The sequence below is a fragment of the Hylobates moloch genome, unplaced genomic scaffold (assembly GCF_009828535.3).
Source record: "Hylobates moloch isolate HMO894 unplaced genomic scaffold, HMol_V3 SCAFFOLD_5, whole genome shotgun sequence".
Lineage (NCBI taxonomy): Eukaryota > Metazoa > Chordata > Mammalia > Primates > Hylobatidae > Hylobates > Hylobates moloch.
This window is the reverse complement of record NW_026652280.1, coordinates 29,158,740-29,266,588: the sequence shown is the minus strand read 5'-3', so window position 1 is coordinate 29,266,588 and position 107,849 is coordinate 29,158,740. Positions and strand designations below refer to the sequence as shown.

Below are 107,849 nucleotides of genomic sequence, written 5' to 3'. Positions count from 1 at the left end.
AAGGTAAGATGCCCACTATATATATTTCTAGTCATTATTATATGGGAGAGCTTAGCTAGTGCATTTAAGCAAGGAAATGAAACAAAAGGCATACAGATAGAAAGGAAGAAGTGCAGTTTGTTTTATTCAACTTGAGTATCTTTCTAAAATTTTTCTGAATCTTCAAAACAGCTATTAGAACTTGCAGCTGAAATTAGCAAAGGACAGAGTCTAAGGTCAATATATAAAACTCAATTATATTTCTACATACTATTAAAAAACAGTGGCAAAATAAATTTTTAAAATAACATCAAAATATAAAATGCTTAAGGATAAATGTTATAAAATATGTCTATAGTCTATAATATATAGACCTATAAACTAAAAACTACAAAACATTGCTAATAAAAATTGAAAATAACATAAGATTTACTTATCTATTTAAGATATATTATGCTTATGGTTTGGAAAACTTAACATTGTTATGGTGTCTTGTCTCCCCAAATTGCTCAAAATTTAAGAAACCCAAATCCAAGTCCCAGCAGGCTTTTGATGGGGGGCAGGGGTAGAAATTAGTAAATGGATTCTAATGGTTATACGTGAATGCAAAAGCACTACAATAGTGAAGACGACAACATTAGAAGACTCTTGAAAATCTGATTTCGAGGTTTATTACAGAGTCATGCAAATTTAAAAGGGCATAGTGGTGGAAGAATAGAAATGCAGATTAAGAGAACGAAAGAGCTGAGAAAAAGAAACCTGACATACATGGTTAAGTGGTTTTCAGCAAAGACGCCAAAGTAATTCATTGGAGAAAGCATAGTCTTTTCAACAAATAGTGCAGAAAAAAATAGCTATCCATTTGAAAAGGAAAAAAGATAACTATTTCTTAGATAAGAAAGGATAAACACAAACCATAGAGGGAAAAATTGATAAACAGGACATGATAAAAAATTTAAATACCTGACTTTTGAACAACTTTTTAAAGAAAATGAAACTGCAAGTCACAGACTGGGAGAAAATATTTGAAATATGTGTATCTGACAAAGGACTTGAATTCAGAAGATGTAAAAACTTCTATAACTCAGTAATAAGAAGACAGCAACACAATAAAAGAAACAGGCGAGAAATGAGAACAGACATTTCACAAAGAATAGATACATGCAAAGCAAAAAAGTACACGAAAAGATATTTTGTTTATTCATCAGGAGAGTGTAAATTAAATTCTGAGATAACACTACATACTCATTAGAAAATATAAAAAGACTGAGATAGCAAGTGTTCATGTGGATGGGAAGCAACTGGAACTCTCAAACATAGCTTCTGAAAACATAAAATGATACAACCGTTTTGCAAAACAGTTTGGCAATTTCTTATAAACATACACTTACTATCTGACGTAGGAATTCCACTCCTATGTACTCAAAAAGAGAGTTAAAAGCATATGTTCCCAATGACCCATTGGTGAATAATTATAGCAGTGTTATTTGTAATATTCCAAAACTGGATGGGGATCAAATGCCCACTAAAAACTGTATAAATAAACTAATTGTGGCATAACCATATAATGGAATACTACTTGGTTAAAAAAAAGAATAAAATATGGCTACATGTAACAAAATTGATAAAGAAACCAGACACAAAAGAGTGTAAAACAAGCAAAACTAATCATAGTTATAGAGAGCAAATTAATGGTTGCTTGGGACTGAGAGTATGAGGTGGTGTATGTGTACTACAAAGGAAATATTCTATATTTTGCTAATGGTGATACAGATGTTTAAATTTGTCAAAACATCAAACTGTGTACTTAGAATGGACACATTTAATGCATATCAATTATACTTTGATTTAATATATATCAGTGTACGTAATATATTTGTCAGTATATTATAATTTTTTAAAGTTAATATGTTTTTTCTGGTTTTCTCTTTCTTAAAAATAATTTTGTATTTTTAAATAGATTACAAATTTGCAGAAAAGCAAAAAATAACTTTCTTCTGAACCACTTGAAATTAAGTCCTTTTTTTCTTTTTTCTTTTTTTTTTTTTTTGAGACAAGGTCTCACTCTGTCACCCAGGCTGAAGTGCAGCAGCACAATCAGGGCTCACTGCAGCCTTGACCTCTCTGGGCTCAGATGATCCTCGCACCTCAGCCTCCCAAGTAGCTGGGGCCACAGGGGCATGCCACTACACCCAGCTACTTTTTGTGTTTTTTGTAGAGATGGGGTTTTGCCATGTTTCCCAGGCTGGTCTTGAATTCTTGGGCTCAAACAACCCACCTGCCTCAGCCTCCCAAAATGCTGGGATTACAGGTATGAGCCACCACTCCTGGTTGAAATTAAGTTCTTAATCTTATGTTTCATCACCTCTGAATAACTTAGTATTTCCTACAAACAAAAAGCTTCTCCTGCATGATCAAGTTATAATCATCAAAATCAGAATGTTAACATTGATACATTAACTTTGATAGCACTGATATATTAACATTAATAACTTTCATCTTTAGACCTCAGTAACTTTCTGCAAACTGTCCCAATAACAGTCTTTTAAAGAAAATGATTGTATTTAGTATCATGCTTTGCGTTTAGTTGTCATGTCTCTTTCCTCTCCTTCAGAAAGGAACAGTTCTGCAGGCTTTTTCTGAGATTCATGACTTTGATGCTTTTCAAAATTATAGGCCAGTAATTTTGTAGAAAGTCTATCAATTTGCATTTGTCTGATATTTCCTCATGATTAAATTTACCTTTTGGAGTAATATCGCAGAGTGATGCTCTGTTCTTATTGCATTCTATCTGATGGCAGTTTCATGAAATGATTGATGCCTTACAAAAAGTTTATGGGGACAATTCCCTGAAGAAATCAGCAATTTACTAATGGATAACTTATTTTAGGAAGGGATGAGATGATGTCAGAGATGAGGCCTGCAGTGGCAGACCATCAACATCAATTTGCAAGGAAAAAAATTCATCTCGTATGTGCCCAAATTGAGGCAGACCGACAGTCAACAATAGAAACAAATAGTCAACACTGTAGACATCTCTATTGGTTCAGCTTACACAATTCTGACTGAAAATTAGTAAAGTTGGCAAGCTTTCCACTCAAGGGGTGCCCAAACTGTTGTGCCCAGATCAGCTCCAGACAAGAGCAGAGCACTTTCAGTGGAAATTCTAAACAAGTGGGATCAAGATCCTGATGTATTTCTTCAAACTGTAACAGGAGATGAAACATGGCTTCACCAGTACAATCTTGAAGACAAAGCAAAATCAAAGCAATGGCTACCAAGAGGTGGCAGTGGTCCAGTCACCACAAAAACAGACTGATCAGGAGCAGAGGTCATGGCAAGTGTCTTAGCATGCTCAAGGCATTTTGCTTGTTGACTTTCTGAAAGGCTAAAGAATGATAATATCTGCTTATTATGAGAATGTTTTGAGAAGGTTAGCCAAAACTTTACCAGAAAAATGCCTGGGAAGCTTCATCGGAGAGTCCTTCTCTGCCACAACAATGATCTTGCTCATTCCCCTCATCAAACAAGGGCAATTTTGTGAGAGTTTTGATGAGAATCTACCTTACAGTCCTTATTTGGTTCCTTCTGACTTCTTTTTGTTTCCTAATTTTAACAAAATCTTTAAAGTGCACTCATTTTTCTTCAGTTAATAATGTAAAAAAAACTGCATGGACATGGTTAAATTCCCAGGACCTTCAGGTTTTTAGGGATGGACTAAATGGCTGGTATCATTCCTTACAAAAGTTTCTTGAATTTTATAGACTTATGTTGAGAAATAAAGTTTATAATTTTTATTATTTATGTATTTATGTATGTATTTATTTATTTGAGACAGGGTTTTACTCTGTTACCCAGGCTGGAGTGCAGTGGCACAATCAAGGCTTACCACAGCTTTGATCCCCCAAGCTCAAAAATCCTCCCACCTCAGCCTCCCAAGTAGTTACGACTACAGATGCATGCCACCACTCCTGGCTAATATTTTGATTTCTTTTTTTTTTTTTTTTGAGACAGAGTCTCACTATGTTGCTCAGGCTAGTCTCGAACTCTTGGCCTCAAGTGATCCTCCCACTTTGGCCTCCCAAGTGTTGGGATTACAGATGTGAGTCACCGCACCCAACCACCTTTGTCCCCCCCCTTTTTTTTTGGAGATGGAGTCTTGCTCTGTTGCCAGGCTACAGTGCAGTGGCGCGATCTCGGCTTACTGCAACCTCCACCTCCCAGGTTCAAGGGATTCCCCTGCCTCAGCCTCCTGAGTAGCTGGGACTACAGGCGAACACCACTACGCCCAGCTAATTTTTTTTGTATTTTAGTAGAGACTGGGTTTCACCATGTTGGCTAGGATGGTCTCGATCTCCTGACCTCGTGATCTGCCCGCCTCGGCCTCTCAAAGTGGGGATTACAGGCGTGAGCCACTGCGCCCAGCCACCTTTGTCCCTTTTAAGTCAAACTGATGGTGTTTTCACTAATGGTTCTTTCAAAAATGCCATGTGTTTTCCTGTTAGGATTTGATCTCTGCCTAAAGCTATTTCTTCTTCTTCAACTTTTTTTTCTTTTTTTTTGAGAAGGAGTTTCACTCTTGTTGCCCAGGCTGGAGTGCAATGTCGCGATCTCAGCTCATTGCAACTTCTGCCACCCGGGTTCAAGTGATTCTCCTGTCTCAGCCTCCCGAGTAGCTGGGATTAAAGGCATGTGCCACCACGCCCGGCTAATTTTGTACTTTTAGTAGAGACGGGTTTTTTCCATGTTGGTCAGGCTGGTCTCGAACTCCCAACCTCAGGTGATCCCCCTACCTCGGCCTCCCAAAGTGCTGGGATTACAGGCATGAGCCACCGCACCTGGCCTCCTAAAGTTATTTCTTAATTTTATCATTCCTTGTCCTGGAGAGGCTGAGGACAAAATTTTAGCACCCTGTCTAGAAATCTCCTTAGCTAGATCATCCATTGCATTAGGTAAAAATTTCTATTTTTCATGTGATGGCAGCTGACCATTTTGCTTTACTTTCTTTCTTTTTTTTTTTTTTTTTGAGATGGAGTCTCGCTCTGTCACCCAGGCTGGAGTGCAGTGGCACGATCTCTGCTCACTGCAAGCTCCGCCTCCCGGGTTCACGCCATTCTCCTGCCTCAGCCTCTCCGAGTAGCTGGGACTACAGGCGCCCGCCACCACGCCCGGCTAATTTTTTGTATTTTTAGTAGAGACAGGGTTTCACCGTGGTCTCGATCTCCTGACCTCGTGATCCGCCCGCCTCGGCCTCCCAAAGTGCTGGGATTACAAGCGTGAGCCACCGCGCCCGGCCCTCACTTTCCTTTAGTACTTCCGGGTACTTTCTGCAAACAGCAAAGCCAAGATTAGATTCTAACATACTTGGAACTTCCATTCTCAATGTAGGCCAGGTCAGAACACAAGAGCACAAATACTGATAATGGTGTCATTCATTGATTAACATACTCTCTAAGGCTATAATTTACTGTAAATTGCCATTTTGAAATATTCTTTAATCTATACACTTCAGATTCTCAATGTATATTTTTCTAGATTTGGATTACACTACCTGAATTGCTTGTCTAGTTTTTCACCCACAAAATCTTGTCTGTTACTTTACATTATTTTCTATGTATGTATTTTTTACTTTCTCCCATTCTTTTATTTTTTCTTTTCCTTTAGTTGTTTCTTCTTTCAATTTCATTTTGGTAAAATACTCATTTTCATCTCCTTCTAAGACCTTTCTTCATGTTCCCTGAAAGAAATAAAGAAATTAAGCTGTTTTCAGAAGGAAGTTCTGTGGGCGGATTGTTTACCTGCAACTCCAACACAAACTCCCCCATGGGAAGGATGCATTCAGTGACAACTACCCAAGCACAGTGAGACCACCTGCCACATTTTAGAATTCCTGAGCACTAAGTCATCAGAGGGTGGCGGTTAGGTGGTGAGGACACCTTGGCTCAGGTGACAGATTCAGGAGTGGGGCTAGAGAGAGGGGTGGGGTTTGGCAAGAGGGGCGGAGCCTGAGTGGAACCAAGCTTGGCAAGAGGACTGGAGCCATTAGGGGTGACTGCAAAGGCCAGGCTCTTGCCAAGCTGGTCACAATCTGTACTGAGCTATGACACCCTGAGCTGCTTGGCCCTTGAGTGAAAAAAACTGCTAGAAACTCAGAAGGCTCAGAGTGTTCTCTCTGCTCCCCTCTCAGAAGACAGAAAAACTGAGGCCCCCAAATGGAAGGGTTTTAGGTGGTCCTGGTGTCCTCCTCGAGCCATGGTTTCAGAGCAGCCCCTTAAAACTGGTGTGACAAAGGCAAGGGGCACAAAAAGGTGTGGTTCATAAAGCAGGGTTTAGAGGAACCTCAAATCAGAAATGATAAGCAATGCTCAGCCCTTAATGGACTTCTAGGAGCACCCTCCATGCATAGAGATCTTGGAGTACATATTGTGTAGTATTTGGCTGACTTGACTGATCACAGAGTGGGAATATCTCGACTGAAAGAGGGGAAATACATCCTTGATGAAGAAGTGGATTCACTAAGAAGGAGAATCTAAGGGGACAAATTCCTGTATAAAATCAGAGTGGTGGTTATCCAAAGGGGATAGATTTGCTTTCCAGAGGAGAATGAGTCCCTTGTGGTGGGGCACTTGGGGGAACAGGCACTTCCAGGTTTGTCTCTGGAAGTCCCAAGAGCTCCCAATGGCCTCTATTTTATCTTTCAGTGGAAGGCTGAGGAACCTGCTGAAGGTGAAGGAGTGAGAATCTTTTTGTAATTTGAGACTATTTGGTTTAGATGGATTGCATTTTGAATCTATCATACAGAGGGTCAAAATCTCATACTATCCAAATCAACATCAGAAGTTAGTGAGAGATTCAGCATTCTGAAAGGTGAAGTTCATATATAGCTGTCTCAACTCTGGCTCAACTCAGTAGAGCAGGGCTGGAGTGGCAAGGTGGCACAGAAGTGTGGCAGAGGTACATTACATGAGTTAGAGTTGAGATGTGGCCAAAATGTATCAGAATTCCCTAGAGCAGCAGTCCCCAACTTTTTGGCACCAGGGACCAGTTTCGTGGAAGACAATTTCTCCACAGACCGGGGAGGCAGGAGGGGATGGCTTAGGGATGATTCAAGTTTGTTACATCTGTTGTACACTTTGTTTCTATTATTATTACATTATAATATCTAATGAAATAATTATACAACACACCATAATGTAGAATCAGTGGGAGCCCTGAGCTTGTTTTCCTGCAACTAGACAGTCCCATCTGGGGGTGATGGGGGACAGTGACAGATCTTCAGGCATTCCATTCTCATAAGGAGCTCACAACCTAGTTCACAATAGGCTTCATGCTCCTATGGGAATCTAATGCCACCGCTGATCTGACATGTGGTGAAGCTCAGGTGGTAATGTGGGTGATGGGGAGTGGCTGTAAATACAGATGAAGCTTCGCTTGCTTGCCCGCCACTCAAGTCCTGCTGTGCAGCCTGGTTTGTAACAAGCCACAGATGATACCATGGAAACAAAAGAAGCCCTGATTTGTAGGATTTCACACTTTCCCTTGGTTAATTATACCCACTATGGAAAATTTAAAGTTCCCAATATGATGTAACTGAAAGAGTGGAATTAGAGAGATGCACAGTAGTACAGCATTACAGAGCACTTCCACCACAGACGCAACAGACGAAATAACATCAAGAGCACAAATAATAGTAAAATGTAGTATAATAATTAGAAAGGGTGAGCTTTTAGTATTACCTTTGGGATTTTTAAAAACATCTATTTTGAAATATAATTCACATACCATAAAATTCACCCATTAAAGTAAAATAATTCAGTGATTTTAGTATATTCATAGAGTTTGTAACCATCACTACAATCAGTTTTAGAACATTTTAATCATCTCAAGCAGCAACATTATATAAATTTGCAGTCACTCCCCATTTACCCCCAAGTGCCCTCCTCCTTGGCTCTTGGCAACCACTCATCACTGCCTACTGCACAGAGTTACCCTTTGTGGACATTTCACAAAGCCTATTGTGACTTGCTTCTTAGCATATTGTTTCCAAGGTTCATCCATGTAATGGCTTGTATCTAGCCTTACCAATTTTGTTGTATTGGCATCCTTGTTGAAAATTATAAATGTTTTTTCATGTGTATTTTGGCTGCATAAATGTCTTCTTTTGAGAAGTGTCTGTTCATATCCTTCGCCCACTTTTTGATGGGGCTGTTTGTTTTTTTCTTGTAGATTTGTTTGAGTTCATTGTAGATTCTGGATATTAGCCCTTTGTCAGATGAGTAGATTGCAAAAATTTTCTCCCATTCTGTAGGTTGCCTGTTCACTCTGATGGTAGTTTCTTTTGCTGTGCAGAAGCTCTTTAGTTTAATTAGATCCCATTTGTCAATTTTGGCTTTTGTCGCCATTGCTTTTGGTGTTTTAGATATGAAGTCCTTGTCCATGCCTATGTCCTGAATGGTATTGCCTAGGTTTTCTTCTAGGGTTTTTATGGTTTTAGGTCTAACATTTAAGTCTTTAATCCATCTTGAATTAATTTTTGTATAAGGTGTAAGGAAGGGATCCAGTTTCAGCTTTCTACATATGGCTAGCTCATCATCACTGGCCATCAGAGAAATGCAAATCAAAACCACAATGAGATACCATCTCACACCAGTTAGAATGGCGATCATTAAAAAGTCAGGAAACAATAGGTGCTGGAGAGGATGTGGAGAAATAGGAACACTTTTACACTGTTGGTGGGACTATAAACTAGTTCAACCATTGTGGAAGTCAATGTGGCGATTCCTCAGGGATCTTGAACTAGAAATACCATTTGACCCAGCCATCCCATTACTGAGTATATACCCAAAGGATTATAAATCATGCTGCTATAAAGACACATGCACACATATGTTTATTGCGGCACTATTCACAATAGCAAAGACTAGGAACCAAGCCAAATGTCCAACAATGATAGACTGGATTAAGAAAATGTGGCACATATACACCATGGAATACTATGCAGCCATAAAAAATGATGAGTTCATGTCCTTTGTAGGGACATGGATGAAGCTGGAAATCATCATTCTCAGCAAACTATTGCAAGGACAAAAAACTAAACACTGCATGTTCTCACTCATAGGTGGGAATTGAACAATGAGAACACATGGACACAGGAAGGGGAACATCACACACCGGGGCCTGTTGTGGGGTGGGGGGAGCGGGGAGGGATAGCATTAGGAGATATACCTAATGTTAAATGACAAGTTGATGGGTGCAGCACACCAACATGGCATATGTATACATATGTAACTAACCTGCACGTTGTGCACATGTACCCTAAAACTTAAAGTATAATTTAAAAAAAAGAAAATCATAAATGTAAAGATTATTTCTGGACTCTCGAGGCTATTCTGCTGATCCATATGTCTATACTTACGCCAGTCCCACGTAGTTTTGATTACTACATTACTTCATTCCTTCTTTTTCCTAAGTAATATTCCATTGTATGGATATACCACATTTAAATGATCCAAACATGAGTTGCTGGACATTTGAGTTATTTCACTTTTTGGCTGTCATGAATCATGCCATGAACATTAATGTAAACATTGTTATGTAAACATATATTTTCATTTCTCTTAGGTGTACATCCTGTGAAGTGGAATTGTTGAGTCATATGCTAACTCTATGTTTAACCTTTTGAGGAACTGCCAAAGTGTTTTCCAAAGTGACTGCACCACTTTCCAATCTACCAGCAATAGATGAGGGTTCCAATTTCTCCGCATCCTCAGCAACATTTGTCAGTTTTTAAGATTATAGCCATCCTAGTGGGAATGAAATGGTATCTCATTGTGATTTTTATTTGCATGTTCCTGAAGACTAATGATGTTGAGCAACTTTTCATATGCTTACCAACCACGTTTATCTTTTCTTTAGAGAAATGTCTATTCAAATCTTTTGCCTTAAAAAAATTGAGTTGTTTATTGTTCACTTCTAAGAACTCTTTATTTTTACTGGATACAAGTTCCATATATATATATAGCAGGTATAAGGAAAATATTTTTAATATCTACATAAAAATATATATATACACACCTAGTTTGTAAATATTTTCTCTTATGTTGTGCATTTTCTTTTTTCTTTATTGATGTTGTCCTTTGAAGCACAAAAGTTTTAAATTTTGCTGAATTCCAGTTTTTCTATGTATTCTTTTGTCACTTGTGTATTTGGTGGCATATCTAAAAAACCACTATCTGATCCAAGTCAGAAAAACTTATATGTTTTCTTCTACAAGTTTTACAATTTTATTTCTTACATTTGGGTTGATGGTCCCTTTTGAGTTTTGTATATGGTGTGAGGTAGGGGTCCAACTTGATTATTTTGCATATAGATATCTAGTTGTCCCAGCATATTTGTTGAAAAGACTACTCTTTCCCCATTGAATTATCTTGGTAAGTTGTCAAAAATCATAAATATATGGGTTTATTTCAGGTCTCAATTTCTACTGATCTGTATATATACACTTATGCCAGTAACACATGGTCTTACTGCATCTGTGTAATAAGCTTTGAAATCAGGAATTTTGTCTTGCAACTTTTTCTGGTCAAGGTCATTTTGGCTAGTGTGGGTCTCTTGCATGTCACATGAATTTTAGGATTCACTTGTGAATTTCTGCAAAAAAAGCAGGCTGGAATTTTGATAAGGATTGAGTTGAATATGTAGATCAATATGGGGAGTACTGCCATCTAAACAATAGTAAATCTTCTTGTAATACATGAACATGGTATATCACCTTTGTCTCAACATATATGTTTTAAAATCATATCTTCATACAAGTTACCTTTTAATCATGGCTGTACTTAACAACTGGCATATAAAATTCTTGAAAATTTACAAATTAACTCTCAGCAACAAGCCAGCTCCAGCACACCACTGCCTCTTACTGTTTTTGTATTTTCAGTATACTTGGCCAGAGAGAAAAAGGCTAGCTGAACCAGGATGGAGTCTTTAGGTGGGATTCACAGCAGAAACTCAGCCTCCATAAGGGCTGAGAGTAGGAACCATGGCCATAGGTCATCAAGGTCACGTGGCTGATGTGGATAGAAGAGGTGGGCTGGGCAGCAGCAGCACTAAGAATCACAACTTTAGCTAAGGAGGGAAGTTAGGATGACAAGTGGCAAAGCTGGCAGCCACTAAGAATGAATATCCTTCAGGGTTTGGCATCTTGTGTAGCAAGAACTACTGGTCTGGAAAGGACCTAGTTTCTGGATGGACAGGGAATTACCTGCAGGTGTTCTGACAACAAAATGATGCCCATCCAGGAATAGCCTTGGCATTTTCTAAATCATGGCAGAGGCAGGAAAATAAAGGATTTAATATCCTTTATTTAATATATTTAATATCTACCTTGCATTTTCAAGGTCACTGAAAACTGCAAATGGGCAAAATCAATATCTTCCTATCAAGATTGAGGTGAGGGTTAAGCTGGGCTTGGTGGCACGTGCCTGTACTACTCAGCTCCCTGGAAGGCTTGAGCCCAGGAGTTTAAGGCTGCAGTGAGCTGTGGTGGTGCCAACTGCACTCCTCCAGCTTGGGTGACAGAGTGAGACGCCGTCTCTAAGAAAACAAACATCACCAACACCACCACCAAAAAGCCCCAAAAACTGTTCTGAGGATTAAATAAAGGGGGTCAAGAAGAGGAAATTATTAAGTAACAGTTTCCTTTCATTTTGGATATGCCATTTTCAGTCACTGCCAACTGCCATCATTCATTTAAATCATTTATGAAAATGAATTAGCTTCTTTCAGCAACTTAAAGTCTACCCTCACCCTCACTGTTCATCTCAGACCTGCATCTCTAACACCACACTTCCTATCACACTCTCAGACCCCTGGGGAGGAACAGATGCACCATCTTTCTACTCTGACCTTCTGTTCTTTGTCTTTTATTTCCTTAGGGATCCAAACTATTGAGGTGCCTTCTGTTCTTTGTCTTTTATTTCCTTAGGGATCCAAACTATTGAGGTGGCCTACACTTCTGATTCACTGGTAGATTCTTTTTCCCCACTTGTATTGATTCCAACTACAAGTCCTGGAGCCTGATTCTGATTTCTGGGCTGGAAGCTGATCCCCAAGTATGAATATAAAATCTGATCAAAATAGATCCCTTTTTGTTCCTCATGAAACCTATCTATAAATACCAACTTTAATCCCACACTTTGCAGAAGCCTCTAGTCTAATGCTTCCTAGCTTCAGGTCCTACAGTCCTTGCATCTAAAGAGGAAGGTCTCTTTGTTGACTTAATTGTGCCATGTGCGAGGTGAAGCATAATAAAATCCCTTACGATTGCTCCTTGTCCTTCATAAAATTGAGTATTGCTCTTTTTTCTTCCCAAAGCTACCATTACAGAAAATGTAGTACTTTATTATCCACTGCATTAATCAATAATGATTTAATGCACGAACTAGTTGTTGCAGGTGAGTAGGAGCTATATGGGCCAGTGGTGTTGGGGTAAGAAGAATTTACCAAGACAGTTGTAGGTAAAGAAAAGCAGACTTATTAGAGAAAGTATAGAAATATGTTGCAAGAGTGCAACAGGCAGATTAGTAAGAGAGAAGCTGAATGCAAGGAGACAAAGGCTTGCTAGGGATTTTATAGGGTGGTGCTGGTGCTGTGTGCTGATAACAACAAGGTTGCATCTAGCTAACTTGCATTTTTCTATCAGCCGAGGGTCTGGTGATAGCTGGGCACAGGAAAATTGTGAGTTATTTGTGCAGGAGGGCTATGCTGTCCTGGACCAGGAAGAAAGGCAGATCTATAGCTTATTTGCTTTCTCTTTTTGCTTTCCCTTGGTCCTGCCAGCCTGACTCCTTTTCTCTAATTGAGACTTCACATTTCCCCTGTCCCAACCCCCTGAGACAGCAACAATGACAAATCTTTGGCATGTGAGTGAGGGTCTTTCAACTGCTTCCTGCTGACCAGAGGTGTAGAGTTGGCCTTACCTAGTATTGTTGTTAGTTAGGAGGTTACGTGGGCCTAAATCTCTAAGTTGGGAGTTAAATTGGGCAGGGTGGCTATGGGACCACGGGGGAACAGCATTTGCAGCCTAAAATTTTGTCCTGCTGCATCCAAAGGAGAGTTATGGAGTTCTCTTAGTGGCTGATACCCTTGCTACAGTAACATTTTGGTTTGAAATTGTTTTATCCTAGAAGACACAAAATGAGATATTGCATTAACAATACATGGTGCAAATAAACAAACTAACATGAGCATTATGATAGGTGAGAGAAGTGGGGCAACCCATGGTCCAAACCCAGCTAAAGAAGCTTTGAAATAGTTGTGTCAAAAAGTTATTTTGAAGAACTACTTTTTGAAGGCCCTCTAAAATCTTGATGTTCCTTTTGATCTTTTCAAAACTTTCTTCTACCTGACCTGAGGTATTGATGGAAAAGCAACAAGTTTCATTTAATAGTATACAGGTGCCCCCTGCCTCAGTAGTAAGCACATTCAAAGTGGGTTGATTCTGCAAGAAAACCCCTGCCAATGAATTTAGGGCCCGTTGTTGGGCCTTGATGCTATGACTGTAGCTTCCCAAGACTGCTGTACTAGAATGGTGAGATAGTGAATACAGTACTTAAGCATGGGTATACGTGCCAACCAAAAGATTGCATGGGCTACTGAATTTCCTAGACCATTCCTCTCTATGGTGGGATTGTCAGTGGTGAGCACACCAAATTATAGGATGTTGATTAAGTTACATTTCTGTTTCCTTTCTCTTGATGGCCTTTGGAGGGCCCAACTTACGAAGGATCCTAAATTTGGAACTTGGCCAGAGGATATGAAGTCTGAATAGTTATATATTTGAACCCCAGGTATTGCTGCAACTATAGTGCAAGTACCTCTCCATTTAATAGGCAAGTTTAGAAACATTTTGAATTTGCATAAAAAGAAGAACCCAGTTCCTTTTAATAAAACTCCTGAGGAGGAACCTCGTAACCAGGCATAGATGTGGTTAGTTTCGGTTCCAGTATAATTTGCATAGAGGGATCCCATGGCCCCAAGGATCAAATGTGGATGGGTGGTGACCCAAAAAGTAGTCATCCATACATAAGGGGGTGTGATATGGTTTCACTCTGTGTTCCCACCCAAATCTCATGGTGAATTGTAATCCCCAGTGTTGGAGGAGGGGCCTGGTGGGAGATGATTGAATCATGGAGGTGACTTCTCCCTTGCTGTTCATGTGATACTCAGTGAGTTCTCACGAACTCTAGTTGTTTAAAAGGGTGTGGCACTTCCCCCTTCTCTCTCTTACTCCTACCAGGCATATAAGACGTGCCTGATTCCCCTTTGCATTCCACCTTCTGCCATGATTGTAAGTTTCCCAAGGCATCCCCAGCCATGCGTCCTGTACAGCCTGCGGAACTGTGAGTCAATTAAACCTCTTCTTTGTAGATTACCCAGTCTCAGGTAGTTATTTATAGTAATGCAAGAATGGACTAGTACAGGGGATAAAAGTTTGGCTTGTTGTGTTACGTGAATGTGGGGCCTGACAGATAAGGTTTTTAAATATCAATGAGATAAGAGAAAATCAAGAAAAAGCTGTAGACATATTAGTGAGGTTGAGAAGTTGTCCAGTCTTGACCCCTATTCCCATATATTCCATCCCAGTTGCTGAACTGTTTATAGGCATAAAGGAATCATTATAAATTTTGCTGGCATTATCTTTTTCTTTCCCCATCATAGGGAAAAACTGCGGGGGATGTACATTGAACTCATCAGAGTCTAATTATATGGCTCCCGTTCCCAGTTTGTTTGATTGTAATTGAGGGTAGAATTGCAATGGGCTTGTGTTAAAACGCCTAGAAAACGGCCAGATCCCTCAGATTTTCTGATGCAGAGGTGAACTTTACAGGCCATCTCTGGTGCCTTCCCAATCTGCTCTGTCACAGTGGATGACTGCCACGAGGGATCAATTGGCCTAGGTTCCCCTACTAAACCTGTGTTTTTGGTGTGCGTGTAAATGGTGTAGTTGAATCCAGAGTATCTGGCTTGTTAATAATTTCTTCTATAGATAGCGGGACTGCTAGGAGTATAATGTCATCCTCAAGTGCCTGTCTGTGTGGGCATATCCAGCAGTTAGTGCTGTGCGTTATGTCAGCAACCTGACATTACTGGGAGGAGTAAGTGCCTGGCTCCATCCATGGAGGCAACAGTTAGCCGTGATAGAATAAAAACAGAGCCACATTTAAAGAAAATGACAATATATAGTAAACTCAGGGAGATAGGAGAGAAGAAGGCTAACACCTAGTACCTCAGCACATTGATGCTGTGGTATGGGAGTGAATGACATTACTAGGATAAATATAAAAAAATTTCATCTAGATGGTAGTCTTGGAGGTTCCCCTGAAAATATCAATCGTATACTACTCTCTTATAAAAGCATCAGTATTAAGAGGGTGAAGTTGCTCGAGAGAGACAGGTAAATAATTACTGAGAGCTTGTAGTATTAGCTTGGTGCAAAAGTCACTGTAGCTTTTGCCATTAATTTTAATAGAATTGAATAAAAATAATCAGCTTTAAGAATAAGGTCTAAAAGAGGTATTGGACTTATTTTTATTAACTTTAAGAGAGGTTACAAAATTCTAGGTTGTTTGGTTTAACAAAACCTCTTTTACCTTTTTTTTAACTTTAAATGAATTTTTAATGTTTACATTCTAGTTTGACCATAAATAATGAGTCTTATCTCAGTACCAGCCGCTTAGTAACAGCAGATTTAAAGCAGGGAGAGAAAAAGAGAGGAAGATAGAGAGCTTTAAAAGATTCTGTTTAAGTCTATGGCATAGGTTAACCATTTGAGCTCTGAATTTTTCTTGTAATTTGCCTATCAGTTTAAAATGTACACAAAAATGAGCCATAATATGTAATCAGCTGTAGTTTCAAAGGGAACAACAAAATTAGAAGATAGGATGTTCGAAACCATTTTTTTTCTTTTTCTTTCTTTTTTTTTTTTTTTAAATACAGAGATGGGGTTTCACTATGTTGCCCAGGCTGGTCTCAAACTCCTGGGCTCAAGCGATCCACCTACCTTGGCCTCCCAAAGTACTAGGATTAAACGGATGAGCCACCATGCCCGGCCTGTTTTTCCCTTATAAGCCTGAGCCCCTGGATTGAACAGAAAAAGAGAAAAAGAAAAGAAAGGAATGCAGAGGAAAAGATTAAGCTTTATAGGAGGGCTTGTGAGCCTTTCAGCCACTGCAAGGTGCAGGGCCAGCACCCCTGCCATCCTTGTTTATCTCGTGTCACAGAGAACCTTAGCACCCCAGACCTACACAGTGTGGAACAAATTCCTTCCACCCCTGCAAGTCACTAGTTAAGGTGAGCTGTTTACAGGGGAGTAGAGAGCCCCTTCAGCTTAAGGCCATCAGGTGTTGGCATTTTGTCCTAGGGGCCCTTTGGCTCTCACGACAGTCCTGTTTCTAGTGGCCAAGCTTGTGGAAGAGGGGGCAAGCCATGCAGGGCTTTTTCCATTTCTTTTATTGGGGCAGTTTGCTTTTCAGTGGTCTGGCCTTCTGTACCGATGGCAGTAACCTGGAAGAGTGTTCTTAGGGAAACCTGGAAGGGGCTGGTGCTTGTAAAGCAGCCAACAGTTGAGTCTGTGTTTTGCCTCTGCATTTGTTTTTTTCTTTCTAACCCTGTTCTACTCTTGGTTATAAAAGACTGAGGAGGCTAATTAGAGGATTTTCTGCATAGGAGCCATGCTGTAGTACACAAGAAAAATAGACATTTCTTTTTGAGAGTCTCAGGGTTAAATTTCTCTTAATGTTTTAGGATGCAACCCAGAGGTGAATCTGAAGAAATAGATGGGTTTTGTCTCATGGTGGGACTGGAAAATGAGCCTCTCGTGAGCCTGTCGGGGCTAACTGAACTGCACTTCCACGTGGGGCATCCCGTCAATGAAAAGGGTTCCACTCAGTTCTGCTGAGGGACTCAGGTGCACTTTCTAAAGGGGTGTCTCACCTATTAGCAAAGACCACTCAGCTGCCTGGGGGCCTTACGCTGGGTGATCAGCCCACCTACGGGGGAAAAAAGGTAAAGGAAGAGGTCTGTCTGGTGCCGGCCCAGGAGAGGGGGGTGGGTAAAGGAAGACTCACTGTTCTGAGGCTGTTTGAGACCACTTGATTTAGCAATGCCCAGAACAGGATGACTCCACAGGAGAATCCAGAGTGAGAAGGAGAGGGTCTGAGTCACCTAAAACATGTATGAATTTGCCCTTAAGGAGCTTCCACTGTCAGTCATGTCACAGGTAGGCATTAGGGACTTTTTACTAGGAAAGAAAGGAGAGAGTCTTTTTCCCTTCCAGGCAAGGCAGCCAGCCCTGTTCACCCTTTGGCTTCAGGCAACACTGGAGAGTGGCCCTGGCCAGTTATCATTAATTTCCAGAGGGATAGTAGAAGCCAGCTGCTGGGAGACTGAAAAGAGAAAATAAACTCAGGTCCCTCACTTGAAAGGGCAGTGGTGGTCAGACGCTTCCACACAGATGCCTTTCAGTCCCACCAGAGTGTAGCTCTAGCCAGAGACCTACCGTTGTCTCTTGTGCTTAGACACTCTCCACTGAGGATTGCAAGTTGGGAAGGAGGAAGAGAGAGGGGAGAGGGTTTCCCATAGAGTTCCCCATATGGGCCACCAAAATATCACGGATGATTAGTGACCATCTGGGGCCAGTGGCATGGGGTTAAGAATTTACCAAGACAGCTGTAGGTAAAGAAAAGCAGACGTGTTAGAGAAAGTATGAAAATATATTGTAAGGGTGCAACAGGCAGATTAGCAGAGGAGCTGAACAGCAAGGAAACAAAGGCTTGCTGGGGATTTTACAGGATGGTACTTCTGCTGTGTGCTGAAGAGGGCTTTGTGCAGTACTGACAATGCCAAGATTGCAGTGAGCTAACTTGAATTTTTCTATTAGTAGAGGGTCTGGTGATAGGTGGGCACGGGAAGATTGTGAGTTATTTGCGCAGGAGAGGCTATGTGTCCTGGACCATGAAGAAAGGCAGACTTACAGCTTATCTGATTTCTCTTTTTGCTGTCCTTTGGTCCTGCCAGCTTGACTCTATTTCCCTAATTAGGACTCCACACCAGTTGTTTTCACTTTAGAAGTTCCTTGAAAACAGGAAGCAGGCCCCTAAGAGGTGAAGGGTAAACCATTCAGGGCTCACTGTATTCACTGTTCTGCCTCCACAGAGCTCTGCACCCAGCAGGGGCTGGATCAATAACCCTAATTGCCTAAGTGTGGATGGAGGAGTCTGGCCTGTTGGAACTGGTCTGCACTAACAAATGAATCCAGGTCCTTAGGTCAGTAGTTCATGTGACTTGTCTGGACATCAACATTCTGCAGGAGAGGCATCTCCCTGGCCTCCTGCCACCATAGTCCTTTTATGCACCCAAACTTCCCGCCCAGCAGCTGGCTTGGTTGAGGTGATAACTTCAAAGCAGTAATAATATAGAAACCAAAGATGCTCACAGTCCAATCACCTTCCACAGAGGATGCTTCACAATGTAGAGGGAGGGTTCCAGATATCTTAACTGCATAGCCAATTCAAGCCTTGAAGAAAGGCAGACATAGCTTATCTGATTTCTCTTTTTGCTTTTCCTTGGTCCTGCCAGCTTGACTCCTTTTCCCTAATTAGGACTGCACACCAGTTGTTTTCACTTTAGATTAGAAGTTCCTTGAAAACAGGGAGCAAGCCACGGATGTGCTGCATCCCAACCAAGTGCCCTTCTGTGACATGCTCCCATCCTCATCTCAGGAGACACTCCAAGAGTTGTCTGGGACAGTGAGAGCCCTTCAAGACGCCAAATTATGGTTGTCCAAATAGGGAACTTATTTATAAGATTGGTCAAGCTGATGGTGGAGGATGAGAAAGTCTTTCCTTATCTTTCAAACAACTTGTACCCAGTCACCCTCTCACGTTAAATGGAACCATGACTGTTGAGCTAGGCTGAGCCTAGGGTCCCATGTGTATCTCCAAAGGCATTGTTAATATGAGGACAACATTGAGAGTGGGACCTTTCAGTTTTGCTGCACAATGCCAAACAGCTGGCTGGACACTTCTGATCCTTGAAGGACATAACCGTTTGGTTGTCATGGCAGCCCCACGCAGAGAAGGGTAATCCTCTGAGAGGGAAGGCCCACCGGAAATGGGCCCCATCACCATGGGAACCAAAGAGAGTAGAACCTACCATTTTGTCTCATGCAAGTAGCCCAGCCTGCACTGTCCCGGGAAGCCCCACAGCCCGGATGGCCCTCAGGGGAGCCCTGCGGCCATTCACTGTCGCGGGAAAAGCCAAGTTGGTGACAGGAGGAGCCAACAACCAAGCCGATCTCACTGCGGAAAAACTCGACCCTCCGCCTTCATGTCTAGGGCGGCAGGTGGTAGAGCTGGGCCATGCCCGGGGGCAGGCGGGACAAGGAGCGCCCCCAAGTGGCCATGCGATTTCCTCACGGAAGGCAGGGAGGGCGTCACAGGCCTTGGGGACCTTGACACAACCTGGAGCACCAGGCTGAGAAACCCACCACGCAGGCCAGCTGGAGGCTGCCGCACAGCCGGGAATCAGAAGCTGGAGCCACTGGTGCTCCCGAGGCCACCTGGAGCACCTGAGGAACCTTGTGACTACAGTAGTCCCCATAGTCCCCACTGTCTTGTGGGCCTTGAGGACAATCAGAGGAGGAGGAGGGATCCGGTCTACACCATCAGAGTCGTGCTACTCAAGGCTGCTCTTCAATTTTTCCTATTCTCTGCCAGGAGCCACCTATCACACCACAAAAGTTTTCAATCACCATGTGGCAATTTTTTTTTCCTGGCATTTTATCAAGTGTCTTCCTGCTTTTGTCTTTGTACTTTCAAGACAGTTTGTTATGTATAAGGTGCCATTTATCATCTTGCTTTGTGCTGTATAAAATATGTAATTCTGGCCAGGAGTGGTGGCTCACGCCTGTAATTTCAGCACTTTGGGAGGCCGAGGCAGGTGGATCACTTGAGGTTAGTAGTTCGTGACACGCCTGGCCAACATGGCGAAACCCCATCTCTACTAAAAATACAAAAATTAGCCTGGTGTGATGCCACATGCCTGTAATCCCAGCTACTCGAGAGGCTGAGATAGGACAGTCACTTGAACCCGGGAGGTGGAAGTTGCAGTGAGCCGAGATTGTGCCACTGCACTCCAGCCTGGGGCACAGAGTGAGACTCTGTCTCAAAGTAAATAAATAAATACATACATAAAATGTGTAATTCTTCCAGCATTGAAATTACATAGTCATATATAAACATATAATTTAAATTATGTCTGCACAAACATGCCCCGACATTTAAATTATATATATGCACACACACACACATATATCTGTAAATCACCAGATAAAAATATAAACGATTGCTTCGGCTTCAATAAAACTTTTTTTCTGCCTGCTAAATTAGAAAGGGTGGCAGGTGAGGTAATTTTATTTGAACTATGCCTGCAGCCATTTAAGTGTAGTTAGAACTCTGTCATAATAAGGCAACTGATTTTGATCTCCATCTCTTAAAAAGGAGGGAGCTCAGCCCACTAGAAGAAATGTTGAAAACAAGACTCTGCTTGATAGAATTTTGGCAACCTCTCCATTGAGAAGTGTCAACAATGATGCTGTTTATCAGATTCTAGAAAGTGAGCAACCAAAGAAACATGCCAGAAAGTCTTTCTGCCTTGTATAAATTTGTACAAACAAGCATTGCAGACCTGAAGTACTTTGCCCAATTGCTGTGGAGAGCAGCTACAAGTATGCTTAACATTAAGTGAATGTTTCAGTCATTGAGTGCAAACTGGCATCAAAAGATAATTTGGTAATTTAGCTAGTTCCTCTGTCTGGACATGGGGACGATGTATGATGCCTCCAGAGGAGAACCACGGAAACCCATCCACTTTATGGTGCAGACTGGTAAGTGGGAATGTAAGGAAGCCAGAAAATAGGTTTAAAAAAATTGACCATTCTGATGGGACTGAGTTGATAAAATATGGCAACCTGTATTTGTGATCTACATGTTGTATGTGTTTTCTTGTATTTTGTTGATTATTTTGTTTATGTTCTCTCTCCCTTAACACCTAGTGAAATTCTGTTTCACCTGAAAATGTCAGGTTGACCAACAGGAAATCCATGAGCCTCCTCACCTCTTCAAGCCTACCTCTGGCATCCTATAGATGTCCCAGACTTGTCTTTGCTACTACTTTCTGTGATGTTGACAAATCTTTTCCCTTCTTGTCTTCAACCCACTTCTCATTATCATTCTATCTTTTTCTTACCCTCCCAGCTACTTGGGAGGCTAAAGTGGGAGGATTGCTTGAGCCTGTGAAGTTGAGGCTGCAGTAAGTCAAGATCATGCAATGCTACTGTACTTCAGCCTGGGTGCAAGTCCTTGCCTAAAAAACAAACAAGCAAACAAACAAAAAACCCAATGTAGTTACTTTTACCAGAGTAGTTCTTTCTTTTTTTCTTTTCCTTAAAGAACTACTCTGGTAAAGGTAACTACATTGGTAAATACAAAAGCCAATATTATGTTTTTGCCTTGTAAATTTTCTTTTTGTTTCATATATAATTTAAAAGACAAATGCATAAAATTATTGTAAATATGTGTTAATGGGAGACAATGTATAAAGATGTAATTTGTGACAATAACAACACAGAAAGGAAGAGACAGCTGTATAGGAGCAGAGTTTTTGTATATTATTAAAGCTAGCCTGATACAAATTTTAATTACAGTATTGAAATTCCTTCATAATGATAATAATTATAATTATTTCTCAGCATCTGCACATTCTGTACCTGAGGATTTGACCAACCAAAGGTCAAAAATATTTGAAAAAAATCAATACAGATAATGTGACTAAAAATCATATGCTTTTGAAAGATAGTACAGCATAACCGCTATTTACATAACATTTACATTTTATTAGGCATTGTAAGTAATCTAGAGATGGTTTAAAGTATACAGGAAGATGTGTGTACATTATATGCAAATATTACACCATCTTATATATAGACTTGAGCGTCTGAGGATTTAGGGTCCAAGGGATGTCCTGGAACCAACCTTCCATAAATACAGAGAGATAACTATTGATTATTTTTTAAAAAATTAGGATGTTAATTGAAAGCACACGGCAGCTCCTAAGAAAATAACTTTTAAATATTCAGAAAAGAAAATTAGGAGGAAATCCAAACTTTATATTAGAAAAAAAATTAATTAAACAAGAAAGCAATATTGAAAGAATTGGGGGAAAAACAAAAAAATATATAAAACTAAGAGCAAAGTAGCAAAAGTAAATCTTTCCTTATCAGCAATCACTTTAAATATAAAGAACTGAAACTCACCAGTTAAAAGACAAAAACTGGCAGGATGGATTAAAAAGTAAAAGCATGTTGTCTGCCCACAAGAGACTAACTTTAGGTCCAAAGACACAAATAGGCTGAAAATAAACAGACAGAAAATGATATTCCACACAAATAGTTGCCAAAACAGAGCTGGTCTAACTATACTAATATCAGATAAAATAGACATGAAGTTAAAATTACAAAAGACAAGCAAAGTCACTATTCATTGATAAAGGGTCAATTTATCAAGAAGATATAACAATAATAAACATATATGCACTGCTATGATTTGGGCACGGTTTTTTGTTGTTGTTCCTGCCAAAGCTCATGTTGAAACTTGATTCCCAATGTGGTAGTGTTGGGAGGTGGGGCCTAGTGGGAAGTGTTTGGGTCATAAGGGAAGATCCCTCATGAATGGCTTGGTGCTGTTCTCAAGGTAGTCAGTGAGTTCTTCCTATTTTAAGACTGGATCTGGCTGGGCGCGGTGGCTCACGCCTGTAATCCCAGCACTCTGGGAGGCCAAGGTGGGCGGATCACGAGGTCAGGAGATTGAGACCATCCTGGCTAACACAGTGAAACCCCGTGTCTACTAAAAAATGCAAAAAATTAGCTGGGCGTAGTGGCGGGCGCCTGTAGTCTAAGCTACTCTGGAGGCTGAGGCAGGAGAATGGCGTGAACCTGGGAGGTGGAGCTTGCAGTGAGCTGAGATGGCGCCACTGCACTCCAGCCTGGGAGACAGAGCGAGACTCCCTCTCAAAAAAAAAAAAAAAAGACTGGATCTGGATTAGTTCTCACAGGAATTGATTAGTTTCTACAAGTGTGATTGTTACAAAGCCAGGTCACCCGTCCGGTTTCTCATTCTTCACAGGTCTGCTTCCCCTTCTCTGTCATGTTGTGACTCAGCACAGAAGCCCTTGCCAGAGCCAGGGTCATGCCATTGAGATCCTCAGCCTGCAGAACCATGAGTTAAATAAAACTCTTTTCTTTATAAATTACCCAGTCTCAGGTATTCTTTTATAGCAACACAAAAGGGACTAAGACATGCACCAAACAATCGAACTCCAAAATGTATGAAGCCAAAAAAATGACAGACTTGAAGGGAGAAATAGACAGTTCTGCAATGCAGTGGGTTGACATCCTGGGACTGCTGCTCCTGGTAGTAGGGGTTGACAGGACAAGTTCTCTGCCCACATGGTGCTCACGGACTAGCAGAGGAGGCAGTGACAACTGCTGTGAAATAGTAGTGAGTGTTAAGAAGAAAGATGGAGAGAGGCACATTAGGCAGAGTGAGGAAGTGAGAGAGACAAGGCAGGAGGGGTGTCGTGGAGCAGGTGAGAGAGGGGTATCCTAAGCAGGTGGCATTGGCAGAGAAGGCTGAGAATAGTCTACACATTCCATGTTTGTTTCTGAGTGGTGGGATAATGAATTTTTTGTTTAATTCTTTATATTTTTCTCTGTGTGTGTGTTTGTGTGTGTTTGAGACAGGGTCTCTCTCTGTCACTCAGGCTGGAGTGAAGCGGCACAATCTCTACTCACTGCAGCCTCCACCTCCTGGGTTCAAGTGATTCTCGTGCCTCAGCCTCCTGAGTAGCTGGGATTATAGGTGTGCACCACCACGCCTGGCTAATTTTTAAATTTTTTGTAAAGTCAGGGTCTCACTATGTTGCCCAGGATAACATTTTGAATTAAAAATATGTCCTACTTTGATTTTCAGAAAAAGGGAGTGCTTAAAAAGAGAGAGAAAGTTCAACTTCATAAACTTGAAGAGCACTGCTGACTTCCTACCTGTGGCCACGTAGTCCTAGCTGCGTTTTACTTTGCTGGTGGCTTCCAGAAGAATGGCGCTGCCCTGCCACCTTGTGGCCATGTGGCAAGTAAGCCTTCCAGCAGCATTACAATAAAGCCAAAATCTGTTTTCTCACGTTTGAGGAAGATGACAAATATTCAGCATTCTAAGTAAGCTATGATTTGGATGGAGCTTTACTGATACCACTCAGAGATAAGGTGTTCTGCTTTATGGTAATACCTCATCCTTTTGGCATCATCAAGAAACAGCCTCTCTACTCAAAGCTTAACTCTTAAGGACCTACACAAAGATTATGTGAACATTCTTATTCATTTCTCACAGAGTGTATGGAACACAAAAACCTTTCCTTTAGAGCTCATGATTTTTAAAAACAATATCTCCTCAATGCAATGATAAGTTCAATCCATCACCAGGAAGAGCCCAGGCTTAGCTCATAGGAAATACAAGTGAATCCAGGGATGGTGGAGCATTTTCTTTCTTTTTTTTCTTTTTCTTTTATTATTTATTTATATGTTTGTTTATTTGAGACAGGGTCTTTCTCTGTCAACCAGGCTGGAGTGCAGTGACACCATCATGGCTTACTGCAGCCTCATCCTCCTGGGCTCAAGCAATCCTCCCATCTCAGCCTCCTGAGTAGCTGGGACTACAGGTGCATGCCACCATGCCTGACTAATGTTTATATTTTTTGAAGAGATCTGGTTTCACCATGGTCCCCAGGCTGGTCTCAAACTCCTGAGCTCAAGCAATCTGCTGGTAGGGCTTTTTCTTATTGTTACCGTCTGTATTGATTTGTTCAGGTTGCCAAAACAAAGTACCACAAACTGAGTGGCTTCTTACACAACAGAAATTTATTGTCCACAGCGCTGGAGGTGAGAAGTTTGAAATCAAGGTATTGGCAGGGTTTGTTTCCTCTGAGGGGAAGATCTGCTCCAAGCCTCTCTCCTTGGCTTGTATGGCCATATTCTCCCTGTCTGTTCACATCATCATCCTCTGTGCACGTCTTCATATCCAAATTTCCTCTTTTTTATAAAGACAATTGTCATATTGGTTTAGGTCCCAGCGAATGACCTCATTTTAACTTGATTAACTCTGTAAAGACCCTATCTCCAAATAAGTCACATTTTGAGGTATTGGGGGTTAGGACTTTGAAATATAAATGGGGGGGTGAGCACAGTTCAACTCCTGACACCCCTCCTGGTGTTGCATTTCAGTAGAAGACCAGTGAGCCTCAGGTAGGAACCTGGAAAGCCCCACCGTTTTGTTTCCTCCCATCTTCCTTTCCTTTTCCCTCAATGGCTTTCAACTCTGATTCACATTAGAATTATCCAAGGAGTTTTTAAAATTTCTGATTCTGAACCCCACCCCTAGACCAACTAAATCAGAAGAAAACTTGCAGGGAAACTTAATCCAAGAAGGGATCAAGGAAGGCTTCCAATGGGAGGGGATTCGTTCACTACATTTTGAAAAATGAATGGATGATTGAGATGGAGAATAATGAGAGGTGTAGAAAGAAGAACATCATAACCAAAGACTTAGTGGTGTCAGACAACATGGGTGGGCTGGCAGGGCTTGTGTGTGTCCTGATGGCAGAGGGAGGGGTGGGGGTCACACACAGGGGCACAGGAGCAACCCTACAGGCAGCTGTTGCTGTGAGATAAACTTCCAAGCAGGAGGTGCTGAAAGATGAAGCTGATGAGGCAGGCAGGGGCCAAATCAAGAGGGGATGTGTGCCTCATGCAAAGGAGCCTGGGTTTCCACATCAGCATTTCAGAAAGGGAGCTGCCATCACCCCGAGCTCACTCCTGACCATCATGTCAGGTGTGGCTACCCTCCTGTCAACTGCATCACCATTGTGATTCTACTTTCATAAGCAATGACAAGTGTGAGTTCACTGTTATGACAAAGGATGTCGTTGCCAATTCTGAAACTGCTGTGGATGGCAGTGAGGCAGGATAGAGTGGAAGAGGCAAGACCGGGAGCTGGGCAAGACAAGTGAAGTATAATGGATGGCAGAGAGCTGTAGACCCTAGTCAGGAGGGCAGACAGTTAAGAAATGCATTGTGTGGACTGGGCGCGGTGGCTCACGCTTGTAATCCCAGCACTTTGGGAGGCCGAGGTGGGCAGATCACCTGAGGTCACGAGTTCGAGACCAGCCTGACCAACGTGCAGAAACCCTGTCTCTACTAAAAATATAAAATTAGCTGAGTGTGGTGGCACATGCCTGTAGTCCCAGCTACTCGGGAGGCTGAGGCAGGAGAATCGCTTGAACCTGGAAGGAAGAGGTTGCAGTGAGCCAAGATCACGCCATTACACTCTAGCCTGGGAAACAAGTGCAAAACTCTGTCTCAAAATAAAAAGAAAAGAAAAAAGAAATGCATTGTGTGGAGTGGGGCTGGGGGGTGAGGTGACCAGCTTGCCTATTCCACTCTATCCTGCCTCACTGCCATCCACAGCAGCTTCGGAATTGGCAACGACATCCTTTGTCATAACAGTGAACTCACACTTGTCATTGCTTATGAAAGTAGAATCACAGTGGTGATGTTCCTGCCCAGGCACTGAGGGGAAGTGAATGGTTTGGCAACAGGGTACAAAGGAAAAGGCAGAGCTGAAAATCTGGGCCTTGGAACAGCTTCATCAAGTCTGGTGAGGGAGACCCAATCCACTCAACTGCAGAATGTGCATGCCACCACTACACGGTGAACAGAGGACCAAGCTTTGCTGCTCTACCCACCATCACGGTAAGGGCACACATGCTGCTCCCCTGAATGCAGCCAGGTTCTGGGGAGCTCATCTGCAGCTTCGACTCATTCTGGCAGCCTGAATTTTTCTCAAATGCCAGTTGCATCTGGGAAGGTGAATCCACTGTGCCTGGGTTTGTCCCCTCTGCTATAACAGTGTTGCAACGTCACATGAAAGATTCCTATCATAATTTAACAATTTTCTAAATTATCTGGGAAGTTTATTTGGAGGTTTGGGAGTGCTCTAATGATGTACGATAAATCTCTGATGCAAAGATCTACAATCTTGCAATTTACTATAAGCATCTTTGAAGTACGTGAGTTATTAATTTAATCTTATATAAAGGTTATATACAGAATCTGTACCTCAGTATGCTTGGCTGTATCCACATAGAGGACTTCTAAAACACCAAAACTGTCTCATTATACATTATATAGACTTGCACATCATAATGGCAGTTAATAAAATGAAATTCTATGTTTTCCTTTTTATAGTTAAATTTTCCTTAAAAAAAAAATTTTCAGGAGATAAGCAAGAAAAATGCCTTGGCCTGGGAGATTAAAACATATCTGGCAAAATGAAAACATTGATGTAAATAACATGAAAATGGTTCTGTCTGGCTTTCCTGTGGCCCATTGTTAGAGATCAGATTGGCAGCTGCTTCCACAACTAATTGATTCTAGGAGATTTGGCAAGGCTTATACTTCTCTATCTCAGAAACTGGACAACTGCCCACTTTGTAAACACCAATGTAACAATATCCTTTAAAGTACTTAAAATGCATTGGGAAAAATCCCTATCAAATAAAAGATATACTTATGTAACTTATTATAGTACTTGATTTCAAATATTTACATATAAAATACTAATGCCTGTTCTGATAAATATCAAATTCACAAAGTATGTCAGTATGTGAACAGCATAATCTAAAGGCTTATGCTGGTGTCTTCCATTTGCCCTCTAAGGTCCACTCTCTATGGTTTTCCATGCAGCCCTGGACCCAGCAGGGGGATGTGGGTGCTGACCTAGGGTTTCCTTTGCCTTCTGGCTTCAGGTTGGGTTCAGCCAACCGGTGTGAGGTTATCAGCAAAATATCCATAGGTGGGAGGAGAATGGAGACAGGCATTTATTCTCCCCATGAGTGTTCTCTGAATTGATACTGAAGGCCATAGTTCCTGTCAGGTGACCCCTTCCATAGACCCCTCACCCCATGACCTTCAATCTTTGTGCTTAGAGGTAATAATAACTGTTCCCTGAGACTGCAAGCCCCAGAGAACTCCATCATCATTTGCCATCTTCTGTAAACTACCCGTGTATTTTAAATAGTTCTTTTTATTAAATTCTCCTCCAGTGATCCAAATTGAATTTTCCACCTTGAATGGTAACAGCGCTACTACTCTTTTCCTTTGTGTTGAAAAGGAAGCATGGGGCAAAAGGTGCTGAAATACAATCTCTGCTTATAAAAAAAAAAACAAAAAAAAAACAAAAAAAAAAACAAGCAATTCAGTACCACAAAGCTGCTATGTTAATACATCTCTTTTTCCTTCTTTTTCTTTTTCTTTCTTTTTTGTGTTTTTTTTTTTTTTTTGAGACAGAGTCTCCCTTTGTTGCCTGGGTTGGAGTGAAGTGGCACAACTCAGCTCACTGCAACATCCACTTCCCAGGTTCCAAGGATTCTCGTGCCTCAGCCTCCCAAGTAGCTGGGACTACAGGCATGCGCCACCAGGCCTGGCTAATTTGTTTTTTTGGGTTTTTTTTGTATTTTTAGTACAGATAGGGTTTCACCATGTTGCCCAGGGTGGTCCTGAACTCCTGAGCTCAGGCAATCAGCCCACCTTGGCCTACTGAAGTGTTAGGATTACAGGTATGAGCCCTGTGCCCAGCCTCCTTTTCTTTAAATAGAAGACAGTGCTCCAATTTCCAGTCAGCTCTGATCACTCTTTATTGTTGTTTTTTAAAATTAAAAAAAAAAAATAGAGATGGGGGGTCTCGCTATGCTGGCCAGGCTGGTCTCAAACTCCTGGCCTCAAGCGATCCACCCATCTCAGCCTCCCTGAGTGCTGGAATCACAGGTATGAACCACCATGCCCGGTCTCTAAGTCACTCTTGAGGTCAGTGCACCTGTAGCCTGTGAGAGTTTGTGGGATTATTCAGATATTGTTATTGCTTGGGTTGGACATTTTATACCCCCTTATGCAGCAGCCATCCTCTAATGTGAACTAGAAGGAGGAAAGTTTTTCTTTTCTTTTTTTTTTTTTTTTTTTGAGATGGAATTTCACTCTTGTTGCCCAGGCTGGAGTGCAATGGCACAATCTCGACTCACTGCAACCTGAAGGAGGAAAGTTTTTCTTACTATTATTGGACATCGTTAAATAAATTTTGTTGTGCGTGTCTTTGTTCCTTCCCCCCTTATTTTATCCTCTTATTCTCTAAACACATTCTGTCACATTAAAATGCTAGACACTAACAGCTGGAGACATAAAAGTTTAGCCTTTCATAGTAAAACAAAAAAATTATATGTATGTGCTCTAGACTGAATTGTGTTTCCCCAAAATTCACATGTTGAAGCCCTAACTTCCAACATGACTGACTTTGGAAATACAGCTTTTAGGAGGTAATTAAGGTTAATGAGGTCTGAAGGGTGGGGCTTATAGGATTAGTAGCCTTATATGAAGAGGAAGATCTCTCTCTCTCTCTCTCTGTTCACCACGTGAAGACACAATGAGAAGGCAGCTACCTGGGAGTCAGGGAGTGGGCCCTTATCAGGAACTCAATCAGCTGGCACCTTGATCTTGGACTTCCCAGCCTCTAAGACAGTGAGAAATAAATGTGTGGTTTAAGCCACCCAGTCTATGATATTTTCTTATAGCAGCCTGAGCTAAGACAGTGTGTGCCTCACTTATGTCTATTGAAAATACAGGCCAGGTGTGGTGGATCATGCCTGTAATCCCAGCACTTTGGGAGGCTGAGGTGGGAGGATCGCTTGAGTACAGGAGTTTGAGACCAGCTTAGGTAACACAGTGAGATCTCGTCTCTATTTATAAAAAATAAAGTAATTAAATAATTTTTAAAAAGGAAAATACAGAAAACATCCTATAATGTCATAGCAATGTATGTTACCTGCTTGGCATATTTGCTTCTTGTCCAAACTCCCCTCCCCCGCTTTTTTTTTGTTTGCTTTTTTTTTTTCTTTTTAGAGACAAGGTCTTGCTCTGTCACTCAGGCTGGAGTCCAGTGGCACAATCATAGTTCACTGTAACCTTGAACTCTTGGGCTCAAGAAATCCTCTCACCTCAGCCTTCTGAGGTGGGACTGCAGGTGCATGCTACCCAGGTAATTTTTTTTACAACCAGCTAATTTTTAAATTTTGTTTTTTGTAGAAATTGGGTCTCACTGTATTGACCAGGCTGGTCTTGAACTACTAGCCTCAAGTGATCCACTTGCCTCAGCCTCCCAAAGTGCTGAGGTTACAGGTGTGAGCCACTGCACCCAGCCCAACCTTCCTTTTTTATAAAAACTCATGCTGATTTACTTTTTTATTAAAATGATAGATGCTTACAAATAAAAACTCAGAGTGCATAAAAAGGCAAAAATGAAAATAAAAATCACACCACATCCCATTGCTGAGAATTAATCATAGTTATTAGTTGAGCACCATTTGACAGAACATTTTTTAAAATCATGTATGTGATTAAAGAAATAGCTAGAGAGGAGGAAATACTTTTGTAAAAATAGGACCATATGATAACTGTTTCATTGTTTGCTATTTGCCCTGAGGATCATTTTCAGAGGCTTCAAGTCACTGCTTTTTAATACTTTTAAGGCTTTTTAATAATTTCACTGGGGATAGAATCAGCAGAGGTCCTCATGCTGTCATGCCAGAAGTCAATCTGTCAGGCAAATTAAAACAAATTTGAAGTTTGTTTTAATCCCAGGAGGACTCTTCTTGGCTATCTCTTCTGGTTCTCTCTGGTGAACTAGATGGTTTTGTTCTGACTAATTAAGAGGAGATACCAACCTCCTCTTGTTTGCTTTACACCAAAATCTCCATTGTTTTCAAGGCACCCTTAGGCTTGAATGTCCCTACACCGTCTCAAAGTCAGTTCCTTTCTGCAGAACTTCAGGACTCTGTTCTTAAAGGCTGTCTCTCTGCTCATGGACAGAACATTTGAACCAGTACTGTGGTGCTGGATGAGGATAGTGGCTGCTGGCCTTTTTAGCTTGCCTGTCTTGGCATGGAACTTCTGCTCAATGAGTGAGCTGCAGCAGAGGTGATTGGGACCCTGGTAGTCTTGTTCTGCCAAGCCTAGGGTAGAACCTCTATCCTGGGAGTAGGGGCTAGGTAGAGGAAAGGAGTCCCCAACCTTTGGCCATACTCAGCAGAAATTTAGCTATCTTACTCCATTCAGGCTGCTGTAATAGAATACCACAGACTAGGAGCATATATACCACATAGATTTATTTTTCACACTTCTGAAGGCTGGGAAGTCAAAGATCAAGGTGCTAGCATATTCAGTGTCTGGTGAGAGCCTGATTCCTAGTTGATAGATGGCTGTATGGCAGAATGACCTCACATGGCAGAGGGGTGCAGCAGTTCTTTGGGGTGTCTTTTATAAGAGTACTAATACCATTCATAAGGTGTGCCCTCATGACCCAATAAACTCCCAAAGAGCTTGTGTTCTAATAACATCACCTTGGTGGTTAGGTTTCAAAATAAGAATTTGAGGAGAGACATAAACATTCATTCTACAGCATAAGCCTTGAGAACCAAAGTTGAGTGTTCTAATATAAAGAGAGAGGTGTAAGCTGTACCATTTTCTATGAACTAGCCTTGGAATTCACAAAATATTGCTTTTGAAATAGTCTACTCATTGGCAATGATTGACTAAGGCCAGCCTATTTTTATTTTTATTTTTTATTTTTATTACACTTTAAGTTCCAGGGTACATGTGCACAACGTGCAGGTTTGCTACATATGTATACATGTGCCATGTTGGTGTGCTGCACCCATTAACTCGTCATTTACATTAGGTATATCTCCTAATGCTATCCCTCCCTCCTCCCCCACCCCATGACAGGCCCTGGTGTGTGATGTTCCCCACCCTGTGTCCAAGTGTTCTCATTGTTCAATTACTACTTATGAGTAAGAACATATAGTGTTTGGTTTTCTGTCCTTGGGATAGTTTGCTCAGAATGATGGTTTCCAGCTTCATCCATGTCCCTACAAAGTACATGAACTCATCCTTTTTTATGGATGCATAGTATTCCATGGTGTATATGTGCCACATTTTCTTAATCCAGTCTATCATTGATGGACATTTGGGTTGGTTCCAAGTCTTTGCTATTGTGAATAGTGCCACAATAAATATACATGTGCATGTGTCTTTATAGCAGCATGATTTACAATCCTTTGGGTATACACCCAGTAATGGGATGGCTGGGTCAAATGGTATTTCTGGTTCTAGATCCTTGAGGAATTGCCACACTGTCTTCCACAATAGCTGAACTACTTTAGAGTCCCACCAACAGTGTAAAAGTGTTCCTATTTCTCCATATCCTCTCCAGCATTTGTTTCCTGACTTTTTAATGATTGCCATTCTAACTGGTGTGAGATGGTGTCTCACTGTGGTTTTGATTTGCATTTCTCTGATGGCCAGTGATGATGAGCATTTTTTTATGTCTGTCAGCTGCATAAATGTCTTCTCTTGAAAGTGTCTGTTCATATCCTTCACCCACTTTTTGATGGGGTTGTTTGATTTTTTCTTATAAATTTAAGTTCTTTGTAGATTCTGGATATTAGTACTTTTCAGATGGGTAGATTGTGAAAATTTTCTTCCATTCTGTAGGTTGCCTGTTCACTCTGATGGTAATTTCTTTTGCTGTCCAGAAGCTCTTTAGTTTAATTAGATCCCATTTGTCTATTTTGGCTTTTGTTGCCATTGCTTTTGGTGTTTTAGTCATGAAGTCCTTGCCCATGCTTATGTCCTCAATGGTACTGCCTAGGTTTTCTTCTAGGGTTTTTATGGCTTCAGGTCTAACAGTTAAGTCTTTAATCCATCTTGAATTAATTTTTGTATAAGGTGTAAGGAAGGGATCCAGTTTCAGCTTTCTACATATGGATAGCCAGTTTTCCCAGCACCATTTATTAAATAGGGAATCCTTTTCCCATTTCTTATTTTTGTCAGGTTTGTCAAAGATCAGATGGTTGTAGATGTGTGATATTATTTCTGAGGTCTCTGTTCTGTTCCATTGGTCTATATCTCTGTTTTAGTACCAGTACCATGCTGTTTTGGTTAGTGTAGCCTTGTAGTATAGTTTGAAGTCAGGTCGCATGATGCCTCCAGCTTTGTTCTTTTGGCTTAGGATTGTCTTGGCAATGCGGGCTCTTTTTTGGTTCCATATGAACTTTAAATTAGTTTTTTCCAATTCAGTGAAGAAAGTCATTGGTAGCTTGATGGAGATGGCATTGAATCTATAAATTACCTTGGGCAGTATGGCCATTTTCATGATATTGATTCTTCCTATCCATGAGCATGGAATGTTCTTCCATCTGTTTCTCTCCTATTTCGTTGAGCAGTAGTTTGTAGTTCTCCTTGAAGAGGTCCTTCACATCCCTTGTAAGTTGGATTCCTAGGTATTTTATTCTCTGAAGCAATTGTGAATGGGAGTTCACTCATGATTTGGCTCTCTGTTTGTCTGTTACTGGTGTATAGGAATGCTTGTGATTTTTGCAGATTGATTTTGTATCCTGAGACTTTGCTGAAGGTGCTTATCAGCTTAAGGAGATTTGGGGCTGAGACGATGGTGTTTTCTAAATATACAATCATGTCATCTGCCAACAGGGACAATTTGACTTCCTCTTTTCCTAATTGAATACCCTTTATTGCTTTCTCCTCCCTGATTGCCCTGGCCAGAACTTCCAACACCATGTTGAATAGGAGTGGTGAGAGAGGGCATCCCTGTCTTGTGCCAGTTTTCAAAAGGAATGCTTCCAGTTTTTGCCCATTCAGTATGATATTGGCTGTGGGTTTGTCATAAATAGCTCTTATTATTTTGAGATACGTTCCATCAATACCTAGTTTATTGAGAGTTTTTAGCATGAGGGGCTGTTGAATTTTGTCAAAGGCCTTTTCTGCATCTATTGAGATAATCATGTGGTTTTTGTCTTTGGTTCTGTTAATATGATAGATTACATTTATTGATTTGCATATGTTGAACCAGGCTTGCATCCCAGGGGTGAAGCCAACTTGATCATGGTAGATAAGCTTTTTGATGTGCTGCTGGATTCGGTTTGCCAATATTTTATTGAGGATTTCTGCATTGATGTTCATCAGGGATATTGGTCTGAAATTCTCTTTTTTTGTTGTGTCTCTGCCAGGCTTTGGTATCAGGATGATGCTGGCCTCATAAAATGAGTTAGGGAGGATTCCCTCTTTTTCTATTGATTGGAATAGTTTCAGAAGGAATGGTACCAGCTCCTCTCGGTACCTCTGGTAGAATTCAGCTGTGAATCTGTCTGGTCCCGGACTTTTTTTGGTTGGTAGGCTATTAATTATTGCCTTAATTTCAGAGCCTGTTATTGGTCTATTCAGGGATTCAACACCTTCCTGGTTTAGTCTTGGGAGGGTGTATGTGTCCAGGAATTTACCCATTTCTTCTAGATTTTTCTAGTTTATTTGCATAGAGGTGTTTATAGTATTCTCTGATGGTAGTTTGTATTTCTTTGGGATTGGTAGTGATATCCCCTTTATCATTTTTTATTGCATCGATTTGATTCTTCTTTTCTTCTTTATTAGTCTTGCTAGTGGTCTATCAATTTTGTTGATCTTTTAAAAAAACCAGCTCCTGGATTCATTGATTTTTTGAAGGGATTTTCGTGTCTGTATCTCCTTCAGTTCTGCTCTGATCTTAGCTATTTCTTGCCTTCTGCTAGCTTTTGAATGTGTTTGCTCTTGCTTCTCTATTTCTTTTAATTGTGATGTTAGGGTGTCAATTTTAGATCTTCCCTGCTTTCTCTTGTGGGCATTTAGTGCTATAAATTTCCCTCTACACACTGCTTTAAATGTGTCCCAGAGATTCTGGTATGTTGTGTCTTTGTTCTCATTGGTTTCAAAGAACATCTTTATTTCTGCCTTCATTTCATTATGTACCCAGTAGTCATTCAGGAGCAGGTTGTTCAGTTTCCATGTAGTTTAGTGGTTTTGAGTGAGTTTCTTATCCTGAGTTCTAATTTGATTGCACTGTGGTCTGAGAGACAGTTTGTTATAATTTCTGTTCTTTTGCATTTGCTGAGGAGTGCTTTACTTCCAACTATGTGGTCACTTTTGGAATAAGTGTGATGTGGTGCTGAGAAGAATGTATATTCTGTCGATTTGGGGTGGAGAGTTCTGTAGATGTCTATTAGGTCTGCTTGGTGCAGAGCTGAGTTCAATTCCTGGATATCCTTGTTAACTTTCAGTCTCGTTTATCTGTCTAATGTTGACAGTGGGGTGTTAAAATCTCCCATTATTATTGTGTGGGAGTCTAAGTCTCTTTGTAGGTCTCTAAGGGCCTGCTTTGTGAATCTGGGTGCTCCTGTATTGGGTGCATATATACTTAGGATAATTAGCTCTTCTTGTTGAATTGATCCCTTTACCATTATGTAATGGTCTTCTTTGTCTCTTTTGATCTTTGTTGGTTTAAAGTCTACTTTATTAGAGACTAGGATTGCAACCCCTGCTTTTTTTGTTTTCCATTTGCTTGGTAGATCTTCCTCCATCCCTTTATTTTGAGCCTATGTGTATCTCTGCACGTGAGATGGGTCTCCTGAATACAGCACACTGATGGGTCTTGACTCTATCCAATTTGCCAATCTGTGTCTTTTAATTGGAGCACTTAGCCCATTTACATTTAAGCTTAATATTTTTATGTGTGAATTTGATCCTGTCATTACGATGTTAGCTGGGTATTTTGCTTGTTAGTTGATGCAGTTTCTTCCTAGCATCGATGGTCTTTACAATTTGGCATGTTTTTGCAGTGGCTGTTACTGATTGTTCCTTTCCATGTTTAGTGCTTCCTTCAGGAAGGTCTGGTGGTGACAAAATCTCTCAGCATTTGCTTGTCTGTAAAGGATTTTATTTCTCCTTTACTTATGAAGCTTAGTTTGGCTGGATATGAAATTCTGGGTTGAAAATTCTTTTCTTTAAGAATGTTGAATATTGGCCCCCACTCTCTTCTGGCTTGTAGAGTTCCTGTTGAGAGATCTGCTATTAGTCTGATGGGCTTCCCTTTGTGGGTAACCTGACCTTTCTCTCTGAGGGCAGCCTATTTTTAAAGGGACGGGACTTAGACTCTACCTCTTGATGGAAGGGCATCAAAGAATTTGTGGACACATTTTTAAACCATGACTACATATGCATAGATACCTAGGAAGCACAATGTTGCAGCATGTTACCATTTGAAAATTTTAAGTGAAAGGTGTATGAATATTTGGCATTCTACTCTTTTCATATTCATGTATGTTTGAAATTTTTCAAAATAAAAAGCTGGGAGGGAAATGTTACTCTGCAGTTGTCCAGCCTGATTTTTTTCCCCATTTGTAGCCAATTTGCTTTTTGCCTGGATGCTTGAATAACTTTCTTTAAGTTGTATATTCTAGTTATAAAGTGTCTCAATAAATTTTCCTGGACCGCAATCTGTGCCTCTATCTAGAGGTTCATTTTTTTTCTTCTAGGTAATCACCTTTATTATATCTTCTGAATTCTTCTGTTCCGTATTTTGGGGTACTTTGCATTTAGGACACCAATTGTCCTCATGTTGGATCATTTCTACATTCTGATTCTGTGGGCTTCATTGTATTTGCTTTAATTTATTTTCTTTTCAGCTGATGTATTGTTATGATCTTAAGATTTTCTTTTAACTTAGTTTCCAGTGGTGTCTTTTCTATTCCTTCCAATTTGTACTTCAGTGTGTTGAATGGTGTTGTTTGGATCCTCACTTTGTATTTTTAAGTGTGATGATCTCCATTTATCTGTTTCTGTTGCTGCTGTTTATATTCTTCTCTATGAGGTCTTATTTTAAATTAGTTAGTGTATATATAATGTATATACACAAATACACAGTTTATTACTATTCCTTTAATCATGTATTCTCCCAGGTCAGTTTCTTTATCAATCTTTGCAGGGTTTCTTCCTTTCTTGCCTTCCTCTTCATTTTCTTTCTTTGTTAGATGCCCTGAACCAATGTTCTGCTTTTTCACAATTTCACGGAGTGGTCCATCCCTTTAGGGAATACACCTAACCTTTAGGTAACTTTCCCAGTGGGAAACTAGACTGACTTAGAGCCATGGCTACGAAGAGAGAAAAAAGAAAGGCTATTTTCCAGTTGTTAATCTTCAGGGTTTCAATTATCAGATGTGTGGCTTTTCAAATGACTTCAGGGGTGGTGTGTGATTAGGAGCAAGGCTACTTACCCTCTCTGCTCCAGAATCCTTCATTTTCCTCCTTGATACCACTTTTTAAAGTTTATTGCATTCCACTGTCTCCCTTTCCTTGTTGGCAATTATTATTGATTTTTTGGGGAGAGGTTTTCTTTTTTTAAAACTGATTTTGGGGGCATCTTGTTAAGAAGTAGGGGAAGAAAAACTGTGAGGCAGTCTCAATTCTTTTAAACTTAAAAGTCCATCTCTTCGACAGCATCATATTTATATTTTTTAAGCAGGCTACAAGAAGAAGGAAATACTTTTCACAAGAAAAAGATCCTAGTCCTTTGAGCTGGAAGTGATCTCAGAAGCCATCCACTTTTGGGCTGGGGGCAGCGGCTCATACCTGTAATCCCAGCACTTTGGGAGGCTGAGGGGGGTGGATGACCTGAGGTCAGGAGTTCAAGACCAGCCTGGCCAACATGGCGAAACCCAATTTCCACTAAAAATACAAAAATTCACTGGGTGTGGTGGCACATGCCTGTAATCCCAGCTACTCAGGAGGCTGAGGCAGCAGAATTGCTTGAAACTAGGAGGCAGAGGTTGCAGTAAGCCGTGGCTGCACCACTGCACTCCAGCCTGGGTGATGAAGCAAGACTCCATCTCAGAAAAAAAAAAAAAGCCACCCACTTTCCAAGTTCACAGAGCCATTTAATGACTGAGGAGAAGGTCTCCATCTTTTTTTTTTTCCATCTTCCCTTGTCTCATGTATGGGTGCCGTTTTAGACATCAGAAAGAGAGACTGAGAGAGAAAGAGAGGGAGCGAGAAGTTTCGCATGTTGAGTACCTTCCTTTCCTGCCTCTATTCATATTACATAGCACTGGGCCTTTGTTAGGGGCAGCTCTGGTGGCACAGCAATTGGGGCTCTGACTGTAATACTAAAAAAGTATATATTGGATATAGACTCAATATGGTAAAGAAAGAACACGAGGAAAATTTTAAGACTTTTTCTTCTTCCTCTCTTCTCTGATTTAAAACAAATAAATCAACCAACACCACCAGAACTACATATCATTTGAGGACATGAAACATTGAAAAAGGGAAGAGTTTGATTTTCTGAAATGATTTGTCTCAGCTGCTATGACTGCTTGTGAGAATTAAGAAATTATCCCAGTGAGAACTGTATTACAAGTACATGCAATGGATTTTAATTATGTCAGCTGGAAAAAGACTTTTAAAAGCAAGCCAAAGGACCGTAGATTAATAGGAAATGTAAAAATATAATCTGCCTTGGGTCAGATCTGAACAGTGAGGCATCTCAGAATGTACCCCATCTATTTTAATGGGCCCTCCGTCTTCTGAATGAAGACTTTTCGGCACCAGAGATCTATGAAGCTTTCCCAAAACTTATTGAACCAGCTGGTCACTTGTCATTGGTCAAAACTTTAGAATAAATGTTTCCCCAAATGCCCAGAAATGCAATCCTGTTGTTTACAGAGATCCTCAATCCTAATTCTACAATGAGGCTCTTAGTTAATTCTGACTTGGGGACATCCAGAAGTTAACCTTGACACCTAGCTGTAAGAACAAGCACAAAGTAGAAATACAAAAAATAAAAATAAAATCTTTTCTTTCAAAGTCAGCTGGGTATGAAAAATGTGGAATTCATAAATAATCTAGAATTGTTCATGTGATGGTGTAACACGAGGAAATTAAACAGTGATGGATACAATTTTCTTCCACCCTCCTAAGGTCTCTGGCTGGAACTGACTAATACAGATTAACAAGAGAAAAGCATACAATATTAATAATTTTTTCTACCTGTGCATGGGAATCCTCACAAGAAAAATGAAGACCCAAAGATGCAGTTAGAACTAAATGCTTATATACCATATTGGACAGAGTAGTAAATTGTGAAAATATGACAAGAAAAAGGGGCTTAGATTTGGGCAATGAATCATGGGCCCCGTCCCAGCTCGGAGCGGATGAGCCACCCCAGCGGTGAACGGGGAGGAGGCGGGAACTGAAGAAGCAGGTTGCGCCGCCCGGGCACGCGCGCCCCCCACCCACCGCCCCGCCCCGCCCGTGGTCGGCGGGAGCCCGGGAGGGAGGAAGACGCGGAGAAGAGACTAGGAAGATATTGGTAAGCGCAACAAGCTTTGTTTGTACAGATGTCTCTTGTCTTTGACTTCTCATGTCTAGGGATAAGAATGTTTCTTTCCTCTTGGTGTAGTAAGGACATCTCTCACATGGGACTTCTATCTTCTGCTTTCAGGAAGAAAAAGGAAGGCCAGTGTGCCCTTCTTGCACCTGCTGTTTCTTAAGCACTTTTCACTCAAAAGAATCAATATGCTATAGTGGCATGTTTTGAGGTGGTGTGCTCTGAACTCCTACCCTACCCAGTATCTATACTCTCATTCTCCCTTACAAATAGAACTCCTATAGTCTGTTAAAAGAAAAACTTTATCCTAATTAAATTTAACAGTGTTTACTTGAGCAAAGAATGATTCCACCAATCAGGGAGCCTCCCCAGCCAGAGTAGGTTCAGAGACACTTCAGCACAGCCATGTGGTGGAAGATTTATACAAAGAAAAAGGAAGTGATGTACAGAAAAGGAAGTGAGGTATAGCAACAGCTGGATTGGTTACAGTCAGCGTTTGCCTTATTTGAACACGGTTTGAGCAGCTGGCCCCCTTTCATCAGCCATAAGTCAGTGACTGGCACAAAAGTAGATTACAGTCTGTTTACACCTTCATTTAGGTTATAGTTTGTGACTTACAGAGAAACCTTTAGGCACAACTTAAAATATGTATGGAGGCAACTTTAGGCTAAACTTAAGTCTTGAGGATGCAATGTAACTGTCAGGCTTCTGAGCCCAAGCTAAGCCATCATATCCCCTGTGACCTGCATGTATACATCCAGATGGCCTGAAGTAACTGAAGAATCACAAAAGAAGTGAAAATGGCCTGTTCCTGCCTTAACTGATGACATTATCTTGTGAAATTCCTTCTTCTGGTTCATCCTGGCTCAAAAGCTCCCCCACTGAGCACCTTGCAACCCCCACCCCTGCCCGCCAGAGAACAACCCCCTTTGACTGTAATTTTCCTTTACCTACACAAATCTTATAAAACGGCCCCACCCCTATCTCCCTTAGCTGACTGTCTTTTCAGACTCAGCCCGCCTGCACCTAGGTGAAATAAACAGCCCTGTTGCTCACACAAAGCCTGATTGGTGGTCTCTTCACATGGACATGAGTGAAATTTGGTGCTGTGACTCGGATTGGGGGACCTGCCTTGGGAGATCAATCCCCTGTCCTCCTGTTCTTTGCTCCATGAGAAAGATCCACCTACGACCTCTAGTCCTCAGACTAACCATCCCAAGGAATATCTCACCAATTTTAAATCAGGTAAGCGGCCTCTTTCTACTCTCTTCTCCAACCTCTCTCACTGTCCCTCAACCTCTTTCTCCTTTCAATCTTGGAGCCACACTTCAATCTTTCCCTTCTCTTAATTTCAGTTCCTTTCCTTTTCTGGTGGAGACAAAAGAGACGCGTTTTATCTGTGAACCCGAAACTCCGGCACCAGTCACAGAATATGGAAGACAGTCTTCCCTTGGTGTTTAATCACACAGGGATGCCTGCTTGATTATTCACCCACATTTCATTGGTGTCTGATCACCACGGGGACACCTGCCTTGGTCATTCACCCACATTCCCTTGGTGGCAAGTCAATTGCGGGGACGCCTGCTTTGGCTGCTCACCCACATTGCAGCCCAGGGCTGCTCACCCACCCCTTCTCTCCGTGTCTCTACCCTCTCTTTTCTCTCCACTTTCCTGGGGGCAAGCACCCCCCACCCCTTCTCTCCATGTCTCTACCCTCTCTTCTCTGGACTTGCCTCCTTCACTATAGGCAACCTTCCACCCTCCATTCCTCCTTCTTCTCCCTTAGCCTGTGTTCTCAAAACCTCAACTCACACCTGACTTAAAACCTAAATGCCTTATTTTCTTTCGCAATGCCACTTAACCCCAGTACAAACTCGACAGTGGTTCCAAATAGCCAGAAAACGGCACTTTCGATTTTTCCATCCTACAAGATCTAAATAATTCTTGTTGTAAAATGGGCAAAAGGTCTGAGGTGCCTGACATCCAGGCATTCTTTTACACATCGGTCCCTCCCTAGTCTCTGTTCCCAATGCAACTCATCCCAAATCTTCCTTCTTTCCCTCCCGTCTCTCCCCTCAGTCCCAACCCCAAGTGTTGCTGAGTCTTTCCAATCTTCCTTTTTTACAGACCAATCTGACCTCTCCCCTCCTCCCCAGGCTGCTCCTCACCAGGTCGAGCTAGGTCCCAATTCTTCCTCAGCCTCCGCTCCTCCACCCTATAATCCTTTTATCACCTCCTCTCCTCGCACCTGGTCCAGCTTACAGTTTTGTTCTAGTCCGGCTTATAGTTTTCGTTCCGTGACTAGCCCTCCCCCACCTGCCCAGCACTTTCCTCTTAAAAAGGTGGCTGGAGCTAAAGGCATAGTCAAGGTTAATGGTTTTTCTTTATCCAACCTCTCCCAAATCAGTTAGAATTTAGGCTCTTTTTCATCAAATATGAAAAACCCAGCCCAGTTCATGGTCTGTTTGGCAGCAACCCTGAGATGCTTTACAGCCCTAGACCCTGAAAGATCAGAAGGCAGTCTTATTCTCAATATACATTTCATACCCAATCTGCTCCCAACATTAAATAAAGCTCCAAAAATTAAAATCCGGCCCTCAAACCCCACAACAGGACTTAATTAACCTCGCCTTCAAGGTGTACAATAATAGAGTAGAGGCAGCCAAGTAGCAACGTATTTCTGAGTTGCAATTCCTTGCCTCCACTGTGAGACAAACCCCAGCCACATCTCCAGCACACAAGAACTCCAAACACCTGAACCGCAGCTGCCGGGTTCCTCCAGAACCTCCTCCCCCAGAAACTTGCTACAAGTGCCAGAAATCTGGCCACCGGGCCAAGGAATGCCTGCAGCCCGGGATTCCTCCTAAGCTGTGTCCCATCTTTGCGGGACACCACTGAAAGTCGGGTGGTTCAACTCACCTGGCAGCCACTTCCAGAGCCCCTGGAACTCTGGCCCAAGGCTCTCTGACTGACTCCTTTCCAGATCTTCTCGGCTTAGTGGCTAAAGAATGACGCTGCCCGATCGCCTTGGAAGCCCCCTAGACCATCATGGACGCCGAGCTTTGGGTAACTCTCACAGTGGAGGGTAAGTCCATTCCCTTCTTAATGAATACGGAGGCTACCCACTCCACATTACCTTCTTTTTAAGGGCCTGTTTCCTTTGCCTCCATAACTGTTGTGGGTATTGATGGCCAGGCTTCTAAAACTCTTAAAACTCCCCAACTCTGGTGCATTCTTTTATGCACTCCTTTTTAGTTATCTCCACCTGCCCAGCTCCCTTATTAGGTCGAGACATTTTAACTAAATTATCTGCTTCCCTGACTATTCCTGGGCTACAGCCACACATCACTGCCGCCTTCTCCCCCAGCTCAAAGCCTCCTGCACATCCTCCCCTTGTATCTCCCCACCTTAAACCACAAGTATAGGACACCTCCACTCCCTCCCTGGCAACCGATCACATGCCCTTACTCCGCTCAACACCAATATTCCATCCCACAGCACACTTTAAAAGGATTAAAGCCTGTCATCACTCTCCTGTTACAGCATGGCCTTTTAAAGCCTATAAACTCTCCTTATAGTTTCCCCATTTTACCTGTCCCAAAACCAGACAAGGCTTACAGGTTAGTTCAGGATCCACGCCTTATCAACCAAATTGTTTTGCCTATCCACCCCATGGTGCCAAACCCATATACTCTCCTATCCTCAACACCTCCCTCCACAACCCCTCCACAACCCATTATTCTGTTCTGGATCTCAAACACGCTTTCTTTACTATTCTTTTGCACCCTTCATCCCAGCCTCTCTTCGCTTTCACTTGGACTGACCCTGACACCCATGAGGCTCAGCAAATTACCTGGGCTGTACTGCCACAAGGCTTCACAAACAGCCCCCATTACTTCAGTCAAGCCCAAATTTCTTCCTCATCTGTTACCTATCTCAGCATAATTCTCATGAAAACACACACCCTCTGCCTGCCAATCGTGTCCGACTGATCTCTCAAACCCCAATCCCTTCTACAAAACAACAACTCCTTTCCTTCCTAGGCATGGTTAGTGCGGTCAGAATTCTTACACAAGAGTGGGGACCATGCCCTGTAGCCTTTCTGTCCAAAGAACTTGACCTTACTGTTTTAGCCTAGCCCTCATGTCTGCGTGTAGCGGCTGCCGCTGCTTTAATACTTTCAGAGGCCCTCAAAATCACAAACTATGCTCAACTCATTCTACAGTTCTCATAACTTCCAAAATCTATTTTCTTCCTCATACCTGACACATATACTTTCTGTGTGGGGAAAAGAAAGCGAGATCAGATTGTTACTGTGTCTGTGTAGAAAGAAGTAGACATAGGAGACTCCATTCTGTTCTGTATTAAGAAAAATTCTTCTGCCTTGAGATGCTGTTAACCTGTAACCCTACCCCCAACCCTGTGATCCCTGAAATGTGTGCTGTGTCAACTCAGAGTTAAATGGATTGTGCAGGGTGTGCTTTATTAAACAAATGCTTAAAGGCAGCATGCTTGTTAAGAGTCATTACCATTCCCTAATCTCAAACCACTTCCTAATCTCAAGTACCCAGAGACACAAAATACTGCGGAAGGCTGCAGGGACCTCTGCCTAGGAAAGCCAGGTATTGTCCAAAGTTTCTCCCCATGTGATAGTCTGAAATATGGCCTCGTGGGAAGGGAAAGACCTGACCGTCCCCCAGCCCAACACCCGTAAAGGGTCTGTGCTAAGGAGGATTAGTAAAAAAGGAAGGAACATCTCTTTGCAGTTGGCATAAGAGGAAGGCTTCTGTCTCCTGCTCGTCTCTGGGCAATGGAATGTCTGGGTGTAAAGCCGATTGTATATTCCATCTACTGAGATAAGGGAAAACCACCTTAGGGCTGGAGGTGGGACATGCTGGCAGCAACACTGCTCCTTAAGGCATTGAGATGTTTATGTATATGCACATCAAAAGCACAGCACTTTTTTCTTTACCTTGTTTATTATGCAGAGACATTTGTTCACGTGTTTACCTCCTGACCTTCTCTCCACTATTGTCCTGCCATGCCCGATAATGATCAATAAATACTAAGGGAACTCAGAGGCTGGTGCCAGCGTGGATCCTCTGTATGCTGAACGCCAGTCCCCTGGGCCCCCTTTTTCTTTCTCTATACTTTGTCTCTGTGTCTCTTTCTTTTCCAAGTCTCTCGTTCCACCTAACGAGAAACACCCACAGGTGTGGAGGGGCAACCCACCCCTTCATTTCTGCCGCCCCCCACTACCTCTCAGCAAGCTGAACTCATTGTCTTAACTCGAGCCCTCACCCTTGATATGCATCAATATGTATACTGACTCTAAATATGCCTCCCATATCCTGCACCACCATGTTGTTATATGGGCTGAAAGACATTTCCTCACTAGGCAAGGGTCCTCCATCATTAATGCCTCTTTAATAAAAACTCTTCTCAAGGCCGCTTTACTTTCAAAGGAAGCTGGAGTCATTCACTACAAGGGCCATCAAAAGGTATCAGATCCCATGCTCAGGACAATGCTTATGCTGACAAGTTAGCTAAAAAAGCAGCTAGCTTCCAACTTCTATCCCTCAAGGCAGTTTTTCTCCTTCTCATCTGGCCACTCCCACGTACTCCCCCACTGAAACTTTCACCTATCAATCTCTTCCCACACAAGGCAAATGGTTCTTGGAACAAGGAAAATATCTCCTTCCAGCCTCACAGGCCCATTCTATTCTGTCATCATTTCATAACCTCTTCCATGTAGCTTACAAGCCGCTAGCCCATCTCTTAGAACCTCTCATTTCCTTTCCATCGTGGAAATCGATCCTTCAGGAAATCACTGCACAGTGTTCCATCTGCTATTCTAATACCCCTCAGGGATTGTTCAGGCCCCGTCCCTTTCCTACTCATCAAGCTCGGGGATCTGCCCCTGCCCAGGACTGGCAAATTGACTTTACTCACATGCCCCGAGTCAGATAACTAAAATACCTCTTGGTCTGGGTAGACACTTTCACTGGATGAGTAGAGGCCTTTCCCACAGGGTCTGAGAAGGCCACCGCGGTCATTTCTTCCCTTCTGTCAGACGTAATTCCTCAGTTCAGCCTTCCTGCCTCTACACAGTCCGATAACGGACCGGCCTTTATTAGTCAAATCACCCAAGCAGTTTCTCAGGCTCTTGGTATTCAGTGAACTAATGGTCTTTTAAAAACACACCTCACCAAGCTCAGCCACCAATTTAAAAAGGACTGGACAACACTTTTACCACTTGCCCTTTTCAGAATTCAGGCCTGTCCTCAGAATGCTACAGGGTACACAGCCCATTTACGCTCCTGTATAGATGCTCCTTTTTATTAGGCCCCAGTCTCACTCCAGACACCAGACCAACTTGGACTGTGCCCCAAAAAACTTGTCATCCCTACTATCTTCTGTCTAGTTATACTCCTAGTCACCGTTCTCAACTACTCATAAATGCCCTGCTCTTATTTACACTGCCGGTTTATACTGTTTCTCCAAGCCATCACAGCTGATATCTCCTGGTGCTATCCCCAAACTACCACTCTTAACTCCCTCTTAAAGTAAATAAATAATCTTTGCTGGCAGGACTATGCTGAACCTCCTTAGGCACTCTCTAATTGGATGTCCTGGGTCCTCCCAATTCTTAGTCCTTTAATACCTGTTTTTCTCCTGGTCTTATTCCGTTCTTTTTTCAATTCATATAAAACCGTATCCAGGCCATCACCAATAATTCTATATGACATATGTTTCTTCTAACAACCCCACAATATCACCCCCTTACCACAAAATCTTCCTTCAGCTTAATCTCTCCCACTGTGGGTTCCCACGCCGCCCCTAATCCCGCTCGAAGCAGCCCTGAGAAACATCACCCATTATCTCTCCATAACACCCCCAAAAATTTTCGCCACCCCAACACTTTACCACTATTTCGTTTTATTTTTCTTATTACTATAAGAAGACAGGAATGTCAGGCCTCTGAGCCCAAGCTAAGCCATCATATCCCCTGTGACCTGCATGTATACATCCAGATGACCTGAAGTAACTGAAGGATCACAAAAGAAGTGAAAATGGCCTGTTCCTGCCTTAACTGATGACATTACCTTGTGAAATTCCTTCTCCTAGCTCATCCTGGCTCAAAAGCTCCCCCACTGAGCACCTTTCAACCCCCCCATCCCTGCCTGCCAGAGAACAACCCCCTTTGACTGTAATTTTCCTTTATCTACCCAAATCTTATAAAACGGCCCACCCCTATCTCCCTTAGCTGACTGTCTTTTCGGACTCAGCCTGCCTGCACCCAGGTGAAATAAACAGCCTTGTTGCTCACACAAAGCCTGTTTGGCGGTCTCTACACGGACGTGAGTGAAAGTAACTGTCCAGATTACATTTTTTACAAAAGATTTTTTTCAGTCTCCTTCACAGATGGGAGTGACCAGTGACAAGCAGATGGAAGCCACTGGGTGTGGTCCCACCCCAGTGAATATCGCAGTGGAGCCAAGGGATGGACAGAACCTGGCAGCGCCACCACTCCAGCCCTGGGTGCTTTTCCCTCTTTTTCAACAGGGAGAATTAAACTTTTGTTTTTCTTAATTTATATTTGCTCTTATGTGGCAGGCCAGGTCTCACTAACAGCTGAACAGACAGGCCTCCGTAACCACTGTTTCAGCACTGGTTAAGTTAAATATTAAAAGCTGAAAAAGCCAGTGTCTTTATACAAAGGCTGGAATTAACAAAAGCCCACCAAGAGTTTTGCCCAGGCCTTTCCTGGGCCTTGAAGCATAACAAGATAAAGAAGGAATTCTTAACAGGACCTGTTCAAGATTAAACAAGTTTTTATTTGGGGTCTGAAGAAACTCCCCCAGACCTCCACAAACAAGTTTATCGGGGGTCTGAAGGAACTGCCCAAACCTTCATGATTTAGCAGGAGACAAGACAAGGGTAATCACCTCTGGCACCTGCACCCATCTAGATTAAGTAAATTTACTTAAATAAAGACCTTCCTTAGGACTGATCTTAGTTACAGATTAAAAGAAGTTAATCATTTACGTCTTTACACACATGCACACTTACATGTAGACAGATAGCTTAGAAGGTATATAAGCTCTGGAAAACTTTGTAATTTTGAGTCGATTTGGCGATATTTTCCAGGCCTTTTCCCTGTACCCGGTTACCGAAATAAACTCTTCTTTCCCAGTTCATCATGAGAATAAGCAGCCCGACCCTTGGTGGCCCAGGAACACTTACAGAGGCTGTAAGACCCAGAAGACAGGGTCACTGTTTCTTCCACACAAACTTGGCTGCTCTTTGGAATTTTCTGGGGTGTTTTTACAAATACTAAGGCTTGTTTCTCATTTCCCCAGTGTCTGATTTCACCGACTTGAGGTGTACTCTAGGCACTGAGACTTGTAATAGCTGCCCCTGGCGACTCTAAGGTGCAGCAAACGTCGAAGACCACGTCTTGGCGACACCAGGTCCCTGGCTGGGCTGCGATCAAGACCCACTGAAATCTCCCCGGACTGGTTAGCGCGGGAACAGCACCTCCGGGGCATCTTTTCGTCCGGAAGCCCCGCCTTCGCCCTCGCCCCGCCTTTCTCTGGGTCAGCCACGCCTCCTTCCCGCCCAGCTGTGGCCCCGGATGACGCAAACTGGGAACAGCAGCTGAGCCTGCGCTTCGGAAGCATGGATGTGCGCCTGCGCTGCGCCAGGGCTCGGCGGGCGGTTTGAATTTTGCTCCGGGAGTGACGTCTCACCATCCCGGGCTTCCAGCGGAGACTGCTGTATCCGCGGCTGGAGACCCAGCGGCGAGTAGCCTTTTGCTCCCGGACGGACTCGAGGTTGCAGTCTGTGTGTTGGGGACCCTGCCTTCGGAAGCGCCTGAGGTAGTTTGCTTGGCGGCTGGGGGCCGCGGACCGCGCCTGGCGTGGGGGAGGACGGGGCTGGACGCTGGGGTGGATGCTTTAGACCCTCCCCTTCTCTCTCACCCGCGGAGTGGGTGGGAAACTGATTCTTTCCCATTTCTCTGCCTCCTTACCGAACCCAAACTGTGAAGCCCCAACCCCTCACAGCACAGGAAAAATGATTACCTGGGCCCATTTCTTTGGCAGTGTAACACATTTTTTAAAAATGTGTCCATATTTTGCGTGTTTAAAGAAAATACCAATGTTGTCTTTATATATAAATAGTGCGTTTGTCCTCCTGAATCCTTAAGGAAAGGACCCAGGCTTATCCCCTTTACACTGGTTTGGGATCCATCGATGGCCAAAGGCTCTAAGACAAGTCAGTACGGTACCGTGATTAGAAACTGAATGTTGTAGAATTGAAAGAAATTGCTCTTGAATTTTTGTACTTAACCTTCAAAGACATGTGATTTACTTGACATTGACCATTCTTGGATTTCGAAAGTGAACAGAAATTTGTGTGGCTTTTCTTGTTATGAATATGTTTATATTTTTTTCTTCAGAGGCTTAAAGGATGGCCTCCTCAGATCTGGAACAATTATGCTTTCATGTTAATGAAAAGATTGGCAATATTAAGAAAACCTTGTCATTAAGAAACTGTGGTAAGTAAAACAGATTCCACTGAATTTGTATATACAAAATGTATTTTGATTATTCCACTCTGAATGATATCTTCGCTTGGTTAAGTGACTGCATCTTAGGTAATTTTAGATTTTGAATAACGATTTTTTAAATAGTCCAATGTCATTTTGAATATTGTGGAGGATACTAAAAATGTAAGGTACATTGAACAATGAACTGAATATTCATTAGAACTATTTACTTATGTTTTTCTGAGACACATAGGCCAATGGTGAGATTTGAAGGTTATGTGGCATCCATGGTTCTACAGCTAAATAGAGATATAGTCATGCGTTGCTAATGATGGAGATGTGTTCTGACAAAAGCGTTACATGATTTTGTCTTTGTGCAAACATCACAACATAGAATGTACGTAAATGTACACAAACCTAGATGGTACAGCCTACTACATATCTAGGCTATATAGCCTATTGCTCCTAGGCAACAAACCCGTATAGCATGTGACTGTACTGAATACCTTAGGCAAGTGTAACACAATGGTGAGTATTTGAGTATCTAAACATAGAAAAGATACAGTAAAAAATTAAAAATGGAACACCTGTATAGGCCACTTACCATTAATGGAGCTTGCAGAACTGGAAGTTGCTGTGGGTGAGACAATGAGTGAATGTGAAGGCCTAGGACATCACTGTATACTACTGTAGACTTTATAAGTACTATATACACTTATGCTACACTAAATTTTATAAAAAATAAAAAACTTTCTTCAATAATACATTAACCTTAGCTTACTATAACTTTTTTACTTAATAAGCTTTTTAGTTTGGCTTCGCTTTTTTATTCTTTTCTAATAACAGCTTAAAACAAATACATTGTACAGGTGTCCAAAAATAATTTTATATCTTTATGAGCTTTTTTCCTATTTTTTTTTAACTTTTTAAAATTTTTTTGTCAAAAATGAATACACACACACACATTAGCCTAGGCCTATGCAGGGTCAGGATCATCAACATCTGTCTTCCACATTCACATCTTGTTCCACTAGAAGGTCGTCAGGGACGGTACCACACGTGGAGCAGTCATCTATGATAACAATGCCTTCTGGAATATCTCCTGAGGGACCTGCCTGAGACTGTTTTACAGTTAACTTTTTTTTTTTAAATAAGTAGAAGGAGTACACTCTAAAATAACAATACAAAGTATTGTATAGTAAATAACATAAACTAGTAACCATTTATTATCAATTATTATGTACTATACAAAATTGTATGTGCTGTACTTTTATAATACTGACATTATAGTTTGTTTACACCAGCATCACCACAAACATGTGAATAATGCATTGCACCATGATGTTATGATGGCTCCGATATCGCAAGGCAATAGGAATGTTTCAGCTCCGTTATAATCTTACGGGGCCACTGTCATATTTGTGGTCCATTGTTGACTGAATCACTGTTATGTGGCACATCACTGTATTAAAAGGCAAGTAAAAAAAACTGATGTAGAGCTCCATAGAGGTAAAAGTAGTTCATAACCCATCTTAGAGCCTGCTTTGGAGGAAGCTTATTACTCTGTATCACTGGGAAATAACTAATTGAAAATGAAGTAAATTATTTAAGCATCCATGAACTTGGAGATTGTAAGTATCTTTGAAAATATTTTGACCTGCTGAAATTGGATGATGCAATGAAAGTTCAGAGAAACAGATGATCCTTGTCAAATCTAAAGTGTTGTTTAAAGAATTATATACTCCCTAACCTTATCTGGGAGGGTAAAGGTTTATTGGCAGACAGAATTCCTTGTGCTGGGAAGGTTGTGTTGAACTTGTATTGTAGTTTGTATTATGAATTGGTAGTTTGAAAACTTTCTCAAATATGAAATTATAATGTTAGATAGGCCGTTTTGAATTATACCTCCCCTCCCAGGGACCTTTATATTCTCAGTCCTATATTGGTAACTACTAATAAAGGAGCCTCATACATTTCACAGTTTATGGTTCACATACTCTGGAAAGTTAAAGCTAAAGGGACTGTGGGTTCATCTTAAGGAGCCCCCTCACTTCACACCTGAGGAAACTGAGACTCTTGGAAGTCAGGTGGCTGGCCCAGGTCCCTCAGCTCATGAGTACTTGGTTGGGCAACAGTTTCTGTTTCTTGATTCCCATGTTAGTACCCTTTCTATTTTGTTGCCATTTTTATTGAAGTAATTTGTAAAAGACTTTTAGATGTTTAATAATTAGTCTTGTTTAAATTCACTTTCTGAGGTTATGATTACTCATGGATAAACAAATATAATTTGGAGATCTATAAAACTATCAAGCCTTGAATTCACATGACCCACCAAAGCATAGGCCTGGCTGAAGCAGTCAGACCCATTAGATCCCTACACAGTTGTCAACTGTCATTTTGTATGGGGGGAGAATAATTTGTCTGTGTGGCTCCATAGCCTATAAAATAAAGCCTGGTAGTTTGTTTGCTACTTTGGCTTCTGTAACTGACTAGATTACTACATAAAAAGCAGTGGCCAGACACACACCTGTAATCCCAGCACTTTGGGAGGCCGAGGCAGGCGGATCGCTTGAGCTTAGGAGTTTGAGACCAGCCTGATAACATAGTAAGACCCCGTCTCTACACAGAATAAAATATGAGCCAGGTGTGGTGGCGCTTACCTGTAGTCCCAGCTATTCAGGAGGCTGAGGCAGGAGGATTGCTTGAACCTGGTAGGTTGAGGCTGCAGTGAGCTCTGATGGTGCCACTGAACTCCAGCCTCGGTGACAGAGCAAGACCCTGTCCCCAAAAAAAAAAAAAAAAAGTGGTAAACAACACCCTAAAATTTAGGTGACTAAAAGTTGAGATACCAGTGTATGGGGAAGAAATACTGTGTTCAACTAATTCTACTGAAATTATTCGCAGAGACATCAGTACTCTCATTTACTTATTAATTTGTTTTAGTTGTTATGAGCTGAGTGTCAAATGCAAGTAGCGTTGCTCTATTAGATAGAATGATATACTCCTCATGATGATGATGAATGGCAGTTAGCATTTACTGAGTATTAGGTTCTACACGCAGGACTAAGCCCATCTTATATGTACTTTCACCTATCTTCGCAGTAATGAGGTAGGTACTTGGTGTCTCTGACCTCAGGCCTTCTACCTGGTTCACTCTACTGCCTCCTTAATCTACAGATATTGCCAAAGTCTGCTTTTACTTATGTGTATGTCATTGTTAGATTGCTGGAAATGCAGATGGGAAGCTTCAATTATGAAGGTAGTTTTTCTTTTGTGCTTTTAATTTGCCCTTAAATTTTTTAAAAAACTGCTTCTTTTATTTCTAGGGAGGAAGGGACTCTGATTTTCTCATCCATCTCAAATCTCTAAAAGTTGCTAGAGAGGGGTGCTAGGAGGTGGGATTGGGACTATGAGAATATACTACTTTATAAATGTCTTATGTTTGTTTTTGCCAGGTACCCAGGGTTATCACCAGCTTGTGACTTTTTATGTTACTTTGTCTGCTTAGGGGTGGTTTTGAATAGTGTGGATAGTGTTAATATGAATTCCAAATCCATATTACAAATTCTGAAAGAGAATTTCACCTCATCCTCACTCCTACCCCTTCCACACACACACTGAAGGGCCTGTCTAAAACATAAGCTTATTTCTCTGGTGAGTGATTACAACTTTCAATGAAAATATATATTCATGAAGAAGAGTCCTAGCCTCGTTTGAGATTCTCACTTCCAACACCCTGTGTTTTTAAAGCCCCAAAACCTTGGATCTTATCCCTATTAAAATCAAATATATTCCATTGCTGAGACTGACAACCTCCTGTCCAGCATTGCTCCACACTCCTCAGATTAGGGCTGCTGCAGCCTCAGCTCACACACACTGCCTGGTATGAGGGGGAACCACAGTTCCCTCTTCATATTGGAACCCTTGGAGGTTTGCCTTTTTCTCATGAAAGCTTAGCTGTGGATGTAGAAGGATGCTTGTTTTACCTAGCATTTCTAAGTATTTTAATAAGTGGAGGAATTTGCAGGGGAGACATTGTCCTTGCCTCTCCCCTCCTTCTGTTCCATACTACTTAGAAATGAGGTCTCAAGATTGTCCATGGAGTCAGTTTCTAGGGGCTAAAGCAGTAGACCTTTTTCCACCCCTCTCTAAGGTACAGCTATCTGTTCCAAGAGTTCCTATGAGTACTTGTAGCTACTGCTTTTCTATACACTTTGTTTTCTATTTTATTTTTGTTTATAACAGGCCAGGAACCTACCTTGAAAACTGTATTAAATAAAATAGGAGATGAGATCATTGTAATAAATGAACTTCTAAATGAATTGGAATTGGAAATTCAGTATCAAGAACAAACTAACAATTCACTCAAGGTAATGTTTTCTAATGAGGAAGCAGTAAAAAGGCAATACATACAAACTCCCTAATTAAGTAATTCTTAAGGATGCTTTGTTTATAATGTTTTTGGTTTATAAATTATTAATGGTACAGTATGCCATTTATCCATTTATGTTTTATTTTCCTAGTATAATGGAATTTGGAGCTCCACAGCTACTTCTTTTTTTTTTTTTTTTTTTTTTTTTTTCCCAGGCTGGAGTGCAGTGGCGCAATCTCGGCTCACTGCAAGCTCCGCCTCCCGGGTTCACGCCATTCTCCTGCCTCAGCCTCTCCGAGTAGCTGGGACTACAGGCGCCCGCCACCACGCCCGGCTAATTTTTTGTATTTTTAGTAGAGAGGGGGTTTCACCGTGGTCTCGATCTCCTGACCTCGTGATCCTCCCGCCTCAGCCTCCCAAAGTGCTGGGATTACAAGCGTGAGCCACCGCGCCCGGCCCACAGCTACTTCTTTCTGCTGATGGCTAGTGGAATTGAACTTTACTAGAAAGGAGAGTTTGCTAATAATTCTTTGTAGCTTTAATTTAAACAATGATGTTCTAGTAGAGTGGTATTTAAAGAACACCTGCTTTGGGTGAGGAGATATGGATTCTTACCTTGGTGGTCCTTGGTACTCTCTGCCACCCTGAGAAAGCTATTTTACCGCTTGGGGTTTCAAGATCCTCATTTGAAAAAATAATGGATCACATTGAACTGTTTCTTAGCTCCCTTATATGTCTATATTTCTGTATTTTTATAAAAGGTAATATAAGGGTTCTCAGGTAAAGAAAAACTTGAGCCTCATGCACATGCACATTTTATTCTAAACAAGCCTTCAAATTGACTTCAGCTAATAAAAGTACTTGTGCACTTCCTGATGGGGGAATAATCTGTACCATAATTATCTCACATTGTTAGAGCTGGGGAATTGCTCAGTGGGATTGAACAAGGGACCTCCCTGACCCCATTCAGCGTTATAATCCTTAAGGTCTGTAAAGATTGTTCAGCTATAGGAATGGGCATGATTATGCCTATCACTCTATTAGTCAAAATGGAATTGGTATCCATGAATGTCATTCACCTCTTCAAGGAAAAGACATTATATAAATTCAAAACAGAAACCATTGGGCATTTCAGTTCTAACCTGCCCAAGAATGTCCAGGGTTAGATGTGGCCCTAGAGAATGCTCAACTCAGAACTGAAGGCTATTTGGAATTTCTGTTCACATTGTGATTGGGAGCCAGAGGCGGGAATCCAAAGGCAAAAAATATTTTCCTTATTAAAATGTGTATGAGTTCATAGCCTCAAGTTCTAGTAAAAGTTAGAGACCAAAACACCCCAGCTATCAAGTAGAAATTTTCATTAAGCTGGCATGTAGGTAGCCCACAGTGGAAGTCATCCTAAAGCAGCATCTCATGCTTGCCAGCTGGGTATATTACCACGCTGTGATAATATGGTTGCTGTTACACAGGTAACACTGGGGAGCATTTGGTAAGCCAACAAAAGCAATTTATGAGAATGAAAAACATAAGTTCTTTATATATTTCTTAGTTATCTCCCAAGATTAAAGTATTTGAGAAAGACTTAACTTTAGTCCTGCTTTGTAATTGCAATGTGATTATAGTGATTGTTCTCTGAAAAAAATCTAGTAGAGAAAAATATTACCACCATCCAAAAACAGCTCTAGAAACCAATTTTTTATTGCTGGATTCATTGCATTTTCACTTCATTCTGCATTTTCAGTACTCACAGTCAATGTGATTTTTTTTTTTTTTTTTTGAGATGAGCCTTTCTCTGTCACCCAGGCTGGAGTGCAGTGGCACGATCTCAGCTCACTGCAACCTCCTCCTCCCAGGTTCAAGCAATTCTCCCCCCTCAGCCTCCTGAGTAGCTGGGACTACAGGTGCGTGCCACCACGCCCGGCTAATTTTTTGTATTTTTAGTAGAGACGGGGTTTCACAGTGTTAGCGAGGATGGTCTCCATCTCCTCACCTCGTGATCCACCTGCCTCAGCCTCCCAAAGTGCTGGGATTACAGGCGTGAACGACCGTGTCCAGCCACAGTGACTGTGATTATGGTTCACTGTTTTCCCTGCTCTTTAGAGTATCTTAAAACACACATGGGGAGGACAGAGACTTATTTGTGAGCATTTTTAAATTTTAGGAACTCTGTGAATCTCTTGAAGAAGATTACAAAGACGTAGAACATCTTAAAGAAAACATTCCTTCCCATTTGCCTCAAGTAACAGTAACCCAGAGCTGGTAAGTGTATTTATAATTATTCTTGCTATCTGGATTTATAAACCCATGAAAACAAGTTCTTCAAAGCCTTTTGTTCTTTCATGTGCTTGCAGTTTTGTCAGCGATGATCTAGTTTTTTGTCACCTATACTAAAAACAGTATTTCCATGTTCACCAGTTTTCTTATCTTGGGGTCTCTGAGGAAAATCTAACACTTCTTTCCCAGTTTGCCAAGGGCAAGTCTCTCTAGCCTCTCTTTTTTCACTCATTTCTTTCCCTGAGAGCAGTTTGTCAACTGTCGTTTGTTCCTTGACATTTTAGGCAGGTTAATTTTTTGTTATGAGTATAGTACATGGAGTAGTGTTCTTGATCTCTGCCTACTAGATTCTGGTAGCATCCCTCCATCCCACCCATTCATGACAATGAAAAATGTCTCCAGACATTGCCAAATGCCTCTGAGGGCAAAATCTTCTCCGACCATTGAGAACCACTGCCTTTGGGTAAAAATAAGCTGAAGGAAGTTACCATTTTAAAAATAGCTAAAGAGGCTGGGCACAGTGGCTCACGCCTATAATCCTAGCATTTTGGGAAGCCGAGGCAGGCAGATTGCTTGAGCCCAGGAGTTTGAGACTAGCCTGGGCAACATGGTGAAACCCCATCTCTGCTAAAAATACAAAAAATTAGCCAGACACAGTGGCACACCCCTGTAGTCCTAGCTACTCAGGGAGCTGAGGCGGGAGGATTGCTTGAGCCTGGCAGGTCAAGACTGCGGTGAGCCCTGATGGTGCTACTGCACTCCAGTCTGGGCAACAGAGTAAGATCCTGCCTCAAAATAAAAAAATAAAAAAATAAAAGCCAAAGGAACAATAAGCTTAGCTCTTTCTTCCCCTCAAGTGTCCATCCTCTCTCTCTCCCCTCTTACAAGGCATGTCTGTGCTTCGGCTTTTTCCCCGAGGCCCTAACACCTGGCTTTTGGCTGTCATTGCCACCACACCTAGGGTGGTTGAAGGTCACGAAGAGGTCAAAAATCGCTCATCAGCCCTGGTTCTACTTCTAAGATTTCATTTTGCATACCGCCTTTTTGTTTTTGAAATTCTGTTTTCTGCACTGCCACTGTGCTTTCTTAGTTGTCAGCCCACTTCTCTGCCTTGGCTGCCTCCTTTTTCTCTCCCCTCTTTTAAATTATAGATCTCTCTTACCTGCTTTACTCATTCTTACCTAACTCCACTGTTAATGCTCTCAAATGTCCAGCTCTAGCCTTGATATGACATCTAGTTCCAGCGATTTAATGACCTGCTATTTTCTCCTCAAACTTTGCATCTCGAAGACCTGGCTCTCTTGTTACCCACATATCCTCCCATTACCTCGGCGAGGACTTGGCATCTTTATCCTGTCTTGCTCTTTCTCAGCCATTACCTGTCACTGGACATCCAGCAAGAATTTGATCAGGGGAATAGGAAGAATTTTCTTCTAAGCTCACTATGGCCTAGCTTCAACTCTCAGAGATGGGTCAGAGCAGAACCTTTCTGTAAGTCAAAATGGTTATTTTCAGCTGATAAACACAGCAGGGCATAAGGGAGCCAATCAGGTGCTTCCTCAACACAAGGTCAAGACAAACAAGTACAGGTATGATTCAGCCAGTCTCACAGTGGAATCTCATATGTTAGGATTCACAGAAGGATTATGGTGCATTGGGCATCTTTATCTTGACAGCGTGCAGCATGGTAGAGTCACACCACCTCAGTGAGGCTGGTTGCCATCTGTGTCTGGCATTTGACTGTCATCTTGGGATCTCACTTCCTGCCTTTCTGGAGATTCCCGTGGCTTGCTCCTGAGGCCATCCTCCTACTCATAATTCCAGGGCTTTGCTTAACTTCTAAGCTTTATATTATGTAACGTTTCTTGTTACCTTTTTATTACACAAATAATACATGTTGCTAGGAAGTGTTTGTTGTCAGAAAATAAAACTCATCTGTAATTCTACCATTCAGATAAGATAGGGTATAGCTTTCCAGATTTTACTTAACTACACATAATAACAGGTATAAGAAATATTACAGGTATTTCTTATACCTGTTATTATGTGTAGTTATAGCAGCCGCCTACTGTTTCTTATATCTGATGTCATCTTTCCTGTGTCTTGACTTGCTGCTGGCAACATCCCTGGCAGTTGAGGAACCTAGAAGCTATAGTGTGTTTCTAGACTTTGTTTGCTAGTGGGACAGGAGCTATATTAGTAGGCTTCTCACTTGCTCTAAAAATTGAGCAGATCGAATCCAGGGGTGACCCATGATCATTGCTGGCAGCTAAAATGACTCTGCAATACACAGGGACTGACATGAGCAACCATCAGGATAAATTAGAATAAATAGAAGTCCAAGATAACTGATGTTTCCAGATTCAGAGTTAGGGATGTGTCAGGAAGACAAGCTGTTAAGGGTTAAGAGAAGCTATTAAGCCGTAAAGCTGTTAACTTACTGACTTTGAGGAGCTGGTGGGACAACTGATGAAGATATCATGTTACACGTAAATAAATATAGCTATATTACTGAAGATTTGGGAGCTTAATTTTTCAACATTTCCTTCACCATTTAGATTTTCATAAACAATAGACATAGGGATAGAAAAAAATGTTGGCAATAAGATTATAACAGGATGAGTTACGTATTTAATATTATTTTCAGTTGAGAAAGCTTTGCAGTATGCTGCTTATTTCTGACAATTGCCTGTATGTATGTACATCTCTATTCTGTAGTGTTAAGGGATCAGATCTTGATCCTGAAGAACCAATCAAAGTAGAGGAACCTGAACCCATAAAGAAGCCTCCCAAAGAACAAAGAAGTATTAAGGAAATGCCATTTATAACTTGTGATGAATTCAATGGTGTTCCTTCGTAAGTATTTAAGATAAATAATGTTCAACCCCTTAATAAACATAAATGATCATTTAAATCATAAAGCTTAATTATATTAATTGTGATATGCTATGTGCAAATACTGATCTTTTTAAAAAGTTTCACATTATACTATGAAAATGCAGTAAATTTTTTGAAGATTTTTGTTGTAAAACCCCTTCATAGAGAGATCAAGAGTTGGATCAGTTCATTGCTTAAGTCCTATCTTGGACCTTTTTGTGTTACAGATTACCAATCATATTATAGAAGTAGCCTCAGTTTTGTGGTAATTTTAAGGAAATTGAGTGTGTTGTGTAGAATTGAGAATGAGAATGGACAGTGTTGTGTTTGGTTTCCATTTGTGCATTGTACCCCGTGCTTGTTTGAGCCTGTGCTATATTCCAGACTCTGGGTCACTCAGAATAGAGGAATGAATAAGACAAAATGCTTCCCCCAGAGGGGGATCTCCCTTGCCTCTTACATATGGCAATAATGGGGAACCAATTATGAAAATCCACATTTTTAAACTCGTAATTCCAGGGCTTTGCTTAACTTCTAAGCTTCATATTATATTACATTTCTTGTTACCTTTTTATTATACGAATAATACATGTTGCTAGAAAGTGTTTGTTGTCAGAAAGTAAAACTCATCTGCAATTCTACCATTCAGATAAGATAGGGTATAGCTTTCCAGATTTTATTTGACTATACATATGTAACAGATATTTCTTATACCTGTTATTATAGCAATGTAGTTATACTGTAAACACAGCTTACTATCCTTTTATTGTGATAATTTTTCTATCATTTATAGTCATATAATATATAGCTATCCAGTAACTTATTGTAGCATTTCCTCATTACGTATTTGGGTTGACTTTATTGTTACAAATAATGGTACAATGAAATATCTTTTAGACAAGGCTGTTTTGCAATTTTTTTATTTCCTTGGGATAGAGTCTTAGGAGGAGAGTCCATGAGGCAAAGATCATGATTATTTTGCCTTCTAGAGAGTTTTTCGTACCAGTTTGTTTTGGCTGTTGTTTTATTTAATAAGGTATGTTTCTTAGAACCTTTGTTAGGTTTACAGAAAAATTGAGCAGATAGTACAGTGTTCTCATACCACTTCTCCCCTGCACACAGTTTTCCCTAGTAACAGAGCATTGGTATGACATATCTGTTACAGTTGTCAAACCAATATTGATACATTACTATTAACTACCATCCTTAGTTTATGTTAGGATTTATTCTGTGTTGTACCTTCTATGGGTTTTGACAAATGCATAATGTCACGTGTCTACCATTACGGTATCATACAAAAGAATTTCACTATCCTAAAAAGTTTCACTGTCCTAAAAGTGCCTTGTATCCCACCTCTTTCTATCTCCCACTGAACCCCAGAATGTTATATGGTTAGAGTCATACAGTATGTAGCCTTCTCTGACTGGCTTCTTTTACTTAGAAATAAGGATTTATGATCCCTTGTATCTTTTTGTGGTTTGAGAGCTCATTTCTTTTTAACACTAAATAGTACTCCATTGTATGGATGTACTGGTTTGTTTATTCATTCACCTGTTGAAGCAATCTTAGTTCCTTCCAGTTTGGTGCAACTATGAATAAAGCTGCTAAAAACATTCATGTGCAGGTTTCATGTAGACATACGTTTTCAACTCATTTGGGTAAATACTTAGGAGTGTAACTGCTGAATCATGTAAGAGTATGTTCAGTTTTGTAAAAACCTGCCCATGGCTATACCATTTTGCATTCCCACCAGCAATGACAGAACATTCCTCTTGCTCCACATACTCTTTATCATTTGGTATTGTCAGTGTTCTGGATTTTAGCCACTGTAATAGGTGTATAGTGGTATCTAATTATTTTACTTTACAATTCCCTAGTAACATTTGACATTGAGCATCTTTTCAGCAAGTACTACAGTCCTCTGCTCTACCAGCTGAGCTATCAAAGGGAGCGCTGAGCATCTTTTCATATTGATATACTTATTTTCCATTTGCATATCTTTGATGAGATATCTGTTCAGGTCTTGAGTCCGTTTTTAAAGTGAGTTGTTTGTTTTCTTCTCATTAAATTTTAAGAGTTCTTTGCATATCTTTCTTCCTCTCCTCTGGTATTCCCATTATGTGTATGTTATACTTTTTTTGATTGCCTCACAGTTCTTGGGTTTTCTGTTCTTTTTTGTATTTCTCTTTGCATTTTAGTTTGGGAAGTATCTATTGATGTTATCTATTGATGTATCTTCAAGTTCACTGATTCTTTCTTTAGCTGAGTCTAGTCTGCTGATGGAGCCCATCAAAGGCATTCTTCATTTCTGTTAGAGTTCTTTATTTCTAGCATTTCCTTTTGATTCTTCTGTAGAGTTTCCATCTCTGCTTTGTCTGTCTATTCTTGCATTTTATCCTTTTTCCATTAGAGTCCTTAGCATATTAAACATAGTTATTTGAGTTAGTGGTTTGATACTTCCAAAATCTCTGTCATTTCTCAATCTGCTTCTGATGCTCTCAGCCTGTGTTTTTATCTTATGCCTAGTAATTTTTGTTGAAAGCAGGACAAGATGTATCTGGATAATAGGAACTGAAGTAAATAGGCTTTTAGTGTGAGATTTTATGTTGATATGTCTAGGAGCTGGGCTATGTTTAATGGTTGCTACAGTTGTAAATGTCAGAAGCTTCAGTTTCTTCTAGTTCCCATTTATTTTGTTTTGTTTTGTTTTGTTTTGTTTTTGAGATGGAGTCTTACTCTGTCGCCCAGGCTGGAGTGCATTGGAACGATCTCAGCTCACTGCAAGCTCTGCCTCCCGAGTTCACGCCATTCTCCTGCCTCAGCCTCCAGAGTGGCTAGGACTACAGGTGCCCACCGCCACCACGCCAGGCTAATTTTTTGTATTTTTAGTAGAGACGGGGTTTTACCATGTTAGCCAGGATGGTCTCGATCTCCTGACCTCGTGATCCGCCCGCCTCGGCCTCCCAAAGTGCTGGGATTACAGGCATGAGCCACCGTGCCCGGCCTTATTTCCCATTTTCTTTGTCTTCTCTGTTGTCTTTGGGTTTCCTTAGAAATTTTTTCTTAATCGATTCTGTGTCTTGTAGCTTGCTAAGTGTTAGTTCACTAATACATTCCTGTAACCTTGTTGTAGTGTGGTAAGGTGTTGGAGAGAAGCATTCTAGAATCTTATGATTAAATCTCAGGCTTTTTAGGGGTACTGCATCTCTGGCCTGTGACCTTCTAAGGTGTTTCTTAGCTAGAAGGGGCTGAAATCATCTAATTACCCTTCCCCTAGGTCAGATAAGGTTCTAGTCAAGTAGTTTTCCTTGAGGGCAGGTCTTTGTTTTGGATAACAGAACTGCTCTACTTTTCCCTGCCCTATTTCAAAATAATTACTTTTTCCCTCCTCTTGCTGATGCTCAAGAGAATTTTTCTCTGATCTTCATTTTGAAAACTTAGGGGGAAGGCAGGGGTGGTTCCTGGAAGTAAAACTCATGAAAGTATGGGGGGCTTCCTAAACTGGATCCCCAGGAGTTAAATCTCAAGCTAGTTCAAACAGAGCCTTAGCAGTTTGTCCGTTACTATTTAAATGTTCCTACAGTTACTCACTCCAGTGGTTTCTGTTCCTAGGAAGCTGTCATTCTCTGCATTTGTTTGTCTCTCCTGTCTTGGGGGCAGTGTTTGGTCCTGTGACCTCAATTCTCTGAGAAGAGTTACCAGCTTTCAGTTTGCTCTTGTTGTGAGGACGGCAGTGACAGTTTCCAAGCTCTTGACACGTCAGAGTGCTGCATACCAATTTTTACTCCTGTTGGTAGCATGTAAGAATGCCCAACCTAATCGCACACCTGCTAGTGTTACCTACTACTTAAAAATTGCTACCAATTAGCCACTTGAAAAATACCTGGCTCTTTCACAACTCCAAGACTAGTGATGACGTTGACATTGCTCTTTTGTCTTTTTCTGGGGGGAGAGGGTCATTTTGTCATTTCCTTTACCTTTTTTTTTTTTTTCTACTTTTTTTGTTTTTGAGACAGTCTCACTGTCCCCCAGGCTGGAGTGCAGTGGCATGATCTCGGCTCACTGCAACCTCTGCCTCCTGGGCTCAAGCAATTTCTCATGGTTCAGCCTCCCAGGTAGCTGGGAACACAGGTGTGTGCCACCACACCCAGCTAATTTTTCTATTTTTAGTAGAGATGGGGTTTCACCATGTTGGCCAGGCTGGTCTCAAACTCCAGACCTCAAGTGATCCACCTGCCTCGGCCTCCCAAAGTGCTGAGATTACAGGTGTGAGCCACCACACTAGCAGTCATTTCCTTTATCGACAGCTTTATTTTCATGAAAACTGTTTGATGCTCTGATGCTATTCAGCTTTGGTCTTTGTTGTTGTTGCTCATTGGCTGAGCTAATGTGAAGAGCAGATGGCTGTGAGGAACAGTGGAGTAAAGGATTTTTGGAAAATGCTTCCATGAAGAGCTAGTGGAAGGAAATTAGAATGGTCATGGTAGAGTATTCATTTTTCAACTAGGGGTTATTTAATGAATGAGAAATGAAGTTAGAAGATTAGGGTAAAAAAATCATGTTTTCCAAGAATAGAGTTTTTATTTACTTTAAAACAAATAGTGCTGAGAGTAAAGTGGAAAACATTGAAAGAGATTAGGGATGACTATTGAGGAATTGAAGGTGGTAGTTGAGAAGATTTGAAGGAATTCATAAGTGCATTGTGGAGAACTGGGGTGGAGAACTGGGGTATAAGAGTTTGTAGAAATTGTGGTTAGAAAAAACAGGACAGCAAAAATGAATTTAGAAAAGAGGAATAATGAAATGAGTGTTTTTTTGGAAATACGAACATTTTCTTTTAAATAAACTTCTATATCATTGTATCAAGGAAGTTTTGACTAAAAAGCTGCTACTTTGAATAGAAGTGAAGGACAGAGCTTAACCTACTGAACTTAGAATTTGTTGAAGAGACAAATCGAAGCAAATCATCAAGTTTTGTTTTTGGTGTGTTCAAAACGTTCAAGATTGAGAGTCTCCTATTTTTATGTTCTAAGACTCCATGGTGACTGGGAGGACGGACAAGAGGGAGGTTGAAGAGTAGAATTCAGAGTGAAAGAGACAGTGCTCTAAGGGAACTTGAGCTAGCGCATAGAAAACATCATGGCTACGCCTTGGTTCTCCTCAGCCCAGGCAGCTTCGTCACTCACTCCTGTACATCCCCTACCCCATCAGTTCTCCTTTATCTTAATTTGCATTGTCAACTTTGTTGTGGTCTTCTTTGTTGCCCTTCATCTTCCCTTCCTCCTCCGCCTCCTTTTTTCTCTTTCTTTCTCTGAACAAGTAATAGTTTTTGCATAGCACTAGAGTGCTATAAGTTGTATAATTTATTAATATTTAAGTTTTTCCTTTGCTCACAAACATTTAAAAATGTTTAAATAAACATATGTTGCGGTTAATCAGTCCATTTGAATCGGAACTTGAGAGCTTGTTTAAAATTATAATATCAGTTCTCCATAGGTAAACAAGAGAGGTTAATAATTAGAGAAGGTAAGCATCAATATGTTGTCACCTCTATTTAATTATTCAGCTCTCTGGTTTATTTGGAAGTTGATATAAGATTGTTTTTGTAAAGGGTACTGTAGTTTTACTGTTGTACAAAGTCATCATACTTATGTTTTTCTTTTTTTTTTTTTTTTTTTGAGACAGAGTCTTGCTCTGTCACCCAGGCTGGAGTGCAGTGGCGCGATCTCGGCTCACTGCAAGCTCCGCCTCCCGGGTTCACGCCATTCTCCTGCCTCAGCCTCTCCGAGTAGCTGGGACTACAGGCGCCCGCCACCACGCCCGGCTAATTTTTTTTGTATTTTTAGTAGAGACGGGGTTTCACCGTGGTCTCGATCTCCTGACCTCGTGATCCGCCCGCCTTGGCCTCCCAAAGTGCTGGGATTACAAGCGTGAGCCACCGCGCCCGGCCCATACTTATGTTTTTCAAGGAAAGTAATTTTGTATAATGATTCTTTAAAACAATAATTAACCATATAGTTTTTTACAGGTACATGAAATCCCGCTTAACCTATGATCAAATTAATGATGTTATTAAAGAAATCAACAAGGCAGTAATTAGTAAATATAAAATCCTACATCAGCCAAAAAAGTCTATGAATTCTGTGACCAGAAATCTCTATCACAGATTTATTGATGAAGAAACGAAGGATACCAAAGGTAAAATGGCAGCATATATATGTGTACATGTGAACTGTTCAGAGTATAACTAAGTCATGAGAAATGTAGCTAGTTCTAGAAAATTCTAAATCTAGAGTGTTAATTCCCAACCAGGAGCAGTTATCCTACCAGGGGACATTTTACCATGTCTGGAGACATTTTTGGTTGTTACAGCTGGGTGCTCCTGGCATCTAGTAGGTAGAGGCCAGGGATGCTGCTATAACAGTTGGCAGTGCACAGGATAGCACCCACAAAATGAATTCTCTGGCTCACAGTGTCTGTAGGTGCTGAGCCTGAGAAACATTGCTTTAGAGTCTATTGTGAAACTATGCCCAATGTTTTAAGAAATTGAATAGTAATGATAACAGCTAGTCCTGTTGATATAGCTACTTACTGTATGGCAGAGAGTGTGCCAAGAGCTTCAATCCTTACAACACCCATATCACTTACTATTATTACTCCCAATTTGCAGACTAGGCAAAGAGAGCTTAACTTACTTGTCCAAGGTCATCCAGTTAAATGATAGCACTGTTATGGGTTTTATTCTTATAACCACTATGCCATGTTGCCTCTTGAAAAGTGAATTGTTCAAGCGATACCAACAGATAGCTAGTGACCTAATATCACGCATGCAACTTCTATTGATAGAATAATTATTATTTTAGCAAGAATACTAGTTCTTGGTTTTATTGGATACTAACAGTAAAAACGATTAATACCATTCATATTCACAACTTAATGTATTAAAGACTCTTTTGCAAGTTGGCCTTATAAAAATTAGCACTAATATCTTTATTTTTAGGTCGTTATTTTATAGTGGAAGCTGATATAAAGGAGTTCACAACTTTGAAAGCTGACAAGAAGTTTCACGTGTTACTGAATATTTTACGACACTGCCGGAGGCTATCAGAGGTCCGAGGGGGAGGACTTACTCGTTATGTTATAACCTGAGTCCCTTGTGAACTTTTGAACGTACCAACAGGGTATAGAGTGTAGAGGCTATTTCTATAATTTTCTTATATATAATTTTTTTAACTTTTAATCTTTTTTGTTTCCTTTTTTTTGAGACAGGATCTTGCTTTGTCACCCATAGTCTTGCTTTGTCACGCAGGCTAGAGTGCAGTGGCACAAACATGGCTCACTGCAGCCTCAACCTCCCAGGCTCAAGTGATCCTCCCACCTCAGCCCCCTGAATAGCTGGGACTACAAGCGTGCGCCACCATGCCTGGCTAATTTTTGTATTTTTTGGAGAGATGGGGTTTCACCATGTTGCCTAGGCTGGTGTTGAGCTCCTGAGCTCGAACAATCCACCCTCCTCAGACTCCCAAAGTGCTGGGATTATAGGCGTGAGCCACCGCGCCCGGCCAAGCTTATGTATTTTCAAGATTCACCTCCTCTCACCAAATATTTAACTACCTGCTGAATACACCTCTGTATTAGGCACATAGTGGAACTAAAAAATGCTCATATCCAGTTTTTGTGTTGAGTGGACAATGCTGCAGACCCTAATAAGATTGGGTACAGATCGGCATGCGCCTGTAGTCCCACCTATGCAGAAGAATTGCTTGAACCCAGGAGGTGGAGGTTGCAGTGAGCCGAGATCGTGCCACTGCATTCCAGTCTGGGCAACAGAGCAAGACTCCATCTCAGAAAAAAAAGAAAAAAGAAAAAAAGATTGGGTACAGATGTGATATTGGAAGAAAAAGATCAAGATGATGAGGTTAGGATACCCAGGCCCTTTGGACTTAAAAGATCATTAGTGTCTAAATTCCATCGATGGCATTTCAGTCTATAGGTAAACTTCCTGGAAGCTGGATTTGGAGACAGTTTATCATCTGATTATTGGGCTTTCCTATAGGTCCTTAGGGAGCAGCTTACCTGAAATGCATTTAGTGTACACCAGTCTGTAAACTTCAACCTGTAATGAAAGTGTAATAAATGTACATTGAGTTGATGTGATAATGTGATATAATAAGAAATATATATTTGATCCTCCTATCCAGTTTCTTGTTCAGAGCTCCTAAAACCCTTGTAATTTCCAAAGTGATGGAGTACATCTTTTGTTCTAATATTTGGTCTTTGACCCCAGTTCCTGACACAAAGCTCCTAAATTCCTTTGAATTTCCTAGTGATAGGAGAATTTTTTGTTCTAATGAGGTAACTCTTGATGGGCACCTGGATAACTCAGGGTGGGGGCTGCTCACAAAGACCACATCATGATTGGAAGTTTCAAACTTTCAGTCTCCCACCTCCGGAGAGGGGAGAGGGGCTGGAGATTGAGTGAATAATCCATCAAGCCTATGTCAACAAGACATAATCCCTTAACTATGGAATTCAGGGAGCTTCAGGGTTGGCAGACATTTTGATGTGCCAGGAAGGTGATGCACTCCAGCTTTATGAAGTCAGCAAGTCCTGTGCTCAGGATGCTTCTGGACCTTGCCCCGGGTACCCCTTCATCTGGCTGTTGTTCATCTGTATCCTTTGTAGTAGGCTTAAAATAAACTGGTAAACACAAGTAAAGCATTTCCCTGAGTTCTGTATTGCCGTATCAAATTATCAAACCTGAGGAGGGGGTTGTGGGAACACCCATGTGTAGCCATGTTGGACAGAAGTATGGGCAACCTGGGGACCTGCTAGTTGTGATTGGTGTTTGAAGTTCGGGACAGTTTTATGGGACTGAGCCCTTAATCTGTGGGGTCTGCATCAACTCTAGGTATTTAGTGTCAGAATTGAATTAAATACGGGATACTCTGTTGGTGTCTAGAGAGTTGGAAAATTGGTTGGGATAGGGAAAAAACCCCCACACATTTGGTGTCAGAAATATTATGTGAATGTAGTATAGAATAAAACAGGCTTTTCCCTTTTTGATGAAAAAGATGATAAAATAATGTGTGGGTAGGTTGATAATAGTCAAGAAAAATGGATAATGGGATTGTAAGAACTTAGCCATGTTTCTCTCACGCACCTGGGGAGACTGGTCTATCTATGTCTGTGCCATCTGCTTGGCAGGCTTGTCCCTGTAGCAGAGAAAAAATGTGTCTCACCAAGCCTGTGGCCTGGTTAACACCATCACTGTGATGAACACACAGACACTACATATTTGCAGTTATCCTTTTGTTTTCCTTAATTTAAATACAGGCATGTTTAATTTTTCATGCCTCAACTTAAGTGAAAATAATGGCATTATTCTTTAAGTCTTGTTTGATTTTTGATATGGTTTGGCTGTGCCCCTACCCAAATCTCACCTTGAATTGTAATAATCCCCATGTGTCAAGGGCAGGGCCAGGTGGAGATAATTGAATCATGGGGGGGCGGGTGGGGGGGGATGGTTTTCCCCATGCTGTTCTCATGGTGTAGTTAATGAGTCTCACGCGATCTGATGGTTTTATAAATGGGAGTTTCCCTGCACAAGCTGTCTTGCCTGCTGCCATGTAAGACATGACTTGGCTCCTCATTTGCCTTCCGCCATGATTGTGAGGTCTCCCCAGCCATGAGGAACTGTGAGTCCATTAAACCTCTTTCCTTTATAAATTACCTATTCTTGGGTATGTCTTTATTAGCAGTGTGAGAACAGACTAATACAATTTTTCTTTTTCTCTTCTCCTCTTCCTTCTTCTCCTCCTTCTCCTCCTCCTCATTCTTCTCCTTGTTTTCCTCTTCTTTCTTCTCCTTCTCCTCCTCCTCCTTCTCCTTCTCCCTCTCCTCTTCCTCCTTCTTCCCCTCCTCCTCCTCCTTTTTCTTCATCTTCTTCGTTTTCATCTTCTTCTTTTTTGTCTTTGTCTTCTTCTTCTTGCCAGAATCTCACTCTGATGTCCAGGCTGGAGTACAGTGGTGTGATATTGGTTCACTGCCTCCACCTCCCAGGTTGAAGCCATCCTCCCACCTCAGCCTCCCAAACAGGTGCATGCCACCATGCCTGGCTTTTTTTTTTTTTGTATTTTTTGTAGAGACAGAGTCTTGCTATGTTGCCCAGGCTAGTCTTGAACTCCCAGGCTAAAGCAATCACCCTCGGCCTCCCAAAGTGTTGGGATTATAGGTGTGAGCCACCGCACCCCAGCCCATAGATGGTTTTAATAAGGGTTCTGTGATTATAAGAGTGTGGGATGTGCTTAGTTAAGTAAAGATAAGCAGATTTTATTATTGCATGACTTCTGAAGTCCTTCATCTTACCCATTTATTTTCTAAATCTCCAACAGAGACAAGGCTGTGTAGTGGAGCACACATTCTACTTGTGGAGAGTTACTTCCATTACCTCTTTCATTATTTCTGAGGAATACATATTCATATCTCTGGGCATACTAATGCTCCATGAAATACGTTTTGGGGACATAAAGCAATCTGTTTTGCTTTATGACATAAAGCAACCTGACATAAAGCAATCTGTTTTGAAACCCCACTCATTTTTATTAATGAAATTTCATTACACAATCTTATTAGTAAATATATGTATGTAAAAGACATTTATTGAGGCAGTGTAATGGACTTTGGGGTGAGAAGGCTAACCAGAGTTCAAATCCTGGATATGCTACTGACACGCAGTACAAGCTTTGGTTAGTTAATCTCTTAGAACCACAGTCGTCTTATCTTCTGTAACAAGATAATCACGGCAGTCACCTGGTTGCCCTTGCTGACTCCACTTGGGGGTAGGAGGTGAGAGAAGTACTGGTGAAACTTGAGAGTGCAATGAAAGGGAGATGGATATCCTAAAAACCAGCCCAATTGAGGCAGGAAAATGGGGTCTGGAGGCAAGGAACATAAGGCTGATTCACACTTCGGCTATGACAGGAAATATCCTCTCCATAGGGCGTAGGCCAAGTAAATGACTTTATCACTTCATCCTCTTCATTTACGTAGGGCATACCCCAAGTAGAGGGTATGTAAACTCCCCAAAATTCTGTTACGGGGCCTTTGAGTCCCTATGTTCAGGCCCGCTCCCACACTGTGGAGTGTACTTTCATTTTCAATAAAACTATTTATTCCTTCCTTGCTTTGTGCATTTTGTCCAATTCTTTGTTTAAGATGCCAAGAACCTTGACACCCTCCACCATTAACACGATGTCTGTTCAGCCACCAAGCTTGATAAAGTGCCCAGTGACAGTGACACTACAGTGTGATATAGAGGAGAGGAGAGAGGGGAGCTAGTACGAGGACGGCCTGCATCCCATCTTTGGCAGGGCAAGTTCCTGCCAGATGTCTGAACAGCACATGGACTCCTCCGCTTAAAGCGTCTTGCTGTGGATCCTGTGGACTGTGGTTTAAACATACTGCCAACCTCCTCCAGGAAGACTACCTGTTGGGCAAGGGTCCTCTGGGTGTAAGCTGCTATGGAAGGGATAAGATAGGGTTTCTTGTCTCAGGGGCTATGCAAGGGAGGCCGCTGCTTAGAGGGAAGGAGAGAGCTCAAACCTGCTGTTGAGGTAGAGATTTCCTGAAAGAAACGATGGTAGCAATCACTTCATGAATAGTCACTATGTTCCCAGAAGGTCTGAGTCCTGAGGACCTTCCTCTGGAGCCTCAGTAAATTTACTTAATCTAAATGGGTCCTGGTGCTGGGGTAATTAGCCTTATCTTGTCTCCTGCTAAATCACGGAGGTTTGGGGAGTTCCTTCACACCCCCAATAAACTTGTTTGTGGAGGCCTGGGGAGTTTCTTCAGACTCACAGTAAAACTTGCTTAATCCTAAATGGGTCCTATTAAGAATTGCTTCGTTATTTTGTCATGCTTTAAGGCCCAGGAAAGGCCAAGGCAAAACTCTTGGTGGGCTTTTGTTACATCCCAGCCTTTGTATAAGGGCACTAGCTTTTAATATTCAACTTAACCACTCAGTACTGAAACAGTTATTATGGAGGCCTGCGTTAGTGAGACCTGGCCTGCCACAACTTAGGGAGACAAGATTTTTTTGTCTTTCAACATTTTGATTATGATATACTTGAATGTTGATGGTCTTGTGTTTGTCCTACTTGGAGTTCTCTGAGCTTCTTGATACGCAAATTAATGGTTTTTAATTAAATTTGGGAAGTTTTCCGCTATTTTAATTTGTGTGTGTGTGTGTGTGTGTGTGTGTGTGCGCGTGCGCGCGCGCGTGCTCCTGGGCTTCCTGGGTCGAGTAGGGGCTCAGAAAGCTGTGAAACTCACTCATTTCCTGCATCAGGACTTACTTTGGTCCTGGATGAATACTATTGAAGATATATGCTTAAAATATTCCTAACATCAGAATTTGTGCCTGTGTTTTCTTCCCCAAGAAAGCTATAAACAACGAAAATTTTGATGTAAGCTTCCCTGTGTCCTCTCTCCCTCTCTCCCTTCCCTCTCCCCTGAAACTAAAAGGAATGTTAAAAGCCTGTTTTTCTGTGACCTGCAGAGGCAGACCGTATCTATGCTCCCAGTTCCAATTCCTTGTAAACACAATTTGTAAACTCCTGTGAGATCCTGTCTCTTTTGCCATGTCGCTGCAAGGTCATAAAGTAGATAAAACTTAAGTTACAATTACGGTTTTCCTCAAGATCTGAGACATCTTCATTGTCTTTGTTTCTCGCTCTGGTAACATCTTCCCGCAGCATGTATTTCTCGCCTTAAAGAGTTTAAAAGGTGATCGAAAAATCTAACACTGGCTACCTGTTTGGGACCCCTTCCACGCTGTGGAAGCTTTGTACTGTCACTGCTCAATAAAGCCTACAGCTTTTTTTTTCTCTCGGTCCGATCAGTGTCCCTCTCTTGCCGCAGGCTGCCGCCACACCAATTCTTTGGCGTGGCTAAGGCAAGAACCTTTTGGTGTTACACTTTCTCTCCACTCCTGTACTTGCATTTTACAAATATGTTGGTGCACTTAATGGTGTCCCGCTTTTCTCTGAAACTCTGCTCATTTGTCTTTATTTTCCCTCCTATTATTTCTATTCTTTCTCTGTATTCTTCCAATATATGATCTCTATTGATCTATCTTCAAGTTTGCCGATTCTTTCTTTGGTTCCTGTTTTTGTGCTTTTAAATTCCAGAATTTTCATTTGGTTCTTTCTTACAATTTCTATCTTTGTACTGATATTCTGTATTTGATGAGACATTGTCACTAGGCTTCCTTTAAACATGGTTCCCTTTAGGTCTTTGAACACATGTATAACAGCTGCAGTGACTTGGCTGAGCTAGTTCACTGATTTGACTATCTTCTTTCCTGATCTTCCCATTAAGCTTCTGGCAGGTCTGCCTCTGTTGATATCTCACCTGGCTGTTAGCCTCCACTAATTGCTAGGTGATTGGTCTATTGTTCTTGACAGTGCCCTGGGGCATAAATTGCTCTACAACCTGATTCAGTTGCAGTCAAGCCCCTTGGCAGGGGCGGGGTATTGCCAGTCTTTGAGACTTGCTTCCACTCCCTGTGGACTGAACCTTTGTAGTATGGAGTAGGAGCTGGGGGAAAAGGAGGAACTGTTTTTCACCAGCTGCCCCATCCAGATCCTGTCTATGGAGCAGGAGCCATGGATGTGGTGTAGGGAGTAGCATCAGGAACTGGTATCATCAACCACCTATTTCTCCGCTGTGATTTGCAAGGAACTAGTTTTTCAATCTCCCTTACCAAATGGCTTCTGGCTGGGTTTAGCCAATAGGAAGTGCCAGTGGAAGATTGGCATGTTGGAGAGGGGGAGAAGCCAGAAATTTCACCCTCTCTCGCTTTGCTTTGGGTTGGTATCCTTGGCAGGCTGTGTCTCCTCTGTGGCACTGACTACTCCAACCAGCCCTCTTTTTGTGGTTCCATTTCCCATTGGGCAATGGGAAATCATGCAGTGTAATTCTCCACTCTGTAGGTTGAAACTATAGTTGTAGCTTTATCTGGATGGCCTGGCAAATAGCCTCTAGTGATACCACTTTCTCCCATAATCCCTTCTGTCTTAGTGTTCCCAGACCACACTGAGGACCAGGCTGCTATTTCTCGTGGCCCAATAACGAGATGCAGATGGACTGGGGAGGAAGAGAGTTTTTATTTCTGCAACCAGTTACAGGGAGAAGGCCTGGAAATTATCACCAGACAAACTCAAAATTACGAAGTTTTCCAGAGCTTATATACCTTCTAAGCTGTATGTCTATATGTAAGCATGTATTCATCTAAAGACATAAGTGATTAACTTCTTTTAATCTATACCTAAGGTCTGAGTCTTGAAGACCTTCCTCTGGAGCTTCAGTAAATTTGCTTAATCTAAATGGGTCAGGTGCTGGGGTAATTACCCTTATCTTGTCTCCTGCTAAATCATGGAGGTTTGGGGAGTTTCTTCAGACCCCCAATAAACTCATTTGTGGAGGCCTGGGGAGTTTCTTTAGACTCACAATAAAACCTGTTTAATCACGCTGTAAGGTACAGGAAAAGCCTGGGCAAAACTCTTGGTGGGCTTTTGTTACATTCTAGCCTTGTGTAAGGGTACTGGCTCTTTCAGCTTTTAATATTTAATGTAGCCACTCAGTCAGTGCTGAAACAGTTGTTATTGAGGCCTGCGTTAGTGAGACCCGGCCTGCCACATTAGTATAGTAGTAGTGTCTTGCTGTAACCTCTTAGTCACTTCACTATGTGATACTTTACCTTGTTTTAATATGAACAGACTCTCCCTTAGCTGAGAAAGCCGAATGGACTCCATTTGGCTCCTTCATTTGCAAGACATCAAGGGCTCCTTACCCACCCCCTTCCTCAAGGACTTAACTTGTGCAAGCTGACTCCTAGCACATCAAAGAGTGCAATTAGCCAATAAGGTAAGCTATGTCCACAGTTCCCAGAAATTCGCCTGGGTGATAGTACCCTAAGCCCGCCCCCCGCGTTTGTGTCCGGTAGATAGCACCCAAAGCCCTCGCACCTATCACCTTGCGATGGATTTAAAGCCCCTGCACCTGGAACTGTTTGTTTTCCTGTAACCATTTGTCTTTTTAACTTTTTTTGCCTGTTTTACTTCTGTAAGATTGCTACAGCTAGGCTCCCCCTCCCCTCTCTAAACCAAAGTATAAAAGAAAATCTAGCCCCTTCTTTGGGGCCTAGAGAATTTTGAGGGCTAGCCGTCTCTCAGTCGCCAGCTAATAAAGGACTCTTGAATTAATTTCAAAGTGTAGTGTTTCTCTGTAACTCGCTTGGTTACAACATTTGGAGGCCCCAGCGAGATATTCGCCACTGGGCAAGAGCTGGACTCGTTCCAGGCTCCCCCGGACAGACGGCGGACTTATAGGGGAGGCGCCACCTGAAGACATTCCCGGGCCCCATAAGACCCCGTCTTCCGGAGGGGAATGGATCGACCACTGGTGTGTGCCCGCAAAAATTCAACTCCTGAGTCCTCAGTTTCTGGTCCCAGGAAGGTAAGTCAGATCTGACTCTTTCTCTGAGAGGGAAGCAGCCCTGACGAGGGCCCTCCCTTGACACTGCCCATGTTCTAGGATGCTGGAGAACAGAGTCCCGGTTTCCGGCAGGCCGGCCTCTGTTAAGACTAGTCTCTCTTTTTCTCTCCCTCCCTCTTTATCTCTTCTCCTTCTCTCGTTCAGGTCTCCCGGAGACCTCTGTTTTAGAATGGGAATAAGAAAACTGTTATAAACTCTGTGTGAATGAGTGCGTGAATGTGGAGTTCAAGGGCTCCACCACGAAAGCTACGGAGTTCCAGTGGGCCCTCACCTGCGGTTTCGTGGTGACCTCATAAGGCTTAAGGCAGCATCGGGCATAGCTCGATCCGAGCCGGGGGTTTATACCGCCTGCCAATGCTAAGAGGAGCCTAAGTCCCCTCAGGGGGAGCAGCCAGGCGGGCATCTGACTGATTCCGTCATGGGACCCCCTCCCCTTGTCTGTCTATAAAAATTGTCATAATTGTTTATATACCCCAGTGTCTATTGTCCTGTTTAGTGTCTATTGTCCTGTCTGGTGTTTAACTTTTGTATGTCAGGTCGTCGATATTGCCCAACTAGGCAAGGACTTCTTCAAACTCCTGAGTGCAGATTTTCTAAAACCGGAGGTTTCAGGCGTGTCTCTTTGGGTTGCCAGGCCCAGGGGCCAGGCGCCCCTCCGCCGCAGGGTCTCCCGGACCTGAAGGCGGGGAGTGGGAGGGGACGGCGCCAGACCCCCTCCCCCAGGGACCCCTGCAGGCGCCCGGCTCTTGCGCCTTCAGGCGTCAAAGCCCCTGACTTCCCCGAGCACCAGCGTATCCGCACCTGGCTTAGAACGCAGGGCCACGGCCTGCTGCGGTGACCTCGGCCCCTGGCCGGACTTCTGAGCCGGGCTTGCAGCGCCTGACAAGGCCTGAAGGCGGAGCGGGGGACCGCGGAGTCGTCCTGGCAACCCCGCACTGCCCAGCACGGCTCCTCCCAGCCTGAAAAGATCCGAGTGGCCCCTTTCCTCCTCATCCCCATCCCTTACTCCGCACATCCCATTTTCCTGTGCCACAGTAAGTCCAGCGCCTCCAAGACTTGGCTCTGCTCTCCCTCCTAAAACCCTTAAAAGAAAAGAGCAAAGTTTGAACTTTTTGCCTTCGAGTTGTGGAGACACCAAAAATATTTAGGCTATAAGTCAGAAAGGAGAAGGGGGATCACATAGGTCCCACCAGCCTCGTACCCATCTCTTGTCTTCTCCCTAAATCTCGGAGCTTAAGGAAACAGACCTTATGTGGCAAGAAGCACTGGCTATAGCTGTTTTCCTACTTCTTTTGGTAGTGATGCTTCTGTTCTTCCGATACTCCAGCCCCCCAGGTCATGAATTTCTCTGTCCGTGCTGGGTTTAGTATCTCTGCTCAAACCTTGTTAAACTGCCTCCAGAATGGGAAACTCTTGTTCCCAGTCTCATAAAGATTGGAGCCCTCTCCAATGTATGTTACAAAATTTCTCTCTAGGCTTCTCAGAGGATTGTGGGGTCCGCCTTAAAAAAGGCAAACTCTGGACGCTCTGTGAAGTAGAATGGCCAAAGTTTGGAGCTGGGTCACTGAACCTCGCAATTGTTCAGGCTGTGTGGCGGGTTGTTGCTGGAATTCCCAGTCACCCCGATCAGTTTCCCTACATTGATCAATGGCTGAGTTTGGTCCGGAGCCCTCGTCCATGGCTCCACTCATGCGCCATTCCTAATCCTACCTCCAAGGTCCTTTTGAGCCAGACGTCGACCCTCAGCCGGCTCGGCTCCTCCTGTATTGCCTCCTTCTGAAGAAGAGGAAATCTCCCTCACCCAGTTCTGCCACCTTATAACCCTCCTACTCCCTTAGAATCTTCCCTTGTCTCCTCGACTACGTCCCCTGTGGGCTCTCTGCCTATTGCCTCCTGATTGAGGCCACGGCAGGAGAAGGTAGCCCCTCTCCTCCTGCTGAGAGAGGCACAAGTCCCTCTGGGTGATGAGCGCTCGGCTCCATTCTTGGTCCCCTTCTCTACTTCTGACCTGTACAACTGGAAGGCTCATAATCCCTCCTTTTCTGAAAAGCCCCAGGTCTTGACCTCACTGATGGAGCCCGTGCTCTGGACCCATCAGCCCACCTGGGATGACTGTCAACAACTCCTTTTAACCCTCTTTACCTCTGAAGAGAGGGATTGTATCCGAAGAGAAGCCAGAAAGTATTTCCTTACATCAGCCGGTAGACCGCAGGGGGAAGCCCGTTTTTCCCTCTACCCGGCCTGATTGAGATCCGAACTCTTCAGGTGGGAAGAGAGCGTTGGATAATTTTCACCGGTATCTCCTTGCGGGTATCAAGGGAACCGCTCGAAAACCATGAATCTGTCTAAGACAACTGAAGTTGTCCAGGGGCCTGATGAGTAACCTGGAGCATTTTTAGAATGCCTCCAGGAGGCCTATTGGACTTGCACCCTTTTTGACCCGGTGACTCCCGAGAAGAGCCGTGGTATTAATTTGGCATTTGTGGCTCAGGCAGCCTCTGATATTAGAAAAAAATTACAAAAACTGGAAAGATTTGCTGGAATGACCATTAGCCAGCTTTTAGAAGTAGCCCAGAGAGTTTTTGACAATCAAGGGTTCAAGAAACAAAAACAGGCAGCTCAGGCAGCTGAAAAGGCTGCTGATGAAGCATCCAAAAGACAACCAAAAATCTTAGTGGCGGCTATCCAGGAAGCCAGAAAGGAAAGGCCCCCATCACAGAACACTAGCCAGGGGACCCCGGGTCCACATCAGAAAGGCCAGAAAAGTGAGCAGGCTCCCCCACAGAAAAACCAATGCGCTTATTGCAAGCAGATAGGACACTGGAAAAAAGAATGCCCATTTAAACCAGAGGAAAAAAGAATGCCCATTAAAGCCAGAGGAGAAACCAGAAAAGAAAAACGTCTGAAGGGGGCCAGCCCCTCCACGTGGGTGGTTCTCGTCAGGTGGGACAAGAAAGTGAGAAAAGAAGACACAAAGTATAGAGAAAGAACAGTGGGCCCAGGGGACCAGTGCTCAGCATATGGAGGACCTGCGCAGGTCCTGGTCTCTGAGTTCCCTCAGTATTTATTGATCACTATCTCTACCATCTCGGAGAGGAGGATGTGGCAGGACTATAGGGTAATGGTGGGGAGAGGGTCAGCAGGAAAACATGTGAGCAAAGATCTCTGTGTCATAAATAAGTTTGAGGAAAGGTACTGTGCCTTGATGTGCACATAGGCCAGATTTATGTTTGACTTTACACAAACATCTCGGTGCATTAAAGAGCAGTATTGCCACCAGCATGTCTCACCTGCAGCCATAAGACAGTTTTCTCCTATCTCAGTAAATCAAATGTATGATTGGGCTTTACATTGAGACATTCCATTCCCAGGGACGAGCAGGAGACAGATGACTTCCTCTTATCTCAACTGCAAAGAGGCCTTCTTCCTCTTTCACTAATCCTCCTCAGCACAGACCCTTTACGGGTGTTGCGCTGGGGGATGGTCAGGTCTTTCCCTTCCCACGAGGCCATATCTCAGGCTGTCACATGGGGAGAAACCTTGAACAATACCTGGCTTTCCTGGGCAGAGGTCCCTGCGGCCTTCTGCAGTGCATTGTGTCCCTGGGTACTCGAGATTAGAGAACGGCAATGACTTTTACCAAGCATACTGCCTTCAAACACATTTTTAACAAAGCACACCCCGCACAGCCCTAAATCCATTAAACCTTGAGTCAACACAGCACATGTCTCTGCAAGCACAGGGTTGAGGCTAGGGTTACAGGTTAACAGCATCTCAAGGCAGAAGAATTTCTCTTAGTACAGAACAAAATGGAGTTTCTTATGTCTACTTCTTTCTACATAGACAGAGTAACAATCTGATCTCTCTTTATTTTCCCCACAAAGGTCCTCACCCTCCCTACAGCAGAGGAATCTGATGATTAAAACGGCCGGGGCTCCCTCTCACTTGGCTCCTGGGAGCCCACGGTGACCGCCATAGTGGAGGGCCATGGCGATACCCAGTCGCCTATTTATCTAAAAGACTGGACCCAGTGGCCTCCAGGTGGCCAAGTTGTCTGCGGGCTGTAGCAGCCACAGCAAGCCTGGTTCAGGAGACTGATAAACTGACTCTAGGTCAAAATTTAACCCTTACAGCTCCTCATGCCATAGAGACTTTACTGCGAAGTGCTTCTGGCAAATGGATGTCAAATGCTCACATCCTGCAGTATCAGAGTTTACTGTTAGATCGGCCTTGTTTAACTTTCTCTCCCACAAGGTGTTTAAATCCAGCTACTTTTCTCCCTGATTCAGACTTCACCACTTCTGTCCATGACTGCCAGGAACTGTTAGAGACTATCTCCAAGATGTGCCTTTAAAGGAGGCGGATGCCACCGTGTTTACAGACAATAGCAGCTTCCTTAAACAAGTAGTACGAAAGGCTGGTGCGGCTGTTACTATGGAGATGGAAAACTGTAGACTCAGGCATTGCCGGCAGGTACCTCGGCACAAAAAGCTGAATTGGTCACTCCCACTCAGGCTCTCTGACGAGTAAGGACAAACGTATTAACACTTACACTGACAGCAGGTATGCTTTTGCTACTGTGCATGTACGTGGAGCCATCTACCAAGAGCGTGGGCTACTCACCTCAGCAGGAAAGGCTATCAAAAACTAAGAAGAAATTTTGGCCCTGCTTGAAGCTGTTTGGCTCCCTCAACAGGTGGCTGTAATTCACTGCAAAGGACATCAAAAAGAAGACACAGCCATTGCCCATGGTAACGGAAGAGCAGACTCTGCAGCCCGGGAGGCAGCTGACTCCCAGTCACACCTCTGACCCTGCTGTCTGCAGTGTCCTTTCCGCAAGCTGACTTGCCAGATCACCCAGAATATTCCCCAGAGGAGGAAAAGCAGGCTTGGATCTTCAGGCCAGTAAAAATCAGGAAGGAGGAGTAAAACTGGCCCAGCTTCTAAGGAGCCATTTCAAGATCCCCCACCTTCAGGACTTAGTTAACCAAGCAGCTCTCCAGTGTACGGCTTGTGCCCAGGTAAACACAAAGCAAGGTCTTAAACCCAACTCAGGCGACTGCCTCTGGGGAGACTTGCAAGGAGAAAGGTGGGAAATTGACTTTACAGAAATAAAACCACACCGGGCAAGGTACAAATACCTTCTGGTACTAGTAGACACTTTTTCTGGATAGACTGAGGCATTTGCCACCAAAAATGAGGCTGCCACCACGGTAGTTAGGTTTTCACTCAATGAAATCATCCCTCGACATGGGCTGCCTGCTGCCATAGGGTCTGATAATGGACCGGCCTTCACCTCGTCCATAGCTCAGTCAGTCAGTAAGGCATTAAACATTCAATGGAAGTTCCATTGTGCTTATCGACCCCAGAGCTCTGGATGGGTAGAATGTATGAATCGCACCCTAAAAGATACTCTTATAAAATTGATCTTAGAGACCGGTAAAAATTAGGTAAGACTCCTTCCTTTAACCCTTCTTAAAGTAAGATGCATTCCTTACCGGGCTGGGTTTTCACCTTTTGAAACCATGTATAGGAGGGCTCCGCCTATCTTGCCTAAGCTAAAGGATACCCATTTAGCAGAAATCTCACCAGCTAATTTATTACAGTACCTACAGTCTCTCCAACAGGTACGAGATATCATCCAGCCACTTGTCCGGGGAGCTCATCCCAATCCAGTTCCTGACCAGACGGGGCCCTGTCACTCGTTCCAGCTGGGTGACCTGGTGTTAAAAAGTTCCAGAAAGAAGGACTCACTCCTGCTCAGAAAGGACCTCATACTGTCATCCTCACCACGCCGACAGCTCTGAAAGTGGATGGCATTCCTGCTTAGATTCATCACTCTTGCATCAAAAAAGGCCAACAGAGCCCAACAAGAAACATAGGTCCCCAAGCCTAGGCCAGGCCCCTTAAAACTGCACCTAAGTCGAGTGAAGCCATTAGATTAATTCTTTTTATTTACCTCTCTTATTTCCACCTGTTATGCCCTCCGCGCCTTCCTATCCTTCTCTCCTCACTTCTTGCACGCCAGAACGTGTATTTGCAAATGCTACTTGGAAGGCAGGAACCTCCAAGAAAGTCCCTTTTGCAGTCGGTTTATGTGCTTTGTTCCCAGAGCCTGCCCGTACCCTTGAAGAACAACGCAACCTGCCGGTCATAGAAGCGGGGAACATCAACCTTGCTACAGGGTTCGGACACACAGGAAGACAGACTGGATGTAAAAACTCTAAAAGTGAAAAAAAAAAAAAGGACTCCAGAGCGTTAACTTTTACCTCTGTCCTAAAAATCACCCTGACTCTAGTTGTCATGATTCTTATCAATTTTTCTGCCCTCACTGGGTTTGTGTGACCCTAGCCACTTACCCTAGAGGATCACCTGGTCCTCAGCCCTCTCCATAACTCACACTCCCTATCCTAGACAGTGTACTATGAAAAATTGTAACCCTCTTACTATAACTGTCTGTAACCCTGGTTCAGCTCAATGGTATTATGACCTGTCATAGAGATTAAGGCTTTATATCTCGAGATTTAATGTTAAAACTATGTTCGCCATCCAAAAAATCTAGATAAATGCCAGCAAACATAGGAAAATAGCACCCCTTGGTACCAAAGTATGTTTAACTAGAATCCATGGCTGACTACTTTAATCACTAGGCTAGCTAGCCCCCTTTCTCCTCCTACTGTTAGGCTTAGTCTTCAGGCCATGTATATTAAATTGGTTTCTTAACTTTATAAAGCAACGCATAGCTTCTGTCAAGCTTATGTATCTTAAAACCCAATATAACCCCCTTGTTATAACTGAGGAATCAATGATTTGATTCCCCAAAAACGTAAGTGGGGAATGTGATACCTTACCTTGTTTTAATATGAATAGACCCTCCCTTAGCTGAGAAAGCTGGACGGACTCCTTTTGGCTCCTTCATTTGCAAGACATCAAGGGCTCCTTACCCACCCCCTTCCTCAAGGACTTAACTTGTGCAAGCTGACTCCAAGCACACCAAAGAGTGCAATTAACCAATAAGGTACTGGGCAAGCTATGTCCACAGTTCCCAGAAATTCACCCAGGTGATAGTACCCTAAGCCCCCGCGTTTGTGTCCGGTAGATAGCACACAAAGCCCTCGCACTTATCACTTTGCATTGGATTTAAAGCCCCTGCACCTGGAACTGTTTGTTTTCCTGTAACCATCTGTCTTTTTAACTTTTTTTTGCATGTTTTACTTCTGTAAGATTGCTACAGCTAAGCTCCCCCTCCCCTCTCTAAACCAAAGTATAAAAGAAAATCTAGCCCCTTCTTTGGGGCCGAGAGAATTTTGAGGGCTAGCCGTCTCTCAGTCGCCAGCTAATAAAAGACTCCTACCCTCGCCCCTCCCCCCCATTGAAATACCTAGAGTGGTTTCTGTTTTCCTGACTAGAACCTGATTCCCACTAGCCAAATGAGGAGCAATTTAAACTTAAACATAAAATAATACTAATTGACTCAAACACACATAAAAATATATGCATTCCTTATGATTACCCCCAAAAAGAGAAAGCCCAAATTGTTAGTATTGGTGGACTCTTCTACACCAACTTCTTTCTCTGAACATTGGTAATTAAAGTAAAAGTTATCCTGCTTTTAGAATCATATTTCAGGATAACCAAATAGCCCAAGTGGATAAGGGAAACTGTTCTTTACAGAAGGAGGCCAGCTATATATGTCAAATAAATGGTAAAACTAGAAAATCGCTTTTTTGTAACTCCTAATAATTGATTTACATAAGGGTCATCAATGCATGCTAAAATCATAAGGTTAAACACTGGTAGGAAACCATGCCTTTACTAGGTAGTCAGAAGAGGGGAGCGGTAACTTTAAATGGAGAGATTTGGCTTTCACTACTTGGGGCAGATTGCATATTCCAAAGATGGATGGGAGAATTCTGTATCCCATTCCCATATGCTCTTTCAGTGTGATGTCAACACTCCTCCATCAAGAGGCAGGATCTTTATTCCCTCTGTCTGAATCTGGGCTATCTTTGTAACTGCTTCAACCTACAGAATGGAGAAGCGACACTGCATGATTTCTAAGGCTAGCTCTTACAATACGGCTTTCATCTGGTTCACTTTCTCTCTTGGGATGCTTGCCCTTAGAACCCTGTCAGGATGTCGTGAGAAAGCCAAGGCCACATGGAGAGTTCACATAACTGCTATTACTATCTGCCAGTCATGTAAGCAAATGAATCTTCAGATGATTTTAGCTCCCAACCTTCATTTAAGTTATTTTGCTGAGGTTCCAGACATCAAGAAGCAAAGACAAGCTGTTCCAGCTATGCTTTGTCTGAATTCAGAACTTGCAGAAATCATGAAAAATACTAAATAATTATGGTGGTTTAAAGCCATGTTTTTGCATAATTTGTTATATAAGAGATAATGAATACACTACTCAAATTTTGCATCACCAGTAGCAGAACATTCTGACATTATGCACCCCCTAAATGTGATACAATATGAAGTAGACATTCCTCTGTGTACTGCCTATGAAGTATTGTTGCAGAATTTTGTTCCTTAGTTCTTGTCACATGACCAGGAAAATTTAGGCACAGGGACACATTGAAGGGTGAGTAGGACAGGATTTTATTGGGTGAAAAGGGAAAAAAAAATATCAGCAAAGCCAGATGGAATCCTGCTAACAAGCCCCCCACCTCACAGATTGAATCCCAGGCCACTACACAGGATCTGAAGAGGCCAGGCTCCTCCCACCTGCCCATGGCTCCACCCTGTTCTCCCAGTGCACATGTGGGCATGTGCAGAAAAGGCCCTGGGCAGGTTCCCTCATCTGCACGAAAGCATCTGATGTAAACACTTATGGGGCATGTCGGAGATTCTCCAGGGACCACTTTTTATCTGCCTAGGCATTTGGCTGTCTCTGTATTACTGCCAAAAACATTAAACCTGAATCTAATTAAGGCTTTAGATCTATCATCTAGTTTATAGGAAACATAGGGGAAAGAGAAACAAGCTAAATGTCACCATGAAGAAATGATCAGGCAAATCTGTATGTAACATAAATAACCTGGTCTCTTAAATGCAAGTCAATGTCATTGAAAAAACAGATCCTCTTTCAGATTAAAAGATTTAAGAGCATAACCAAATATAAAACATGAACCGTGACGGGATTCAGTTTTGTGGGGGGAAAAAAAGATCTAGGGACAACTGTTGAAATTTTAAGAAGGATTGCATATTAGGTGTCAAAGGGGAATTGTTTTGTTATGATAATGGCATTGTGGTTATGCAGGAGAATATCCTTATTTTCTGCAGATGCGTGCTGAGATATTTAGTGGTAAAATGATATATGATGTTAATAATATGCTTTAAAATGGGTCCAGCAGTATAATTGAAAAGTTACATACATATATAGAACATATAAGGCAAACTGTTAATTGTTCAACCTAGCTGAAGGGCATCTTAGTATTCATTGTATTATTCTTTCTAACTCTCTGGATGTTTTAAAAAATATTTCCTAATACAATTAATGCCTGTGTGAAACAAATGTACTGATTGGATATTTACATTTTATGAAATGTTCATTGATAAGAACTTCTGGGCTGGTGAAGTTGGGAAAGAAGGGAGAAGTGTTAGTAATCAATTATGAGCTCATATGCTATTTCCAGTACTCTGGTGAAATTCACCCGCCAGTGCTTCCCATCTGCATGCATTCTTCCCAACACTACTCACTGAGCCTAGGCTGAATGTTTGAACTTTTGTATTAGATTAAGGGGGTGAAGATACGAACTTCTTGAGTTATACTGTATATAAATATTATTGTGTCTACACACAAAGCAATGTATTTGGCTTCTGACTTATCCATGGAGAAATGATATGCAGTGTATAAAGCTTGATATCTGAAAAATCTGTCATTTTTAAAGTACTACATTTTCTTGTCTTTTTTTTTTTTTTTTTTTTTTGAGATGGAGTCTCACTCTGTTGCCCAGGCTGGAGTGCAGTGGCATGATCTCAGCTCACTGCAGCCTCCGCCTCCCGGGTTCAAGTGATTCTCCTGCCTCAGCTTCCTGAGCAGCTGGGACTACATGCACATGCCACCACGCCCAGCTAATTTTTGTATTTTTAGTAGAGACAGGGTTTTGCCATGTTGGCCAGGCTGTTCTCAAACTCCTGACCTCAGGGGATCTGCCTGCCTCGGCCTCCCAAAGTGTTGGGATTACAGGCGTGAGCCACCATGCCCAGCTAAAGTACTACATTTTCAAATAAGCTTAGGACTGCAGGTGATTAACATGGACAGATTTTCATTGCAGGGTTTCTTTATTATCATGAGACTATTATTCTTTGTAACAACTGTAATGCAATTTCAGACTAATATTTTAAATCTAGGATCAGTGAGGCAACTCAAAAAGCTCAGGTAATTAAAATTTTATTTCTTCAGATGGTTCAACCTGATAAATGTGGGCTGTTCCAATTACAGATATTTTCTTGGTATAGTGATTGTGAGCTGTGCCTCATTTTCATACAAAAAATTGCAGCTCTGATCCTTAATTGTGACTCAAATTAAATTCTCAGGAATACTCTTTAACTTTAAAAATTATCCAACAACATGTTGTACCAAAAAGAACACATGAAAAAACCTGTGAGCATCAGAAAACCTGGGTCTAGGCCTAGCTCTGCCGTTAACTCACTTTTGGTTCTACCAAAATACAGGGTTGTGAAATTACAGCTATCTGTTCGGGGGGGAAAACAAATGGCTGTGTTGTATGACTCAGTTCTCAGGCTTAATTGTCCCTTGGGCATAACAAGTTTAGGGGTCCTGAGGTTTTATTTTCTTTTACAATCCCATGTCTTCTAAGTGGCATAGCCAGGATTTGAACTTGGATAGTGGTACACCCCTATGGTCTCTGCTCTTAAACTTTCTGCTAGCTCACTCCTCCTGTGCTACGTAAGTGAATGCTAGAATTCATAGCTCTAGGTGGCTGGAAGCGTAGGGAAGAAAACCATCTCTTTGTGCTTCTCCTCCATGTGTAACTACCTGGTGGAGTCTTAAGTTACTCAGGTCTTAGGTCTCTGCTGAGGACTGATGGTGTCTCCTGTTTACATCTAACAATGTTAACAGTCAGCATGGCCTGGCACATAGCATTGTTCTCCTCACCATCATCAAAAAGAAAAAGGCTTCCCTGTATATATGTGCACATAAAATATATAATATGTATTTATATAAATTACTCACATATTTAAGAACATGTGTAAATTTATATAGATTTCTCACATATTTAAGAACATGTATTTTAAAAAAATAGATCTGTATTGCCCTCTAGTGGCCATGAAAATTTAAAGGTGGGTAACCCTAAAAGAGAATAGCAGCTGTTCAAGTGCCAACCATAAAAACATCAACCCTACTACCTCCATATATTGCTGGGGTGCAAACAGGCATGCTCACAGCGACCACGTAGGTGATGTCACAGAGAAGTGGGCTGGGACAACATGGAAATGGTCCAACACTTCCCTCTCTGAAGGGGGAGCCTCTACTGAATTCCAGCTTATGGCTGCCCTGAAGAAGATGGGCCAGTTGCTAGAGAAGCTCCAGAACCAGATATTTATGTAAGAATGCCCAATGTTTAAGTGTAGGAAATCAATTAATTTTTATCCCAATCTCTGGGTGTGTCATTCACATTTCTGTGGGTTGGATTTAGGCTGCAAGTCTAGCCACTTGCTCATATGTGTTGGACAAAACTTACAGGAGGCCTTTGTTTTGGATTAGGCCCCAGCAGACCAAACCAAAATGGAGTCACTCATGCTAAGGTTACATATCACCAAGCTGAAAATAAGTGGTTTATCTGACCTTCTGAGAAATCAGGAGAGAGAGAGATAATGGCCAAATCCCCAAACAGACCAGTCCCAGCCAGCATAAGGAAGTCCCCTCTGCTTTAACCTTTTTTACAAGGAAAGTTGCTTTGACATGACCAATTTGCTTTTTGTTTTGTTTCTGCTTTCCTCAGCCTTTCTTTATCTATAAAACCAATCTCCTCTGCTCAGCTCAGCAGAACCATTAATCTATTTTTGGAATGAAGTGTTGCCTGATTCTAAAATTGCAAATAAAGCCAATTAAAATCTTTAAAAATTTGTTGTAATTTTGTTTTTAGACACTTCTGACCTTTGGCTGATTGCTACTTACTATCTAATGGGCACTGTGCTAAGGGATTTATGTACAGTATCCTCTTTAGCCTGCAAAACAACCCTATTACAGTTTATCCCCCTTTCATAGATGAGGCTGAGAGAAGTTATTTGAATTGCCTAAGGTCATGTGGTCTGTGAAAATCAGAGGTGGGATTTGAACGCAGCTCTTCCTAACTCCAAAACCCATGATTTTAATCCCCGCACTTATTGCCCACCATGCGGTGTATAAGGTCTATTCAGTTAAGAAATATATATGGAGTTCTCAACATATGCCAGACTATTCTAGGTGCCAAAGATACAGCAGTGAAGAATGCAGTGACTGCCCTCATTCTAGTGTGATTTTTGTGTGTGGAGTTGGGGGAGAGGGCCAGTTGTGATACAGGGAGTAAGAGATGATACATAAATACATGCCAATGCTGCATAGTGGAAACTGCCGTGGAAACATCAAGTGGTGTGAGAAGATACAGAATGATGGTGGCTTGTGGTGACAGGGTGGTCAGGTAAGACCTCCTTGGTGAGGTGTCACTGGACCAGAGTGAAGCGAAGAGCAAAGTCATTGATCCCTGGATGGCATATGGCGGGTGGGGGTGTGCATAGAGACCAAAGGGAACAGCGGCTGCCCAGGTCTCCGGGGGATGTGTGCTTGGTGGGTTCCAGCAGCAGCCAAGAGGCCAGTGTGGCTGGAGTGAACACATGAGTGATGGTGGAGGCAGGCAGGGCCAGAGGGTGCAGGTAGGCCATGGCATGGAGGATGAATTTCCTTCTGAGTATGATGGAAAGCCTTTGAGTTGAGAGCTTTTGGCAAAGAAGTTGACACAATAAAAAGGAGCCAAGAATAAAATATCCTCCCCAATGTGACACTCTCCTTACGGCCTTACAACATGTTCTCTGCACATGCATGCTCCCAGGCATAGCCCCTCTTTCCGCTGTGATAAACACCTTGTGTTTTGTTAAAAGTGACATCTTCTCTTGTCCCTCTGCGTCTGGGTATGTATGTGGCTCCTATACCCGGGTATGCCCAACCAGGCCTCATTAGTTCACCTACAGAACTATTTATGCATCCTTCTAAGCTCAACCCAAATGCCAGAGGTCAATTTTAGCTTAAAGTTTCCTGGCCAGGGTTAGTAAATTCCTTCCTCTGAGCTTCTATGCAATAACTATCATGCTAAAATGGAAATACTTGCTTTTTTCTCCAATTATAAAGATAGTTCATCATACTAAAAATTGAGAAATGCATCAATTATGAAAAAATAAAACAAAATGCCCATAATTGTCTCATAGCACTGTCATCCAGAGGCAATCACATATTGCCCTGTTGTCTTCTTATCTTTTTTACTGTGTGTATATTATATATGTTATTCTGATTATTTTTTCTCCATTTAACCTTATGCCATAAACATTTTCCTGCTGTTGAAAACCTTTTATTGTGGAAAATCTCAAAGACATAAAAAGTATAGAGAGTGGTGTAGTGAATTCTCATGTACCCATCACTAAGTTTCAACAACTAACAACTCATGGCCAACCTTGTTTTCCTTATACCCCCAGCTACTTCTTCACTTGGGATTATTTTGAAGCAAATTTCTGATATGTCATTTCAATTGTAAACTTCTCAATATATATGTTTAAAACAAAGGCTCTGAACTAATGGTGATTTGCCACCCAGGGGATATATGGCAATAGATAGAGACATTTTTGGTTTTTACAACTGGGAATGAAGTGGGGGGTTGCTCCTGGCATCTAGTGGGCAGAGGCCAGGTATGCTGCTAGACATTCTGTAATGCACAGCAGGGATCCCCAACCTGTCCGTGGCCTGTTAGGAACTAGGCTGCACAGCAGGAGGTGAACGGTGGTCAGCAATTGAAGCTTCATCTGTATTTACATCCCCTCCCGATGGCTGGCATTGCTGCCTGAGCTCCACCTCCTGTCAGATCAGCAGCGGTGGCATTAGAGTCTCACAGGAATGCGAACCCTATTATGCAAACCCTATCAAACTGCACATGTGAGGGATCTCGGTTGCATGCTCCTTATGAGAATCTAATGCCTGATGATCTGTCACTGTCTCCCATCACTTCCAGATGGGATCATCTAGTTGTAGGAAAGCAAGCTCAGGGCTCCCACTGATTCTACAGCATGGTGAGATGTATAATTATTTCATTATATATTACAGGGTAATGATAATAAAGTACATAATAAATGTAATGTTCTTGAGTCATCCCCAAACCATCCCCCTCCTGGTCTGTAGAAAAATTGTCTTCCATGAAACTTGTCCCTGGTGCCAAAAAGGTTAGGGACCACCGGTGCACAGGACAGCTCCACAACAAGGAATTATCTAGCCCAAAATGTCGTAAGTGCTGGGGTTGAGAAATAACCAATCTAAAAGGGTTCTATTTAAAAACTTTGATTTTAGTATTATATGGATACAGAAAATTCGCAGATCAGAAGTGAGCAGCTTGATTCATGTCCATGAACTGCACACATCCAGATCAAGATACAGAACATGGTCAGCATTCCAGAAGCCACACTGATGTCTCATTCCTGTCACTGTCTGCCCCGAGGGTGGCTGTTATTCTGATTTCCAATAGCATATTGCCCAGTAAAGGATTTGCTCAGCAGGTCTGTGTGGTCTAAACCCTGCACATTCTAAGGAAAGGTTTGTCTCTTGCCCGTTTCCTAGGAGATAACCTGTAAACTTTTAGAATATTGGGCCTGATAAGAGTGTCTTTTTATATCAGAGGCTTTGGGCCACACTAAATGGTTTATGCTAACTATGTGATTTGTAGTGGGGCCTTGGGCCACAGGGTATCAACTTGACCTCTGGAAGGGCTAGAAACTGAAGACCGGCCAAGTGGAGAATTCAGCCATACCCATGTGATCAACTTCTAATAAAAGTCTTCGACACCAAGGTTTGGATGAGTTTCCCTGGATGACAGTACTCTGTGTGAGTTGTCACACATCCTTGCTGGGAGGAGTAAGCACTCTCTCTGCTACCGCACTAATAAAGACAATGGAAGCTTGTGCCTGGTCTCTCCTGGACTCCTCCCTATGCACCTTTTTCCTTTGTTGATTTTATTATTATTACTATTTTAGTAGAGACAGGGTCTTGCCATGTTGCTCAGGCTGGTCTCAAACTCCTGGGTTTAAGTGATCTTCCTGCCTAAGCCTCCTAAAGTGCTAGGATTACAGGTGTGAGCCCCCATGCCCAGCTCCTGATTTTAATCTATATATTTTCAGTGCAATAAACTGTAACTCTGAGTAAACAGCTTTCCTGAGTTGTGAGTCCTTCTAGTGAAACTTGGAATCTGAGGGTATCTTTAGGGACCCTCAAATGCATACATTAATTTCGAAGGCCTTTATTTTGAAGCTTAAGAACAATACCATTATTGCACCTAAAAACTTAATAATTTCTTAATATTATCAGATATCCAGTCAGCATTCTCCAGTCAGATTTCTCTAACTTGTGATTTTTTAGGAGAAGTTTGTGAGTCACAATTCAGAAAAGATCCCTACATTATATTTAATTCACATATTTTTAAGACTGCTTTAATCTATAGGTTACCTTCTATCTAATTTTTCCTTTTTGCAATTTGCTTGTTGAAGACTTTTTTTTTTGTAGCTCTCCCAGTCTGGATTTTGTAGAAGACTGCATCCCCATGGTAATGTTGACATATCCTGTTTGTTGTTTTTTTTTTTGTTTTTTGTTTTTTTTTTGAGACAGGGTCTCACTCTGTTGCCCAGGCTGGAGTGCAGTAGTGTGATCTCAGCTCATTGCAATCTCTGCCTCCCAGGTTCAAGCGATTCTCCTGCTTCCCGAGTAGCTGGGATTATAAGCACACACCACCACACCCGGCTAATTTTTGTATTTTTTGGTAGAGACAGGGTTTCACCATGTTTGCCAGGCTGGTCTCAAACTCCTGACCTCAAGTGTTCTGCCCACCTCAGCCTCCGTAAGTGCTGGGATTACAGGCATGAGCCACTGTGCCTGGCCTACATATCCTGTTTTCTGTATTTCCTGTTTGATCTAGAGGCATAATCAAATTCAGATTCAACTTTTTTAGGCAAATACTTAGTCATTTTTGGCTACCCTTCCTATTTTGGGGGACACATTTCCAGTTTTGTCTCCACCTTTCATTCCAGAACCTGAAAAGGGAGCAGATGTTCCAGGGAAGCCAATTCCTGGACATATGTCCTCGGCTGGGCCAATCCGACACTCCCTCCAGTCTCTGAATCTGAAATGAGTGGCACAAAGAAACAGGCAAGAGCTGAGGACTCATTCCTGGGTGGCAGCAGTGGCCAGACAAGCAGCAGTATCCTGACCTACTCTTCTTGTGATGTGATTTTGACCTTTTGACTGTGATTCCAGCTGCCCAGACTCCCCTGACCCTGCCCATGCCCCAGTCCTATCTATCCAATCAGAGGTGGATTCTGTTGTTTGCAACCAAACCTGACCCCTGATGAGTCTACCTCCCAATGTGATGGTTCTGAAGAGATCTGTTCTATTTTGATATATAACTTCTGGTATGTTTTGTCCAAAGATCTGTCTCTCAACCTTATGGCCACAACTCTGAGATTTCCATATTTTTCTTGACTGATGATGACCTGTTTATTTTGCATATAGTAGAATCTCACTGCTGTAACTCAAAATGCTGGTGGCAAAGGGAGTCTGACTCAGTGAGATGACAGGAAAATCAAAGACATTGGAAAGCATATATATGAGAATAAATTCTCTCTCTATATAGAGAGTATACATATGTTTGTGCATACATATACTTTGTATAGACTTGTATGTGTATGCACAGGCATGTATTTATATATAGTAATAAGAGGATACATTCTAGTATATATCAGAGTATTTATTATAAATGCCAACAAAAGGGCATATTGATAAAGGAAGTTGACAAAGAATGAGGATTCATAATAGGCTTACATTTTATATTAAGATGTCATGCATTGTATTTAAAATACTTTTCTAAATTAAAACAACTCATCACTAGACATAGTGATGGTATATTTAAAAATTTGCATCTTACTATGCCTCTAGTTTAAAGGTGCTGTGAGATTGCAGATAAGTGGTAAAATGTCTGAAAAAAAAATTACAGAAGAGGGTGGCTGGCAAGATGGCCGAATAGGAACAGCTCCAGTCTGCAGCTCCCAGTAAGATCAATGCAGCAGGTGGGTGATTTCTGCATTTCCAGCTGAGGTACCTGGCTCATCTCATTAGGACTGGTTAGACAGTGGGTGCAGCCCACTAAGGGTGAGGTGAAGCAGGGTAGGGCATCGCGTTAGAAAAGCCCATCGTCTCATCCCAAAATCTCCTTAAGCTGATAAGCAACTTCAGCAAAGTCTCATGATAGAAAATCAATGTGCAAAAATCACAAGCATTCCTATATACCAATAATAGACAGACAACCAAATCATGAATGAACTCCCATTCACAATTGCTACAAAAAGAATAAAATACCTAGGAATACAATTTACAAGGGATGTGAAAGTCCTCTTAAAGGAGAACTACAAACCACTGCTCAAGGAAATAAGAGGGGACACAAACAAATGGAAAAACATTCCATGCTCATGGATAGGAAGAATCACTGACTTTCTTCACAGAATTAGAAAAAACTACTTTAAATTTCATATGGAACCAAAAAAGAGCCTGTATAGACAAGAGAATCCTAAGCAAAAAGAACAAAGCTGGAGGCATCACACTACCTGACTTCAGACTATACTACAAGGCTGTAGTAACCAAAACAGCATGCTACTGGTACCAAAACAGAGATATAGACCAATGGAACAGAACAGAGGCCTTAGAAATAACACCACACATCTACAACCATCTGATCTTTGACAAACCTGACAAAAACAAGCAATGGGGAAAGGATTCTCTATTTAATAAATGGTGTTGGGAAAACTGGCTAGCCCTATGCAGAAAAGTGAAACTGGACCCCTTCCTTACACCTTATATAAAAATTAACTCAAGATGGATTAAAGACTTAAACATAAGACCTAAAACCATAAAAACCCTAGAAGAAAACCCAGGCAATACCATTCAGGACATAGGCATGGGCAAAGACTTCATGACTAAAAACACCAAAAGCAATGGCAACAAAAGCCAAAATTGACAAATAGGATCTAATTAAACTAAAGAACTTCTGCACAGCAAAAGAAGCTATCATCAGAGTGAACAGCAACCTACAGAATGGGAGAACATTTTTGCAATCTATCCATCTGACAAAGGGCTAACATCCAGAATCTACAAGAAACTCAAACAAATTTACAAGAAAAAAAAACAACCCCATCAAAAAGTAGGCATAGGATATGAACAGACACTTCTCAAAAGAAGACATTTATGTGGCCAACAAACATATGAAAAAAAGTTCATCATCACTGGTCATTAGAGAAATGCAAATCAAAACCACGATGAGATACCATCTCATGCGAGTTAGAATGGCAATCATTAAAATGTCAGGAAACAACAGATGCTGGGGAGGATATGGAGAAATAGGAATGCTTTTACACTGTTGGTGGGAGTGTAAATTAGTTCAACCATGTGGACGACAGTGTGGTGATTCCTCCAGGATCTAGAACCAGAAATACCATCTGACCCAGCAATCCCATTACTGGGTATATACCCAAAGAATTATAAATTATTCTACTATAGAGACACATGCACATGTATGTTTATTGCAACACTATTCACAATAGCAAAGACTTGGAACCAACCCAAATGCCTATCAATGATAGACTGGATAAAGAAAATGTGGCACATATATACCATGGAATACTAAATACTATGCAGCCATAAAAAAGCATGAGTTCATGTCCTTGGCAGGGACATGGATGAATATGGAAACCATCATTCCTAGCAAACTAACACAGGAACAGAAAACCAAACACCTCATGTTCTCACTCATAAATGGGAGTTGAACAATGAGCACACATGGACACAGGGAGGGGAACATCACACACCAGGGCCTGTCAGGGTGTGGGGGGCTAAGGGAGGGATAGCATTAGGAGAAATACCTAATGTAGATGATGGGTTGATGGGTGCAGCAAACCACCATGTCATGTGTATATCTATGTAACAAACCTATATGTTCTGCACATGTATCCCAGAACTTAAAGTATAATAAAAAAAATTACAGAAGAAAAAATGTGTAATTTTTTAGGCAGTAAGAAACAAATACCCCAAAGCTGAATTGTTAAAAATTCCAAATTTAGTGGGATTTTAATCAATGTGCTACACTCCCCATCTATTCAGGTTATCCTTGTATGGGAAGAGTCATGTTAAAGATATTTGAATGGAATTACGTTAAAGATATTTGAATGGAATTAAGTAGAGAGTTAACGGTGCAGAGACTTGTTTTGAGTGACGGGATTCCTTGGTTTCCACACCTTTAGAGCACAGGCCCATGTGTGGCCTCTCAGTGTATTCTGCCAGTTTCCTTTGCTTCTGCCTGTCTCCATCTTAGCATCCACATTTCTCTGTGTTTCTGTCCAGTCTCCTAGCCCACTGCTTTCCTTTCCAGTATCCAGCTCAGAATTTATCGCCACCTTTTTGCCCCATGCATTTGGCCTGACACAAAGTGGTATGGCCTTTGACTTGGCCTGGGGACATGCACATCATTCCCTGTTTCCACCCATTCTCAGACACTGCCGTGGCAAGGAGATGTCATGCAAGATGTCTTTCTTATTAATCTTAGGGACACTTAGGCCATAAAATAAATGGGTGATTTCATCACACACAACTTTTGTTCTATCTAGAAAGTCATGAAATAGCCTTACATGCTAAGTTTTGGAGTTTTATTATTTCACTTTTAATTGTACTTTTTCTGTTTTTGTTTTGTTTTGTTTTGTTTTTTGTTTTTTAGTAATTCAGGTTTATAGAGGTATAATTTAAATACAGTAAAATTCTTCTAAGGTGTTACTTTTTTGCATTTTGACAAACACATACAATCATGTAACCTCCACCACAATCAAAATTTCTATCACCCCAAAGTTCCTTCCTACCTGAGAAATAAAAATAAAATTCTAAGCCCCATCTGACTGAATGGACCCCCTATTGGAAAGGGGGAGTGCAGAGAAAACTTGGAAGCTGAGTTCCCAGCAATGACAGGATAGAGAGGTTGGGGAGGCCTCATTATACCCTCTCCCACCCTAACCACCATTAGACTTTCTTCCCTAAGGGCTACACAGAAACCAGCCCTTTCAGAACCCTCCACACTGATAATGTCCATTACCAGCTTATCTTCCCAGGTACAGAACAAAGACAAGATGAGATTAATTGTTCCTTCACCCCTCCCTGAGACGTCTGCATCTTATCTTCCCTTTTTCTTCCAATGTTCAGCTTGTCTTATGTAACATGTAGATTTAGTGGCACTAACTAAAGTTTCACAAGTATGTAACCATTTGTCTCACTGCCACCTCCACTTTTTTTTTTAAAGGAAAATGTATAAAATACTAAGCCGCCTGAGAATCTCTTTGGGAAAAAAAACAGACACAGATGCATCTGTGACTCTCGTTCTTCTCTGGGCCTGCCCTCAAGCTGGCTCGATAAACCTCAATGGCTGAGACATGTCTCAGTCACTCATTTTGGTTTTGTCATACCCTTTGCAGTCAATTCCCTTCCCTTCCCCTATTCCCAGTCACCAATGATCTGTTTTCTGTCCCTATGGTTTTGTCATATACATGGAGTCATAGTTTATGACCTTTTATTGCTGAATAGTATTCTTTTATTTTTTATTTATTTTTATTTATTTATTTATTTTTGAGACAGTCTCATTCTGTAACCCAGGCTGGAGTGCAGTGGCACCCTCTGCTCACTGCAACCTCCACTCACTGCAACCTCTGCCAACCAGGTTAAAGTGATTTTCCCACCTCAGCCTCCTGAGTAACTAGGACTGCAGGCACCCGCCAGTATGCCCGGCTAATTTTTATATTTTTTGGTGGAGAAAGGATTTTGCCATGTTGGCCAGGCTGGTCTCAAACTCCTGACCTCAAGTGATCCACCCACCTCGGCTTCCCAAAGTGCGGGGATTACAGGCATGAGCCACAGTGCCCAGCCTGAATAGTGTTCTTAATTGTCTTTAAGACAATTATTTTTCTCAGTGGCAACATTAGCTTTGAAATTCTAATGAAAACCAATGGCAAATGTTGATTCTGGCTAGAAACATTTGCCTTAGAGACCACTTTCAAGAACATATCAATTTTATAATGTGAAAGCATACCTGAATTCAATATTATCTATTGGTCTATACATATTATTCATCAATGTGAGAGACCAGGCCTAGCCAAACTAATAATATCCCTTGGTAATTTTTGCCAGACTACTCCCCTCATTCCCAGCCCAGGTGGAGAACTACAGATATAAACGTTTCAATGCTATGCTTACTGCTAATGTTTAATCAGTGCTGCTGCTTGTGGGTGGGGATAAGACCAAGGACAACTGGATCTGCATAGAAAATTAGTGTTTCTAGGGCACCTGTAGCATAGGTTGATTGGATTCACCTCACCCGAATGAATCAGTAGCCATTAGTTTGGTGAAGAGAGGAAAGTAATCATTCCAGGCAGGCATGTGCTAAGGTCCTGTGGCATTATGCTGCACCAGATTAGAGTGATCTCAGGGCTGACATTCAACTGTTTGCACTGGTCAGACTATCAGGATGTCCAGTATTTACTCTGATAGAGCATGTGCCTTACCAATTGTAAAATATTTTCAAATATCCCTGCTGAAGGTACTCTATGGCCAGCTAGCCTCAGGCAGTTAGGCTGTTGCATACTTGAGCCCTGCTAGAAGCAAGGGTCAGAGGGAAGGCACTTGAACTCAGAGACTCCTGTCCCTCAAGTGCATACTGGACTGAGCTATCCAGTAAGACTTCCTAGAGAAGCTAGGCCTTCACAGCTTAGCAGTAGTAAGTGCCATGGACAAAATTTGAGTCCCCAGAGTCCTTTTCTTGGAACCACCAAGAAAACAAGCTGAACCCAGACCACTTCTGAAAGTGCCTGGCATAAAGCAGGTGGTCATTAAATACTCATTGACCTGCTGACTGTCAGAGGACACTCAGACATCCCTTTTATTTACTTTTCTTCTGAAGCTGTATCTCTAGTTAATGCCTGTTTCACTTAACAGTCTGGGTTTGGCTCAATGGAATTCCATCTGGATTTCAAATATTTAGAGGTTATCTAATCCAATGCTAATTTTACCAACGAGAAAGAAAGTACTTTGGCTAAAATAGACAACTAGTCCGTGGGCATATGATATGGTTTGGCTCTGTGTCCCCACCCAAATCTCCTCTCGAATTGTAATACCCTGTGTCGAGGGAGGGACCTGGTGGGAAGTGATTGGATTATGGGGGTAATTTCCCCCATGCTGTTCTCGTGATAGTGAGTTCTCATAAGATCTGATGGTTTTAAAGTGTTTGGCAGTTCCCCGCCACTGCCCCTACCACCCTGCCCCTGCCGTCTTATGAAGAAGGTACTTCCTTCACCTCTCCAGTGATTGTAAGTTCCCTGAGGCCTCCCTAGCCATGTGGAGCTGTGAGTCAATTAAGCCTCTTTCCTTTATAAATTACCCAGTTTCAGGTAGTTCTTTATAGCAGTGTGAAAATGGACTAATACAGCACACCTGACTAGAACTCAAGTTTACCAATTCAAAGTTAATGCACTCTCCTATTTTAATAAAAATGAACACTGCTTCTTCCCCCCACCCCCCAAAAGAGAAAAATGTGTTTGTGTTCTTGGAAGCAAGACTGATTAAATTGCTGGGTTTGGATTTCCGTTCAGTAAGGTCCTGGTTTGGCTTATAGCAGCAAGTAAATATTTCAGATAAAGCAGATATAAAATGTAAGAGCCCACACACCTTAGGAAATTTCAGTACAACTTCACAGAGCAGGCTGATGTCCAATAATTTTATAATGCCACTGTTGGGGCAGGCCCTCAGTCTATCACCAGGAGCTCCCCTGGATCTGGAAGGATGTGCAGAAGGGTACCGATGCAGCTCACTGATTTTCTAGGATAAAGAAATTGAAATAGGATTAGGCTGGGAGAGGCTTATCTCAGTGCTGCTAGAATGTTCTTTCCTACATAAACGACTTCCTTTTATTATGTTTTCCTCCTACACTGGTAAAATAATTTACAGAATGTTATGTGTCTAGTTTTTGTGACAGAAAAATGGGCGACAGCTCTAATTTCAGCGGGTGCGGGAGAAAGGCTTCAGAGTGCTTCCTGGATTCCTTGCTGAGCATTTTTGCAGTCTAATTAGGGTAAATTACATAAAATGCAATTTGGACTGGGCTGCCTTCTCACTAAGGTAACTTAGACTTTCAAAATGGAGAACTAGAAATGAACAGATTTTTAAAAAAGCTTTTACCATTTTTGAATTAACAAAACATTAAGTGAATGAGGATCGGCCCTTAAAATCCTCTGAATGGAAAGTGCCTCCCTCTGATGTCTTTGATGAACCCATCCTCTTAACTGGTGGCTTTGTGTTCAGTTCGACCAAAAGTGAATAGTAAAATAGTTAGGGGCCTTGTTTTGTCATCTGACATTTAAACAGAATTTGCAGGTGCTGGAGAATCTCTAGAAGAACAATAGCATTCAGGCAGGGAGGCTTGCTCATTGTTGAAGAAATGCCATGGCAACATCTCTGTGAAGTTGCTTGTGGGTGGATGGGACTGTGCCAACCTCCAAGTTCACGCTGTGTGTGTGTATGTGTGTGTGTGTTTCACATGGATCACCCTGTCTTGTAAATCCTCATGTAAGGATATATATTTAGTCATATATCCTTATATCAGCCACCCAAAGCAGCTTCTAACTGGTACTTCAAGCTAAGAACAAAAAGTGAAATCGAATAAATTAATCAGTGAGGGGGACCGAAAAGAGTCTGCACACAAGCCTATGCCATACAAATGAAGCTAAGAATGAAAAAGCACTTAATAGCTTGGAGAGCTCTAGAGGCATATAATTTAGGTGGAAGTATTAAGAACAGGAAGAGCTCTAACAAGCCAGAATTTTGAGAGAGATTTGGATTCTTTCTGCAGGTAGAACAAAATTTAAGTCTTTTTTCAATTTGGTAATTTAGTTTTGATTACCAAAGAGTCAAAGTAACTAAAATGTTCATAATGTAGTGGCTCCAGTATGCGCCATTGACTGTGTTCTGAGAATTTATAAAATATCCTTTACCTGTTTAGCTGAAGACCAAGAAAGAGTTGAAGATGAGCTGGGGATGGTGGGTGAACAAAACTAGGAAGAATGGAATAATCATTTACTGGTCTGCTTCTCTATGCCCAAAATTCTGATGTCTGCTTTACATATATGCTTATTTTATTCTTCACTATCAGTCCTTGAATAGTTGGAGAAAGAACTTTTCTGTCACACATTCATTAGACAAATGCTTATTATGTGCTTATAATGCCCCAGGCACAGGAGTAGTCTCTCAAGATAAAATATTGACCCAAACAGATATGGTTCTTGCACTCAGGGAGCTTATATGCTAGAGGGGATATCTACATTGATAAAATAGTCACACGAAAATGATTAGTAATGGGAATGGGAGGTAAATGACACTATGAGAATACTCAGAGGTGGATCAGGGAAGACTTCCTTAATAAGCACAATTGAGCCAAGATTGTAAGAATGAATAGAAAATAAGTAAATAAAGTGAGAAGAAGCATGTTTTAGGCAGATGGAGGAAAGAATATGTGTAAAGGCATGTAGCACAAAGAAACGTGGCTGATATGAGAGAATAAATGTTAGCTAATTTGTTACTCTGGGTTCCTAACTGAAAAAAAAATTCTGGCCGATTTTTGCTAAAAAGGAATTTATTAAAAGATTGGATAGCATACAGAGATCTTGGAGTACTGAAGAAGCAAGTCCAGTAACCAGGTCCAAAATAATTTCGTGGAGCATGTGCCATTAAGGTATCATTAAAACTGGCATCCTTGGTACCATCAATTTAGGCCTACTTCTAGCCCCAAGTGGAAGATTTTAGCCATAACTCTGAAGAGTCTTGAAGTAAAATCATACTCTCCTTAGAAAGTAACTATTCTCCTTTTGAAAAATTGTTCCTGGATTGCTACTAGATGCCAATAGAGATTGAGTTCCTAGTCACCAAGTGACATAGCGTGTGAGTTTCTCTTCACTGACTGAGTATTTCTGACATTCCAAGCAAAAAGGCAGATGTGCCCGATAGCACTCCATCAGCAAGAAGAAACAATATGTGATAGTAAGTCTCCAAGACAGCTCCCAATGATCTTTGCCTCCCAGTATCCATGCCTCATGTAGTCCCCATCTCCCACATTGTATCAGAACTGGTCTGAGTGACCAATAGAATACAGCAGCAGTGATGGTATGTAGCTCCGGAAACTAGGTTATAAAAACTCTATGGTTTCTGCCTTGCTTTCTGTTTTGGATCACATGTTCTGGCACAAGCCAGTTTGCCATTTTATGATGACACTCAAACAGTCTATGGAGAGGCTGAACTGAAGATCTTGCCAGTAGCCAAGGAGGAACCAAGGCCTCCTACCAGCAGCTATGTGAGTGAACCACCTTGGAAGCGGATCTTCCAGCACCAGTCAAGCCTTCAGATGATTACAGCCTTGACTGACACCTTGATTACAGTTTTGTGAGAAACCCTGAGCCACAATCACCCAGCTAACCCACTCCCAGATTTCTATCTTTGTCTGTTTTCTGCTGCTACAATAATACTACAGACTGTGAGGGTGGTGACAATAGGATTAGCTGTGCTCAGTTTCCAGCAGTTGTAACAATAATTTATAAACAATAAAAGGTTATTTGGCTCATGATTCTAGAAGCTGGGAAGTCCAAGAGCAAGGTGCTGGCATCTGGTGAGGGTCATCCCATGGTGGAAAGTGGAAGGCAGAAGTGAGTGCACAAGACAGAGAAAATAGGACCAAATTCATTATTTTTATCAAGAACCCAACTCGTAACTAATCCACTTCCATGACAATGGCATTAATCCATTCATGAGGATGTAGCCCTCACAGCCTAATCACTTCTTAAAGGTTCCCCCTCTTAATACTGTTACAACAGAAATTAAATTTCAAGTTTTGAGTTTTGAAGGGGACACTCAAACCATGGCAGTGACTCTTAAAAAGTATGTGAGATAATAGATGTTTGTTGCTTTAAGATACTATGTTTTGGGGTAATTTGTTATGCAGCCCCCCTCCTGGAAGCTTTCACAGCTGGCGTTGAGTGTCTCCAGGCTTTCCAGGTGCATGGTATAAGCTTTTGGCAGATCTACCATTCTGGAGTCTGAAGGATGGTGACCCTCCTCTCACAGTTCCACTAGACAGTGCCCCAGTGGGGACTTGGTGGAGAGGAGTGAGGCTCTTACCCCACATCTCTCTTCTGAACTGCCTTAGCAGAGGTTCTTCATGATGGCTCTGCCCCTGTAGCAAACTTCTGCCCGGACATCCAGGCATTTCCATACATCCTCTGAAATCTAGACAGAGGTTCCCAAACCCCAATTCTTGATTTCTCTACACCCACAGGCTCAACACCACATGTAAGCCACCAAGGCTTGGAGCTTGCACCCTCTGAAGTAATGGCCCAAAATGTACCTTGGCCCCTTTTAGCCCCAGCTAAAGCTGAAGCAGCCGGAATGGAGAGTACCATATCCCAAGGCTACATCGAGCAGGGGGCCCTGAGCTCGGCCCCAGGAAACCATTTTTCCCTCCTAGGCCTCTGGGCTTGTAATGGGAGGGGCTGCCATGAAGGTCTCTGACATGCCCTGGAGACATTTTCCTCCATTATCTTGGTGTTTAACACTCGGCTCCTTGTTGCTTATGCAAATTTCTGCAGAGGGCTTGAATTTCTCCCCAGAAAATGGGTTTTTGTTTTCTGTTGCATCATCAAGCTGAAAATTTTCCAAACTTTTATGCTCTGCTTCCTCTTGATCCTTTGCTGCTTAGAAATTTCTGCCAGATACCCTAAATCATCTCTCTCAAGTTCAAAGTTCCACAGATCTCTAGGGCAGGGGCAAAATGCCACCAGTCTCTTTGCTAAAGCATAGCAAGAATCACCTTTATTCCAGCTGCTAACAAGTTCCTCATTTTCAATGAGACCATCTCAGCCTGGACTTCATTGTTGATATTATTATCAGCATTTTTGCCAAAGCCATTCAACAAGTCTCTAGGAAGTTCTAAACTTTCTCCCACATCTTCCTGTCTTCTGAGCCCTCCAAGTCTCTGGGAAGTTCCAAACTTTCCCACATTTTCCTGTCTTCTTCTAAGCCCTCCAAACTCTTCCAACCCCTGCATGTTACCCAAAGTTACTTCCAAATTTTGGGGTATCCTTATAGCAGCACCCCACTCTACCAATACCAATTTACTGTATTAGTTCCTTTTCAAGCAGCTATGAAGAAATACCTGAGACTGGGTAATTTATAAAGGAAAGAGGTTTAATTGACTCACAGTTCTGCAGGGCTGGGGAGACCTCAGGAAACTTACAGTCATGGCAGAAGGGGAGGCAAACACATCTTTCTTTACATGGCAGCAGGAAGTGCTGAGCAAGGAGGGAAAAGCCCCTTATAAGACCATCAGATCTTGTGAGGACTCACGCACTATCACGAGAACAGCATGGGGGTACCTGCCCCCATGATTCAATTACCTCTCACTAGGTCCCTTCCATGACACTTGGGAATTATGGAACTACAATTCAAGATGAGATTTGGGTGGGTGGGGACACAGCCAAACCATATCAGGGAAGTTCTAGGGGCTTCCTCTTGTTTCTTCCTATTACAATGACCTCTCTTCCTCAGATCAGGAGGCCAATGTAAGATTTTTTGTCATTGTAGACTATATCTATTCCAACTGTACATCCAGGAATGGGTGAATAACCTTGAATTAGTGTTGAAGTCTCACTAAACCCACCATGAAATGGATTCACGCCAAACTTCACACATCACCTATCACCTGACAAGTCTAAAAGGAATATTTACAGCATATACTTGGGGTGATCCACAGGATCTTTCACTTGCAATGCCTCTTCATTCAGGTCACTCTAGGTCTTTGAATTAACTAAGCCTGAGATGGGGTACCATAGTAAACATTCTCTGCCCATCCATATCCCCTTGGGTCCTTTTTACCATTTTTGTGCACCCCTTCCCCTGGTTTGGGGTTCTTTTGCTTCTAATATCTTACATTTGTAACTCTCTTCAGAGCTCTGTCCTTTAACTGTTGGAGGCACTTTGGCCACATGCACAGAGAGCTGGATGTGCCTAGGAATTCATGACCTCCTGGGGCTCCTACTCAAAGACTGGTCCAGCTTCCTTGCCTGGAGTTGGGACAAACTCAAGTGTAATTTAAACTCGAGTTCCCATGTGGGATCAGGCCAAATCTAGGACTTGGCCTGAAACTTCAACCTTTCTTGGCTTCTCTCCCTTTCCTACCATGCTTCCTCTTTCCTTACTGGTTTCTCCTGGGAACATTTTCTTAGTCAATTACTTGCATAGAAATCTTCATTTCAGGGTTTACTTCAAAGAACTTGACCTAAAAGACAGGAGCCATAACTATTTGGTGTCTCTGTCCTCTGTTCATCAGATTTAGATTTTGTTTACTTATTTGTTATTTTGGCCAAGAAGGAATTAAGTGGACTGGATGTCTATTTCAGTCTAAGGAGGTTATAGTCAATGACCATTGCCAAAGATCCCTGTGGTCAATCAACCATCCTGTTACTCTAGTCCCACAAGCTATTCAGTAATCACCACCATCTTGCCTCAGGGAGGTAAATGCAGATTCTAGGCTTTATGTGCCCTGGAATCCCAGCATTGTCATTGAAATCAGAAAACCCATTTCCATCTCAGTTTCTCTCACCAGCATCCTCAACCTATAGAGAAAAGCTCGTGCCATTACTTTTGAAGACTATGGCAATAATTTCACCATTGTAATTTCTGGGGTGATAAAAGGAGTATCTTCTGGGCTGTCTTGCAATATATAGAAGATGGGTAAATGGGATGCCCACAATAGGTCCTCAACATTCCTATATCCCTAGGGCACTGGATCCTTTCCTGTATATTTGCTGCTCACAGGGTATAAGGACCAGGAATACTGGGATCCTCTGGGAGCTTGTTAGAAATTCTGAATCTTGGACTCTACCCCAGACCCAACTGAATCAGAATTTTAACAAGACTCTCATGCTATTCATGTGCACATTAAAGTTTCAGAAGCACTAAACTAAATTTGCTGTGCCAGCAAATTTCTGGCATTTCAACATCTTGCAGTTAGGCCACCCCTGAGCCCAGGTATCGGTCAATTAATTGGAAACAACTAAAGTCACTTCCAGCTGCTCAAGCTAGCATATTGAATTTAGATGTTCTGGTCCACACAGGTACTAGTAAATTCAGCCAGATCTAAAATTATGTTTCTCCCTCTTTGGTCTAGACCAATACTCTGCAAGTGTTTGAAAATGAAAATAAGCAATAGCTTCCATATCCTTTGGCATGTACATCTCTTCCTGAGCTTGTCTTTGTAATTACAGGTCATAAATTCCAGCCATAAGACTGGAATCTAGCCATGAGCCTGGAAACTATAAGGGTGGCAGGGCTAAATCGTGAGGTGAATTGGCTCACTTGGCAAGATACCTGTCTCAGCCATGATCTTTGGGATCCTCAAAAAGGGAGAGCTTCATCAGAAGTGAAAGGAAAGACTCCTTCAGCTGGGGTTTGAAAGCTTGGGAGGCATTTGAATTCTCCTGTTATATCCCATTGTATCCCAATCTACTGTTTCTTAATCCATACCCAAACTTCTACGTAGGAAAAAATGATGCTATGCATTAACCTGATATTGTAATTCAGCAATCCATAGGATCAAATTTCCAGTTCAGATTTTGCCTATCTCTGCCTTGCAGCTTCATACTATGACATATTAATTCAGTAGCCATTACTTCTGTTCCTGTCTTGAACTGAGTATTTAGGACTTAGAGCTTGTCATTCTTATTTCTTTAATCTCTTCAGTGTCACTAAGAAACAACCACCTCCCCAGCTGGTCCTTGAATTAAAAAGCTCGTCCTTGTGCTTTTGATAACTCTTCTATAGCAGATGCCATTAAATTCCCCCAAGCCCTACCTTTAGTGGACACTCTGTTCCAGATAATATAGTTAATAATTTACCTAACAGTTTAATCATTGGATACCATACTGTGTGGATTTGCTGCATTTTACTCACTGCATCCTCAACTGTACCAGATAATCAAGTTCAGATTCGTCTTATTATCTTAAGGGTCTATTCCTTGTCATCACTTCTGGATCAAATTAGAAGTCAGGGTTTTTATCTTGCAAATAGGTCCACTCTGGCTAATTTAAGCACAAAAAGAATTGATTACAGGATATTGAGCAGTTCCCAAACTCTCCAGAAAGGCAGGATAAACACACGCAAGAGGAACATTCAAAATCCTGCTATAGACCTGGCCTGAGGAAGCCCCCCTAGTGCTGCTTTTATGGGTCACAGGCTCTTCTGCTGGCTCTGCTGACCTTACCACTACCAGCAGTGGCTGTTGCTGTGTTTGCTTCCCCTGCTGTCTCTGCACACTCATGATAGCAATCATAACTTCCATGCTCATTTCAACAGATTGTACTATTTTGCATTCTTTTGTGTCATATGTGCCAGAGTCTGGTGTGGGGACAGCTGATGGCTGGAGTGTCACAGGCCAGTGCCTTAGCTGCAAGGGACACCATGAAAGCAAGTTTTCAGCTTTAATAGCGGGAGAAACTGTTGCCTGCAAAGATTCATAAGTTGGGAAATTCTCCAAAGGAAGGGCATTCAGATATTGGCTCTGTCATAGCTCATGTGGTCGAGTATAGACATCAAGGGTGAGTGTGGGTGAGATGAGGCTAGAGAGGTAAGCAGGGACCAGATTAGTAGAGCTTCAAGACTTATTTTAAGGATTGGATTCTTCTAAAATTGGGAAGATTTTTTAAAGGGCCTCAAATTGAGAAGAGGCAGTCACATGATCAATTTTTAACATTACAGTAAGAACAACCCTCTGGAGAGCTTATTGGATGCAGCAAGAGAGGCTGTGAGTGCACCTGTTAGGCTATTTCACTTATTCAGATGAGAGATGACGGTAGTGTTACCGGGGGGGGGGGGGTCCTTGCTCCCAGAGTTCCCAAGATGGCAATAGGCTGCTTCCAAAATGGTGGCAAGCCTCGTGTTCTCTGACCTGGGATTCTTGGCTTCACGGATTCCAAGGAATGGAATCTTGGGCCATGCGGTGAGTATTATAGCTCTATTAGAAGCCATGGGTCACAGAAGAGAACCGTGGAACCCAGTGACTAGTGTTCAGCTCAATTAGGATGAACCTGGGCACTTAGCCATGCAGGAACAATGACAAGCCTTTAGCCCAATCAGGAGCAGCAATGGGTGCCTTGCTGGATCAGGAGCACAGAGGACACCCTGCCAGATCCAAAGGGATGGAAGTGTGCGGCGGGTCTGAGGTGGTGGCAAACAGCAGTGGTGGACAGCGAGCAAAAGCTCAGATGGAGCCGAGCCGTAACAAACACGGACCAGAAGAGAATGCAGTTGCAAGATTGAATAGAGCAAAAACAGAGCTCCCATACGAAGGGAGGGGACCCAAAGAGGGTAGCCATTGCTGGCTTGAATGCCTGGGTTTATATCTTGATCATTGTCCCTCCCACTGTGGTCTCAGGCAATAGATGATTGGCTATTTCTTTACCTCCTGTTTTTGCCTGATTAGCATTTTAGTGAGCTCTCTTTATTACCTGGTTGGTCAGTGTGAGCTAAGTTGCAAGCCCCATGTTTAAAGGTAGATGTGGCCACCTTCCCAGCTAGGCTTAGGGATTCCTAGTTGGTCTAGAAAATCCAGCTAGTCCTGTCTCTCAGTACCCCCTCTCAACAGGAAAACCCAAGTGCTGTTGGGGAGGTTGGATGAAAACTGCTCTAACTGCTTCCTGCTGAATTGGGGTGTAGTAGGGGTTGTGCAGTTGAGATTTCCTTGGGAGGAGTGCCTTCAATATCATTAACATTGGAGCATGGGCTAGCAGGCTGGTCCAGGGGTCCACAGTAGATTTTAGTCATGGACTGCATCTGGGCCTCCATTTGAAGAACGATTTGTAGCTTTACTACTTCGATCCTGGAAGAGACAAACTTAAAAAGGAGGTTGAAGATACAGGGTCCAAAGAGGAGTAGCAATATTATAGCTGCTAGAGGTCCTAAGAAGGGGAGAATCCAGGGCATTCATTAGCTGATGAGGCTCCAGGGTCCAGTGTTTTGAAGCTCCTCTGCTCTACATTGTATATGATCTCGAATTTAACTTTCTCGGTGATGATTCCGGATTGATTAACCTAATAACAGCATTCTTCCCCTAAAAATAAACAGGTTCCCTCTCCTTCGGTGATTAGCAAGTCTAAAGCTCTTCAATTTTGAAAGACTACTGATGCTAGGGAGTTAAGTTGATCTTGCAAGGTGACCAGGGAGTCGGCGACCCATTCCATGTCACCATTTAGTTCTTGAGATAGTTTGTAGTAGAACTGAGTAGAAGTTGTGATACCGCCAATGCCAGTACCTTGTCCACCTAGCACTCCTGTTCCAATAACAAAAAGAAGAATGGGTACTCTTTTGTTGTGGGGCTTAGGTACAACATGATTGTATAATTATTGTTCAGTGTAGATGGTCATAGGGGGCATTAAGAATGAGAGGAAGCACATAGATTCTGAAGCGCCATTCAAACAACAATAGGCTGAGGTAACACAGACAAAAAATATTCCTGAGGGTAGGCAAACTATTCTTGTGGGAGGAGTTACCCACCTAATGCATTGGGAGTTGGTTGTGTCTATAGTATTGCTAAATTTTACACAGGTGAGGTTTGAGGTATGGGTTATTTCCAGATTGGAAACAAGAGGTCCTACTAAAATGGAAGTGGTTTTTATTTCTGTGCTGAAGTTGTTCCATTGTTCAGGTATAGGGATTGAAATGTATGCCCTGAAGTGTACAGGGAGGCACGTCCAACAGTTAGTAGGGTTTTGGGCCAAGACCTCATGGAGCCCAGTGAGGGTGGTATTAAATAGGCTTACCAGGTGAGTATGGGTACAGAGTGTTTCATATAGTTTTGAGAGATCTAGTCCTTTGTAGGGGCTAGGGGTGCTATGTACCCGGGTCAGTTGGGAGATTATTTCCTTTATGTGTTTTTCTCTTGCCTGATCTTGAACTCCACCCCCATCAGACATACTGGTATGGGTGAAGTAAGTCCAATAGACAGTTGCTCCAATTCTTCCAGGACAACTAGGATTAATCATTTTCCCTGTCTAATAATAAGTATTTGCATGCATGCAAGGAGTGGCAGAGTTATAGCAGTTACTGGGCATATGTGTGTGGGCAATGAAGGTGGGGGTTCCCTTAGATAAACTCCTATACAATGGGGCATCAATATTTCTGGGAAGCTGCATTCTCCATAGAAACTCTTGGTAAGGGGAGCTACTGGTCATACAGCGGCATGGAGGGGGTGCAGTGAGAGTGAAAGGGGGTAAGAGAACAGTAAAGAGAAAAATATGATAAGGGAGGGCCATGGGGATTTACGATTTTAGTTACTTTCCTCATGGTTGTCATTTGAAGAGCAGGCACAGATCCTCTAGAGGT

At 42.1% G+C, this 107,849-nt stretch overlaps 1 protein-coding gene and 1 long non-coding RNA gene across 9 annotated transcripts; one reads left to right on the top strand and one right to left on the bottom strand.

Moving 5' to 3' along the window:
- Positions 1-5,611: 5,611 nt before the first annotated feature.
- LOC131383440 (uncharacterized) lies at positions 5,612-51,793 on the bottom strand. Its single transcript, XR_009213467.1, has 3 exons — positions 51,675-51,793; positions 49,619-49,648; positions 5,612-5,716 (listed from the first exon to the last, which is right to left on the bottom strand). It is a non-coding gene; the product is annotated as an uncharacterized LOC131383440 (long non-coding RNA).
- SKA1 (spindle and kinetochore associated complex subunit 1) lies at positions 14,282-67,242 on the top strand. Of its 8 annotated transcripts, XM_058438341.1 has the most exons (11): positions 14,282-14,381; positions 26,746-26,899; positions 40,471-40,706; positions 42,445-42,546; positions 47,825-48,343; positions 48,925-49,023; positions 53,260-53,384; positions 55,548-55,645; positions 58,379-58,516; positions 64,566-64,735; positions 65,538-67,242. In XM_058438341.1, the coding sequence occupies exons 6-11, from the start codon at positions 48,936-48,938 to the stop codon at positions 65,684-65,686; spliced, it is 768 nt and encodes a 255-aa protein (XP_058294324.1). In that variant the 5' UTR covers positions 14,282-14,381; positions 26,746-26,899; positions 40,471-40,706; positions 42,445-42,546; positions 47,825-48,343; positions 48,925-48,935; the 3' UTR covers positions 65,687-67,242. The 8 variants fall into 8 exon arrangements, 4 of the variants coding, with proteins under 4 accessions (XP_058294324.1, XP_058294325.1, XP_058294326.1 ...); XM_058438342.1 differs by lacking the exon at positions 42,445-42,546; XM_058438343.1 differs by lacking the exons at positions 14,282-14,381; positions 26,746-26,899 and adding an exon at positions 39,377-39,443.
- Positions 67,243-107,849: the final 40,607 nt, after the last annotated feature.

Bases quoted from the DNA above. Each gene is read 5' to 3' on its own strand.
- SKA1 (XM_058438342.1), top strand. From the start codon at position 48,936: ATGGCCTCCTCAGATCTGGAACAATTATGCTTTCATGTTAATGAAAAG. The intron at 58,517-64,565 runs GTAAGTATTTAA...AGTTTTTTACAG, and splicing joins GAATTCAATGGTGTTCCTTC to GTACATGAAATCCCGCTTAA. The intron at 64,736-65,537 runs GTAAAATGGCAG...CTTTATTTTTAG, and splicing joins AGAAACGAAGGATACCAAAG to GTCGTTATTTTATAGTGGAA.